This window comes from Polypterus senegalus, chromosome 10 (assembly GCF_016835505.1).
Source record: "Polypterus senegalus isolate Bchr_013 chromosome 10, ASM1683550v1, whole genome shotgun sequence".
Lineage (NCBI taxonomy): Eukaryota > Metazoa > Chordata > Cladistia > Polypteriformes > Polypteridae > Polypterus > Polypterus senegalus.
Genome location: NC_053163.1, coordinates 159,090,362 through 159,218,647, shown reverse-complemented (window position 1 = coordinate 159,218,647; position 128,286 = coordinate 159,090,362). Strand labels below are relative to the sequence as shown.

General features: G+C 41.9%; 1 protein-coding gene across 5 annotated transcripts; it reads right to left on the bottom strand.

Annotated features, from left to right (window-relative positions):
• Positions 1-15,699: 15,699 nt before the first annotated feature.
• Positions 15,700-123,938, bottom strand: si:dkey-127k13.1. Of its 5 annotated transcripts, none has more exons than XM_039767132.1 (18): positions 123,872-123,938; positions 116,151-116,210; positions 115,160-115,256; positions 106,304-106,380; positions 101,725-101,795; positions 101,373-101,471; positions 91,922-92,676; positions 84,935-85,298; positions 78,696-78,830; positions 78,504-78,574; positions 61,764-61,843; positions 50,413-50,473; positions 44,801-44,876; positions 35,766-35,816; positions 35,072-35,304; positions 31,945-32,154; positions 20,346-20,434; positions 15,700-16,061 (listed from the first exon to the last, which is right to left on the bottom strand). In XM_039767132.1, exons 3-18 carry the CDS (start codon positions 115,214-115,216, stop codon positions 15,977-15,979), a joined length of 2,514 nt encoding a protein of 837 aa, XP_039623066.1. In that variant the 5' UTR covers positions 115,217-115,256; positions 116,151-116,210; positions 123,872-123,938; the 3' UTR covers positions 15,700-15,976. The 5 variants fall into 5 exon arrangements, with proteins under 5 accessions (XP_039623066.1, XP_039623063.1, XP_039623065.1 ...); XM_039767129.1 differs by lacking the exon at positions 15,700-16,061 and adding an exon at positions 18,844-19,669; XM_039767131.1 differs by lacking the exon at positions 15,700-16,061 and adding an exon at positions 18,844-19,669 and having other exon boundaries at positions 78,702-78,830.
• Between the last annotated feature and the right edge of the window lie 4,348 nt (positions 123,939-128,286).

Genomic DNA, 128,286 nt, shown 5'->3' with positions numbered 1-128,286 from the left:
GCTCATTCTCGTATCCGAGATTTGTTTTTTATTTCCCCTTTCTAAGGCTGTCACCCAAATGATTTGAAGTCTAAAACAGACGAGTGATTCTCAGTCCTTCACTTTTTTTTTCCTCTTCACTTTCCTACCAAGTGTTTAATTAAACCAAACGGCGAATGATAAACACACACACACACACAGGCATCAATGGAAACAAGCAAAATGGGGACCTGCTGCTCTCTTTTGTCATCTGCGTCTTGTTGCTAATAAGGAGCCGTTAAAGTCCGAGCACACAGCAGTTTAAGACTAAAAGAAGCAGTGAGGGTTCAAACTCTGACCAAGCGAGACCACTGAAATGACGCACAAGTGTTACTTGAGCAATACTTCTGGCCCTTCTGCCATAGCGTTTCATTCTTGGGTTGGTGCTCAGAGCTGAGAGTCACGTGTGCTTTGCAAACGCTAGAGTCTGTTGAGAGTTGTTGGTTTGTTCTGTGGTGTGAGATTTACATTAAAAAAATACATTTTGCTCTTAAAAACTTGGGTTTTGGTTGCCGCTAAGGAACCGTGTGGGAATTTTTAAAGCTTTTTCCCTTTAGAAGGGTTTTTTGCTTTTTTCGCCCGCACAAGAGCAAAAGTAGCTGGGTGTTTGGAAGTGCGCTTGGAAAAGTTATTTGTACTTGTTCTTGTTCTTGTTATCTGTATTTGAATTAGCATCGAGGCGGCAGGGTAGAAAGCAGCAGTAACTGATATCGGCATTTGTAAATAAATAACCGCGTCGTCGTAACAGCGATTCCTTAGTTTAAAGGAAAAGAAAAAAAGGCCGCGGCTGACTTCAAAGCAGTAAAAGGTGGAAACTCAGTAGTGCGCAGGTAAGCGGCCTGCGTTAAGACACCGATCAGGCACAAGGAGCAGTAGGAGCAAATAAGGTAGTAAAGTTTTATTTATTTGTTTATTTTAGATTAAACTGTCCTTAGCCGTCCAGAGGCAGAACAGTTAAGTGGGCGACAGCGTATTGGTTCATTAATACGGGGGAATACAAACAGTGCGAGTGAAGAGCTTATAAGTAAGAAGAGCGCAAAGTTAGAAGAGACAGAGAAAAGTAAAGTTAACCTCATAGAAAGGCAAACAGCAGGCAGCTGAGAGGGAGAACAGGACAGGAGCTTAAGGTGTCAAATATCTGTAGCAGATCTTAGTGTTACCATTTAAGTTAAGGAGCAGCTGAAAGAAGAAGAAATTTAATTTTAAGAAAAAAAAAATATATATAGTTAAGGCAGCTTAGTAATCCCAAATCAAATTTTAATAATGAGGCCAGTGCAATGCAAGTCCTGTTGGATGTTGGACTTTTAGATGATGGTTTGGAAGAGCCAGTTGTCTATGAGGGCTACATCTGCAAGAGATGCCAGCTGATCCAGCACCTCGAGCTCAGGGTCGCTGAACTGGAGGAGGAGTTGGCTGACCTGCGTTGTAATAGAGAATTGGCGGACTTGGCGCAGGTGTCCTTTAGAGATAGTGTGCACCCCTAAGGTGGCGCGGGAGGAGATTCCAGACCAGACAGGTAGGAATAGGTGGGTCACGGTCACAAGGCGTAAGGTAAAGGGTGCACACTGTCCGGGGGCATCAACCCCAGAATTAGAAGTGTCTAACCGTTATCATGTCCTGGCGGAGCTGGACGGTGACTCTGATAATTCTGAGGTGGTAGGCAGGGTTGAGGAGCCCCAACGGGCCACCTCAAAACCAGTTCCCAAAAAGAGAGAGGTAGTGATAGTTGGGGACTCAATCATTAGGGGGATTGAAGCGCAGGTGTGCTCGAGAGAGAGAGTCTCACACGGTGTGTTGCCTTCCGGGAGCACAGGTGGGAGACCTCCCTGGAAGGGTGGATAGGCTCTTGGCCAGAGCGGGGTGGATCCAGTTGTCATTGTCCACGTTGGAACAAATGACATACATAAGGGTAGTCTGTCAGTTCTGCGATCCAAATTCAAAGAGTTAGGTACCAAGCTGAGGAGCAGAACTGACAAGGTAGTCTTCTCCGAAGTTCTGCCTGTGCCACGCGCCAGTCCAGGTAAGATTGAGGAGATTAGAAGGCTTAACGCGTGGCTCAAATCTTGGTGCAGGGTAGAAGGGTATAGGTTTATGGGGCATTGGGACTCCTTTTGGAACAGATGGGACCTGTTCCGCCGTGACGGGTTACATCTGAACCGGAGGGGCACCAATGTATTGGGGAGGCGTATGTGTAGGCTAGTCGAGGATTGGGGGGGGGCAGGGAGTTTAGGACAGGCCAGATTTAGATCTATACATGGAAGAACAAACAATGGTGTAGAAATAAAAATGCATAGTAATGTAAATTTTAAGCAAACACGTAAAGATAGAAGGATTAACACATTAAAAATAGCTTGCCTTAATGCTAGAAGTATCAAAAATAAGGTAAGTGAGTTGGAGTTGTATGTAGCAGAGCACAATTATGATATTATAGCAATAACGGAAACCTGGCTAAATAACAAAGATGGGGATGAGTGTAACATAGAGGGATACACATTTTTAGGAAGGATAGACAGAACAGAAAAGGAGGTGGGGTTGCTGTTTATGCCAAACAGGAATTAAATGTAAGTCATCTTCAGTTGGATGATGAGCCCCATCTTAGTGAGGACATGTGGCTTCACCTGGAAAATATTAGGGAAAAGGTCTCATTTTAGGAGTGTGTTATAGACCACCCAATTCAGACAGTAATTTCAACACACATCTTTTAGTAATATCAAAAGGCAAGTTTACAGGGGATATTATAGTCATGGGGACTTTAATTATCCAAATATTAACTGGGATAACCTTACAGATGGAGGAGCACAAGAGCAGGAGTTTTAGAAGTAATCAGCGACTGTTTTTAACACAGCATGTTAAAGCACCAACAAGGGGTGAAGCCTATCTGGATTTAGTATTCTGTAATAATCAGGATAGAATTGAGGGTGTAGAGGTGATTGAACCACTAGGGTCAAGTGACCATAATGTAATACAATTCTCAGTATTTTGTAAGAGTACAGATGCAAAGACTAAAATTGTTAAGTTGAACTTTAGTAGGGCTAATTTTGAGCAGATGCGACAAAGTCTAAGTAGGATAGACTGGGATAAGCTTTTAAATGTGGAGACAGTCGAGGAGCAGTGGAACAGGTTTAAAAATGTAATGCAGGACAGATACATACCTAAATTTGGAAGTAATAGGAAACTAAAAAACTCCACGATGGATTAATAAAGATTTAAAAAGAAGTTGCAAAGGAAAAAACTGCTGTATAAGGCATATAAGACTAATGACTGCAAAGAGAATTGCAGCGCATATGAGAACATGAGGGCAACCATTAAGAAGGATATCAGAGAGGCTAAAAGACAGTTGGAGAGGAATATAGCAGATAAGGAAAGAAGACCCCAAGAGATTCTTTCAGTATTTTAGTAGTAAAAGAACAGTTAAGGAGGAGGTCAAGTTCATCAGGAATAGTAAAGGGAATTAAAAGATACAGACAATGAAATAGCAGATGCCCTAAACTTACATTTTCTGAGGTGTTTACAAGTGAGCAAGTGGATAACCTGCCAGAGGTAAACAACTACTAAGGAGGTACTGAGGGATTTGGAAATTGTAGAGGGAGAAGTGCTGCTCAGATTAAATAAGATGAAATCAAACAAATCACCAGGCCCAGATAATATTTATCCTCGTGTTCTTAAGGAGGCTAGTGAGTACATATATAAACCCTTGACACATATTTTTAGGAAGTCACTGTGCACTGAGAGATTCCAAAGGACTGGAAAATGGCAAATATCATCCCATTATATAAAAAGGGTGACAGGGCAGATCCAAGCAACTATAGGCCAGTAAGCTTAACAAGCATCACAGGAAAATTAATGGAAGGAATTATTAAGGATAAGATTGAGCAACACATGACAAGGACAGGAGTTATTCTGAACAGTCAGCATGGGTTCAGAAGGGGGAGGTCGTGTTTTACTAACATGTTGGAATTCTATGAGGAGGCAACAAAAGGATACGATCAAAGTGGAGCTTATGATATTATTTATCTGGACTTTCAGAAAGCATTTGATAAGGTGCCACATGAGAGGTTGGGCATCAAGTTAAAAGAAGTGGGAATTCAGGGTGATGTTTTTAGATGGGTGCAGAATTGGCTCAGACACAGGAAGCAGAGGGTGATGGTGCGAGGAACCTCATCAGAACTGGCGATGTTAAGAGTGGTGTTCCACAGGGGTCAGTGCTAGGGCCGCTGCTACTTTTAATATTTATAAATGATTTAGATAGGAATATAAGTAACAAGCTGGTTACGTTTGCAGATGATACCAAGATTGGTGGATTAGCAGATAATTTGGAATCCGTTATATCATTACAGAAGGACTTGGATAGCATACAGGCTTGGGCAGATTTGTGGCAGATGAAATTTAATGTCAGTAAATGTAAAGTATTACACATAGGAAGTAAAAATATTAGGTTTGAATACACAATGGGCGGTCGGAAAATCGAGAGTACACCTTATGAGTGTTCAGAAGCCATTAAGAAGGCTAACAGAATGTCAGGTTATATAGCGCCTTGATGTGTGGAGTACAAGTCCAAGGAGGTTATGCTCAACCTTTATAATGCACTGGTGAGGCCTCATCTGGAGTCCTGTGTGCAGTTTTGGTCTCCAGGCTACAAAAAGGACATAACAGCACAAGAGAAGGTCCAGAGAAGAGCGACTAGGCTGATTCAGGTCTACAGGGGTTGAATTATGAGGAAAGATTAAAAGAGCTGAGCCTTTACAGTTTAAGCAAAAGAAGATTAAGAGGTGACATGATTGAAGTGTTTAAAATTATGAAGGGAATTAGTACAGTGGATCGAGACTTGTATTTTAAAATGAGTTCATCAAGAACACGGGGACACAGTTGGAAACTTGTGTAGGGTAAATTTCGCACAAACATTAGGAAGTTTTTCTTTACACAAAGAACAATAGACACTTGGAATATTTGACCAAGTAATGTGGTAGACAGTAAGACGTTAGGGACTTTCAAAACTCGACTTGATGTTTTCTTGGAGGAAACAAGTGGAGAGGACTGGCGAGCTTTGTTGGGCTGAATGGCCTGTTCTCGTCTAGAATGTTCTAATTCTAATAAGGGCCTCTTATTAAGCAACTGCAGCCACCGCGGCCCACCAGGACCGACTGTGCCCACCCTTGCCCTACAGGGAAGCGCGTATCCCAGAAACGCTATTGTGTGCGTACACAGAAAGATCGCGTGAGCACGTAAAGCTTTCTCATGTGCATGAAAAAAAGATCTTGTGATCGTGAGATGATTTATTATTTTTCATAAACACGTGAAATAGTGTTTGTTTTTTTTTTTACTCCTGTCTCTTTAGGGACCTCATCCTAATTTCATGTTACAAGGCGTCACACACAGCTGAAGGGCCTGAATGAGAGGAATTCCGTGCCAGGCCAGGGGCTGGCAGAGTGCGCTGACTCTTTATCTCACTTCTCTGCAGAGCAGTTGTGGGAAATAATCTGCCTGGCCCCGATGATGTCACTTCTGGTTCCGGGCCCACCAATGATGTCATTTCCGGACCCCAGGTACAATGACACCACTTCTAGTTCTGGCCCTACGGATGACACCACTTCCAGGTTTGGGCCCCATTGATGATGCCATTTCCAGTCCCCCCCGCCTAATGACATCACTTCCACTGCCGGCCCAGGGCCCAATGACATCACTTCCAGTTCTGGCCCTATGGATGACATCACTTCTGGTCCCGGGCCCAGTGATACCACTTTTGGTTCTGGACCCAGTGATGACGTCACTTCCTCGGCTCTCCCTTAAAGATGCCATCTTTGTGCCAGCAAATCAGTTCAATTGTGGACGCAAACCTGCACAAATCTGTACCTCACAATTATCCATTGCAGCCAGGAACAATATACGGGGTGGCTGCCCCAAACCTTTTTTTTGTGTGGCTCTTTGCCGTGATTATGAAAAAAGGATACGACTGACTCTTCATTTTTTTTTCTTTACAGCATGTTTTGTGAGTGATGCAGACACGGGTGTCCCAGGTGGAAAGCCACGACAAAGAAAATTAGAAGGACGGGCTCTCTGACCGGATGGAAACAGAAAGCCTTACCTGGTAGGGAGGCCAGGATGTTAGAAGGACCGGGGGAGACCACAGCATGCGGGTACTGTACTCCCTGATACGCTAAGGGGGCAGCATCCCTGGGATTTGGGTCCACTTTGGATACCCATGGAGAATGATGGGATTTGGAGTCCCGGAGTACAGCCCCGTTGGGTTCTGTGGGTGCCACCAAGGGGTGAGGCAGGCTTTCAGTACCTCTGATGGAGCAGTGCTAGCCCTGGAAGTTCTCCCTGGTCAAAGATAAAAGGAGCCGCTTCACCTTGACTGGACAGTCAGAGTCGGGATGCGGTGGACGATTCCTGCCGGGAGGAGAGTGGAGGAAGAGGGTGGTACTGCTGTCCCGGTTATGCTTTGATCATACGTACCGGTTATTAATAAATTCTAGGTGTGGCTGTGACTGGGGTTCAGTGGCGCCACCTACTGGTTACAGCTTTTACATTATTTTCCCCCACTAAACTCCAGCATAACCAGCTATGCAGAAGCCTTCTGCTCTTTTTTTTTTAACAAATAAACTGCAGAGCACAGGTTTTACCTGTTCATATTTTATTAACAAAATTAAATTCTGTACACTTATTGTTCAAGGACCATAAAAATACTAAATAAAATCTTCTTCAAATACAAACGTTAACTAATAAAACAACATTTTTTTTATCTATAATACAGAGTCCATGTAAGAAAATAAAATGCTTGTCCCAACTAAAAGCATCAGAAGATGTTTATCAAGGAGATACGAGGCGAATGTGTTTACGAGTAAAACGGCAAATTAACAATCCCACTGCACACCAACGCCGATGTCCCGTTAGGCCACTTCTAGTCATGGGGTACGTCAGATTTGCCGACCGAATCAATTTACATGACTGGATATCGCTGGGCATGTCAAACTAGGCGACTGCGTGATGACTTTCCAACACATGGTGGCGTTTGCCGCTTTTTTTCCCTGACGGCCAATAGTGTGCTGCCTGGTGGTGCCGTGTGATGTACGGCCAGCGGGTTCACTCCCCTTTTATTTATTTTTCCCCCCATTCTAATGTGGCATGTAAAACACGAGACATCAGACAGACGAGCCCCTCTTCTGTTTGCGGTGTCCCAAAAGGCTGCATTCCTTATTCGTCACAGTACCCCCCGCGACGAGCTACCAAACCGAATGATGATGAATAAGTGACCAAGTAATTTGGTAGACAGTAGCGACTTTCAAAACGGATCAGAACTACCGAGCTTTGGTGGGCTGAAGGGCCCGTCCTCGCCGTCCAGGTTGTTGTAATGTCAGCTGTCACGCAGACACACACAGTGCCGCCCCTATGGCTAAAGACAAAAATCAAACGTGTCTGAGGGGCAAGTCACGGACCACCTCGACCGAGTCCCTGGGTAAGCGACATTAAGGGGCCTACCCCCTCACAGGAACGCGCTGCCGACTCGGTACGCTAAATGAAGGCTACAACTAGAAACTGCAAGAAAAGTCGTCTTAATGTGGCGATGAGCAACGAGAGCAGATCCCGCTTCGCTTGTTCTTCTTGTAACTAAAAATGTGAGCGGCTGCTCAAAACAGAAGCTCCCTCAGCGCCCCCCCACTCAGACTAGGAGCCCCCATTTCAATTACAAGACAACGCCAAATGGGTGTGAACTCATTACTGCAGCTTCCATTTTAGTTTCTGCCAACAATGTGCCTCACTTGTCTTCCACTCCAAGTACATCACATCTGGACAAATGTGTCGGCCCCCTGAAAAGTGATGACTTGAAAAGCAACCGTCCCCCGTGTGCCACCAGGCCTTTGAGAGGTCAAGTAAAACAAAGCAAAGCAAGTGACAAGAGATCAAGTGTTACTAATTCAACAAAGATCTTCTACAGTGGCGTGAGAACATGTGTTGGGACCCCTAGAGAAGACCCTAAATAATTGGATTGAAGTGAGTTTTCAAACTTGCTACTTCCTTGAATTCGTGTCACACTCTCTGTGATTTGGTGTCACTGTGTGTCCCACACTGAATATGGAGCGGAGAAAGCCAAGGACAGGAAATCAGAAAGAAAACGACAGACCAGAATGTGAAAGGCAAAGGCTAGAAGACCACCATCTCCAAGCAGTTTGATGTTCCTGTGACAACATCTGCAAATTTTATGAAGAAGTTGAAGGTCCAAGAGACCAAAGGCAGAACCCAACCCCCTGGTGGGCAGAAGGATAGGGGGACTGGCAGACAAAAAGCCGAGGAGAACTTCCAAAGAGACACAAGTGAACTCCGAGGTCGAGGAAGCCCATCAGGGTCTGATCTGCTGGTTTTTGACTGTCAGTGGACTCAATGGAAGAAGATCAAGCAGGACTCCACTATTGAAAGCAATGCCTAAAAAAAGTCATCTTAAGTATTTGCTCCTTGCAAAAGTGCCACATAACCCCTGAAAAGTGACAACTTGAAAAGCGACTGTCACCTGTGTGCCTTTGAGAGGTCGAGTAAAGCAAAGCAAGTGTGACAAGAGATCAAGTGTTACTAATTCTACAAAGATCTTCTACAATGGTCGGAAAACCCATGTTGGGACCCCTAGAGAAGACCCTAAATAATTGGATTGGAGTGATTTTTCAAACTCGCTGTTTGCCTGAATTTGTATCACAAATGTCTCAGCCACTCAGCCGATTTAAATGGAAGAAAAGTCACCACTCTGCTGCTTGGTGTCATCGTGTGTCCCATACTGAACAAAGGACAGAGTTGTGGGAGGAGATCAGAAAGAAAATGAGAGACCAGCGTGTTAAATGCAAAGGCTAGAAGACCACCATCGGCAAACAGCTTGATATTCCTGTGACAACACCTGCAAAGGTTATGAAGAAGTTGAAGGCCCATGAGACCTTTAGCCAAGCTCCCTGAACCCGACCCCAGAATTGGCACAAGGATAGTGAGACTGGGTGACAAAAGCCGAGGACAACTTCTAAAGAGACACAAGCGAACTCCGAGGAAGCCCATCAGGGTCTCATCTGCCGCTTTCTAACTGACAGTGGACCCGATGGAAGAAGACCCAGGAGGACTCCACTACTGAAAGCAAAAAGCCGTCTGGATTATTTGCTCCCATAATGCTTCTTGGAGAATTTCCTTTGGATAGCTGGAGCTTTTTGGCAAGTCACACCAGCTCTGTGTTCACACCAAAGCTACCATAAAATATGGAGGTGATGTTTTGGAGCTGCATCTGTGCAGGAAACCATGAAACCTCAAGACTATCTAAAGACATTCTGGGGTGAAACGTCCTGCCCGGTGTCAGAAAGCTCAGTCTCAAGTTGCAGGTCCTGGACCCTCCAACAGGATACGGAGCCAAAACACACAGCAAAAAGCCCTCCAAGAACGATGAAGAACAAAACGTTCTTCAGGACTATTGTAAAGTGGCCTTCTAGGATCCCCAATTTGAATCCCATCAAACATCTCTGGAAAGCCCTGATTCATGCAGTCTGGAGAAGGCCCCCTTTAAAAATCTGACCCAGCTGGACTGGTTTGCTCAGGACGACTGCGTCAAACGACCCGTGGACAGGTGCAGACGTCTCACTGAGAGCCCCAGGAATCGCTTGTGTGCAGGGATTGCAAACTCTAAAGGTTCTGCAACAAACTATGAGGTGAAGGGTCCCATCATTTTTGTCCATTTGTGTTATTATTTAAATTATTCTATTGGGTGGAGTGGTGGCTCTGAAGCTAGGGGTCTGCACCGGTAATCGGAAGGTTGCCGGTTCGAATCCCATAAAACGGCAGAAGTGACTCTACTCCATTGGGCCCTTGAGCAAAACCCTTAACCTGCAATTGCTCTGTCCCGGGTATGACGTTCATCTGCATCCCACCCAGCAAGTAGGCCCTCCGATCTACAGGGAAAAACCTTGGCCACCATAAAAAAACCTCAAACTGGTTCCATTCCATCAGAACTAGTGTGGTGCTGAGGTGTCACCTGTTGCATGGCTGCACTCGGGTCCTATTCTGGGATCTTGAGGTGGTCTATCATGTGGCGAGTCCTCTGAACCTCTGAGTCTAACTTGTGTTAACTGGGAAATAAACAATGACGGATGGGGCCAATAACGTCTCTCAGTTTCACGTTACTTCAGAGACAATGAGGGGTACCAACTAATTTGTCCACATCGGTATGGCTGACGTTCCTCTGCATGCATAAGACTGTTATGATTAGGTTTCACGTGAATTCATTTGCCGTTTCTTACGATTTAAATGCACTTTTTTAGGTCCTCCTATCGCCGCTGTCTTGAGAGCTATCATTGGCGCCACTTGCTCACAATGCCACAGTTTAGATTTCTAGGGTCACGACTCACGGGTAATCAGTGTGATGGGATAAAAGGTCGGCTGGAGGTTCCCTTTCATTATTTACTCCTTGTTTACAAAGCTCTTAAATAATAATAATAATAATAAAAAGTATTTCTGTTATTGTGGATCTTGTGAGCGTCTTTTGCTTTGACCTTTTTCCCTGTTTCTTTGACTTCGAGTTTCATCTTGTTAGGATTTGGTTGCTCGATTTATTTTTATTTGTTTTATATGCTTCTTCAGTTTTTTCACCTGTCTCTCTCTTGCCAGGGCACCACTAACTCGTTCTCTTCATTTTATGACTCCACTTCATTTAACGTAAAAGCAAACATTTGTGTCTTCGCTGTTGTCTAAAGTCTGACTGATGTCTCCCAGTTTGCAGGACATTCCGACAGTAAAATGTCATATGCACTTCCTCGGGTACCGTAATCCTCGGCCTCAGAGAGCACAACAACTAAATGACTGAAAATCTCACGTAGTGCCTCGCTAGTCGGGTATACCGGTGAGCTAAATTGTTCCCGATGGTCACCTTCAGTAAAGACGCAGTTATTATGTAAAAAGCAGAAAGAAAAGACAGAAGATATAAAGAAAACAAGACGTAAAGTCACTTTGTTGTTTAAATTCATTTGATTGGTTGAACGAAAAGAAAATGTACTTGATGCTGTTCTCGACCAATCACAAAGCAGCATGTCATCAGTTAGCCAATGAGACAATTTCCGTCAAGCTGGAAAAGATGGCATGGAGGTGCAGGGAGAGATGGCGTGTAGAGAAGAAGTGAAGGTGAAGAAGAAGATGAGAACTAAAAACAAGGGAGATTAGGATTTATTTCCTTTTATTTTCTGTAGGAACACGGCCGCGAAAACCGAAAAATTTGTCGAGGATCACAACGATGGTGGACTGCTTTTTGCTGTCTAAAAGAGACGAGTGAAGGGGACACAAACAAACACATTTTCAGGCCTGCATGGCGAGGGTCCTACGTTTCACAGGGGATGCGTCAAAAGTGTCGGGGGGGATCCCGTGAGTACTTTGCGGAGTTACGTACCACATGTGAGCTCCAGGAATTTTTATCATCAGTTTTTATATTTGTATTTTTAACTTGTGAATACGGAGTGAGAACCACCCTGGACAAGTAACGGAACTGAGCTAAGTTCACTTAAGTGAAGCAGGAGACGAAAACCTGCAATCCAATTGGCTGTTCAGTGGACCTACTGAATTGCGGAGGTCTTCAGCTGGACCCCATCCTGAAACTCACATGCTGGTCAACTGGAGCATCACTAGCTGTGAATGAACAGACTACCATAACTGCAATCGAAAACCCGTTTAGGTCAATGGTGGGTCAAAACCGACCTGAAAAAGATACGGAAAGATGGAAAAAAAAATGAAATGGATGCACACAGTAAAGAGACGTTTACATTTGTTGTCTTTGTTAATTTGAGAAAATGTCGGAAAAGTCACAAAGATTCTTTCTGAGCAGACGAAGTACATGTGGCACTTACGGACTTGACAGGCAGTGTGGCGTAGCGGGTAAGACATTCAACTTCAAATCCTGACGCTGTGGGTACAAATCCCACTACTGCCAACCACTGGCAGGTCACCTCAACTGCTTGTGCTCCAATTAGAAAAGCAAAAGAAACGGGACAGACGTCGTACCTAAACTTGGATAAAGGCGTCCGCCAAATGAAAGTGACGAAAGTGTGAAGGGCTTCTAGCACCAAGCCGGGTCAAATCTGACCTCGGGACTTGGCAGCCTAACGGATTGTGGAAACTGGAATGCCAAGGTCCCTGGAGATGGCATTCTACGTATTTGGATGTACAGATTCTGTCGTCAGACTAGATGGCCAGCACAGACGTTGCTGGAGAACGAGCCGGTCAGGGTGGGTGGCCAGTGGTCTGTTTTTTGATCTCATGTTATCATGCATAACGGAGAAAACATTTCTGAAATAATCGGCTTCTGCAGAGACCTGAGGGGGCCACTGTGGAACAACACCAAACAATATCAAAACGGCCAAGGGAAGAAAATTCTGTTACTCGTGTTGCATAATCTACAGGTGTAGTTCACACCGTCCAAAACGCCGATACTTTTTTGCTAAAATATGGTTCATTAAGTACTTCCGGATAATGAGAGTTGTGGAATGAAAGTGAAGTGCGTTCAAACTAATTCACAAGAACATAAGAAGTCTGACCATTTGGTCCATCTGTCACCCGTTTCTTTCGCTACTAGCTAAGCCGTCCCCAATATGTCATCCAGATCCTTCGTGAAGGTTGTGCAGGTTTCTGCTTCACCTCCATGTCTTGGTAGTTTGTTCTCGATTCTCACAACTCTTTGCATAAAGAAGTGCCTCCAGGTTTCCGTCCCAAGTGAAATTTGAGTTTTTCCAATTAAAGATGGGTCTCTTGACCATCGAATGGTGGGGGGCGGATCTTCATGAATACATGATGGCTGAGAAACAATTTTGACTCTCATTACAAGAGACACAGGAGAAATAACAAGATAACAAAATGAGGACCTTCGGGTTGGCTATTCCTTTAGTTGCTGTCACGCATGTGGGTGTTGGAGGACCTCCTCGCAGGCTCAGTCAAGGTATGTAATAACCTGCTGAGACGAGAGGGGGCGCTGCTGCTAACCCTGTCACCTCCTTCTTTTCCTATAGTTCCGAGAAGGCACTTAACTCCGCCCCTTCTGGTCCAGCTGCCATAAAAACCCCAACCGTCCCAGAAGGAGGCTTCATTACTGGCCAGAGGAACCTGCCAGATGGAAGCATCAACCTTTTTTGTTCACCGTTTCCAGACATTCCTGCTGAAGGGACAAACAGCTATGAGTGTTTTTCTTTATTTGAAATTGCTGTCTCCGGACAATAAATGGGATGACAAAATTTCCTCACTATCTTTGGGGCTGTCATTACCACACCTGGTCACAACCACCTCTCTGGGAGAGAAATTCTCTGTAAATGCGGTGAAGCCCGAGTCAGACGCGGAGTCACATGTAATGATCCGCTTTTAAACTGTGAAGCCAGAATGATGCTCCAAACAGTAGTCTGCTGCCATCTAGTGGATAAAATATCATGCTCAAAAAAAAAAATCATGAAGATTTCTATGCAATTTGTCACTCTATGGTGACTCGTTAATATTCATGAGTGGGGAGGATCATTCAATGGTATGTATTGATAAAGTATCTATCTATCTATCTATCTATCTATCTAAACAAGAAGCTGTAAACCACCAACTGAAACTGAACCGTCCGCTGAATCTGGTGATAGCAAAAGACAACGTGAATTTGTCATCAGTCGGTGACATGAATATTGAAACTATTGCATACGGCTTTTCACGACTGAACTGCCGCGATACGCCTGGTGAATATGGCCACCTGAAGGTACAACGTGGCTCAAGTAGGTATCTGACAAAACAACTGTGATCAAGAAGAAAAGACAAGACAGACGTGAGCCCCGTAAGCACAGTTCACAATGCAGCAACTGTCAATGTTCGTTTCGGGGAAATGTGGAAGTCGCTAAGCCTACGATAACACAAGGGGCACACGTCCATCGTACGGGTCAGGAATGGACATTTGACCTGCTCAGGTGTAAGCGAGAGAAAGATACAAGTGTGCAAAGAAACAGGTGTGTACTGCGCCGACTGCAACGTAAGTGAGGCCGAGCACTGGTGACGCACGAAGGACGTCTACTAAATCAGCATCGGCCCAGCGGTGGACATTTCGTCTCTGCCGTGTTTGTGTGGATGTTTTGGGATTTACACGTTTCTGTCACACATATTGACATTTTTCTGTGTTGAAACAAATTCAACGTTTTTTTTCTTTAAACAAACATATCGCCACAGTAACAGTCACATGGAGTGGACGTCGTCAGAATTCATAGCGTTTTGTGTGCTGACAGCCCAAAATATTTCACATACCAGAAAAAGAGATGACAACAAATGTAGTGCGTTTGTTTGCTTCCTTTTTAACTCCTTGAGAATTTCTTTAAAACAGAATTTGCCTATCACGTATTTCCGATGCATTTATTTACCCGATACACACCCAGCGTGTCTCTTTGAAAATGTAAAAAGATCCCTTTGCGACCAAAGAGCTCGTGGGCACAATGGACTCCTGGTGCCACTTTGCCCTTCTTCCCGTTTATGGCTTTTTATAATTTGATTTATTTCAATGCAGGACGGTCTGTGCACCTTGGCTTTCAAACTCCTCGATTGTGAAGTGACTTATACCGGCACCCATAAATGTCCTAAACGATCACAAAGCAGATATTCTTTAGCTCACGGGACGATGCAAACTTTTGTTTAGTTAGGGTGAAATCTTTTAAGTTTCTCCGGTGTATTTGGGAAAAGAAGGTAAAAGACATGTAATGTGCTTCTTGACAACTTTAGGTAGCCGTCATCCCAGAATTCATAGCGTGCTCTGCACGGTCCACTGGTGAGTGGGGAGTGTATGGTGGCGGCCTCGGGCCTTAAATACGGGATGGCGAAGAGTTCAGCACTGCGTGTGCCCCCCATTACGTCAAGTCTACAGTGGTTCATGCACCCAGTAACGGGCTGGCTGTCCTGTCATAGACGGTGGCAGTCGCCTTACCCTTCAATGTCGATATACATGTCCAGAAAAACAAAGGAGGGCCTGACCACCATTTTTGGTTAATATACACACAAACACACACACACACCATGAGATACAACATCGTTTACTCCACAAGTCCATATAAATAGTGAAAGGCTCTTTATTTCACCCCCCCGACTGGCCTTTTTCCAGTTTTGAGACTGAAACAGCAAAGCACTTTTTATTTCTTGTAAGGCAAAACGGCTTTTTGGTGTCTGCCGCTATTTTCTCATTTTGATCTGTTTAAAAATAAAAAAAAATAAAAATTAATGAATGCGTGGTCCGCATAAATGATACGAGTGCCCCCGCTTTAGTGAGGGCAGATCAAAGTGTAAGAGAAGAGAATAAAGAGAGAGAAACCATGAGCAGCCGTTCTGAATTTGTCCTGTGGCGCCACCTGGTTGGGTGGGTGTTCGGGCGTGGGCGCGCGCGCGCGCACACACACACACACACACACACACACACACACACACACACACACACACACTTGTAGATTCCTACGAATCGTACTTCAGATCCACGTGGCCATTCGCATTCCTACACAAGATATCACCAACCACATCCGACCATCCACCTCCATGGAAATTTACATTCGGGAGAAACAAAAGGTGACGTCCAGCGACATCCTGGTCTGAATGTTTCTCATAAGAGGATTTCTAAATTTCCTGGACCCACAGACTATGGAGTGGCCGTTTGTCACAGTGCCCAGTCTACACCTGCTCATTATAATCGCGCATTTCATGATTAGTTTATTGTCATCTTTAACATTTATATAAAAGTGTGCCATAAACGACCCAGACATATCATATGATGATTTGGGTTAAAATGAATTCAATCAATCACCTTGTAAACATTCATTCCAAAAAAATAAAAAAATAAAAATAAAAAAGGATTAAGGTCACATGGCCAGCGCCATCTTCTCCTGCCGTGCCACTCCAGGTCCCTTCTGCTCTCCACATCAGTGCCTCAGAGGAGAGCGGATGGCGGACATCAGTCTTCTGCTCTTCAAGGCTGACTTTGATCATTAAGGCACATGGCGGCTTTCATCCTGATCTCTCTCTCAATCTGCTGGTCAAATTCTTCCCTTTCCCTGGAAGAACAAATTGAAAGCACAAACGTTTAGTGTAAAAAGACAAAGACACTGGGTGTGAGAAGTTGAAATGTCACAGTAGATACTATAATGGATGGCTAGGCTTCTCCTCTGGGATGAGGAGGGGTGCCTTAAGTGACTGGACTGAATAAGTGGCCCGGGATGGCGCTAGGTTCTTAATCCCAGTTGGGGTGCTGAAATAACGAATGGAATGAGGGAGTCCGGTCCTCGGAGACTGTTACAAAAGGCTAGCAGTGCTACTCTGGTTTGGTCCCTCTTTGGACTCCTGCAGGGTTCCATGGGGCACATAGTTTGGAAAGGCAACCCTGTTTTGGTACCTGGGTGGCGACACAGAGTGCTGCTGGGAAAAGGTGTCTCCCTGCTTTGGGGAAATTCTGCATGACTTGGAAGCGCATCCACCATGCTATGTTGTCACATCAGATGTACTCCAGCGTCCAACACAAAAGAAAACGTTGTGCCTCACTGAGGAGGAAGAGGACAACAATCAGTGTGAAGGTGGAAGGAGACAGAAAGGCACTGGAGTTGTACAATGTGGACTGACCTAAATGCCTGTCAATACATTCTTATGCAAATACAGGATGAAGTGCTGTCCACAGAGTTTGGAGGCATCTACTGGAACCTGAGCAGATCAGGGGCCTCATGTATAAACGGTGCGTACGCACAAAAATGTTGCATAAGAACATTTCAGTGTTCAGATTGCGATGTATAAGATCTAAACTTGGTGTAAAGCCACACACATTTCCATGGTACCTCATAAGCTGTCTTATGCAAGTTCTCTGCTCGGTTTTGCAGACTGGCGGGACCCAGTGTCAAAGCAGTGCTACTGTTCCTGTGTGGTTTATCTTTCTTTTTCAGATCCACATCCCTGACGTGGCTTTATAAATACACTGAAATTAACCGCATATTGTTTATTAGTTTAATGCATCTGATTGTAATTAACCAGTAACAATATAATGGTCCACAGAATGGCTAAACTATTCTAAATACCATAGCTGCTTTAGCGTTGTTACTCTCACTGCACCTCTTCTTCTTTCAGCTCCTCTCGTTAGGGGTTACCACAGCAGATCATCTTTTTCCATATTACTCTTACTGCACCACTCAGAGTATTTATGTCATTGTATCTGAGTGGGGAATCAAAGATCTACAGAAGCTGAGAAAGAGAATTATCGATATACAGCATCAAGCACACGCTGCCTCAGCCATGCTGTCTATTGAACGGGATTTATGTAGCAGAAGAACGTGGAAGTTTGCGTACGCACAGATTTATGCATCTGGATTTTTCTGTGCATACGCACATTCCCGCTTTTGTGCTTAAGCCATGTTATAGTGCGAGTTCTACGCACAGTGTTATACATGAGGCCACATATGTTTCTACACACTTCAGAATTCATTGTACCACTGCCGTCAGCAGTTCCATCATCCATGAAGAGAAGTGTGCCAGGACCTGTGGCAGCCATACGTGCCCAACCCATAACACCCCCAGCATCTCCATGTCTAACAGATGAGATCTCACGCAGATCCTTTTCATCTTCACACTTTGCTCTATCCATCACTCTGATGAGGTTCATCTTTGTCTCATCTGTTCGCAAGATCTTCTCCCAGAATTCTGCAGGCTCTTTGTAGTCTTTTTTCACAAACTGTAATCTGGCCGGCCGTCCTGTTTTTGTGGTCTCCATCTTGCAGTGTGGCCTCCTCTGTGTTTCTGTTCATGGGAGTCTTCTGCTGATAGTTGTCTGTGACATGTCCACATTGGTCCCCTGAAGACTGTGTCGTGTCTGTCAGACAGGCGTTTGAGGCTTTTTCATGACCACAGTGAGGATTCTTCCGTCCTTGGCCTAGCAGCCCCTTTGTGATTACTGAGCCCACCAGTGTGTTCTTTCTTCTTCATTATATTCCTGACAGTTGATTTTGGTCATCCTGAGGTTTTCCTGATGTCTCCAATGGTTTTATTCTTGTTTCTCTGCCTCATAATGACTTCTTTGACTTTCACTGGCACAGCTCTTGTCCTTATGTTGAACAATGGCAGCTGCAGAGTCCAAAGGGTAGAAACAAACAGAGATATCTTATGAAGCCATGAAACCCACCTGAGGAATCACAAATACCCGGGAAGGCAACTGTCTACAGAGTAGAAAAAGTATTGTGCGACTGAAATTCAACCAAATCCCCTTAAATGAAAGTCTGCAATGTGCACTTGAATCACAAGTCTGAATTGTTTGATTTGTAATTTGAAACTGAGAGCAGAGGGGGAAATCAAATAAATGTGGGTCTTTGTCCCCAACATTATAGAGACCACTGTAGATGGCATTTGCCACTTAAAATTCTGTTCTAAAGTTAATTGTATATACTTGCATATAAGTCGGGGCTTCTAACCCGAAAAATCGATCATAAAATGAGACCCCAACTTATACGGACGTTCAAAAATGCAACACTTTTTTTTTTTTTTTTTTTTTTACATCTTCTTGCCTCCTTCAATATCACATCAGTTTCTCAGACGCATCGAATTTTGTTGCAGCAGCGCAGTTACCAATTCCTTTCACCACTCAAGCAACTTTTAATTTAAAACCAGCTTTATATTTCCTTTTGATCGAACACTCCATCGTAGATAAGGGATGCTCTTACGATAAAGGTGTACAAGGCTGTGTGCTCCGTGGTTACTCTCTCAGGTGGACGTTAGCTTATCGTAATCTCGTGGACCAATAGCGTGAGTTTTCCGCAATCGACTCATACGACCGACATTATAAAATACCAGAAATTATACAGTAAAATCAAGTCCCGTCTTTTAATCATTTTTTATTAATTGTTAAAAGTACAGAACCCATCCTGGCATTTTATAGTGGAAGCCACCGGACATGGACCGGAAAATAAAAGCCTAAAAATTTTCTGATCAAAGCTTTGATATAAAAGATCACGTGTTCGCCGCATGTTTGTGACAATGAAATGGATCTGTAAATAATCCCGTTATCCTGGTTCTTTTTTCCTTGATGTAAGGACACATTTTCTCTTTGCTCGTGATGGTAGCGTGCAGGAGTTCTCACGTAAATATGGAACGTATTAACTCTTGAAGGAGAGTTTTCTGTAAAGTAGACAAAGCAATGGTTTCAGACAGAAAACGCCTGCTGCTGCATGCTGTGCCTGCCAATTAGGTAGGCTGGCTGCCAGGCTGTCTTTGCGTGGCAGGGACGGTACAGCAGCACACTGTAATCTGGTTTGTACCTCTTGTCATTTTAAGCGATGGCCCTCCCAGGCCAAAGTTGTCGCACGCATGTCAGCTACACCATCTGCTGACGCTGGTACCTCACCTTCATCTTCGATCATTTGTATCAAGATCAGTGACAAGCCAGTTCAGCGATAATATGCAAAACGTCGTCCACAGAGTATTTTCCTTTACACGTTCACTTCTCTCTTTCGCCAGAAGTCGATGCCATTTTTGCCGTATTTTTTTTTGCTACTTGCTCAGGGAATCTCGGTCAAACCAATGAACCTTCTAGAAAAGAGAGTCCAACTTAAACATAGTGGTGGGTTTTTGTCGCCATTTACAGTTGATTACCACGGTCAACTCCTCCTTATGACAAAAGTCGAAATCAGCCCTGAAACAGATAAAGAGGTAGCGGGGTCACATTGGGGGGTTTTGTTCCTATGTAAGCATGTCCTGTTGATGTGTTTGTTAAATGGGTGCAATGATTTCTGTTTGTAAAGTGGAGTTGGGGTCTTTAAACGGGTTTGCACTGATGCGGAGGGGCTTGTGGGATTTGTAGTTTGTATGCACTGTACCAATAAAACTGGAAGAGAAGGATGTGGCCGGACCATTTTCTAATCAACATCATCTGCAGCAGCTCCTAAACATTTGCAGTTACTGGACATTAGTAGTAGAGAGGGACAGTGCCCGGCCGTCAGATGTAAGGATGGCGGTGGGTTCTCTTCCTCCCAATCCAGTCCTTCGCTGCTCTTGGATAAGAGGTGCACCAGCAAAGATTATTCTTCTGGACTCCGGCTGTAGGACAGAATTTCACCATCCATGTTCCAGGAAGCAGTTTATTGAATAGGAGTGTTCTGCACTTGTTTCCATCATTTTAACCCCCGTTTCCATTTCCAGAATCACTTCCGTCATTTACAGTAAGGCTTAGGTGTTGGCCTGATTTTATCCATTATAGTGGCTTCCTTGCTAAGTAAATCTGGTAACACCCTCCGCACAAACTATGGGTGGGGGCTGCGCTACAAGGAGATTACAGAGATTTGGCTTTTAAACATTCCTACCCAGCTTACCTGGCACTAATGTCAGGGCCTTTATTATATTTCTCTTCAGCTTTTTCTATGGAGATGCGATCCACAGCAGAGATGGCAAAGATGACAGCCTGCGAGAGAGGAAATTCAACACAGTTAGAGTAGATTGATAAGAACCTACAAAAGGGGCAAAGCACGAGCACATCCTCTACTGGTGAACACAGAGAGCAGGAGCCGTTTGGTTTTTCAGACTTCCTTGTTCTGCTGTGCCCGTGTGGTGTTATGGGTCCACAGCTCGCTCAGCAAAGGCCGTTTTTTTAAATAATCACCGCACTCGCGGCGGCTTAGTGAGGGGGCGTGGTGGCCATAGCAAGCCACGGGGCGATCTGCGGTGTGGGCGTTTATCACCTAGTGCACAGGTGAGGGACTGCCCACATCCATGATTGTTCCCGTGGCTAATGTGCTGCAGCTGCTATGGCCCCTCGCAATATAAAAAAGCGCGAGTCGATTAGGAAAGGAGATCAGAAAGAACGGAAAGATGAGAGAGAAATGAGTAAAAAAGAAAGGGACGGAGGTTACAGGGAGACTTGGAGTTGTAGTCCTTGGTGTGGGCGTCCTGGAGACTAAGGAGTCCAAGTCTAAGGCCTGGGATGAGTGCCAGACTGAAGCCACGATCGAGAGGTCTCCAGACCTGTGTGTGTGTGTGTGTGTGAGTTGAAGAGGGCAGCTGCAGAGTGCGTCTTACCAGCTGCAAAGCCTCGTCGGGAGAAGCAGGCGAGACGCTAACAGAAAAGAAGCACCAGGCTTGTCATTGTTGTTGGATTTTTAAAGACTGCTTCCTCAGGAACGTTTTAACCTCCTTTTAAAAGGATTGTTTCTGTGTATTTTTTAAATCTCCACGTGTTTCTTATGGATTATTTATTGAACTTTGAATCACTGCACTTTATGGACACTGTTTTTGTTTGACTATTTTAAATAAAAGCACTTTTGCACATTTGTACCATCCCCTTGCTCAGTTGTTGCCTCCACTGTCTAGCTCATCTCGGAGACATTATCAACGGTGTTGGGTTCAAGGGCTCCTGAACAGTGATGAGAGCGTGGAGCAGAACCCGCCATACACAAGTTGCTTTTTCGGTTATCGTTTCTTCTGTCACTGACTGGCGTAGCACAAGTGTCTGGGAAATGTCAACTGATGATTTGATTGGGGGTGCAGTGGATGGGAAGGAATTCTCATTTTACTTCCTCATGCAGAGTCCATGATGTCTGCCCAACCGCTCAACACTTTTGAAGGGTCTCGGGTACACAATTCACTAATGTGGCACTCAAAACCCTTATGGATAGTCAGCCATCGCTTCTTTAATGCTTGTGTGAGAAAATATCTTCCACCTTTCTCTTCTGAGACACAAGTCCACATACACCAACTACATGGACTAAAGTCTGGGGGACCCCCCTCTTAATTATTGCATTCAGGTGTTTCAATCCGACCCAACGCCACAGACGTATAAAATCAGCACCTCGCCGTGAAGCCCCCTTTACAAATATCTGTGAAACAAAATGGGTCATTCTGAACAGCTCAGCGTGGTACTGGGATGGGATGCCACCTTTACAATAAGATGGTTTGTGAAATTTTACCCCTGCTGGATATTCCACAGTCCACTGCAAGTGGAATTATTGGAAAGTGGAAGCGTTTAGGAACAGCAGCAACTCAGCCACGAAGCACAAGACCACGTAAAGTCACAGAGCAGAGTCAGCGACTGCTAAGGTACATGGTGAATAAAAGTCGCCAACACCCTGCTGATTCAATAGCTGAAGAGCTCCAAACTTCCACTGGCATTAATGTAAACACAGAAACTGTGTGCGCCAGGAGCTTCATGGAATGGGTTTCCATGGCTGAGCAACTTCATGCAAGCTTCACATCACCAAGTCCATTGCCAAGCATCGGACAGAGTGGTGGAAACGAATTCTATGGAGTGGCGGATTACGCGTCTCTGTTTGGCAGTCAGATGGGCGGATGCTGGCAGAACGTTACCTGCCTGACAGCACTGTGCCAACTGTGAAGTTTGGTGGCGGAGATATAATAGTGTGGGGTTGTTTTTCAGGGTTTGGGCTCGGCCCCCTTACTTTCAGTGATCTTAATGCTTCAGCATACCAAGACATTTTGGACAACACTATGCTTCCAACTTTGCAGAAACAGTTTGATGAAGGCCCTTTTCTATTCGTACCTGACTGTGTGCCCAGTGCACAAAGCAAGGTCTATAAAGACAGGGTGGGATGAGTCTGGTGTGGAAGAACTTGAGTGGCCTGCACAGAGTCCTGACCTGAACCTCATCAAACAGTTATGGGAGGAACTGGAATGGAGATTGCGAGTCAGGCCTTCTCATTCCACATCAGTGCCCGACCTCATAAATGTTGTACAGCAGGGGAGCCCACTGGTTTTCGGCTTGTGAGCTACTTTTAATGTCTCTGTCTCTCTCTCTCTCTCTTATATATATATATATATATATATATATATATAAACTAGCAAAATACCAGCTTAGCGGTGAAGTACTGCATTCAAATTTTTATTAAGAAGAAAATTAAACCTTTTTAAACTGTGGGACAATATGCCAAAAATTATTTGTTAAGGATCTCTTTGTATACCATGTTGTCAGTTCGGCCCTCCGGTTGTAACATGACCAAGCTGTCGCTGAGCTTACTCTTGAGCATGTAGCATTACAGTTGGCCACGTGAACAGTAGTCTTGTCTCAAATCTCACAGCTTGGATTGCTGCTGTCATAATCGGTTTGAGTTTCATGGTTTGTTTCAATGGCGACAGTATTTGTAGGACTTGTGTTGAAGTGACATTCGCATCTGTCAAGCGTTGTAAGCACACAACCGGTTTCATTGATAAAATCACATCCAGCTTTTGAGAGTTTAAACATTCATAAACATCAAAGTGTCCACTACTGAAATCGTCACCTGTGAGTCTAAGATGTTTAAGAGGCATTGGCGGTTGTCGAAAGGTGTAAAATATTTGGCCATTTCGGTACACTTGAAAGCGACAACCGAACAATTCAGCGGCAGCCATCAACTCACATGCAGAACCACAGGTGAAGGGCTTAAGCATTTCACTCTTCTAGTGCTCCTGTGTAGTCTAATTATCTCCTGTACCGTCATCAGTCCACACCTTGAACCTGTCCTAGTCATTCAATACATAAGACACAATGGATATCAAGAGTGAGCCTGATATGGCCGTGCAATATGTAACAAAGAGAATGGAAAAGGTAGGTGCCATCTCCAGGCATGAAAACCACTCGGTAAGTGACAGTTCTTTGATCGATAGAATTTCTTGAAGATGGGCCCATAAGTAACAAAGACTGTTGAAAAGTTCAATATGGCGGCCGACAGTGGCATCATACTACCGAAATAAGTACGTACATTGGTTTCAGTTAGTGGAGGGAAGCCGCCTACCAAATTTCGAGAAGATGAGGCCATAAATAAGAAAGTTCAACATGGCTGACGTTGTCGATCGTTATCGACCGTTACGTGTAGAATTTCGAAATGAAACCTGCCAAATTTCAGCCTTCTACATACACGGGAATTGGAGAATTAGTGATAAGTGAGTCAGTGAGTGAGTGAGTGAGTGAGGGCTTTGCCTTTCATTAGTATATATATATATATATATATATATATATATATACATATACATATACATACATATACATATACATACATATATATATACATATACATATACATACATATACATATACATACATATACATATATATATACATACACATATATATATATATATATATATATATATATATATATACATATACATATATATATATACATATACATATATATATATACATATACATATACATATATACATATATATATATATATATATATATATATATATATATATATATATATATATATATATATATATATATATATAGAGTATACTTTATACATACAATATATGTTGTCATACCTTGCATAACTGAATAACCTTTATGCCACAATAACAATTGAATACATTTATGGTCACTACAGTATTTGGACTTAATGATCTTCATGTGGGTCCTCTGTGAGTTCCAAAACTGTCCAAGAGCCCCAGACTTCAGCTGAATGTCAGCCTGTAGTGTCAAAATCTGATCCTCCACTGTAGAGGAGTTTTAGGTGAAACAGTCGTGCAATTTCTGATGCAAGTGAATCACCCTCAACATCTTCCCTAAATGGATAGCACATAAATGTAGCGATTGGCGCAAGTAAAGCTGAGTCTTGAAACTGTCTGTGATGCTGTCAAGTTGCACACACACCTTCCATTGCGTCTCCAGCTCTGACATGAGGTTTTGGATGTTCCCCAAATCAAGGCGCTGCAGCTTTGAGGACAGATGTTGCATTTTATGTTTGAAAGCATTAACTGAGCTAATCATACTGACCACGGAGTTCTCTTAACACTTAACAGTGTCATTTCCAGACAGAGGAGTAGCTTCAGTGACAAACTGAGGAGATCGTTCCTCCCCCACACTATGCGACTCTTCAATTCCACCCGGGGGAGAAAATGCTAACATTAATTTTATTTTAATTTTTTTCATTTTTATTACTATTTAATTTAATATTGTTTCTTTGTATCAGTATACTGCTGCTGGATTATGTGAATTTCCCCTTGGGATTAATAAAGTATCTATCTACCTATCTATCTTTTCCTTGCAGCTGTAAATTAAGCTCATTCAACATGTTGGTCAGATCGGAAAAAAATGCCAAGTCTAGCGGCCATTGATTGTTATTAAGTTGCTCGTATTCTGCATGTTTAATGACAAGGAGAAACTCCTTTTTGTACCAGCCAGGTGTCTTGAAATCTCAGCAGGAATTTCTCCAAAGCCATCTGTCTCAACGAACGCCTCTTTAATCATCTCTCCATCTTGGAAGGACTTCTTATGCTTAATGATCGAGTGACTCACCCAGAACGATGCTTCGGTGCGTCTGCCTTTGCTTTTGAATTCAGCCGAGTGAAAAATGACGGCTGTCCAATTAACTGTAATTTAGTTCCCTCTCCTTTCTCTTTCTCAGATCGCTTTTCAGAAGGAAGTCAGTTTCGTAGTTTTTATGAACAGTTTGAAAGTGCCTTTCCACATTTTCCTTCTTTGGAATAGCAATGATAGATTGACAGATCAGACAAACGCACTTCGATTGTGACATTGTGAGAAAAAAATCCTCTTCCAATTCCGCATCCAGCCCATACCTTCCCCAAACATTTTTTTTTTAAATCCCTTCTTTAGTCGATATAAATTGGAAGGCTAACTAGATCATTTAGATAGCCGGAGTTTTGCAGTAGCTTGCACGTTTGATTGTGCGTGTGGGATGACCAGTGTGACAGAAGAAAAGAGATCTCAGACTGGCCACCCTGTATGTCAATCAAGTGGCAAATGCCATAGGGAGGATATATGATAGACTAAAGTTTAAAAAAATTTTTTTTTTTAATGCAACGCAATCTACCTGCACTCCCTTTGCGATCTACTGGTCGATCGCAATTGATGTATTGGGCACACCTGCTCTACAGAATGAACGGACACAAATTCCCCCAGAAAAACTTGAAAAAATTGTGGAAAGACTTCCAAGAAGAGTGGAAGCTGTTATAACTGCAAAGGGGGAACCAACTCCATAAATTAGTGATGCTTTGATCGATTGGACACCATCCTAAATTGGCCAATTTTTCCTTACAAAAGACTCAATTGGCCAATCCAGCCCGTGCTTATCTAAGATTTACGGTAATTTAGTTGCAGTGCTCCTTAACACAAAGTATTATGGCATCTTCTTTGCTGTGAGCGAGCTTCTTGCAGAGCAGCAAGTCAAAGGTTGTTTTACTAAACAGCGAGAGACGACTGGAGCATTCACCTTTACATTAAAGAAAGCAGAGTAATAAACGGAGATTGAGAAATCATAGAAGCCGTCCCATGCAATTAGACAAATGGCACAAAAAGCTTCTTTGATTAATTTCACTTTGTCCTTTGTTTAAAAAAAGGGATAGTGCTTTTTCTTAGATTGGCCTGCAAGTTTGTGTTAAGAACAACAGTTAAAATTGTGAATTGGAAAAAGACAAATTTGAAATTGCTGTTTAGTAAATGACAGGCTTGTTAGCTTAAAAGCAAAATGTGTCTTTTACTTCTGTAAGTCTATATAACATGTTATCATGAAGACAGGACAGGCTTGACAAGTGACACATTTGTGACTTGTTTAAAGGTTCTTACTGTGCTTATTAATTGTTGCTGTGTGTCATACTGTAGACATTTTGGCAAGAAGTAAGTAAGAAATGCCTAATTAGAATGGTAATCCATATTTATAATTACACCTCAACAATTACAATCTTCGACACTGAAGACACAAGCTGTAGTGCAATTAATGATTAAAAACGATTAACACTAACATGTACACAAATTGTTACATGTAAGAAATGTTTAATTGCCAAAATCAATCAATTTATTGCATGCTCTATACGCTTGGTGGCCATTTTATTAGGTACACCCTGCTACTACCAGGTTGGACCCTCTTTTGCCTTCAGAATTGCCGTAAGGTGCTGGAAACCTCTCAGGGATTTTGGTCTTTATTGACATGATAGTATCACGCAGTTGCTGCAGATTTTGTCGGCTGCACATCCATGATGTGAATCTCATGTTCCACCACATCCCAGAGGTGCTCTTTTGGATTGAGATCTGCTGACTGTGGAGGTCATTTGAGTCCAGTGAACTCCATTATCATGTTCAAGAAACCAGTATGAGATGATCTGAGCTTTGTGACAAGGCGTGTTATCCTACTGGAAGGAGCCATCAGAAGATGGACACTGCGGTCATAAAGGGATGAACATACTCAGGTAGGCTGTGGCATTTAAACGATGCTCAGATGGTACTAAGAGGCTGAGAGTGTGCCAAAATAATATCCCCCACACCATCAGCAGCCTGAACCATTGATACAAGGCAGGATGAATCCACGCTTTCATATTGTCAATGCCAAATTCTGACCCTACCATCTGAATGTCGCAGGAGAAATCGAGGCTCATCACACCAGGCGACGTTTTTCCAATCTTCTGTTGTCCAATTTTGGTGAACTGTAGCCTCAGTTGCCTGTTGTTAGCTGACAAGAGTGGCACCCGCTGTGGTCTCCTCTTGCTGTAGCCCACCTGCTTCAAGGTTCTACATGTTGTGTGTTCAGAGATGCTCTTCTGCACACCTTGGTTGTAACGAGTGCTTATCTGAGTTAGTATTGCCTTTTCTATCAGCTTAAACCAGTCTGGCCATTGACCTCTGGCATCAACAAGGCATTTTCGCCCAGAGAACTGCCACTCACTGGGTATTTTCCCTTTTTCAGACCATTCTCTGTAAATCCTAGAGATGTTTGTGCGTCAAATTTGTGAAAGACTCAGACCAGCCCCTCTGGCACTAACAACGATGACACGTTTAAAGTCACTTCAGTTGCCTTTCTTCTCCATTCTGATGCTTGGCTTGAACTTCAACAGCTCGTCTTGACAATGTCTACTGGCTGACATGCATTGAGTTGCTGCCATGTGATTGGCTGATAAGAGTTTTGCGCTAATAAGCAGTTAAGCAGGTGTACCTAATAAAGTGGCCAGTGAGTGCAGATATTTTTTTGTTTTTACAGAAATGGTAAAAATTCCTTTTTTTTTTTTAATTATGCTTTGTTCCAGATAGGTAACCGCAGTGGCTCTATGGCTAAGGATTTGCATCTGGAAAGGTTGCTGGTTGAAATCCCGTTACTGCCAGAAGAGATTCTACTACTGCTGGGCCCTTGAGCAAGGCCTTCACCTGAAAAGTGCTCCAGGGGGCCGGGCGCTGTACAACCCTGCACTCGGACCTCCCAGGTCATGTGAAAAGAAACTTTCCCCTCAGAGATCAATAAAGAAAATGAAAAAAATAAATAAAGAAAAAAAAACCAATATGAAAGCTTGCAATTATGAGAAGCATTTTCTTTTATGCCACATAATAATATTTTATTTATATAGCACCTTTCCCATGCTCTAGGTGCTTAAAAATGCATTCTGGATAAATATTTTTGTATATATATTAATAATTAAAGTATGAATTTTAAGCAATTTTAATTTATTTTCGTATTTTTATGGTCAATGAATAACAGTTTTACAGAATTTCATTTTGTTAATAAAAAATGAACAGACAACAACTGTGGTCTGCAATTTAATTATAAAAATACTAAAGTTAATATTTTAAAATAGAAGATAAGGCTGTGTTTCTGGATGTGCAGGGGCTTCATGTAAAAAGGTTTTGAAAGGGATAAAAAAAAAAAAAAATTGGCATCGGAATCGGCCAATGCAGGAACATGAAATCAGTGATGGGGAGCGAACTTAAAAAACCTGATTGGAGCATCGCTACTATAACTCTGCACATTACCTTAACGTGTGGTAAGAGTGCTCAAAGCTCGTTGCAGACTTCAAGAAATGGTCAGCTGTGACACACCCAAATCATTGCTACATTCACCCTGACGTGATCAGCACTTTCATTTCGGCTGATTGCGTTAGGCTTCTTTGTAAAGATGAAGTGATCATGTGACGTTCAAGATTTATTACCAGTATTATTCCATGTCTGTCAAATCACCCAGAGCTAGCTCTGAGATCCACTCCATGTGCCAGTGGCTGAGACTCATGTCTGTAAAGACTAAGGAGCAGCCATTACTTCGAGATGAGAACTTCAGCACCTACAATCTTGTGCCAGGAAGAGTAACGCATTTCCCTGTGAAGTTGGAGAGGACACAGCATAAGAGCGAGATGAGGGCAGCAGGATCGGATCACACCACACCACACCACACCACGGACCAGAGGCAGCCTTAGGGGTGTGCGGGGCCCACGTCTGACCAACCCCATGTGGGGCCGGTTACGTCAAATGCTGTTACTGGTATTTGTGAACTGTATAAACATGCGCGCAAACTGAATAAAATTAATATTAACATACACCTGATTTTCTCATTACAGTATTCAGCTAAATTTTGGCAAGATAACGTGGATTTTATCAAAATATAAGTGGAGAATATAACTTGAAAAATCCGCTTGAACGGGACATGCGGACCTCAAAAGCGGAGCCCCCTTAGATAGATAGATAGATGGATAGATAGATAGATAAACTTTATTAATCCCAAGGGGAAATTCCCATACTCCAGCAGCAGCATACTGGTAAAGAACAATATTAAATTAAAGAGTGATAACAATGCAGGTATAACAGACAATAACTTTGTATAATGTTAACGTTTACCCCCCCCCGGGTAGAACTGAAGAGTCGCATAGTGTGGGGTCTCCTCAGTCTGTCAGTGGAGAAGGACGGTGACAGCAGTCTGTCGCTGAAGCTGCTCTTCTTTCTGGAGATGATCCTGTTCAGTGGATTCTCCATGATTGACAGGAGTCTGCTCAGCACCCGTTGCTCTGCCACGGATGTCAAACTGTCCAGCTCCGTGCCTACAATAGAGCCTGCCTTCCTCACCAGTTTGTCCTTCTTCTTTATGCTGCCTCCCCAGCACACCACCGCGTAGAAGAGGGCGCTCGCCACAACCGTCTGATAGAACATCTGCAGCATCTTATTTCAGATGTTGAAGGACGCCAGCCTTCTAAGGAAGTATAGTCGGCTCTGTCTTTTCTTGCACAGAGCATCAGTATTGACAGTCCAGTTTATCATCCAGCTGCACTCCCAGGTATTTATAGGTCTGTACCCTCTGCACAGTCACCTCTGATGATCAATGGGGTCCATGAGGGGCCTGGTTCTCCTAAAATCCACCACCAACTCCTTGGTTTTGCTGGTGTTCAGTTGTAAGTGGTTTGAGACGCGCCATTTAACAAAGTCCTTGATTAGGTTCCTGTGCTCCTCCTCCTGCAGCCCACCATAGCAGTGTCGTCAAAGAACTTTTGCACGTGGCAGGACTCCGAGTTGTACTGGAAATCCGATGTATGTTGGCTGAAAAGGACTGCAGAAAGTCCAGTCCCCTGCGGCGCTCCTGTGCTGCTGATCACAATGTCAGACCTGCAGTTCCCGAGACGCACATACTGAGGTCTGTCTGTAAGATAGTCCACGATCCACCGATGCCACCAGGTATGAATCTACTCCCATCTCTGTCAGCTTGTCCCTAAAGAGCAGAGGTTGGATGGTGTTGAAGGCTAGAAGTCCAGAAACATAATTCTTACAGCACCACTGCCTCTGTCCAAGTGGGAGAGGAATCGGTGTAGCATGTAGATGATGGCATCCTCCGCTCCCGCCTTCTCCAGGTATACAAACTGCAGATGGTCGAGGGCGTGGAGGACCTGTGGCCTCAGGTGGTGAAGCAGCAGCCTCTCCATGGTCTTCATCACATGTGACGTCAGAGCGACAGGCCGGAAGTCATTCAGCTCACCAGGACGTGATACCTTTGGGACTGGGGTGATGCAAGATGTTTTCCAAAGCCTCGGGATTCTCCCATGTTCCAGGCTCAGGTTGAAGATGCGCTGTTGAGGACTCCCCAGCTCCACCGCACAGGCCTTCAACAGTCGTGGTGATACTCCATCTGGACCCGCTGCTTTGCTGGCATGAAGTCTCCTCAGCTCTCTGCTCACCTGGGCTGCTGTAATTGTGGGTGGGGATGTCTCTCCTATGCTGGTATCAGCAGAAGGATGGGCTGAGGGTGCAGTAGTCCGAGGTGAGAGTGGGTTAGGGTGGTCAAACCTGTTAAAGAAGTTGTTCATCTAGTTTGCTCTCTCGATGGTGGCACCCCGCTTCGAGCTGCAGCCTGTGATGATCATCATCCCATCCCACACTTCCTTCATGCTGTTATTCTGCAACTTCTGCTACAGCTTTCTCCTGTACTGCTCCTTCGCCGCCCTGAGCTGGACTCGGAGTTCCTTCTGCATGCACTTGAGCTCATGCTGATCACCACGCTCTTTTCTTCTGGTTCAAAAGGCCCTTGATGTCACTTGTAATCCATGGCTTGTTGTTAGCATAGCAGCGTACTGTTCTTACTGGAACTACAATGTCCATACAGAAGTTGATGTGGTCAGTAGTGCAGTCAACAGCCTCCTCAATGTTCTCACTATGTGAACCCTGCAGGATATCCCAGTCTGTAGTTCCACAGCATTCTAGGGTGGTCACCCCAGACAAAGGACCACATAGCGAAAACCAAAGCAAGAAGAGTCCTGCACTTGAACGGTGAAGCAACAAGTCCACAAAAGTGTCGGACATCATCCTTGAACACCTGGTATTGTCAAACTAATTTATCTGCCACAGATAAGCAGAAGTCTAAATAGCCAGCAAGCAGCCAGCTTCGTTTGTGTTGTATGTCTTATTCAGTGGGTCTAGAAAAGAATTCCGTGCCCTTTGAAAATATTCATATTTTGTTGCTTTACAAGCTTAAAATGAAAATGCAAGGGGGCTTCTCTTACCATAATATAGGTCTAACCGCCAAAGACCAACTCGTACAGAGAAAGGTAAAGAAAGTAAAGTGGGCGCCACACCAAATTATTTAATCAATTGCTGAATTCCAAATTATTATTAACACTTGTGATTAATTAACCGACTGATCTTACTCAAACAACTGCTTCTTTTTCTCTTAACAACACACAATTTCCCCACACACACAAGAAATGAAAAAAGTCCAGAAGACCCACCTCAGGCAAAAGAACGTTGAAAATCAACTCATTATTGTCAACAAGGAGCTGTGATCGGCCTTGAACTCCAGCCACAAAGGACTTCAGGTAATTCAAGACTTCCCAGAGCTGGCTTTCATCTTCCAGGTAAGTGTCGACCCACTTCAGGAAGCGGCTTGGTTTCAAATACTCCATTAACCATTTGGAGTGCTTCTTGCCCGCAATGATGGCCTGTAGATAGGAGAAGGCTTGTTAAAGCAAAACCATAGCACTGAAAAAAACACGGGCACAATGTGCAGCCTGCGGGTGATCGGTCATTTTTAGAGCAGCGCCAAGCCAGTAGAAGCATTTCCATTCATTTTAGTAGTACAGTGGAACCTCGGGTCACGACCGTAATTTGTTCCAAAACTCTGGTCACATCCCAATTTGGTCATGTCCCGAAGTCATTTCCCCCATAGGATTGTACGTAAATACAATTAATCCGTTCCAGACTGTACGAACTGTACATAAATATATTTATTTTAAAGATTTTTAAGCACAAAAATATAATTATATCATAGAATGCACAGAGTAATAGTAAACTAAATGTAAAAACATTGAATAACACTAAGAAAACCTTGAACAGAGAAAACTAACATTGCAAGAATTGACGCTACAGCCTTACGAACCGCTCGCTGTAAACACTTTTATTTAATGAGTTTTAAGCACATAGAAAAAAACTGAACATTTGAAAAATCCGAACTTTATACAAGAACTAACCATAAACAACCAAGAAAACTAACCTTACATGAGTCGAGTTCTGGCATGAAGGAAGTGAGGAGGAACTGGGTGGAGAGGAGATTACAGTTTTGAGGTAAAGTCCGCGCGATGCACACCTGACCGAGAACAATGTAATGTACAGGGAGAGACTGAACACGTGTGGAAATCATCGGTGCGTACGAACCGGAAGGGAAACTGGCTTGTTTGTCAGCCGAGTGTGTGGTCGTGAATGTGAAGATGCAAACGTTTGCCAAACTTTTTGGTCATAACCTGATCTGTACGTGTTCCGAGACGTTCGTTACCCGAGGTGCCACTGTACTAGGGTGTTGTACCGTGTTAGCCATCATGAATGTAGTGAGAAGTCAAGCAAAATGACCCCTTTTATTGACGAGCTAAAGAAAGATTATGGTTGTGACCGAAAGAACGAGGTGACGAATACAAGCGGCTGAAATGAGTTTCCTCCGCAGGGTGTCTGGGCTTTCCCTTAAAGACAGGATGAGAAGCTCAGTCATCCGGGAGGGGCTCAGAGTTCAGCCGCTGCTCCTCCGCATCGAGAGGAGTCAGATGAGGTGGCTCGGGCATCTGATCAGGATGCCAACTGGACGCCTCCCTGGCGAGGTGTTCCGGGCACGTCCAACCGGGAGGAGGCCCCGGGGAAGACCCAGGACACGCTGGAGGGACTATGTCTCCCGGCTGGCCTGGAAACGCCTTGGAAATGCCCCAGAAGAGCTAGAAGAAGTGGCTGGGGAGAGGGAAGTCTGGGCATCTCTGCTTAAGCTACTGCCCCCGCAACCCGTCCTTGGATAAGTGGTAGAGGATGGTTGGGTAAAAAAGATTACAATATGCAAGCTTTCGAGGCAACTCACACCTTGCCTGAAGAAGGGGCCCGAGTCGCCTCGAAAGCCTGCATATTTTAATCTTTTTAGCCCCCAAATCAGCCCAGTCGCTCTCTTCTGGTCTTCCTCAAGTGTTGTTATGTCTTTGTCTGCAATATGGAGACCGTAACTGGGGCCTGAGTTGCCTCGAAAGCTTTGCATATTGTAATCTTTTTAGTTAGCCAAGAAAAGGGGTCATTTTGCTTAACTTCTCACTACATTCATTTTAGTAGATCCAAAAGTTCTGATGTCTGGGTCACACAGTGAAAAGCAAAACTTGCAGTCTGAATGAGCCCATGTGCACTTAAAGTAGTGCAACTGGTGCCAACTTCTAAAGGCCGTGTCACATTTGACGACTCTTCTAGCGATTTCCAGTTGTAGTCTTCATTTATGTGATTTTAATTAAGCTGCTTAATGTGACAAGCTCAACAACCTGAGACCAACTAGTCTACAAGCGGCTACTGGTTTGATTTTCATTTGGTTGGAGGGGTGGACACTTTGTGTGTGAGAGCTGAGAATCAATGAACATTTAGCTGGAAGTAGAATGCATAAAATAGAGCAATGAAGAATGAAAACATGCGTGTTTTGAACCTCACAAACAGAAAAGAAGCTCGTCTGCCTGATGTCTCATATGGCATTTAATATACCAAAGCAGAACGGAAAAATGAAATAAAGGGCAGAGACGGCTGCTGAACTCGCTGCAGCTGTTGACCCTTCAGACAATGCTGGCACCGTCAGGCAGCATGCCATTGGCTGTCAGGAAAAGGGGCAGTGGTCTGGTCGGTAAAGGTGACATGGTCTGTAGTGTTTAGTCATGTAATTTAACATGGTGCAACGGCGAGACCAGCAACTGTGATACCCCGTGACAAAAATCACACAATGTACCATCAGGTTAAGATGTATGGTGGTTCTATTGTTAACAAAAACTTTTGTCCTAGTCAACTGGTCCCATACCCCCTTAGCACCCTCTTGTTTCTGTGTTTACTTGGCAATGGACTCCCTTACTCTCTGCAAGCTGAGAAAAAGCCACTGTTAAGCACACTGGCTGCTGCACCTGGGTGGTGGGCACACATTACCAGCTGCTCAGGATGAGTGGGCTTAATAACCTGTCAACAGGTGCAGAAGTCTCACGGAGAGCTCGGGAATCACTTGTTGCCACAGACTGCAAACTCTAAAGGTCGTGTAATCAAATATTACATTGGGGGTCCCATCATTTGTGTCCAAGCCATTTTCATTTGTGTTATTATTTGAAATATTCTGCTGAATCCAAACTCTAAAGCAACGACTGAATTTTGTTAAATACGGAATAAACAATGACGGGTGATAATGAGTTTTTAGTTTGAAGTTATTTCAGAGACAATTGTGGATTCTTCTTTTTTCGCAGAGGGGCAATGGACACATTCGTCCATGTCTGTTGTTGTGTGAATTTGTGTACATTTCCAGCAACTGCTCTCGCTTGTTTAAAGAGTCAGAACAAGACAGAGTCAACATGCAAACACAGCTTTCACATTTACCTGCAGGTGTTTCTCCACGCCGTGGGTTTTCACGATGAACTGCACCAGTTTTTGGTTGGCTTTGTTGCGAGCTGCCTTGGAGCGATCAGGAAGTAACTTCTTTTGAGTTAACTGCTCACAGCAGCTGTCCCCGGGTTGACTTTCAGTGGTGTCGTCACACTCTGCCTGGATAAGGCAACTGGGAAAGGTCAGCGTATCGTGGCCTTGATGAAATTCTTTCCGGACAGGATGGCCTTGAATCGACAAAGAGATAAAACGGTTTAATCCCACATTGGGCATAGAGGCCGGTTAGGCGGCCTCGCTCAGCTTTTCATTGGTTTATAATGATTATCAAAACGCCATGAACTGCTAGGGCTCTGAATGAGCAATGACATGATAGCATATTTTAATAAATCAATCAGAGGGATTGTGAGATATAACAGGTCAACAATCCCCTCCAGGAGGCGCTCTGTTGGAGTATCTTCAGCCACATGGTGTTAAGATGCACCGCTGGGCATTGTTTCTGCCCACTGCTATTAGGCAAATCAGTGCTTCCTCCAAATGTACTCATTAAACTTATTATTTATTAAGATATCGATTGAGTGAGTCTGCATTCTTGATTTTCATGTTTCTACTGCCATATGCATCTGAATTTATCCATGGCTTTAATAAAGTTTATCTAATCTAATCAAACTATCTAAGAAATGATACTCACTTATTTCACTTGTGCAGTAATCAGTGAAGGACCCAGAAAATGCCCTACCACCTGGTGAAGAAAACAAAGTTTAAGCACAAATTGAAATGACAGACAAACCTCAGCAGGTGTTTACAGCAGCAAGGAGGAGACCACACAGTCACACTGAATTAAATCAGGGATCCATCTTAATAAAAGGGTAAGTGTGTCTGTCCAGTTACAATGACCGTCATTCCAACATTCACAAACATTTGTAGTAATAAAATGCACTGCATCTGTCGTGCCAATAGATGGCACATCATAAACATCAACACTGCTTTAACAAATCCTATACCGAAGGACATAAACAGAGACATATGCATTGCATTTATCATTCCAATAGATGACAAACATTAATACTACTTTTGCAAATCCCATCTCAAATGCAATAATATCCAACTGCAACATATGTGACCGCATACCAGCAGTATCACAGCAGAAGTTAAGGTTACCTTGTAGAATAGACGTGCAGTGACATCACTCCTGCCATTAAATTCCTGGTATAGACTTGTGGTGATATATGAGGCTGTGGCTCTGCAATTGGATATTATTGTATTTGATATGGGAGCGTTAATGTTTGTGATAAGGCCTTTAGTTGGAACAACACATCCAATAGATGCGTCTGTGGTATACTGTAGTTCATTTAGTATGGGATTTCTTTCTCACCAAATGGCATGTAACAGGAACATACACATTGCATTAGTCGCTCCAACAGATGGCGCATCACAAACTTTTATAGTAATGCATTTTATCACTACAGAGGTTTGAGATGCGCCATCTGTTGGAGTAACCAATGTAATGAATTTTATTACTACAAGCATTACAAAATACATTCGGATTGGTGGTGCACAGTAAAATTAACGCTGAGGTCTACATTGATTACTGAGATTTAAACCCATCTTGGACATGCAGCACAGCAAGTAGGGATATAAATAAAAAAAGTTTTGCTATAATACAAATCAATGGTGACCATTGCTGTTTAATGACACATGATGTGAGAAAGGAAAAAAAAAGTCCCACAATCCCCATGTCAGTTATCTAGTTGTATGCTCAAACTGCAGGCATTTCTATACTAAAATGGCGCACTAAAGTGTAACACATGCGTTCACTGTTCAGGGGTCTCTGATGAAGTTCACGAGGGTTGGTTTCAGCCCAATAACGAAAGTTTTGCTTATTTACGCCACCATTCAAATGGAAATGCGCCTTGTCACTGCACATGATGATGGCATCTCGATGAATGATTTGCAGAATGTTGGCACACAACTCTCTGCGGCTCTCCCAGTGAGTTCCTGCACTGCCATCATTTCGTTTTTGATGGAAATTAAGATCCTCATGCAAAATCAAAGATGTGCTGGAAATGCCTAAGCTGACGTCTAGGAGACTGCAAAATGGACGCTCTTACAGCTTGGATATTTTCAGGCGTTCGCAAAGTCCGAGGACGGCCTGGAGATTTTCTGTTCAGTGTTGTACCCGTCTGTCTAAATTTACTACCACTGAAGAATTGTTTTCCCGATTTGGGACATCACCGTTAGGAGGAATGCTGAAATGCGTTCAGAAGGCGCGTTGCGCAATGATGGTGGATTCATCATTTGTTGAAGAATGCTTTGACTATAAAAGCACGGTCCGCACTGGACCAAGGCATGTGGCCAACTGCAAACTACAAGGGATCGCCCAACAAAGGAAAAAATGCATCGGCTGCCTCTACCTAACGCAACGAGCTTTAGAAATGTGGTACTTCATTTTGGCTCACCTTGTATAGGCACCATGGGACCATCCAGCTGTCATACCGCTCAGGAAGGAGACGCATCGGACCTTAGCATGAAAAGTGCAAATCAATCCCAGGACAAAAGCAGAGGACCTTGTTAAGATGCTGGAGGGCACAGGTAAATGAGTCTCGATATCCACAGTAAAACGAGTCTGATATCGCCTGAATGGCTGCTCAGCAAGGAAGAAGCCGCAGCTCCAAAGCCACCATCAAAAAGCCAGCATGCAGTTTGCAATGGCACATGTGGACAAAGATCTGACCATCTAGAGAAATGTCCTCTGGTCTGATGAATCCAAGATCAAACTGTTTGGCCAAAATGACCATCGTGATGTTTGCAGGAAAAAAGGGTGAGGCTTGCAAGCCAAAAAACACCACCTCAACCATCAGGCATAGTGGTGGGAGTGTCATGTTGTGGGAGCTGCAGGAGGGACTGGTGCACATCAAAAAACAGATGGCATCACGAGGAAGGACAATGATGGAGATACACTGCAGCAACATCTCAAGAGCACAGCAAGGAAGGTGAAGCTCAGTCACCAATAGGTCTTCCAAATGGACAAGAACTCCAAGCAGGACCTCCAAAGCTGGGCAAAACAGCTTAAAAACAACAAGGTCAAGGTATTGGAGTGGCCATCACAAACCCTGACCTTCAATTAAATTGAACTGAAAAAGCAAAAGGGTGTGAGAAAAGGAGTCCTACAAACCTGTCCCAGTTACACCAGTTCTGTCTGGAGCAATGGGACACAATTCCTGCAAATTATTGCAAGAAGCTTGTGGAAGGCGACGCAAAATGCTTGGCTCAAGTGAAACAATTTACAGGCAATGCAACTAAATATGACCAAAGTGATCGTCAACTTGTGACCCACTTTAACTGTGAAATACTCCGAGGTGTGTCAACAATATGGGAAGAAACAAAGACTTTTGCCCTGCACAACGTAGACATCTTAAAATGATATGCCAAAGGTACAGTTTGCAAGTATAAAATGTGTGGAGGGCTTATGAAGGGAGGAATTCACCTGAAGTGTATGGAAACTCCTGTCGTCAACTTTAAGGAAGCATTTGCCACGCAAAATTGCATTCTAAAGTTAAGTGTTTTCTAAAGAGACTTAAAAAATGCGCTGCCTGTCTTAAGTGTTTTATAATGGAAGTCGTGGGGCACGGAGACTATAAACTTACCAACTATGCCCATTATTTCAAGCCAGGAAGAAACAGAGCATTGATCTGTGTCTGGAGATTACCCACTCTATGGGCGTAGAAAAGTACTATATGAGGAATAAATGTTCAAAACTCACAATACTGAACAATGAATTAAACAAAATGTATACAACAGGAGCTTGGACAGCAAGCACTGAGTGAGCCAACACGGATTAAACGAGCCCACGATCTGGACCCTCTGAACTTCAACCTTTTGGGACTTTAATCATCTTAAACAAATCATAAAACTCAAAACTGCTAGGCATTGATTTAGACTTTTGACTTTAAAAATATGTGGAAATGCTTAAACAAGCCACAATTCTACCTGCTGAAATCTTTATGCGATATTCTGTACCTTTTAACTAGTATTGGTGCAGGCTCCCAAATACTGACCTAAACTTTGAACCTTTTATTGAGCTGACATTTTATCTTTTGCTTAATTTCTTTGGAACGTGCAAAACTCTGGTTATTTATTAGCCAGGTAATCAGGCCGGAATTAGACAAACACTTGTTGATTATTCTTGGAATCCTTGTTAATTTGACGTGAAGGGAGTTGCATGTTGCACAGAGAACAACACAAGAAAGAAGAATCCAAAGAAATTGGATAAGTCCACGGAGTGAACACCAATCTGAAGGAGCTCCATGCCCAGACTTGAAATCACCTCCTCTTCCTCACCGGTATTTTCTACAGTGCATAAGTACTTTTAAAAGAAGACTCTTTTTCAAATGCATTTCCTAACTTTTCAAGTCTGTTACTTTTGCTGCCATCAATTTTACTGTGTTTATATTAATGTTGCTTTATAATTATATTGATTTTATACGGTTTGGTTGGGTCAAAGAGCACAAGCTGTGGTTCACTGCCAGTAGCTGAGAGGAGACGTCCTCAACAAAAAGCAGCACCCATGCTGGGATGTGCGGTCAGGGGAGGCAGGTGAGGTGGAAAAAGTATCATGGAAAGTACAAACCGGATTCCAAAAAAGTTGGGACACTATACAAATCGTGAATAAAAACTGAATGCAATGATGTGGAGGTGCCAACTTCTAATATTTTATTCAGAATAGAACATAAATCACAGAACAAAAGTTTAAACTAAGAAAATGTATCATTTTAAGGGAAAAATATGTTGATTCAGAATTTCATGGTGTCAACAAATCCCAAAAAAGTTGGGACACGGCCATTTTCACCACTGTGTGGCATCTCCCCTTCTTCTTACAACACTCAACAGACGTCTGGGGACCGAGGAGACCAGTTTCTTAAGTTTAGAAATAGGAATGCTCTCCCATTGTCTAATACAGGCCTCTAACTGTTCAATCGTCTTGGCCTTCTTTGTCGCACCTTCCTCTTTATGATGTGCCAAATGTTCTCTATAGGTGAAAGATCTGGACTGCAGACTGGCCATTTCAGTACCCTGATCCTTCTCCTACGCAGCCATGATGTTGTGATTGATGCAGAATGTGGTCTGGCATTATCTTGTTGAAAAATGCAGGGCCTTCCCTGAAAGAGATGACGTCTGGATGGCAGCATATGTTGTTCTAGAACCTGAAGATATTTTTCTGCATTGATGGTGCCTTTCCAGACATGCAAGCTGCCCATGCCACACGCACTCATGCAACCCCATACCATCAGAGATGCAGGCTTCTGAACTGAGCGTTGATAACAATTTGGGTTGTCCTTGTCCTCTTTGGTCCGGATGACATGGCGTCCCAGATTTCCAAAAAGAACTTTGAATCGTGACTCGTCTGACCACAGAACAGTCTTCCATTTTGCCACACTCCATTTTAAATGATCCCTGGCCCAGTGACAACACCTGAGCTTGTGGATCTTGCTTAGAAATGGCTTCTTCTTTGCACTGTAGAGTTTCAGCTGGCAGCGGATGGCACGGTGGATTGTGTTCACTGACAATGGTTTCTGGAAGTATTTCTGAGCCCATTCTGTGATTTCCTTTACAGTACCATTCCTGTTTGTAGTGCAGTGTCGTTTAAGGGCCCGGAGATCACGGGCATCCAGTATGGTTTTACGGCCTTGACCCTTACGCACAGAGATTGTTCCAGATTCTCTGAATCTTCGGATGATGTTATGCACAGTTGATGATGATAGATGCAAAGTCTTTGCAATTTTTCGCTGGGTAACACTTTTCTGATATTGCTCCACTATCGTTCTGCGCAACATTGTGGGAATTGGTGATCCTCTACCCATCTTGGCTTCTGAGAGACACTGCCACTCTGAGAAGCTCTTTTTATACCCAATCATGTTGCCAATTGACCTAATTAGTGTTTATTGGTCTTCCAGCTCTTCGTTATGCTCAAATTTACTTTTTCCAGCCTCTTATTGCTACTTGCCCCAACTTTTTTGGGATTTGTTGACACCGTGAAATTTTGAATCAACATATTTTTCCTTTAAAATGATACATTTACTCGGATTAAACGTTTGATCTGTCATCTACGTTCTATTACAAATAAAATATTGACATTTGCCATCTCCACATCATTGCATTCAGTTTTTATTCACAATTTGTTTAGTGTCCCAACTTTTTTGGAATCCGGTTTGTAAAAAAACTAATAATGATAACATAACATAAATGTGTCCACTGGTCTGTGCTATAAATTTGTTTTCTGTATGATTGCAATAATTTAGATAATTTTTATAGTCTAAATCACTGAATGGCGCATTTCCTGTTCAAATACAGGGGAGAAATGCAAGGAGGTGCGGTAGTGACGAGCCTCACCTCCCTCAAACTGCGCTCTCCGTCGCTGTCTCTCTGTATGTCGCCAATATAATGTTTGCAGACACGTTTATTATACACCCTGACTTTTCACAGTCTGACTAATATCTTTAATGAATGTGTGTGACATATTTAGTCTTGCTGATCGAACATAAAACCGCAGTGAGAAGGCACAAGGTGAGGCAGGCTGCTGTTCTTCTATGCAGAGGCGCCAACAAGTTTTTTGTTCTTTATTTCGCCTTATACAATTTCTTGTATTAGGAATTTGTTAGTTTTCGCATACCCCATGGGGTCAGAGCGCAGGGTCAGACATTGTACAGCAGAGTAGGATCTCTTTTGGCAGTGACGGGCATTCGAACCGGCAACCTTCGGGATACCAGTGTAAATCCTTAGCCTAAGAGCCACCACTCCACATCAGAAAGTCAAGTGCACTGCAGCGCTCCGTTTATTTTTATTTTTTGTTCCGACTGACTGCCAAAATGGAAGATTAAGATTTTTAAAACTAAAGGAAAATAAGGAGGGACTTTTACAAGACAGTGGCAGAGATTTTCATGGAGTAGGACAGGCGCATGGACTTCATTTACAAATAATTTTAAGGCTGTAAACGGTTTTCAATTTTATAAAAAAAAAAAAAAAGGGATTCGACTGAGAAAAAAACAATCCAATATTTAAAAAGTAAATTTTGACCTTAAATAAAGTATTATTTTGTTTTTCTTGTTATTCTTTTGTTGAACAGTCTGTATTAAAATTGAAAAAAACATCTGAATTAAAAGCTTTTAAAAACAACTAAATATTTCAATTGAGGTCAAAATTGAAATCCGTTTTTTTTTGTACACCAAATTATACTTTTCATTCGTATTGAATGAGTTTGAATTTTGGAATTGCATTGGCAAATTGAGAACACATGGAGGGTGAGGAGCAAATGCACTCTCTCGCTGCTACAACTGTAACGTTCTTTATCAGCCTTAATGTGCCTTACCTGTGTGTGAAAAGAATGAGATATGAAACCTAACCAGTAGTCCATGTGCATACTGCCTGCCCACTGAATAGTCAATAAGTGACTCTTTGGAGTTCCTATGTCTGTAAATCTCACTCTGAAGGAGGCCGTGCCTCACCAGCCATGAACCTCAACCCACGTCACTGGCACAGTGAATGGGCGCCTGCTTTGGCGACTGGCCCAGGAATGAAGACAGCCATTTGCCTGCTTGTGCAGAGCTAGAACAATCTCCTTTGGGGGTTAAATTCTGTTTTGTTAAGTTCAAATCAACTGTATGGAATGATTGTTTCTTCAATGATTTAAAAAAATAAAATCTGGATAAGAACAGGCCACTCAGCCCAGAAAGCTCACCAGTCCTGTCCATTTCATTCGTCCACAACATCATCAAGTCAGATTTTGAAGGTCCCTAAAGCCCTACTGTCTACATACTACTTGCTCACTTATTCCAAGTGTCTGTGTGAAACACAGTTTTGTGGGGCAAATGCATGCAGTGGGTATAGAAAAGACGCCCCCCTCGCAGCCTAACATGAAAACACAACACACACAAATCTTTGTTCAGGTTTATTTACTCAATGCAGCTTTAACATCCAAGTCAAAAATACAATAGCAACAGTTCAGAAAATTAATATTAAATAAAAAACTGATAAAGTTTGAATTGGTAAAGGATCACCCCCCACTCCCCTTTTTGCTTCTTTAATTCCTGCCTTGAGTCTGTTGGGATTATTCTGTAAAAGTATGTTCTGTCAATATCTGCCCACTTAAGTCAGACTGGATGGTGACTGTTGGCGGACAGCAAACTTCAAGTCATTCCAGGGATCTTCAATGGCGTTCATGTCTGGGCTCTGACGAGGCCACACAAGAACATTCACTTTTTTTCTCGTTCAGCCACTGTGTGATCAGTCAGCTTTGCTGTGTGTTTCAGGCCACTGTCATGTTGAAAAGTGAACCCTTCTTCTCATCTTCAAATTTCTGACAGAAGGTAGCACGCTTTCTGCATGAATTTGACTGTATTTTGCCCCATCCATTTTTGCTTATACCCAAACAAGTGCCCCACAGTCCCTGCTGTAGAGAAATACCCCTACAAGATGATGCTAGCCCCTCCATCCTTTACTGTAGGTATGGTGCACCTTATGTAAGCTGCATTAGTTTTCCAACGGATATACTGTTTGGTGTTGAGGCCAGATAGTTTGATTTTGGTCTCATCTGACCAGAACACCTTTTTCCACTTAGACTCAGAATCTTCCGAGGTGTGTTTTGGCAAAGCTCAATCAAGACTTAATGTGGCCTTTCTCGAGGAGTCGCTTTCTTCTTGCAACCCTTCTGCACAAGCCATATTTGTGATATTGTTGTCATACGCACACAATGATCACTCTTTACCATAAAGTCATGTAACTCCTCCAAAGTCACCATTGTCCTCTTGGTGGCCTCTCTGAACAAGTTTTCCATCCAGGCTGATCCGGAGAGGGCCAAACACTTTCCACTTCTTAATGATGGCCTTTACTGTGTGCTTCTAGGGATTGATAAAGCCTTTGAGATCTTTATGTATCCAATTCCTGACTTGTGCCTGTCCACAACTTTATCCCTGAGATCTTTTGACCGTGCCTTGCCGCACAGAGTCGATTGTTTGATTTCCGTTGCACTTCCAAGCACTGGGAGGCTTTTAAATGTCAAAACTCTTCACAAAGATTACAACGGGTCAGAGGTGGAAGCCAATTACCTTGGCGTGAAATTCAGGTGATCACTTCCACCCAAATGCGTTTACATGTATTGTTTGGTACAGGTGGGTGCTCCTTTATCAACCCTCAGTGATTCTTGTTTTTCATTTATTATTATTATTTTTCCAAACTGTTACTACTATATCTTTTTGGCTGCTAAAGATAAATAGACCTTAAAAAAGTATTTTTGTGGGTGTTTTCATGTTAAGCCGTAAAGATCCAAAATGTGAATATTTTAGAAGGGGGGCAATTTGTATATGCCAAATTTGTGAAGAAATAATGTTGACTTGCCTTTAAAGAATGAGCTGTAACCCCCTGGCCATTCCAGTACTCTGTACTTCACTTATTCATACAACACCTCGGCATGGCAATCACTATAGAGAGGTGTTACATAAGATAAAGAATTGTTGTGTAAGTGTGAATATTTCTCTCAAAAAAATAACCAAATGTACAGAATGGAAAAGGCGAGTAGCTGTTTTTCATCATTTCAACACACTGTGAATACCAGGAATTGTAGGCCATATTTGATGGCCTTTAAAATAAATGCTTCTCAGAGAACAGATGACCAGCTTTAGTTTAAATATAAACGAAGAATATTTCAATTTAAACAGGAAAAAAGACAGGTACCTATTCGAATGATGTAGTCATCGATCAGTGCAACACAAAAGTCAATCGCTCTGTCATAGGTTTCCCGGGCGGTATTCTGTAAGAGAAAAAAAACACACAAAGGGTATTAAAACAAGAGAGAAATATCAGGAGTCATCAGGCAGACATGGAAATCTGAAAGTACCTGCTCAGGAAAGAAGAAGAAAACAAGGAGGCACAGCTTGAACTATGACCTGACTCCTCCAAGCCCTGACCAAGCGTTAGGTCAAAGGTGTCTGGGGCAAGTCCAAAGAAAAGTCTACTGGCCCATTAAAATAAAAAAATCAACAGACAGTGCGGCAAACAGATCACCAATTCACTAACTACAGCAGACAAAAAAAAAAATCTCACATGGCTAGCTGGCTCATTTCACACCATCTAGTTTTACTGTCATGTGTGTACAGTGCAATAAAATTTCCAGATGCACATCTCATTTAGCTGTACTGTATTATCCACCGGAGGATTTTGTGGGATTAGTAATAAGTAAGACAGCCACCCCGGAACAGCAAATGCATGTCGATAATGGGATGTGGGATCTCAGTTTCATGATGCGGCCACAACGCCAGAGATATGAAGAGATCTACACAACTGATGAACAAGGTTCATGAATCAGCACAAGTCTACATTAACAACATTTATTTCTTGAGCACATTTTCATACAAACAATGTAGCTCAATGTGCTTTACAAAATGAAAATACATGAAATGAAATAATTAACACTTTCTCTGTTGTGATTCGAAACATGGCCAGACTTCCTTGAATAAATAACCAAGACACGCTTGTTGAAATAAGCAAAATAATACAATCTGAAACACAAGGATAATGTAAGGCAGATATATTTGTATATAAATACAGCAGAAGGCAGATTAAAGCAGATATACAGTATATGTAGACAAAAGACACAACACAAAACATAAAATTACGAAAGCTTTGCTTAACCTTTTCTCAAAGCAAAATGACCCCTTTTATTGGTGAAATAAAGAGATTATAATATGCAAGCTTTCAAAGCGGCCTGAGTTGCCTCCTAAGCTTGCATATTGTAATCTTTTTAGTTAGCCAATAAAAGGGGTCATTCTGCTCAACTTCTCACTACATTCATAATTGCTAACACGGTACAACACCCTAGTCTCTCCTACAGAAAAAGGCACCTAACTTATCTAGAACTTTCATTTCTTACAGGAGAAGGCACACGACTTGTGAATCCTGAATTTTCAATTCATGATGTTACGATAGAGGAGTTCTCTGGCTGGTTATGACATTTCTGTTGCCAGCAAGTGACGCTCATTTGATCACAGCAGCTAGCATTTGACCTGGCTCAGAGACCATCCTGCCCCACCAAACCCCGTTCTTTGTGTGTGTGTGTAGGTGTATGCGCCTGGGAGATGCTGCTTTGCATCAAATAAAATAAATAAATAAAATAAAAATCAAATCGAGACAAATATATAGTCAAAGTAAAAAGTATGTGAACCCTTTGGAATTATCGGATTTACTGCATGAGTTGGTCATAAAAAGTGATCTGATCTTCATCTAAGTCACAGCTACTGATATACGCAATGAGCTTAAGCCAATGACACACAAAAAAATTCTACTCTTTCATATCTTTATTTTACAAATGCATTCAACGTTCACAATGGTAGTGGAAAAAGTAAGTGAACCTTGGGATTTAATAACTGGTTGACCCTCCTTTGGCAGATCAGACCTGCACATCGTGGGCGGGAATTTTCGCCCATTCTTCCCTGCAGAGCTGCCTTACCTCTTCCATATTCTTTGGTTGTCTTCTGTGTGTGGCTCTCTCTCTCTTCAAGTCACTCAATAGGATTGAGATCTGAGCTCTGACTGGGCCGCTCCACAAGGCCGAGTTTGTTCTTCTGAAACCATTGTGCTGTGGATTTGCTGCGATGTTTGGGCTCGTTGTCCTGTTGCATCACCCAGCCTCCTCTGAGCTTAAGTTGACGGACAGACACCCTCACGTTATCCGGGAGAATTTGTTGATAAACTTGTGAATTCATTTTCCCTTCAATGATGGCAGGCTGTCCAGGCCCTGATGCAGCAAAGCAGGTCCAAATCCTGATGTTCCCTCCACCATACTTAACTGTAGCGATGATGTTTTGATGTTGATATGCGGTGCCCTTTTTACGCCAAATGAAGTTCTGCTTGTTCCTCCCATATAGTTAAATTTTGGTTTCATCACTCCACAGAACATTTTCCCAGTACCGTTGTGGAGTGTCCAAGTGCTCTTTCACAAACTTCAGGTGTTCAGCAATGTTCTTTTTTGATAGCAGTGGCTTCCTTCTTGGTGTCCTGCCATGGATTCTTTTCTTGTTCGATGTTTTGCGTATAGTTGACCTCTTCAAGTCCTTTGCTGTCACTCTAGAGTTCTTCTTTACCTCATTGCTGACTTTGTGTTGTGCTCTTGGGGTCATCTTGTCAGGGCGCCCATTTCTAGGCAGAGTAGCCACAATACCAAACTGTCTCCATTTATAGACAACTTGCTTTACAGTAGACTGATGAATATCTCAAATGTCTGAGATGACATTGTAACCCTTTCCAGCCTTATGCAGATGAACAATTCTCCATCGTAGCTCTTCAGACAGCTCTTTTGTGCGAGGCCTGATTCCCATCTGGATATGCTTCTTGTCAAAAGCTCAAACTCAAACTTTATAGTGTTTTTGATCAATCAAAGTCAGTCTGGGCCGCATCTCTGAACTTGTTTCATTAAATGGACTCCAGGTGTGCTAAATTCGGACTGCAATGAGCTTTTTAAAAAGTCATTAGCTTAGGGTTCACTTACTTTAAACCAACCTTCAGTTTCACAGTTTGAATGATTTATTCAAAATGGTCACAAATTCTCTGAAAATCTGTGTATCTTTTTAGTTCAAGGAGATTATGCTTGTTCATTATTGGGACTGACATGAAGATAGGACCATGTTTTACATGGGAATTAGACATAAATAGAGAGAATTCCTAGGGGTTCACATACTTTTTACTTTAACTGTATGTGACATTTTGAAGAAATCATTAAAGACCTGAATGGTACCAATCAGAAAACATCATCGCACTAATGCAATATTATTTGAAAACTAACAGCAGCAGATTGGGTATGAATTTATGCTGCGCTGTTAGTTATTGTCAAACTGGGCAGGTAGCGTGAACGTGACTGAGAGAATAAAACTGAAAAAAAGCTAACTTTTACAAGTACCATAAATTTACACCCGATGTTTTCTGATTGGTACTATTCAGGTCATACAATGATTTCTTCAAAATGTCACATATATTTGTCTCTTTCTTTTTTTTCCCCCGGTGCTGCGTTGATGTCATTCACCAGAAGGCATGAGCTTATTCAGTGTGGCAGGAGCACGCAGGTGGCTGATTGCTTGTGCTATAATAAGTTTGACCTGGCAGCGATCAACGCACATATACTGTGCAAGGTATGCACAGGGGCCACTGAGAAAAGAAGAGCGTTCTTGGCTCACCTTGCAGAGGAACTTTGTTATCGCGTCTTACAAGGAAAGGCGATGGAAAAAGAAAAGGAAGATGCAACATCGACAACCTTCTGTTCCAAGACCGCCACTTCCTCCAGGAAAGCAAACTTGGTCAGTGTCAGGTGCCACTTCAATGTAATATGAGCCACAGCATAGAGAGAAGTGTGTACATTGCAACAGGTACACATGTCCTAAATGTAGGAAGGACGGTCCTTGGGTGTGCGGGAACTGTTAACATTTGTATTTGATGATTGCATATAGCGTGGAACTGACCTCTCTTTACTATTCCTATACAGTTCATAAAATGATTATTATTCCAAATATCTTATACCAGTAACAGTGCACTGCTATAACGATAGCGTGCAGTGAATACACTTGACTTCAGCATTCCCAATTCTCAGACTCTTTCTCTGTACGTTTATAATTTGTTTTCTCAGAGGTCGATGCGCTTGTTGCTTCCTGAGCAGATCATCTTCTCTCCACCCTAGCGGCCCGCGTCTTCTCTTCTTCTGTCGGCATCTTTCTGCATTAAAACTGATCAAGTCGGTGTTTGTGTTGCAATTACTTAGTACGTTTTCCTTAATTTTTCATGTAAGCTGGCACTTAAGTCTTCAATCTACCTCAAGAATGATTAAATATATGAAGAGGTAGGGGAAGCGACGGCAAAGGTGGTAGAGAATGAGAACAGTGCCCATATGCATGCGCCGCTGCTGCAAGTTGATTCTACAATAAAATAAAAATAAAAAAAGGAATAACCTTGGAAGTCAATCATCACCCCAATAGCGGTTAGTAGACGTCATGCAGTATATGTGTACCAAATTTCAGGTCAATAGGTGAAACAGTTTGCGAGCTACTGGTGATTTAAAATCCAGGACAGACAAATGGACAGCCATGGTAGCGTATTATATGAGAAGATACCCATGTCTCTGTTTTTTTGTTAGTGTGGCTTTGACATCACAGACCATAACGTGCATACTAATTCAGCATGAGCAGGAACACTGAATAAAACTAAATAAAAATAAATCAAGTGACAATGAGATACGAAGAAGGCAGATTCACCAGCGTCAGTCAGTCATTGTCCAACCCGATATATCCCAATACAGGTTCACGGGGGTCTGCTGGCGCCAATCCCTGCCAGCACAGGGCGCAAGGCAGGAACAAATCCCGGGTAGGGCGCCAGCCCACCACAGGAGACACACACACACACACCAGGGACAATTTAGGATCGCCAATGCACCTAAACCTGCATATCTTTGGACTATGAGAGGAAACCGGAGCACCCGGAGAAAATCCACACAGACACGGGGAGAACATACAAACTCCATGCAGGGAGGACCCGGGAAGTGAACCCAGGTCTCCTTACTGTGAGGCAGCAGTGCTACCACTGCGCCACCGTGCTGCCCTAACACAAATCAAATGTATGTTTTTATTGTATTATAATATTAACAATAAGAGCAGCTCACTACTCAAAACGGTAAATTTGCCGGGGAGCTGGTTTCAAACTCACAACCTCTGGATTATAACTCAGCAGTTCTTGCTGCTGCACCACAGAAGCTGTTGTATTCTGCTTGTACCTTTTATGAAAGTGTTTATTTGATCTTTGGCCATCAGCCTTCACACATTATACAGTTCATGTCTACATTTTGTCCTTTATTACTAAAACATGAAAATGTTTCTTTTAACAATGTGTTTACATAGATTGTTGTACACACATGAAATTATTTCCCCTATACAGCTCTAGGTAACTCAATCCCAGATAATCAGGGCTGGAACTGGAAGAACTTCTTGCCCATTCTGCGGTGGTGGGGGTGTGTGGTATAGTAGGCTGCTTGCTGCTTATCGGCTTACTTACAAGACAAAAGACGCTGATGGAGAGGTGCGAAGGGATTTAAGGTGGTCCGGGTTTACGAGTTTTTTCGTAGGCACTGGTAATAATTGTAGTGTTAATTTAAAATGTCACAAGGAGGAAGGTAAGAACACTTGCGGAGGACAGCACTGGGCCACTTTCATTCTTTATTTTTTGTATTTTAAAAAAGCAGACAATCACAGTTGAAGTCTTTCAAGCTCTAGGAAAACAAAGTAATGAAAGAAGAGGAGCGGGGAAACACTTACAATGAACGTCTCCTTTTCGTCGCAGTCAAATGGCTTCAGTGTTCTTAGTGAGACACACAACCTGGAGGAGGAACAAAGAGGGAAAAATAATTCACAAGATTTACCAACATTTCATAGGCTTGCAGCTCTACATTCAAAACTGAATAGCATTCACTCCTTGACGCAAGGCCTTTATTGGTGAATATTTGCCTCAATTGCAAGTACGCAAGACACAAGGGGTGGGGGCACCCATTACAAGAATTGGTCGATAGCACTGGAGTAGGGCGACATTATCAAGTATGTATCACAAGCTCCTGCTTCACACATCATGAAGACCTTTGAGAGGCTGGTCTTGAGTGCCACACTGGTGCGTGTGCTTCTTTCCTTACAAAAACTGCTGCTGGGATTGTAACAACGCAGGTATTTTTGCTTCATTAATATTGCATTATGTTACCTGTTACTTTAAAAAGTATTCAGGCTATATAATGCACATTTTTTTTTTATTTCTTTACCCTTCTAACTCTGAGATTGTGCTGCTGGGCTTTAAACAATCTAAACGAGAACAGGACTCTCAGTCCAACAAAGCTCTCCAGTCCTCTCCACTTTATTCTTCCAAAATAACATCAAGTCGAGTTTTGAAGGTCCCTGAAGTCGTCCTGTCAACCACACTTCTTGGTCACTTATCCCATGTGTCTGTGCTTCTCTGTGTAAAGAAAATGTTCCTAATGTTTGTGTGAAAATTACCCTTCACAAGTTCCCAACTGTGTCTCCGTGTTTCTGATAAACTCATTTTAAAGTCAATGTCTCGATCCACTGGACTAATTCCCTTCATAATTTTAAACACTTCAGTCAGGTCACCTTTTCATCTTTTGCTTAAACCGTAAAGGCTCAGCTCTTTTAATCTTTCTTCATAATTCACCCCATGTAGCTCTGGAATCAGCCTTGTCACTCTTCTCTGGACTTTGTCTAGTGCTGCTATGTCCTTTTTATAGTTTGGAGACCAAAACTACACACAGGACCCCAGATGAGTCCTCCCCAGTGCGTTATAAAGCTCGAGCAAAACCTCCTGTGACTCAGGGCAGGTCTGTCTGGAAAAAGTCCAGCTATTGTTAAAATAACAGGTTGCGTGGCATTGATGTAACTTGTCAGTCAAGTAGAGCGGAGTGGAATGCACATGCGTCAACAGTGATGACTTCCCTGGACCAGTAAGTTGGGGGCGCTAGATGCCGTTGAGTTAGCATGTGTACTGTGGGGTCGTCACACTGAAAATGACGGAGCGAAATGAGAAACGGACATGCAACAAATATTGCATTAAGCTTGAACATTCATCCACGGAACCTATTCGGATGATTCAAAAGGCCCACCCATGCATCACGTCTCGTGCAGAGTTTTTTGGTGAAACGTCTAATCATACAGGTAACTCCAAATCCCTGAGTCCATAATGACTCCTAAATCCTTCTCATAAGGTGGACTTTTGATCTTCAGACCTCTCATTGCATACTCAAACACACAATGCACTGTACGTTCAGAACAACAACATAAATGTACCCATACATGAAATACTGAGACTGATTATTTCATCCAGGTGAAGGAATAAGGCGATCGCCTGAGCATTTGCATCAGGAAATTCATCTTGTGGACGGTTCTATCATCTTCTACCTGAGGCTGCTGAAAGCATATAGCGGGGTAAAAAAGTATTCAACGTGTCATTTTTCTCAGTAAATCTATTTCTAATGAAGCTATTGACATGGAATTTTTATCAGATGTCGATAACAACCCAAGTAATCCACACATACAAAGACATCAAAACAGATAAATCCATCAATTATCTATATTAATAAAAGGCAAAGCCCTCACTGACTGACTGACTGACTCACTCACTCATCACTAATTCTCCAACTTCCCGTGTAGGTAGAAGGCTGAAATTTGGCAGGCTCATTCCTTACAGCTTACTTACAAAACTTAAGCAGGTTTCATTTCGAAATTCTACGCGTAACAGTCATAACGGTCGACAGCGTCCGCCATGTTGAACTTTCTTATTTATGGCCCCATCTTCACGAAATTTGGAAGGCGGCTTCCCTGCGCTAACTGAAACCGATGTACGTACTTATTTCGGTGGTATGACGCCACTGTCGGCTGCCATATTGAACTTTCCAATGGTTTTTGTTACTTATGGGCCCATCTTCAAGAAATTTGGTACACGGGTTCCCAACGCTAACTGAATCCTACTCACGTGCATATATACTTCCATAGCCTGCAGCTCGGTCACCGTGTAAGGCTGCATTGGGTCCCCCATCCCAACACCTCCCACGTTGTTGGCTGCCTGCCTATATAAGGCCGTCCGTCGCTCCGGTCTGTTCATTCCCTTCCTTACTTCGCCACGGGATTCACGTCTCCCTGCTGATAACTGCAGCCTTTTTATTTAATCCACGGCTTCTCCACTGTTTTATTGTTCATTTATTACGCTTATAGTTATTGTGTAGGTATTTAAGACTTCGTTTACATTGTTCAAGTACCCATTTCTTTTACCACTCCAACCGTACCCCCATTAACATATCTATTGAGTTGATCACCATCGATCAAAGAACTGTCACTTACCAAGTGGTTTTTTTTTAATGCCCGGAGATGGCACCTGCCTTTTCCATTCTCTGTGTTACATATTGCACGGCCATATCAGGCTCACTCTTGACATCCGGAGCAACATTGTCTTATGTGTTGAATGACTGACAGGTTCAAGGTGTGGACTGATAACGGTACAGGAGATAATTAGACTACACAGGATCACTAGAAGAGTGAAATGATTAAGCCCTTCACCTATGCTTCTGCATGTGAGTTGACGGCTGCCGCTTTCAAGTGTACCGAAATGGCCAAAACTTTTACACCTTTGGAGAACCGCCAATGCCTCTTAAACATCTTAGATTCACAGGTGACGATTTCAGTAGTGGACACTTTGATGTTTATGAATGTTTCAACTCTCAAAAGCTGGATGTGAAGTTATCGATGAAGCCAGTTGTATGCTTACAACACTTGACAGATGCCGAATGTCACTTCAACACAAGTCCTGCAAATACTAACGTAATTGAAACAAACCATGAAACTCAAACTGATTATGACAACAGCAATCCAAGCTGTGAGAAAACAGTAAAAAGGAGGCGTAACACACGGCGTGGTACATTTTCTGATGCAGCTAGACGGAAACAACTTTGTGACGCTGCCGCCAAATACTCGCAGAAAAATCCACAAGTTAGATATGCTGTCGCTAAATATTTGCAGGCAAATCCACAATTTAACAGAGACACTGCTGCTAAATACTCGCAGGCAATTCCACAAGTTAATACCGGGAATGCCTGTTAAACATCTTAGATTCACGAGTAGCGATTTGGGTAGTGAACACTTCGATGAATGAAACCTGTTATCTTTACAATGGTTGACAAACATGGAATATAACTTGAACACAACACATCCTCCAAATACGAACCTGATTAAAAGAAATAATGAGAATCAAATCCTTGATGACAGCAACACTCATAACAGTCACAAAACAATTACATTGACAATCATGTTATGTAATTTTTAAAATGTTTCCTTTTCTTTTTCATAACTTCTTTAAACACACTACTTCTCTGCTGCGAAGCGCTGGTATTTTGCTAGTGTGTAATAAAGTGGAATGACACAGGGAATAATATTGAACACGCTTATTGAAATGTACAGTGGTGTGAAAAACTATGTGCCCCCTTCCTGATTTCTTATTCTTTTGCATGTTTGTCACACAAAATGTTTCTGATCATCAAACACATTTAACCATTAGTCAAATATAACAGAAGTAAACACAAAATGCAGTTTTTAAATGATGGTTTTTATTATTTAGGGAGAAAAAAAATCCAAACCTACATGGCCCTGTGTGAAAAGTAATTGCCCCCTTGTTAAAAAAATCACCTAACTGTGGTGTATCACACCTGAGTTCAATTTCCTGATTACTGCCACACCTGTTTCAATCAAGAAATCCCTTAAATAGGAGCTGCCTGACACAGAGAAGTAGACCAAAAGCACCTCAAAAGCTAGACATCATGCCAAGATCCAAAGAAATTCAGGAACAAATGAGAACAGAAGTAATTGAGATCTATCAGTCTGGTAAAGGTTATAAAGCCATTTCTAAAGCTTTGGGACTCCAGCGAACCACAGGGAGAGCCATTATCCACAAATGGCAAAAACATGGAACAATGGTGAACCTTCCCAGGAGTGGCCAGCCGGCTGACCAAAATTACCCCAAGAGCGCAGAGACGACTCATCCGAGAGGTCACAAAAGACCCCAGGACAACGTCTAAAGAACTGCAGGCCTCACTTGCCTCAATTAAGGTCAGTGTTCACGACTCCACCATTAGAAAGAGACTGGGCAAAAACGGCCTGCATGGCACGATTTCCAAGACGCAAAACCACTGTTAAGTAAAAAGAACATTAGGGCTCGTCTCAATTTTGCTAAGAAACATCTCAATGATTGCCAAGACTTTTGGGAAAATACCTTGTGGACTGATGAGACAAAATTGAAATTTTGGAAGGCAAATGTCCCGTTACATCTGGCGTAAAAGGAACACAGCATTTCAGAAAAAGATCATACCAACAGTAAAATATGGTGGTGGTAGTGTGATGGTCTGGGGTTGTTTTGCTGCTTCAGGACCTGGAAGGCTTGCTGTGATAGATGGAACCATGAATTCTACGGTCTACCAAAAAATCCTGAAGGAGAATGTCCGGCCATCTGTTCGTCAACTCAAGCTGAAGCGATCTTGGGTGCTGCAACAGGACAATGACCCAAAAGACACCAGCAAATCCACCTCTGAATGGCTGAAGAAAAACAAAATGAAGACTTTGGAGTGGCCTAGTCAAAGTCCTGACCTGAATCCAATTGAGATGCTATGGCATGACCTTAAAAAGGCGTTTCATGCTAGAAAACCCTCAAATAAAGCTGAATTACAACAATTCTGCAAAGATGAGTGGGCCAAAATTCCTCCAGAGCGCTGTAAAAGACTGATTGCAGTTATTGCTGCTAAGGTGGCCCAACCAGTTATTAGGTTCAGGGGGCAATTACTTTTTCACATAGGGCCATGTAGGTTTGGATTTTTTTCTCCTAAATAATAAAAACCATCATTTAAAACTGCATTTTGTGTTTACTTGTGTTATATTTGACTAATGGTTAAATGTGTTTGATGATCAGAAACATTTTGTGTGACAAACATGCAAAAGAATAAGAAATCAGGAAGGGGGCAAATAGTTTTTCACACCACTGTATTTCATACTTAGTAGAAAAGCCTTTGTTGGTGATGACAGCTTCAAGAAGCCTCTTGTATGGAGAAATGAGTCCCATGCATTGCTCAGCTGTGATTTTGGTCCATTTTCCACACAAACGCTCTTCAAATCTTAAAGGTTCTGGGGGGTCTCTTCTGTGAACTCTGATCTTCAGTTCTTTCCATAGATTTTCAATTGAATTCAAGTCAGCTGATTGACTGGGCCATTCTAGCAGCTTCTTTATTTTCATTCTCTGACACCAATTGAGAGTTTTCTTGGCTGTGTGTTTGGGGTCCTTGTCTTGCTGAAATGTGCCCCCTCATTTCACCTTCAGCATTCAGGTAGATGGCAGCAGATTCTTCTCAAGAATGTCCTGCTACATTCCTCCATTCATTATCCATCAATTCCATGAAGTCTGCGAGCCCCACACCATGATGTGCCCACCTCCAAACTTCACTGTTGCTGTGGTGTTTTTGGGGTGATGTGCAGTGACATTTCTCCTCCAAACATAGTGTGTGCAGTGACATCCAAAGAGTTCAATTTTGGTCTCATCTAACCAGACTCTATTCTCCCAGTATTACATTTGCTTGTCCAAATGTTGTGCAGAAAACTTTAAATGAGTTTCAACGTGCTTTATCTTCAGCAGTGGAGTCTTGCGTGTTGAGCGTGCATAGATATCAGGTTGGTGGAGTGGATTCGCTTACTGGACCTGCTAATTCCAGGTCTTTCTGAAGCTCTCGGCGAGTGGTCCTTGGCTCTTCTGATTCTTCTTTTGACTCCTCTGTCAGAAATCTTGCGAGAAGCCCCTGGTCGTGGCCGGTTTATGGTGACATGATGTTCTTTCCACTTGTGGCTTACGGCCCCAACAGTGATCACTGGACCATTCAGAAGTGTAGAAATATGTCTGTCACCAATGCCATCAACAATAAGGTTGTGAAGGTCTTGAGAGAGCTCTTTGCTTTTACCCATCATGAGATGCTTCCTGTGTGACACCTTGGGAATGAGAAACCTTTTTCTAGGCCATCAATGAGGACTAAAGCAGCGGATATTCATTTGAAATGATAGGAGGCTATCAGGATTGACAGATGTCAGCTGCTTTCTTGGCTTTCCAATGAAATGAAGGGATTGTGTTCAAAAAACGCTTTAGTTGCCTCACATTTTTATGCAATCGTTTTGTTCACCCCACTGAATTAAAGCTCAAATTTTGGTAATGTACATAACTAAAATTTGAAAAAAATTGTCTCTCTCCAAATATTTATGGACCTAACTGTATGTGTGGATTACTTGGGTTGTTACTGACATCTGGTGAAAATTTCATGTCAATAGCCTCATTATAATTATATTTACTGAGAAAAAGGTTGACACGTTCAATACTTATTTTCCACGATATATGTGACGCTAACACATCAAGAGGCTCACTGAGTGCATTGGAGATGTGCAGACCACAAAATCCTTACGTGTCACCCACATAAGGGTTTACATGGCCAAATAACTGAGTTACTCTGTGGCGGTGCAGGTCCTGCTCCATACTCCCACCTTACTTCTGGAAGCCTCTCAACCTAGCACCGCTGGTAATGTACCCAGATGAGCTGGTCTGATGGGGACAAATCAAACTGAAAAAGGGGATGGTGGAAAAGCTGCAAATGATTTTATTCAATAAAAAAACAAAACAAAACAGTGTCCAACTAAAGTGCAGTGCTCAAAATGTTCATAAATAAATAATAATGTTTAAAACAAGGCTAAAACTAGACTAAAAACCTGCAGCAGTCATTGGGGCCACACCAGCCAAGCAAAGCTCCTTCCCTGTGTCTCCAAGGCTCACTTATCTGGAGAGACTTCAGCCGCCACAGTCCTCATGCTACCAACCTCCATCTTGGCTGCTTCTGCCGGCGTCTGCCAGACCGCTCGGCATCGGTTGTCCTCCCATCTTCCTTCTCACACATGTAGTCGTCTCTCGGATCCCCAGGGAGGACTCCATCTCGACTGAACCCACTCCTCAACCGCAGATCCTTCACTCTGACCCGGGACCCCTGACCTCTCTCTTTCAGCTAGCTGGCTTGTACACTCTTTTACTGCCCTAATGCCGCACTCTCACTCTCCAAAGCCTTTCTTCCTTTTTTCCGCTCTTTCCTCCTTTCCGTTTCTCCTGTGCCGGCCTTTACTTATACGGCTCAATGGGTGCAGCGGCTCAATCATACACCGCAGGAAGCTGATTAACTGAGGACGATCGTACCCTCACTCGCCCCAATTACCTCATCAACTCCCCGCCGCTGCACAGTTGCACCCACGAAGATTGACACGGCCAAAGGGATTTAAAAACTAGCCTTTCATTCAGAGCCGCGGACCCGCTATACCACACTGAGAAATCTTTGTTCGGCAAGTTTCTCAGACATCAATAACCCGGTTTCTCAAACCAGAATAAGGGTTTACATGACATTTTAGAAAGCAGGTCTCCGTGAATAAGTAGCTTATTGAGGCGGATGTAAACACACTGATTAGAATGCTTTCTGACTTTCACTGCTAATCAGAGAGTGAACTTCGCCTCTCGCACACAATTCACATCAACATCTACAGCATTACTCACAAAGCTGAGGCTTTCAATCTGTGGCACAAAGGCACGCCGTTCCAATCTGAACTGTGTGACCCAGTCGATTTGCCCAGGGCTGTGGAGTCGGTAGATAAATCCTTCGACTCTAGACTCCGACTCCTTAGATTCTGGTACCTCTGACTCCGACTCCTCTGTATTTAATCTGCTAATATATTTTCCATGTTGATTGAAGGAAGGCAACATACACGTCGTCATTTAACCACAGAACTACTGTCTAGTAAGCTGACTCTCTACCGTATTGGCCAGTTTAAACCCCTGAACACCCATCAGGCCACAGCACGCACCTCTACCTACATCATTACACTCGTCTACACTTACATGAACTTGTTAAACACATTAGATCTGAAATCAAATGGAAAGCCTTTTGTAATGTACCATAATCCAGATTACAATATGTGAATGTCAGGTTGTATAATCGCTCAGTAGAACTTCACACTAGTAGTAACACAACTATGCACTTGGCTTTATTCTTACATTAGAGCAGTACTTAATTAGGACTATTGTTTGTGAAATAGGACATTTGAACTTGCTGTATTTTTTTTTCATTACAATTTCAATTTATTACGTGTCAGTACATTTTTGCCGACCCCAACTCCAGGTACCCAAAATTGTCTCAGAATTTGCCCCCTCGGATCTCACATTCTTGCGTATGATCATTCTGTAGGCCAGAAATGAGATTTGCATACTTGCACCCAAACATATAATTAAAGCCACACCACAAATAAAGCTTCTAAGCAAGCTCCGGAAACAGGACAGGAAACTCTCTGCAGGGTTTTTTGGCCTAATCTGCTTATTGCATCACTGCTAACACGAAAAGATTTGAGATGCACAGCCCTGAAAATGTGTTCATGGCAACAAACCCATCAGTCTATCGGTGGTAAATGTAAAGATGTTATGGGAGTAAAACCTCCATTGTCAAAAAAAAAAGCAAGGGGTCATCAGGGCGTAATGCATAACCGTTTACAAACTGCAAGTGTTACTATTATTATTATATAAAGAGTAACACAAAACTGGTACAACTCGATAAAATATACAGACTCAGAGATAATCCAGTCACATGTTGTCACAGGTGGCCGACAAGATCCACAAATGGAGGATACATTAGGCTCTGCAAGGTACTCGGAATTTAATCCACTTAACAGATTTCCGTTCATGCAGTTAAATAATCTGAAAATAAGAGTTTTATTTTTTTTATTTCACGCTCATATTACCCCATCAAACCAAGCTGCACCTTCTTCTCAGAATGCTAAAAGCAACTCACTGCAACAACGTGGCTGTTATAAAAAAAAAAAAAAGACAAAAAGTACAAAAAAAAAAATGGAAAATACCCATATATTCATCGCTGAAATTTACTGGGATTTATCTGTTTGCATGTCTGGGAAAACCAGTAATATCCTGAGTTGTTAATATTTCCCATAGGAGACTCCCAGGCATGGCAGCACGGTGGCACAGTGCTAGTCCTGCCGACTCCTGGTAAGGAGACCAGGTTTTATGTCCCGGGTCCACCCTGCTTAGATTTTGCATGTTCTCCCCGTGTCTGTGTGGGTTTCCTCCCACAGACCAAAGACATGCAGTTCAAGTGAACTGGTGATCCTAGTGTATGGTTAGTGTGTGTGTGTGTGTGTGTGTGTGTGTGTGTTTCCCTGCGATGGACTGGAACCCTGGGTCCAGTGTTTGATCCTACTTTGCACCTATGCTAGCTGGGATAAGCTCCAGCAGACCCCTGCAACCCTGTTGAGGACTGAGTGGGTTAGAAAATGACTGATTGACCAACATCCAGGTAAACAGGCAGGAAAACGAGGAAGAAAGGAGCTCAGTGGTCAGGAACTGCATCTCTTCAATCATTGGTATTGTTCAGACAAATATAAGACGGTCTTTACATAATGAGCCCAAATTGCAAACAGACATCTGAGACATGGGAAACTGAAAGAGACACGAGAAGTGCTTAAATCTGCTCTAACAGTGGGGGGACCTCCTGGGGCAAATTTATTAAAGACTAACTGTCCCCTGCAGCTCCACTCGTGTAGTAGCGACACAGGACAAACTTTTAAAGAAGATTATGAGGTGACATGATGGAAGTGTTTAAAATTATGAAGGGAATTAGTCCAGTGGATCGAGACTGCTATTTTAAAATTACTTCATCAAGAACATGGGGGACACAGTTAAAAGGTTAAGGTTAAATTTCACACAAACATCAGGAAGTTTTTCTTTACACAAAGAACGACAGACACTTGGAATAAGCGACCAAGTAGTGTGGTAGACAGTAAGACGTTAGGGACTTTCAAAACTCGACTTGATGCTTTCTTGGAAGAAATAAGTGGAGAGGACTGGTGGGCTTTGTTGGGCTGAATGGCCTGTTCTCGTCTAGATTGCTCTAATAGCAAAACGCAACAGAGATTTCTCTAAAATCTCTGGATTTCCACAGTCAGTTATAAAGTCCTAGTTCTGAGGCAACTGCCTATCCACAGTTTCCCAGACTGCCTCATTCTTCTTCTTGTACAGTACTGTATCACACACAAGGAAAACAGTACGTTGCTTATAGAGTTTGGTCAAGACGCTGGTAGAAGAGAGAAAGGGGTTGACAGCAGCACAGAAAACTAAAGACGGCCTACTTCCACATCTAACCAAGAAAATACAAATCAACCTGGAGAGCCACAGAAACGTCAAACTGTGGCTCCTGCTTGCATCTTTTGGGCTCATCGTTATATAAACAAAGACCATCAGCCACACTTTACTTAGAGAGCAGGTCACGTAAGCGTCAGCACAAACCAAACTCTAAACCAAATAAAAACTTACACTAAACATTAAATCGGCCAGCCTGTGGTGCTCCAACTTCCTTTGATGACATGTGGTCTTCTGCTGTTAAAGATTCACATCTGATTTTTTTTTTGTCAGGTGCCTCCTGATGGTGGTTTCTCAGACTGCTTTAAGGATTAGCAGTTCCATGACTAATAATAATAATAATATTCATTTGTTACATTTATAGACTGCTTTTCAAGGTACTCAAAGCGCTTTACACAGTGAGTGGGGAGCCACTTGAATTACCACTAATGTGCAGCATCCACCTGGATGATGCGATGGCAGCCATATGTGTGTTAATACACTCAACACCAATTAGCTGTTAGCTGGTGAAAGCATGAGAGATAATTAGCCAATCAGAGGACAGGGGATGATTAGAGGGTCCACAACAACCAGGCCATGGCGAGCAATTTAGCCCGGACATCAAGAGACACCCTTTTCTTCACGAAGGATGCCCAGAGATCTTTAATGACCACAGAGAGTCAGGACCTTGGTCTTACATCTCATCCGAAAGATTGCGCCATCTTTGCAGCACTGTGTCCCCATCACTACACTGGGATATTGGGATTCATATTCAGACCACGGGGTTGTTAAATGGATTAACGACTAAACGTTCTTGTGCAAGACGGTGACGGTGCGCATGTCTGTGCAGCCTCGGCCTTAGTGAACAGGACTCCACACTTACCCTTTGCGATTTTTGTCAGTCAACAGCTGCTCCACAAAAACGATGCTGGCTTTCTTATTCTTATGATTTACGCTCTTGACCTGCAATGGGGTTGTCAGAAGGAAAAAAAAAACAAGATTAGCCATCACTCTAATTTACTGAATTGTGAACATTAACCCTGGTGTTTCTTTTTTATTTATTTTGTAATCTTTATTGAGACCGCTTAGCTATTAACTTAACAAACGGGCTCGATAAATTGAATGGTCTCCTCTTGTTTCTCCTTTTAATTCTGTCTTAGCCAATCCTGCAGCAAAAGCCCCTCATAGGACTGCAGAAAACACAATGGGTGCTTTGTGCAGTGACTACCTAATAGTGGGTGTGCAGTTCACAGTAATTGCATGGCTTTACTTCTAAATGACCACATTTTCAGTCATTTCATTTTTTCCACTTCTTCAAAGACACATTTACTTGGAGATGAAACATCATAACAAGCACAAATGCTTTTTTGTCCAAGTAAAATCTTTAAAGTGAGGTTAGGCTCTCGAGGCTGTCCAGTATTGAAGGGGCACAATTCAGATCTGTGATGGCAGACAGCAGCTTTGTAGAACGGAAGAAGGCCAGCATCTGTGTGGGAGAAGTGGACCCCTGTGGCGACTTGGGGTTACCAACTATCCCAGGGAATAAACTTTTTTTTTTATTAAACTGCAGACTGCTTAGCTTAAGTTTTCAGTTTTGCTCAAATTGAGGGGTCAGTGTTAGGACCGATGCTACTTTTAATATCTATAAATGATTCGGATAGGAATATAAATAACAAGCTGGCTAAGTTTGCAGATGACACCAAGACAGGTGGGTCGGCTGATAATTGCGAGTCGAATGAATCAAATCAGAGCGACTTGGACAACACACAGGCAATGGAAGATTTCTGGAAGATGAAGTTTAATGTCAGTAAATGTAAAGTATTACATGTAGGAAGTAAAAATGGAAGGTCTGAATACACAATGGGAGGTCTGAAAATCGATAGTTCACCTAATATGGCTAATAATACACTAACATGGCTTTCTCATAGCTTTAGTGTAACCCTGGTATTCTGTATATGCATTTAATTATCACTTTTACCATGGCGCCACAATCCATACTAACCCCTTTCTTTGCTGTTCTTTTATCAGTTTTCTGTGGTGGTGTTCAGCGCCACCACCACCTGATCAGGGCACCATGCAGTCGACTACATTGATGGATTGAAGGCCAGAGGTCCACATGACCATCATCATCATCTAATTCTTCCACGTGAAGCTTGAAAACCATGAGGACTGATTGAGAACATTTATTTTAGGTAGACTGCCCAGTGGGGGCTGAGTGGTCTCGGAAACCCTGCAGATTTTGTTTTTCTGTCCTCCTGCCCATTGGATCTTACTGTATTCTTTGTTACTTAGTATTGCCTAATCTTTTTTTTATTTTTCTTTCTTCGTCTTATAAAGCTCTTTCAGCTAAATCAATTTTATGAAAATGTGCTGTAGAAATAAATGCTGTGATTAGGTGGAGTTGTAGTGGACTCGACACTATCAACTGTCAGATGGTGTTCAGAAGCCATTAGGAAGGGTAACAGAATGTCCTAAATCCTTCTCACAAGGTGCTCTCTTGATTTTTTCAGACCTCCCATTGTGTATTCAAATCTTACATTTTTATTTCCTATTACTTTACATTTAGTGACACTAAACTTCATCTGCGACAAATCTGCTGTCCAGGTCACTCTGTAATGTATCTGCTAATCTTAGTATCTTCTGTAGACTTCACCAGCTTGTTACTTATATTCCTATCTAAATCATCTCTCTCTCTCTTTATATATGTATATGTATATATGTGTATATATATATGTATATGTATATATATATATTTTTTTTTTTTAATTCAATTTCTCGGATGGGTTTTTTCTGTTTTTGCAGCATAAGGATGGCTTCTTTCACTTGCATGGAGAGCTTCTTTGACCGCATGTTGTCTGTTCACAGCAAAATCTTCCACATACAAGCACCACACCTCAAATCAACTCTAGGCCTTTTATCTGCTTAATTGATAAGACATAACGACGGACTTGCCCACACCTGCCCATTAAATAGCCTTTGAGTCAATTGTCCAATTACTTTTGAGCCCCTGAAATGAAGGGATTGTGTTAAAAAAATGCTTTAGTTGCCTCACATTTTTATGCAATCGTTTTGTTTAACCCACTGAATTAAAGCTGAAAGTCTGCACTTCAACTGCATCTGAGTTGTTTCACTTAAAATTCACTGTGTTAATGTACAGAACCAAAATTAGAAAAAAAGTTGTCTGAACAAATATTTATGGACCTAACTGTATATTAAAAATATCAGCAACCTCAGTATTGACCCCTGTTGGTCTCCACTCTTATCAATCAATTCTGATGAAGTTTCTCAAACCTTCACCCGCTGCTCCCTGTGCCTGAGCCAATTCTGTCCCCATCTACACACCACACCCTGCATTCCCACTTCTTTTAGTTTGATGCCCTAACGCTCACGTAGCAGCTTATCAAATGCTTTCTGAAAGTCCAAATAAATAATATCATATGCTGCACTTTGATTGTATCCTTTTGTTGCTTCCTCATAGAATTCCAGCATGTTAGTAAAACACAACCTCCCTCATCTGTCCCAATGCTGATTAGAAAAACTCCTGTCCTTGCCATATGAGATGTTCAAGTTACTCCTTCTCACAAAACATTGAAAGAAAAAAACGGGTGTCAGTAATATAGATGTGGAGTCGCGTTTTATGTGATTTTGAGGTTTACAGATATGATATTTTTGATATTTGATGAGTTACTAGCATAATGTTAGAAATGACAAATTTCAAAATGAAGCATGCAGGGTATCGTTTTAGACTACTTCATTGTGAACAGAATGCTATTTTTGATCTTTTACTAGAGGCTCTATGGACCTTAATCAGAAGGGAATAAATGGCAAATATCTAATAAGATAGGAAATAGAGACTTTCAACATTTTAATTGAAGCACACATTTGAAAATTTCAAACATCTGATTCAATTACTCTTGATTACTTTTTTTTTTATATTAATTTTATTGCAATCCATACAAAGCAATCAAGTTTTTACAAAAATAAAAATTGAGTTAAGAACAGATCGATTCCCACCCCTGAGAGAAAGAGCAAGTCAAATGGCGTAAAATTTAAGGCTTGTAAATATACCTAAATTAATAAATTCTCTGTGCTTTATGAACTTATTTTAAAATATTACTGATTAGATCCTGCCATGTTTTGAAAAAGGTCTGTACAGATCCTCTAACTGAGTATTTGATTTTTTCCAATTTTAAATAATATAACACATCAGTTTCCCACTGACTTAAAAGAGGAGAGTTTGGGTTCTTCCAGTTTATCAGAATAAGTCTGCGTGCCAAAAGTGTAGTGAATGCAATCACAATTTGTTTGTCTTTCTCTCTTTAAGCCCCTCTGGAAGACCCCCAAACACAGCTGTTAATGGGTTAGGAGGGATTGTGAGTCCAAGGCTGTCTGAAAGGTAATTAAAAATGTTTGTCCAGAATCTATATATTTTGTCACGCTTGGGACACAGATTTGCACAGAGACACAGGAGGTCGTAGAAACAAGAAGGATTTTTATTCAAACACTGCAAACACATGAGCTTAAACGTGCTCCATGACAAGTCAGAGATGACAGTTCCGCTTGGAGCAGAGAGAGAGATAAAAGCAAACAATCAATTCCAAAAACTGACAGGCGCTGCGCAAGGCTTATAAGTCGGCGGAGTACCGCTCGAGGCTTGTATTACGCGTTATAGTGCAAGGATAAGGAGCAATGTGAGGGTGGTAGTCAGTGTTTCAGGGTTTGTGGTTTTCCCAGGGGCGTCTGTATCTATTTGGGGTGCGATCAGCCCTCCAGCTCACAATATAATTCACTAAGGCAAGACAACCATGGAAAGCACGCCGGAAGGGGGCATGGATTCACTAAGCCGCCGACAAGTGAGACAACTATGGCGCACGCAGGAAGGAGCCACGCCCACCAACTCCAAGACCAATTGGATACGATGACAACTCACAGAGCCACGCCCACCAACTCGGACGCGACGACACAGAACAACCGGCGTCATTTATATTCGTCTGTTGTAGAGGTCACATGCAGCTCCGACCCACATTGACTGTTAATAGAGGCATGTTTCTTGCGGAGGTGAATCGCCATATGCGGCGTGTAAAACTGTTTGTGAGGGGTATCCCATGGGATCCTTAAAACGTTCCTTTACAACTGAGGTTAAAACACAATGAAGTGAGCAGTCTTTAAAAACGAAGTTTTGATTACGACGCCGCGACGCGTGCACTATAGCAAACTGTTTTACACGCTACATACAGCAATTCGCATCCGCAACAAACATGTGTCTTCTTAGATACTCCTGCACTTTGTACACACCCCCCTCCCACCGTGGTCGGGTGTCTTGGTGGATTATATATAGAAAGGCAGCCAAAACCGCACAGAGCAATGAAAAGTCTACGTGAGTCACAGGTGCATCTGGACTGTACAAAGACGACAACGACTCGAGTGACGAGTTGAAGGTGGGCACATGAACAGGCAGTGCATACTGAACGAGAAATCAGCAGACTAGGATGACGGAGGGAGCGGAGTGGACGTCCTTCTCCTCTCCTCCCATTCCACCCTGAGCGCCGCACGGACGATTGTGTGTTGGTTCGTTCCGTGCATTGGTTAAAACCCAATGAAGGAAGCAGTCTTTAAAAACCAATAAGCCCTGTGCCTCTGTTTCATTACCGTCTCACCTGATTCACCAAACAGGCGATCCGGCGGCGTCATTCCCATGACCCGCGGGCAGCCAACCGGGTAACCAAAGTCTTTGGGTTCAGGGGGGAGTATGGTTACAAAGCTGAAACTTAAAGGAATTGACGGAAGGGCACCACCAGGTGTGGAGCCTTTTGCTTTATTTGACTCAACACAGGAAACCTCACCTGGCCCGGACAAAGACAGGATTGACAGATTGATAGCTCTTTCTTGATTCTGTGGGTGGTGGTGCATGGCAGTTCTTAGTTGGTGGAGCGATTTGGCTGGTTATTTCCGAAAACGAACGAGACTCCCACCTGCTAAATAGTTACACGACCCAACAGCGTCGGCGCCCAAATTCTTAGAGGGACAAGTGGCTTTCAGCCACGCGTGAGATTGAGCATTAACAGGTCTGTGATGCACTTTTATGTCCGGTACTGCACGCGCTACACTGAATGGATCAACGTGTGTCTACCCGGCGTGGGTAAGCTGTTGAACCCCATTCGTGATGGAGACCGCGGCTTCCAATTGTTCCCCACGAGCGAGAAATTCCCAGTAATGCGATGGGGTCATACGCCGCACTGATTACGCCCTTTGTAAAGCTCCCCATAGTCGGGTGACTTGGTGGATTATATATATATATATATATATATATATATATATATATATATATAAAGACCAGCAAAATACCCGTGCTTACAGCGGTGAAGTACTGCATTCAAATTTTTATTAAGAAGAAAATTAAACCTTTTTAAACTGTGGGACAATATGCCAATAATTATTTGTTAAGGATCTCTTTGTATACCATGTTGTCAGTTCGGCCCTCCGGTTGTAACATGACCAAGCTGTGCGCTGAGCTTACTTTTGAGCATGTAACTTACAGTTGGCCATGTGAACAGTAATCTTGTCTCAAATCTCACAGCTTGGATTGCTGCTGTCATAATCAGTGTGAGTTTCATGGTTTGTTTCAATTACGACAGTATTTGCAGGATTTGTTGTGTTGAAGTGACATTCAGCATCTGTCAAGCGTTGTAAGCACACAACCGGTTTCATCGATAAAATCACATCCAGCTTTTGAGAGTTGAAACATTCATAAACATCAAAGTGTCCACTACTGAAATCGTCACCTGTGAATCTAAGATGTTTAAGAGGCATTGGCGGTTGTCGAAAGGTGTAAAATATTTGGCCATTTCGGTACACTTGAAAGCGACAAACGAACAATTCAGCGGCAGCCATCAACTCACATGCAGAACCATAGGTGAAGGGCTTAAGCATTTCACTCTTCTAGTGCTCCTGTGTAGTATAATTATCTCCTGTGCCGTCATCAATCCACACCTTGAACCTGTCCCAGTCATTCAATACATAAGACACAATGTTCCTCCAAATATCAAGAGTGAGCCTGATATGGCCGTGCAATATGTAACAAAGAGAATGGAAAAGGTAGGTGGTATCTCCGGGCATGGAAACCACTCGGTAAGTGACAATTCTTTGATCGATAGAATTTCTTGAAGATGGGCCCATAAGTAACAAAGACTGTTGAAAAGTTCAATATGGCGCCGACAGTGGCATCATACTACCGAAATAAGTACGTACATTGGTTTCAGTTAGTGGAGGGAAGCCGCCTACCAAATTTCGAGAAGATGGGGCCATAAATAAGAAAGTTCAACATGGCGGACGTTGTTGACCGTTATGACCATTACGCGTAGAATTTCGAAATGAAACCTGCTTAACTTTTGTAAGTAAGCTGTAAGGAATGAGCCTTGCAAATTTCAGCCTTCTACCTATACGGGAAGTTGGAGAATTAGTGACGTTTGGAATATTCAATATGGCGGCCGACAATGGCATCATACCACCAAAATAAGTACGTACATCGGTTTTGGTTAGCGCAGGGAAGCCGCCTACCAAATTTTGTGAAGATGGGGCCATGAATAAGAAAGTTCAATATGGCGGACGTTGTTGACCGTTATGACCGTTACGCGTAGAATTTCGAAATGAAACCTGCTTAACTTTTGTAAGTAAGCTGTAGTGAATGAGCCTGCCAAATTTCAGCCTTCTACCTACACGGGAACTTGGAGAATTAGTGATAAGTGAGTCAGTGAGTGAGTCTGTCAGTGAGGGCTTTGCCTTTTATTAGTATATAAAAAAGCAGCCGGAACCGCAAAGAACAAAGAAAAATCAACGTGGAAACCGACTGAGGCGGTGTTTGGAAAATTAACAGTTAACGTGACTCACAGGTGTGTGTGGACTGTACACAGATGAAAGCGACTCAGGTAGGGAGTTGGGGGCGGGCACATAAGCGGGCAGTGCGTACTGAACGAGTGCCGTTCAACCCCGTCCTTCGCTTTGGAAGGAGAAAGCGCGACGGCACCACTCCGGTTTTCAGTCACGGACAATTGTTTGTTGGTTCGTAGCGTGCATTATTGCAATGTTACTTTTCTTGGGTGGTTTATTAAATTACGGATTTTTCAAATGTTTATTTTTTCCTCCGTGCTTAAAAATCATTTAAAAAGCAGCCTGATTATGCGGCATATGCTACGCCACGGGTTGGCTAGTAATGTTAATTTGGTGCAGGCCCAGAACATGTGACCCAGTGAGGCTGGGACTTGGTTGCAACTCACAGGTTGGATCATGCCCTGGAAACATTTTGGAGAGTTTTAGTCGAGACAGATGTGCTCGATATATAATTTTGAGTTGTATAATTGTATGCTTTGCATATGGAGCTCGAGTGAATTATCTGCATTGCTACTTTCCACTCCTTTTCTGATATATTAATTGAGAGATCTTTTTCCCAGTGTCCTCTTGGATCTTTGAAAGGGAGGGATTGTAAAATGATTTTATATATTGTAGAGATGGAGTCTAAGTCCTTGAGATTGAGCAATATTTTTCCAGCATGGATGAGGGTGCAAGATGAGGAAAATCTGGAAGGTTCTGTTTAACAAAGTTCCTGATTTGAAGATAGTGAAAGAAATGTGTAGCTGGAATGTTAAATTTGGAATGTAATTGTTCATAGGATGCAAAAACGTTGTCTATATAAAGATCTCTAAGCAAGTTAATTCCAAATTTTTCCAGATATTAAAAACTGCATATGTTTGTGAAGGTTGAAAGAGGTGGTTCTCTTGCAGAGGTGCCACAGATAGAAGCTTCTCCGTCTTAAAATGCTTTCTACATTGGTTCCAGATTCTAAGTGAGTGGAGCACAATTGGGTTATTTGTATATTGCCGATAGCGTGTGTTTATTGGAGCACAGAGCAAGGAATACAAAGAAGTACTGCAGGATTTTACTTCTATTGCGGTCCATGCCTGTGTATGTTCTTCTATTTGTGTCCAGGTTCTTATCGCCTGTATATTTGCTGCCCAGTAATAAAACTGGAAGTTAGGTAGAGCCATGCCGCCTTCTGCCTTTTGTCTTTGTAGGGTCGCTCTTTTGATGCGTGGATGTTTTGAATTCCAAATAAATGAGGTTATTGTTGAATCTAATTGCTTAAAGAATGATTTATTAATGTATATTGGATGTTTTGAAATAAAAAGGAGCTTAGGAAGAATATTCATCTTAACAGTGTTAATTCTTCCAGCTAGTGTGAGATGAAGGGTTGACCATCTATGCAAGTCTTGTTTAATTTTTTCCATGCAGACAGCAAAATTTTGTTGATATAGAGCTTTATGTTTACTTGTGATGTTTACCCCGAGGTATTTAAACTGTTCTGCAATGATAAAAGGTAGGGTATCTAATCTAATATTATATGCTTGAGAATTCACTGGAAAGAGTACACTTTTATTCAGATTAATTCTGAGACCAGAGATCTTTTGAAATTCTGTGAGTGCTGCTAAGACTGCAGGCACAGAATTTTCTGGGTCCAATATACAGTACCATGTCATCTGCATATAATGAGATTTTCTGTTCCAGTCCTTCTCTGCTAATCCCCTTTATCTGATCAGTATTTCGACAATGTATTGCCAGTGGTTCAATGGCAATGCAAACAGCAGCGGTGACAAGGGCATCCTTGTCTAGTGCCACGTTCTAGTTTAAAGTAGTCTGAGCAAATGTTATTGATGCAAACTGAAGCTTCTGGGTTAGTATACAGTAATTTAATCCATGCACAAATGTTGGGCCAAACCCAAACTTCTCCGATGTAGTAGAAAGGTATTTCCATTCAATCATGTGGAATGCTTTTTCTGCATCCAATGATATTATTATTTCTCGGGTGTTTGATTTAGTTGGTGAGTATATTACATTAAACAAGCGTCAAAGATTTGAAGATAAGTGCCGGCCCCTAATAAATCCAGTTTGGTCTTGTGATATTACCTAGGGGAGCACTTTCTCCATCCTTCTAGCTATGATTTTAGAGAGTATTTTAACGTTGTTATTCAGAAGTGAAATTGGTCTGTATGATGCACATTGTAATAAGTCCTTATTTTGTTTTGGAAAACAGTGATTAGTGCTTGGCTAAAGGTTTGTGGAAGAGATTGGTTATCTCTGGCTTCTGTAAATGTTGCTAATAGGAGGGGAGCTAGCTGAGCGGAGAATTTCTTGTAAAATTCTGCAGGGTAGCCATCAGGGCCTGCTGCTTTCCCACCTTGGAGTGACTTTATAGCATCTAGTAATTCTGATAACGCCAGAGGTTTATCAAGTTCCTCCACACTAAAAGCATTTATTTGTGGCATCTGTAATGTCTATTGTGTATTGTCTTCTTTAAACTCAGTAGTATATAGGGATTTATAGTAGTCTCTGAAAGTGTGCATTATATTTTTGTGTTGGACGATTTTATCTCCGTTCGTGTTGATGATTACCGAGATTGCGTTGCGCACTTCTTGCTTGAGAATGTGTTGAGCTAAAAGCTTATTAGCTTTCTCTCCATGTTCATAGTAATGATGTCTGGATTTGTAGATTAGTTGTTCAGTTTCTTTAGTTGTCAAGAGGTTTAATTCCGAATGTAGAGCCTGTCTTCTCCTATGTAGAGTCTCGCTTGGTAGTCTGGCATGTTCTTCATCTATTTTAGTAATTTCGCTTTTTATCTCTGCTACTTTCTTGGCTTCGGATTTATTTCTGTGGGAAAGATATGAGATAATCTGTCATCTTAAGAAGGCCTTAAGAATTTCCCCAGAGTATTCCTGCAGAGATCTCGGGGGATGTATTTGTCTCTAGAAAGAATTTGATTTGTTTGGATATAAATTCCATACAATTCTCGTCAGCTAATAGAAGCGGGTTGAGGCGCCATCTGCGGGGTGAGTGTATGGGGCTTAGTAATTTTAGCTCCAAGATCATAGGTGCATGGTCAAAAATAACAATAGCATCGTATTTGCAAGATTTAGTCTTAGGCAAGAAGTTATTGTCTATAAAGAAGTAATCAACGCTGAATCTAACTTTCTCTCTTTCTTTCCTACGTGACGAAGCGGAAGCGGAAGCGGAAGTAGAAGCAGACAATGGCCGACAGTGAGATGAATCGCGTTGCCATCGTTGTCGAGGAACTCCAGGCACTCGACAAACAGATTCAGAAACTCCTGTCTAGACGAAGGTACCTCAGAGACTTGAAGACTCGGCTGCTGGACAAACCACACCAAACAACGAAGCGGCGTAACATCAACCCCACCTCGTGCGCTCAAGTCCAAGGGCAAGTAAGCTTCACCCCAGCCTCGTAGGAACAACGCTGATGAAGACCTCGACGGGTTTCAGCTTTGCAGGCGGGGGTTCAAGGCTAGAACACCTCCAGCGGCACAGGCGAGCATTCAAATCCAGAATCGATTCGACCCTCTCCGCGTCCCCAGTCTGCCTTCAACCCCGGGTGATATAATCGTGGTAGGTGATTCCATTGTGCGAAACCTGAATATCACGTGCCCTAATCAAAAATCCTTTGTTTCTTGTTTTCCGGTGCTCGAGTTGAGATGTGATGAGGCGGCCCGACCTTCTACCAGAAGCACAAGAGGGCAATTGGATCCATCATTCTACATGCCGGCGTAAACGACATAAGGCACCGAGAGTCAGAGGTTCTCAAGGCTGACTTCGCAGCACTAGTTGAAGACACGAAGGAGAGGACCCCATCCGCAAAAATCTTCATCTCGGGTCCACTACCTCTCGTCAGGCGATCGCATGAATACTACAGTCGTCTGCTGGGTTTAAACAACTGGCTGAGAGGCTTCTGCGAGAATCAAGACATCGGGTTTATAGACAACTGGGATCTTTTTTGGGAAAGGCCGTGCTTCTTCAAGCGGGATGGACTGCATCCGAATAGATTTGGCGCCCGGGTCCTCTCCGAAAACATCGCTAAGGTAATTCGTCTATCTTGACTGTCTACTTCTACTGCTAACCCCTTACGTAATGCTACTGGTTTGATAGGACATAATGGCTTAACAGAGTCTTCCGTTAAAGTGCACATCATTAATAATCTAATAACAAATCTTAATGCACGTAAAAATCTAGGCAGTGCGGCAAAACACCAATAATTTAATTGAAATTACTACTTCAGATCAACACTGCATTAAGACTATAAAACGGATTGTAGATTACATAAAAAGTACACACAGAGCGCGTTAACAAAAATAACTTAATTTTTGTTCCGATTACCGATAACACGCATAAAATTCAGCTCTGCCCTTCAGAAACATTAAATATGGCACTATTAAATGTTAGAGCTTTAACTAACAAGACATTTTTTATAAACGATCTTATTAGTGATAGAAACATTGATTTTATTGCGCTAAATGAAACATGGCTTAATTCCAATGGGCGGCAGTTTTAATCGAATCTGCGCCCGGATTACAGTTTTACTCGTGCGACCGCCAGGGAAAAGGGGCGGTTTGGCAAACATTTACTCGAGCGATTAAAATGTAAAGATGTTAGTTTTGGTAAATTTAAGTCCTTTGAGTATCTCGCCGTTGTTATTCATGGAGATTCTCACGTTCTCGTATTATCCGTGTATAGACCTCCTAAATATAACGCGTCTTTCCTTGAGGAATTCTCTGACTTAATGTCAATTTTAGTTACAAACTATGATGCACTCTTAATAGTCGGCGACTTTAACTTTCATGTCGACAATCAGTGTGACCAAAAGTAAAGGAATTCATGAACCTCCTGGACTCTTTTGATTTGAGGCAGCTCGTAAATCAGCCTACACATAAAGCAGGTCATACGTTAGACTTAGTGATTACTAAAGGACTTAAAGTTGATATAAAGCAGGTCACTGATATCGGTCTATCAGACCATTTCCTTCTACTATTTAATATAGAAATAAAGATAGAAAACGCTCATGAGAAGCATTTTGTTAAAAACGCTTCTTTGACTCATCAGCAGCTTTAAAGCTTACAACTATTCTAAGCAATCAGTCCGTTTATAATGCCAGCTATAATAGCGAGGATAATGTAAATAGTAAAGTGGAAAACTTTAATTCTAAAGTAAGAACTGCTGTTGACATAGTTGCACCTGAAAAGACAGTTAAAAAATCCTCTAGTACTGTTATTCCATGGAAGACCCAAAGAGTGTCTGATTTAAAAAGAACATGTCGTAGAGCTGAGCGTAAATGGAGGAAAACTAAACTAACTATCCACTATGAAATATTAAAAGTTAAAATAACAGAATACAATAACACTGTCCGTCTTGAGAGGCTGCTATTTCTCTAATATTATAAATAACAATGCTAGTAATCCCAGAGTCTTATTTTCAACAATTGACCGTCTGTTAAACCCAGGTAACACAAAGGAATGCCCCAGAATACTTCCAGTGAAACCTGTGAGAACATTGCTGTATTTTTCACTCAAAAATTAATGATATTAGAGATAACATAGTATATCTCCCCAACACTGCAGAACCTCCAAAGCCCGGTACTCCGTTATAAACAAATTAAATGCTTTCACCAGGATAGATTTACCTGAATTACATAGTATAATCTCTCAACTGAAACCTCCACCTCGTCCTTGACCCAATACCAACCAGGTTTTTCAAAGAAATATCAGGCGTCTAATTGACAATATTCTGGACATAGTAAATTCGTCATTAGATACGGGGGTCTTTCCAGACTGTCTTAAGACTGCTGTAGTTAAACCCCTTCTTAAGAAACATAATCTTGACCCCTCTGCCTTTGAAAATTTTAGACCCATTTCTAACCTGCCCTTCTTAAGTAAAATTTAGAGAAGGCAGTCATTATGCAGTTAAATGACCACCTCAATAAACATGCTATTCTTGATACTTTCAGTCAGGCTTCAGAACAAATCACAGCACAGAAACTGCACTTGTTAAAGTAGTAAATGACTTGGGTAAATGCAGACAGAGGCCATTTATCTGTTCTCATCCTCTTAGATCTGAGTGCTGCATTTGACACCATTGATCATAATATTCTTAGAAATCGCCTTAGTCAATGGGTGGGCCTCTCTGGCAGTGTCTTAAATTGGTTTGAATCCTACCTGGCAGGGAGAAAATTCTTTGTGAGTTGTGGTAATCAAATCTCAAAGACACATGATATCCGATATGGTGTTCCACAAGGCTCTATCCTGGGTCCGCTGCTTTTCTCAATCTATATGCTTCCGTTAGGTCAGATTATCTCAGGTTACAATGTGAGCTACCACAGCTATGCTGATGACACACAGCTGTACTTATCTATAGCACCTGATGACTCCGACTCTTTCGATACACTAACACAATGTCTTACTGGTATTTCTGAATGGATGAATAGTAATTTTCTCAAACTAAATAAAGAGAAAACTGAAATTTTGGTAATTGGCAATAATGGATTCAGCGAGGTTATCAGAAATAAACTTAATGCACTAGGATTAAAAGTTAAGACGGAAGTAAAAATTTAGGGGTAACCGTTGACTGTAATCTGAATTTTAAATCGCATATTCATCAGACCACTAGGACAGCATTTTTCACTTAAGAAACATAGCTAAAGTTAGACCTCTTATATCATTGAAAGATGCTGAGAAATTAATTCACGCTTTTGTTTTCAGTAGACTAGATTACTGTAACGCACTCCTCTCAGGACTACCCAAAAAGACATAAATCATTTGCAACGAGTGCAGAATGCAGCTGCTAGAATCCTAACTGGGAAAAGAAAATCCGAACACATTTCTCCAGTTTTGATGTCACTACACTGGTTGCCTGTGTCATTCAGGATTGACTTTAAAATACTGCTTATGGTTTATAAAGCCTTAAATAATCTCGCTCCATCTTATATATCGGAATGCCTGACACGTTATATTCCAAATCGTAACCTTAGATCTTCAAATGAGTGTCTCCTTATAATTCCAAAAGCTAAACTTAAAAGAAGTGGTGAGGCGGCCTTCTGCTGCTATGCACCTAAAATCTGGAATAGCCTGCCGATAGGAATTCGCCAGGCAAATACAGTAGAGCACTTTAAAACACTGCTGAAAACACATTACTTTAACATGGCCTTTTTATAACTTCACTTTAACATAATCCTGATACTCTGTATGTTCAATTCTTCATAATAACTATTCATGGTGGCTCTAAAATCCGTACTGACCCCTACTCTCTCTTCTGTTTCTTTTCCGGTTTCTTTGTGGTGGCGGCCTGCGCCACCACCTACTCAAAGCATCATGATGCACCAACATTGATGGACTGAAAGCCAGAAGTCTACGTGACCATCATCATCAGGTCCTTCCATGAAAATATGATGATTTATGTTAGGTAGAATGCCCAGAGGGGACTGGGCGGTCTCTTGGTCTGGAACCCCTACAGATTTTATTTTTTCTCCAGCTTTGGAGTTTTTTGTTTTTCTGTCCACCCTGGCCATCGGACCTTACTCTTATTCTATGTTAATTAATGTTGACTTATGTTTATCTTTTATTGTGTCTTCTATTTCTATTCATTTTGTAAAGCACTTTGAGCTACATTTTTTTTTGTATGAATATGTGCTATATAAATAAATGTTGATTGATTGATTGATTGATCAATCCTTGAGTAACAAGGATGTACTGGTGAGTAGAAAGAATATGTTCTTGAATTTGGGTTTAAAAACCTCCAGGGATCTGATATGTTCTGATCAGTTATAAACTTTGTAATTATCTTTGCGGTGTTAGATGCCGTTCCCCCTGTGGAGGAAGTCCAATCTAAAAGTGGATTTAGAACACAATTAAAGTCCCCAGCCATTATAACTTTGAGTGTTCAGATTGGGAATGGATGCAAATAAATTTTGTATAAATTCCTTATCATCAACATTAGGTGCATAAACATTTATCAAAATCATTTTACAGTTAGATAAGTCTCCTATAACCATTACATATCTCCCTTCAGCATCCAATACTACATCTGATGCTACAAATGGTACTGTTCTATGTATGAGAATTCCCACCCCTCTAGTTTTCTTCGTAAAACTAGAATGGAACATTTTGCCAGTCCAGTCTTTTTGCAGCCGGAACTGATCCTTGATTAGTAAGTGGGTCTCCTGTAAAAATACTATTTTAGCGTTTAGACCTGTTAGGTGAGAGAGTACTTTCTTTCTATTTAATTCGTGATTCAGGCCTTTAACATTCCAGCTTACGAAGTTAACTGTCCCATCATGGAGGCACTGATTCTGAGTTTTTGATGTCATTTTATAGTCTTAAATGGAAGTGAAACAGCTTCGGTCTTAATTTCCTATTTCCCCTAGAGTTGTTGCCATGCAGCTTATTATTACGTTGGTAATTATAATTATAAAGATTAAGAGGATAGATTAGGTATAGATCAAGCCTGCTCTCTTTCTCTCCCCCCCTTAACCCCCCACCCTCTCTTTTTGCCTCCCCAAGTGAGGCTAAAACCCACTTCACACAGTCCCAGTCCTCTGACATACCTAGAGACAGAGCACGTCCAAAGCAAAACAAGCCCCAAGCAGCAGTGCCTTAGGGTTAAAAGATAGAGATATCTATTACCAATATAGTTTTAAAAAATTAAAAAAAGAATTTTGCACTTAAAATATATATATATAGTCTTTAGCAATTTTAGTGCATTAAGATGATACACCCAAATAATAAAACCTGGGGGATGGTGTTAAAAATGTGTCCAGAATAAGCATAAGTCTTAATGCAGTAATACCAATAACAATAAACCAAGGGTATGATATTGAACAGTCAGGGAAGATACGAATGTGGTTATTTTCATCTATAATATCTTCCTTGTTTCTGAGGAGTGCCATCACCTCTAGCTTAAATGATAAAAACGGGTGTCAGTAATATAGATGTGGAGTCACGTTTTATGCGATTTTGAGGTTTACAGATATGATATTTTTGATATTTGATGATTTACTGGTGATCTTAGCTCTCTAAAAGCCACTAGAATAATGTTAGAAATGACAAACGTCAAACTAAAGCAGGCAGGGTATCGTTTTAGACTACTTCAAGGTCAGTGATTGTGAACAGAATGCTATTTTTGATCTTTTACTAGAGGCTCTATGGACCTTAATCAGAAGGGGATAAATGGCAAATTTCTAATAAGATAGGAAATATTGAGACTTTCAACATTTTAATTGAAGCACGCATTTGGATGAATGGATAGATGGATAGACAGATGGACAGAGATAGAGATAGATACTTTATTAATCCCAAGGGGAAATTCACATAATCCAGCAGCAGTATACTGATACAAAAAAACAATATTAAATTAAATAGTAATAAACTCAGTCTGTCAGTGGAGTGAGACAGTGACAAAAGTCTGTCACTAAAGCTACTCCTCTGCCTGGAAACGACACTGTTCAGTGGATGCAGTGGATTCTTCATGATTGACAGGAGTTTATTTCAAACATCTGATTCAATTACTCTTGATTACTATGAACTTGTACCTCATGAACACATTTCTTATGAACACCCTGAACTAGGGCGGCTTACACTAATTCAGATTTCTTAATTGTTTGTGTTTGACACCAAAGTGTGTTCACTGATGTGAAGAAAGGACTACTGTCACCTGTCATCCCCAGCTGGTATTGATGGTTTAAGGAAATGTATCATTACTATTATCATTATTATTATTAAGAATAGTGGGGAATACTAACCAACGCTGGCCAGAATGGGTACTTCCGGAATTTGCACCAAACACACGCTCCTTCTGCTATAGGGCAGGATTCTGCAGATAAAAATGCAAAGTGTAATTAAGTAAACTCACTGACTCCTTAGAATACAGTTGAACTTCACTAATAGCTTCTTCAATACTTTTTATTGGTATTTAATTATTATAAAGTACTCACTCTTACTCTCTAAGAAGATACTGGGTAGCTCTTCCTCCTCCTCCTCCTTCTCTTCATCTTCCACCACAGAGGTGTCTATGAGTGACTCGGTCAAACTCAGTCCCAGTGAAAGATCCGAGGATTGATGGCTCATATCTGTCGATAAATATGTGTAGACAGTGAAAAAACAATCAATCAGACAGGTGGAGAAATTTGCTATGAGAGGACAACGTCCTGAGTGAAGATCACAGAACAACACAAAATGAGCAAAGTGTTGACAGTACGGATCTGAGCTGCTACACTGGAAGTGAAGCAGATGATCCAAGGCTCCAATTTTCTCACTAATAAATAATTTGGAATTACAGAATGTTTAATATTATGGCTTTGATCAAATTACAAGTTAACCCTTTCGGCCCTGAATCCTATTACCAGTACAGTAGAACCTCTGGTCACAAATGTTTCGGAACACATACAAATCGGGTTACGACCAAAAAAAGTTTGCATCTGTTCATGACCACACGCTCTAGTGGCAAGCAAAAACACTGGCAACCAGTTTCCCTATGCGCGTTTTAAGCGCCAATGATTTCCCATTCTGTTTTGTTTGCGTATACAGGGCCTAACAAAGCAGCTGATGCTGCAAAAGGAGTTACAGTGTTAACCAAGCAGAGGCCTCAAGTGCTGGAAGAGGTGGAAAAACTGTTGCTAGTGTGGTTGAATGAGAAGCACCTTGCATGGGATAACGTAAGCGAGGCGATCATATGCGAGAAAGCCAGGAAGATTCATGGCGATTTACTGTAAAAAAAAATACTTCTTCAAGTGGCAAAGGTGAGGCATTTAAAGCCAACAGAGGACGGTTTGAAAAGTTTTGCAAGAGAAGTGGCATTTCATATTTTTTCCTTGTGCTTAGAACTCATAAAAAAAAAAGTGTTTACAGCGAGCGATTCATAAGCGTTTAACACGAACTCTTACAATGTTAGTTTTCTCTGTTGTTCAAGTGTTTCTCAGTTTTATGCAATGTTTTTACATTTAGTTTACTATTAAACTGTGCATTCCATGGTATAATTAACTATTTTTGTACTTAAAAAAATATAGATTTACATACAGTTTGTATGGTCTGGAACGGATTAATTGTATTTTCATACAATCTTATGGGGAAATTACGCTCGGGTTGCCTCCAGAGTTTTGGAATGAATTACGGTCGTGACCAGCGGTACCACTGTACATATATATGCAGCCATTTTTGTAAAGCAGAGTTACATTTACAGCCGTTGGAGCCGGACGTGCTACTATTAGCGGTGACTGGAGAGACTGGCATACAGTCTGCGAAACATGGAAGTGAAAATGGACGCTTCCAGACTGTGCGCTCCTCTTTCAATTTTATCTCCTCAAGAAGATTGAAGTATTTGGCACGTATGGTATAATAATAGTGATCATTTTTTGTTTTTTCATTTTTGAGCTTCCTAGACACCCCAAAGGTAGAACGTCTCACCAAATAATTTTCCCCATAAAAACAGAAAATCCAGGCCTTTTTTTTTTTTTTTTGCATACACCTGGAATTTTGATATATGATTTTGAGGTTGCTGATCACAGATATGATCAAATTTTTGACATTTGATGATTTACCGGTGGTCCTCGCCCTCTAATCCATACAGATCAATATGACTGAATTTTTACTTGTAACTCTTTTTCCATGATGCTGCCCAAAAAAAAAAACACTTCCAAAAACTAAAATGACAACAATGTGCACATTTTCTTGTAGGTTCTCTCTACATGGTACAGCATTCACATTCCCATCAATTCTAACCAGACTGTCAGACCCTGCTGCTCACCAGTACATGTTACCGTGATGATGGTGTCACTTTGCTGATGTACCTTTTAGTGCTCAAGCCAAAAAAAAAAAAAATCAACTTTGGTCTCATTAGACACCTTCTGAAACATCTTTGCAGTATCTTCAGGCGAGGACATATTTTGCCCCCACTCTTTTTCCGGGCTTTTGTCCTGACCACTACTTTATAAAGGCCCTGATGGTAAAATGCCTCGGAAACTGATGAGCTGTGAACGTCCTCTCCAGTCGCAGTCACCAATTTCATTGACAACTGGTGTCACATTAGACTTTCTGAGAAGTGCCATTCATGACAGGTGGTCTGTTTCGAAGGCGTGCCTGTAGTGTACATTTTTTCCACTTCTGTATGATAGACCTCCCTGAGTTCCAAGGTCTGCGCAGTGCAAAGGGCGGACTCGGTTACAGGATGCATTCTGGACCCCCTGGAGGTCGTAGCGAAGGAGAGAATTCAAACAAAACTGAGTGCCATTATGAACAATCATCTCCCTGACACACTAACACTGAGGACTTTGAGCCAACTAATTATTCAGCTTAAGTGTGTCAAGGAACATAGAACTTTCTTTGTCCCCTGTTAGAAATTTGGCTTTTTTTACAGAAACTCTATCTTAGATTCTGCCCCCTTCCCCAGCTCTGTGCTTTACTAGAATTCTATACCTGAGCCGTTTTCATCTTAAATGTAAAATATTGATACAAGAATTATTACAAGAACTATAAAGTCTGATCACAGAACCCCTGTCCTTACGTCTTTACACTGGCTTCCAGTTAAGTTTAAAAATCCTCCCTCTCAACTATAAAACCCTGAAAGGCTAAGGCCCGGACTACTTATCTAAACTCATTACTACTTACAAACCAGAGTGCAATTAAGATCTCAAGATGCTGGCCTATCTAAAGATTCCAAGGATTAACGAAGTACAGATGACCTGCCGTATTAGCTCGAGATTGGTTCCGTCACTCCCCGCGAATACCAAAACCCACAGATGCTTAAGTCCTTTACATAAAATGACCTAGTATTTGCAAATAACATGTGCACAGCCTCCCATATACTTTAAATACTCAGTGGATTATATTCTAATAACATGTAAATGCTATGTAAACAGTTCTAACACTTGTCACACACGTGTGATTAGGGGACAATCAGCGGGCTCTTTCATGTGTGAAACTACAAGAAAATGTGATCTGGATCATGGTATTAATGCTTTTCTCTCCTTTTCATCTACAGAAAGATGCCGGAATAAAAAATCTGTACCTCAATGAGTATACCGATCTCCACCACATTTCCGCACCACAAAGAAAATGCTCCGTTCCGGCCCAGGGAATCACCTCACTTACGGTCCGGTCCCGTCCTGATGACTTCAGTTCCGTCCCTCTACTCCTGACGTCATCTGCAGCTCTATCCCTCTTCATCACTTCTGTTAATTTCATTTGTCCCTCTATATAAAGCCTACTGACCCCTAAGTTTTTGTCAATTGTGTCAAACTTTTTGTTGTACCCTTGACCTTGTTGCTAATTACTGGAACCAACAACCAGTATAAGGGGACAACACTTAATCTGTCTCATTTGCTTTATTTATCACACGCTGTTTAGAGAATAAGAACTTCGAAGAGCAACATGCCACTCTTCAAAAGATCTACGATTTGTATTTTCTCACCGTGAAATAACGTGTTACGCTCCCTCTTAGTTTTTGAGGGTTTGCTCTGACCAATCATTTGCTTTTTATGACCCATTTTTTCACAGAAACAAAGCGTGTGCACAGTGCAACACCAAGGGCCTCATAGCACCTTACAGTCGGGATTGCCAACTCAATGGCTTTTTACATCTCACAATTTACCATATCTACTTGTGTGTAAGTCGGATCTTGAAACCCGAAAAATCGATCATAAAATCAGACCCCCAACTTATACGCCTATTCAAAAATGCGACCCTTACATTTTTCTTTTTACGTCTTCTTGCTTCCTCCAATCTGGCACCAGTTTCTCAGACACATCGAATTTTGTTGCGGCAGTGCAATTTTTTTCACCTCTTCAACGACTTTAAATTTAAAACTAGCTTCATATTTTCTTCTGATCGAACGCTCAATAGTAGATAATGGATGCTCTTACGATAAAGGTGTATGAGGGTGTGTTATACAAAAAACACAAAACAGTGCAAACATCGCTTTGGAATAGTTCCGAGTATTACCGTGTGGTCACGTAGGCACAATACATAGGAAAAAAAAAAGGTTGTGTGCTCCGTTGTTGCTCTCTCAGGTGGGCGTTAGCATATCATAATCTCTTGGACCAATAGCATGAGTTTTCCGCATTCGACTTATAGGACTGACATTATAAGATACCAGAAATGATACGGTAAAATCAAACCCCAACTTATCTACGGGAGAGCTTAAACGGTAGATTTTTTTGAGTTCAGCAAACAGTTTTAAGCTTTGTGGGCAAAGTTGCTATTTTAACGTCCATGTCAATTGTCAGTTGAAATTGTAGTAATTTCATTTGCGATGTACTGATTACCTGTAGACAGACTGTGTGTGTCCAAGCTGTTTTAGCACACACATACATGTGTACACAGATCACTTTACCGAAGTTTAAAGCCAGCATACTAGCTAGGTGTCCATGGGCTGATGGCGGGACTAACTTTGATAGGCCTGTGGGAACCAACAGTTTAACAAAGTCGAATTTCACTTTAGCTTTTTGGTTAATGATTGCTAAGCCTGCAATATGCATGTCTGCAGGAAGAGTGAAGATGGAAAACGCTTCCCACCTTGGCAACTGGCAGATCTTATCATGTGTCCTGGCGAGGAGAGATGTCAAGGGTGCACCAGGCAAGGACCGGGATGACCCCTCTTCTCTCACCTCACTTTGGCCCTATCATCCTAACCTAAAGATACTCTTATCAGTGCTATGCTGATGCTATGCCATTCCTTCTACTGGACCACACGGTATGAGTTAGAATCTTTGCGTGACTCACTGATATTACAAACTGGATGAAGGAAAACCATCTCCAGCTCAACCCTGCAAAGATGGACCTTCCTGTTAACCCAGCTCATTCATCTATTTGACACCCCATCTCTGTTCAGCTTGGTTCTTCGTAGCTAAACTTAAAAGAAGTGGTAAGGCGGGCGGCCTTTTGCTGTTATCCACCTAAGATCTGGAATTGACCGATAGAAATTCGCCAGGCTGATACGGTGGAGCACTTTAAAACACTGATGAAAACACATTACTTTAACATGGCTTTCTCATAAATCCATCTTAGTTTAATTCTGATGCTCTGTGTAATCAATTAATTATCACTACTATTCATAGTGGCTCCACAATCCATACTAACCCCTACTTTCTCTTTTGTTCTTTGTCCAGTTTTCTGTGGTGACCTGCACCACCACCACCTGATCTCCCTCCATTGAAGGATGAAAGGCCAGATGTCCACATGACCGTCATCACCAAGTTCTTCCACGTGAAGCCTGAATACCATGAGGACTGATTGAGGTCATTTATGTTAGGTGGAATGCCTAGAGGAGGCCGAGTGGTCTTGTGGCCTCGGTCCCCTTGCAGATTTTATTTTTTTTTGTTTTTTCTGTCCTCCCTGGCCGTCGGACCGTACTTTTATTCTCTGTTAATTAGTGTTCCCTTATTTTAATTCTTATATATTTTGTCTTTTTTCTCTTTCTTCATTGTATAAATCACTTTTAGCTGCATTGTTTATATGAAAATGTGCTATAGAAATAAATGTTGTTGCTTTGAATAAAAGTGTCCGCTAAGCCAATAAATGTACATGTAAATGGGGGACAGAGTGAGGGCTTCAAGGAGTGCAGAGATGCCTTGGTGACGCAAAGGCCACACAGAAGGTGTTACTGCTGGTAATGGGCTGACAGCTCTTAGGGGAGAAAGGAAGGGGAAGCCTTTGCTGTGACTTGTTGTAAACAATCAAATTCATAAGATTTTTTTCTAGGATAACACACCACGGCCTTAGCTACCAAATCCAAAGAGAGTCGTGTCTCTATCCCACTCTCTTTAACGCAATTTGGCATCTGCATGTAAAGCAAAGAGACCTCTGCAGCAAAGCACTGTTTGGAAGAGCTCGGTTTGCTGGCTAATCTCCTCTCGTGGGAAGTGCTACACATGGCTGCTAACAGCCCGTCACTTGATAAAAGCAGCTTACAAGGCAATGCAGCTTGCAAATGGAAACAGGTTGTCATAAATCTGCTGATGGATACCCAAGGGAGTCTGGGGAAAATGAACCTCAAGTGCATAAACAAGCACACATGATTTCTTGCACTTGGCAATTTGGAACAATGCTGGCACACCCTGATGGCAGGGTATCCTCATCTTCTGCTTCACTAAATACCTGTAAAGCAGAGCTACCCCTGAGAAACTAGGCCCACTCAACATTTACTACTGTTAACCTCACTTATCTTTCAGAAGCAGCCCACCTTTGCACTTTTGACTGGTCGGCAAAAGAAGTGAAAGCATGCAGCACTGCTCCATACCAATTTCTTCCAAGGTAAAGTCTGGCAGTGTGTTGTGCCGTTGGCTGTTCACTGGCCGCTTCCTGTTCTCAGCGATTGGTGGCTTTTTCCGCCTGTGACTGGTGAAGGGTGTCTGCGTGTTATGGCCTCTCTCCCCCAATCTCGAGCAGCTTCTCGTGTTTATCTTCTGCACAGGCTGATCTGAATTTAAGTTCACACTCTCCACATTAGCATCTCCTCTGGAGTTCTTTCTTTGTGTCTGCCTAGACGTGTGTGTCCTTCCGCTGATCCCTCCATTTCTCAGAGTCTGGGCAGATGATGAGCAGCACTATAGAGAAAAAGGAAGGATTAATAACTACAACCATCTGACAGAACCATGCAGAGATAGAGAGAAAGTCACATTCAAATAACAATAATTATTCACATTTATATAGCGCTTTTCTCATTACGCACATCAACCACAACTAATGTGTAGCGTCCACCTGCATGATATGACGGCAGCCATTTTTTGCGCAAGTACGCTCACCACAGATGAGCTGTTAGGAGGTGAAGGGGTGGGAGAAAAGTTAGTCAATTAAAGGCAGGGGATGATTAGGGGGTCACAGAATGACCAGGCTATGGTGGGCAATTTAGCCAGGGCATTAAGAAGCACCCTACTGCAAGGTCCTGGGGACCCCCTGTGGCTGCAGGTTTTTGTTCCAAGCAGCTTCTGTTTTTAATTGGACTGCTGGGCTAATTAACTGAGCTGTTACTTCCCAGATTCTGTGTTTTGGGAGCAATACAGAAATTAGAAAACTAAGTTAGGGGGAAAAAAATAATATTAAAATGTACTAAGCAGTTATATGGGAATAATGTATTTTTTTTCCTTTTTAACAATATTTCTCTCAGTTTACCGCTCTGTCAAGATGCTCATGTAACCTGTATGTGTGTGCAGACCATCAATTGTGTTGTCTGTTAGGCTTTCTCTGAATTTACTGTCTTACTCTTCTTTATTTATTTATTTGGTTTGTACAATGCTATATACTGTATACCCTACCATTCCTTCTTATATTCTGTAAGTGCCTTGAGCATGGGAAAGGCGCTATATAAATAAATGTGTTATTAAAGTAATTGCAGCCTTTGATCATTTTAGTGTTGTCTGCTCTGCTGTCATCTATCAGGGTGTTGAAGATGAAATGAGGGGGGACATGTCAGCAAGACAAGGATGCCAAACACACAGACAAGGAAACTCTCAATTGGCTCCGGAGACAGAAAATAAAGCTGCTGAAATGGCCCAGTTAGTCGATCTGACTTGAATCCAGCTGAAAATCAATGGGCAGAACTGAAGATCAGAGTTCATAGAAGAGACCCCGGAACCTACAAGATTTAAAAACCTTTCATTGCACTGGCAATCAGAAGGTTGCCGCTTCGATTCCCGTAAACACCAAAAGTGACTCTACTTCATTGGGCCCTTGAGCAAGGCCCTTAACCTGCAATTGCTCTGTCCTGGGTATGATGTTAATCTGTACCCAGCTCTGCATGTAGGCCCTCCAAATCTGCAGGGAAAAGCCTGGAGGTTGGTGGCAGAATTGGCACTCCAGCCACCATAAAAAAAAAACAACCTCCCACTGTTCCACTCCATCTGAACTAGTGTGGTGCTGAGGTGTCACCCATCGCATGGTTGCACTCGGGTCCTCATTTGGGATCCTTAGTTAGCTTGTCATGTGGTGGGTGTGGCAATGCACTGTATCAGCGTGTGCCCCTAACCTCTTGTGTGGAAGAACGGGCAAAAATGACACCTGAGCAATGCATGGGACTCGTTTCTCCATGCAGGAGGTGTTTTGAAGCTGTCATTACCAACAAAGGCTTTTCTACTAAGTATGAAATAAATTTCAGTAAATGTATTCAATACTTTTCCCCCGTGTCATTCCACGTTTTTAATTGTCATTATTAAAATACAATGAAGGGAGCAAACAGCACAGAGAAAGGGCAAAATAACACGAAATCAACAAAAGAGAGTTAGATATTTAAATCTACAGCAAAAACAGTATTTCTAAAGGTCTTATAAATGTAAAAATTACGTTTCCGGGATGGATTTGGTCTCGTCCATTACAGGACATGTTCATTTGAGGCAGAACTCAATTACCAGGAACGTTATTTTTCTCTTCTTTGTTACCATCCCTAGGTATCCTGTATTTACTCAACACAAGGGGGTTCAATTACAGCATATGCAAGCATATACAAGCATGAGTGGCAGAAAATAGGCTCAGAAAGAAACAGAAAAGACAACCAAAGCTTCATACATGCCTAAACAGGCATCAAGTTCAGGCTCAAGGTACGGCCTGCCAGAGACTGACCAGTAACAGATAGGCGAAAGCACAGATTTCTCGGGAACTGACGCTGCTGCATCGTCTCCAGCCGAGAGTGAAAATGGAAGGGAATGTGCAAGCAAGTTGGGCCAAGAGAACACATCGATTCCAGAAGATTCAATGAAACTGAAAATAGCTTTAACCTTCCACGTTGTCAACATTGACTCTAGGTGAGCTTGGAACTTCAGTGTCTCTTTTCTGTTTCTTTATATATATATATATATATATATATATATATATATATATATATATATATATATATATATATATATATATATATATATATATATATATATATATATATATATATATATATATATATATATATATATATACACACACACACACACATATATATATACATATATACACATACACACACATATATATATACATACACACATACATATACATATATACATATACAGTATACATATACACACACACACAAAATTCAACGTTTGTCTGTCTGTCCGCTTTCACGAGAGACCTACTTAACGGACTTGGATCGTTTTTTTTTTTTCTATAATTTGTTTGAACATTCCGGTTGATTCTGCGACTTCTCTTATTGTGTTAAGTATCATAGTTCGCTTGAAGTACCAATTTATTTGTGGAAATCTGAGAGAGATGCAGCGGGCCGAGGGAAGGGGGAGGCGGGGCCCTCCTCACTCACGCACTAGCTTCGGGGCGTACCTTGCCTCCGCTTGGCTAGCAAACGAGTGAACTACTTTACGGATTTAGATTGGGGTTTTTTTTTTCTAGAATTTGTTTGAACATTCCGGGTGATTTGAAACTTCTCATGCTAAAAAACCCAATCTAAATCTGTTAAGTACTCCACACAAGACAAGTAGAAGGACATACAGATGGACGTTGGATAAATAGAGATATATAAAATTCAACATTTGTATGTCTGTCCACTTTTCACAAGAGAACTACTTAATGGGTTTAGATCGGTAGCGATTTATTTGCGCAAATTCGAGAGACACGCAGTGAGCAGAGGGACGTTCCTCATCTCCGCTTGGCTAGTGAACAAGAGAACTACCTAGCAGATTTAGATCAGGTTTTTTTCCTAGAATTTGCGTGACTATTCCGGTTGAATTTGCGACTTCTCTCATCACGCTAAGTATCATAGTTCGCTTGCAGGAGCGATATATTCACACTAATCCGAGACAGACGCTGCGGGCCGAGGGGAGGGGGAAGCAGGACATTAGGAGTGGGGAGCCAGGAAGGCCCTCCTGACTGGCCTGTTTCACTACTACACAGATAGAGTTGGGGGGTTGGGGGCGGGGGGGATGCAGGCTAGTAAATGATATAAGAGAAAAGGATATAATTGATATAAGGCTGCCATGCTTTTCTAAATGTAAAATAAGAGAAGAAAAGATCAGTGTTATCAGCGCTTGTCACTGATTAAGAATCTGGATGAAACAAAAAACCTGAAGCCACAGTGGGCCCCCAGGACTGACTTTGAGAACCTCTGCCCTACTGTCTTTAAAAGATATCCAAGGGGCTTTTATGACAACAGAGTGTCAGGATCTTAATTTTACATCTCATCCGAAGGGTGGCACTATTTTTACAGCACAGGGTCCCCTGTCACCCATATTCAGATCACAGGTTAAGCACCCCCTGCTGGTCTCATCAACACCTCTTCCAGAAGCAACCCAAGCTTTTCCTAGATGGTCTGCCATTCAAGCACCAGAAGGGCCCAAACGTGTTTAGCTTCAGGTGGATGCCCTGTTCTGAACTGCAGGTGGTATGGATGCTGGATATCATTTTTCAAAGGTGGGCAGACAGCAGAGTGCATCCCATTGCATGAAAGCCCTAGTTATATTGTTCAGTTTTTTATTTTTCAATAAAGACTTGCACTTTAATTTATGGAGAGTTTGACTTCCGATCCAGTTTGCCTAAAAGATAAAGCACTAGGGTCCTAAATCCATTGAAACGAGGCTCAAGTCACATCTGGGATGAACGGTTAATCAAGGCAGCATTAAGATGCTGGGCTGTAAACACACGGTGGTTGGCTTAATCTCTCCACTAATGCTTTACATCACTAAACCAGTCAGTGCTGTGACTGCCAACAGGGAATCAACTGGCAACGGGACTCTGGTTTCCTATACACATGTGTTAGGTCTTTTGTTTTTGATCAAATCTTTTATGAAAGACACAAAAAGGCCAAACGCTTAAAAAAAGAAAATCAATTTTGTGTGTGCAATAAAATAATAAGCCAGACTAATGAATAAAATAGAAGAGGAGCAGCACTGCATCAACTGCAACAAGGGATAATAAGAGGAGGATTAGAGCTACAGTGAGGATCAAGTGACACCCACACATGGACCAGCTGTATCATTTCCGACAATTTGTAAATGTAGGGACCAGACCCTTCCTTGACCCTCGCTGCTGAGATTTCTAAAAGGGTCAAATTTAAAAAGCAGGATTTCCAAATGGGTGGATAAAGGCCATCGGCAGATTTCCAGAGAAAGCAATTTTTTACGCAGTTGCTGCTAAGGCAAATAACTTTTGCTGGGTAACAGAAAGATAAAGCAAAAAAATAAAAATAGAAAATTATGGTTAAACTGTGGAATGTTAATAGAATGGGAAAAAGAAAATTAGATAAAAAAGGACATACAGCATATTCACCAAAAAGTATAAACAAACCGTATAAGAAAATCTTAAAACTGCAAGTATGTGGCATATGGCATACTAGCACCATCGAACTTCTAGAAATGGTGTTTCTGAAAATTTACCCTTCTCAGACACAAATTAATTTAATTTATTTCAGGACCCAAAACCTGGGGAAAAGCACAATCCATAAAACTCACCGTACTAAATAGGAACCTGATGGGAGCCCCCAGGGTCAATATTTTGGGCTCCAAAGTAGTTTAGTGTAATAAAATTGAAATGTACTTACAGCGGGGAAAATAAGTATTGAACATGTCAACGTTTTTCTCAGTAAAAATATTTCTAATGGGGTTGTTGACATGCAGTCTTCACCGGGTGTTGGTAACAACCCAAATAATCGACACATACAAATAAATTAAAACAAATAAGTCCATAAATTAGGTTATGTGTAATAATTTGGAATGACACAGGGAATGAAAATTGAACACACTTATCAAGTAGAAAAGCCTTTGTTGGTGATGACAGCTTCAAGACGCCTCCCTGTACCATTCAACCTCTGCTCCATAGGGACAAGCTGACTGAGATGGGAGTAGACTCACACCTGGTGGCATGGATTGTGGACTATCTTACAGACAGACCTCAATATGTGCGTCTCGGGAACTGCAGGTCTGACATTGTGGTCATCAGCACAGGAGCGCCGCAGGGGACTGGACTTTCTCCGGTCCTGTTCAGCCAACATACATCAGACTTCCAATACAACTCGGAGTCCTGCCACGTGCAAAAGTTTGCCGACGACACTGCTATGGTGGGCTGCATCAGGAGTGGGCAGGAGGAGGAGGAGTACAGGAACCTAATCAAAGACTTTGTTAAATGGTGCGACTCAAATCACCCACAACTAAACACCAGCAAAACCAAGGAGCTGGTGGTGGATTTTAGGAGACCCAGGCCCCTCATGGACCCCGTGATCATCAGAGGTGACTGTGCAGAGGGTGCAGACCTATAAATAACTGAGAGTGCAGCTGGATGATAAATTGGACTGGACTGCCAATACTGATGCTCTGTGTAAGAAAGGACAGACACGACTATACTTCATTAGAAGGCTGGCGTCCTTCAACATCTGCAATAAGATGCTGCAGATATTCTATCAGATGGTTGTGGCGAGTGCCCTCTTCAACTCGGTGGTGTACAAAGACTGGCCAGTTTCAATCTATCACCAAAAAATCTGTGCACCACTAAAGCGGATGCCACTGATGTCAATGAAAGGTCAAGGATTGGTTGCCATTACCGTTAACATGGAGCCCTGTAGATTTGACAAGTTTGGCAAGTGCGGCCCCTTCTCAATTACAAGCTAAACCCTTTAGCCATCCATGATGGCAATGGACAAGTCCAAGTAACAGTCACTGGTAACTCAATCAATGATGCAGCAAATAGTGTGACAGACAGTAGGACTTCAGGGACTTGATGTTATTTTAGAAGAATTAATTGGATAGGAAGGGCAGCACGGTGGCGCAGTGGTAGCGCTGCTGCCTCGCAGTAAGGAGACCTGGGTTCACTTCTGGGTCCCCCTTGCGTGGAGTTTGCATGTTATCCCCATGTCTGCGTGGGTTTCCTCCCACAGTCCAAAGACATGCACTGGAGATCCTAAATTGTCCCGTGTGTGTGTGTCCTGCAGTAGGCTGGCACCCCGCCCAGGATTTGTTCCTGCCTTGCGCCATGTGCTGGTTGGGACTGGCTCCCGCAGACCCCCATGACCCTGTGTTGGGATATTGCAGGTTGGATAATGACTGACTAATTGGATAAAACTTGTGACCTTTGCTGGGCAGAATCGCCTGTTTTCGTCCTCATCGCATTGCACAAATGTTACTACTATAAACAATACCTACTAGCACATACCTTAATATTTTGTTTTTTCCTTACACAACCAACCTCTTTTTTCCTTGAAAGATCAGACCTTACAATCATTAGTCAATGAGAACCAACAACTTACCTGTGTTTCATCAGCGCGCTCCACAAAAAGCTTTTGAAAATTTCTTGTGACATTTTTCTTAGGCGAGCTCTGCCTGGAAGCCCGACTCAGATAGTTGAAATTTTGGTTTTTGGTAGAAAACTTGCTTTTCCCTTTCACTTTGGAGGTTAATTTGTGTTTGGGTGTTAAATAACCATCTGACTCTTGAAGCTGGAAATCAGGCTCCTTCCACATCCGCCGTCTGAAACTGTTCTGGGGCGTGGAAGTTAGAAGAGCTGGTCTGCGGCGGGTGGAATTTTGAACAGAACCACCGCTCTTCTCGGTGGTTTTCCTCGACATCCTAGAAGTCCCCTTCCGGGTGTTTAGCCATGTAGCTGCTGTAGTTTTACCCCCAGAGTTGCAAGGGTCACAGTTTTCTATGGGTTTTGATACCATTTTGGTTCTCCTGTCTGCTACTTCTTCTCTGCCTGCATCTTTGTAGCAGCCACGGTCATCATCACTGCTTCTCACCATAGTAGTTTCACTTGGATCAGAAGACTTCAGGCTGGTATCTTCACCTGAGGATTCTGTTTGGTCCTCCAAAGAACGTTTGGCTTTGCAGTATTGTTTTCCCTTTGTGGTCCTTCGTCGTTTAGTTGGCGTCTCTCGGTTTCTTTTAATTGAAGCTGCCAGTGTGCATGTGGAAGGACTTAGAGGCAGAACCATCATCTGTTCAAGGGCTCTCCTGTAAGGTGAAATTAGCTCTGGCTGGAATGTCTCTGATGCCATGTCTTTACCTGCATCAATACAACAGGAAGACAGGTAAGAAGGGAAGTGTGTTAAAGACAGATTGAAGGCTGTGGAGGGAAGGTCTCCATAAATATCACACTAAAACTCAAATAATTTGACTTTGTTTCCTGCATACAGCCTCAAGTTCAGTCCTGTCAGACCCCTATGGCTGCTCGTATAGGGGATACTTTAACCCACGAGTGTCGAACTCCAGTCCTGGAGGGCCGCAGCGGCTGCAGGTTTTCATTCTAACCATCTTCTTCATTAGTGACCAGTTTGTGCTGCTAATTAACTTCTTTAGCCTTTGTTTTAATTAACCTGTCTCAGACCCCTTAGTTGTCTCTTTTTCCTTAATTAACTGCCACAACAATAATGAGACACAAAACAAGCCACCACATGACCAGTTCACTTGTGCCCATTACACAATATCTGAAAATAAAGAAAGGTGGAGGTCTCAGCAAGGTTGATCTCTCAGGTCACCCGAACATTTTGACAGAAAAATAAACAGTTTTGGAAATGTCTGCTGTGGCAGAATGAGAGCAGCAACAAGCTGTGGAATTAAATAATGGTTTTAATTAACAGCAAGAATCGGGTTCTCATTAAGAGATTGGTTGGAGTTTGAAATCCCAGTTTAGCTGGTCATCTGTTGGCTCGTTTCACATCATCATTTCTGTTTGGCTGTCAGTTAATGAAGAGGTGAATCAACTCAGATGACTGAATCCTTAAAAACAGGGCAATTAAAATGAAGGGAAAAGGAGTTAATTAGCAGTGAAAACTGGTCAATGATTAGATTAAGGGTCAGAATGAAAACTTGCAGCCACTGTGGCCCACCAGGACCAGAGTTCAGCACCCCTGATTAAACCTTTTCGGCTGACAGATCTTAGGCAATGAGTTAAACAAGAGTGCAGTGTATTATGGGAAAGCTGAAAGGCATAGAAGGATTTAGATTATTTTGCTTGAAGTCGTATTCAGACCCCTTCACTCTTCACACCTTTTGTTAAGTTGCAGCCATAGAGTGGTAGGCAAACGTTTTTGCTTAAAATGTCAGTTTCTGTGAAATTAAGTGAGCAGAAGATGAACTGATCACCAAAAGGCATCAAGAGGACACATTTCTTTTCAAATTTTATGCCAGATTAGTGTATTGCTTTTGTTCTGTACAATTGTACAGTGAAAAAAGGAGCAGCATGCAAACGTTTGGGCACCCCAAGATATATGAGGTCTCGGGAGAACTTTTTCCGAGGTGGTCTCAGAACTTCAGCACTATGGCTCGTTCACAGTCATCGCTAGGGAAACCCCCGGTGATGCAAATGTCAAAGATGTATAAATTCTCCTCACAACTCATCTCCATAATCAACCTCCATGGGCTCCTCTAGGCAGCTGCTTAACACTCTACAAAAGAAAAGAATTGAGGCCCACAAAGAAGATAGCAAAGCGTTTCCATGTCGCTGTCTCCTCAGTTTTTCATGTTATTATGAAACCAGTAAACTCCCGATTCTATAAAGAATTGCAAACACTTTCTGTTCCCTCCGATCTTTGGAGGGATGAAAAAATCATGGAGGGTGGGAGCATCATGGGAAAGTTTTCATTTAATTAAATAAATATATCTGTACTAAAATTAACCAATTTATTAAAACTAAAATTGAAATTTATTTGCTATATCATTTAAGCCCAAAATGTCTTTGAGTTGCTGCACTCATAAGTAAAATAAATATTGGAGTGCAAAGGTTTAAATGAAGTAAATTGGAAACAAAAAAATTCATAAAATGGTAAACTCAAAATAGTTAATCAAAAATTTCCTTATAAACAACATTTTTGGTAAAGATGGTTTCCTGTTCTTGAATCGGCTCTGCCTGGTATGGCTTTAACGTCACACGAACGCCGGACTCTTGAAAAGGCAACATAAAGTTGTCCAAATACAGGCTAAGATAGGTAAATCCCTACTTTGTCCATGGTTTGTCCTTGGAGTTTCCTCTGATATTCTTTGTGATGAACAATTGCGCAAGCCTTCCAGACGCTTCTCTCGTTGTTCTGTTGTCTAGTTTGCACGCCTATCCGAAACCTGAGCTCTTTCTTTTTGGAGCCGTGCCTCTTTTGCTTCTGGTGTTTCAGAAGCGCGTTGTAGGCGCCTTTGTTCATTGTTTTTATCCATGCAGTCTAGTTTTTGTTTTTCTGTGGCTGTGTCATTAGCTAGAAGTTGTTTGATGTTAGGAATCATAATTAAACTTACTTTTAACACTGAATTACCCTAATGTGATTCAAATAAGGCACACTGACTGCTGGCACAGTGGATTAGAGCACACTGACTGCTGGCACTGTGGAGTGGAGTACTGCTGGCACTGTGTAATAAGAGTAGCTGCTGGCACTGTGGTGTGGAGAACACTGACTGCTGGCACTGTCAGTAGTCACTACTACCTCAAGTTTAAATATGTCACCATGGAAACTTGTTGGCGTGCACGCTTTACTTCAAGTTTACTTTACAGGTTGTGTTGTTTTTGCGCCACCTACTGACTCTGGGAAGCCGCTGGGTTTGACTCTGGGGCGCTTTCGGCGCCACCTAGTTCCCTGATGATGACGGCGGCGGATTTGCATGCTGAAGTGACCATGGCAGCAGATCCTGGCTTGGAGATCTACATTACTAAACGAAGGTTGTATATGCGGTGGTGTGCGCATTCACGTTCATGCGGTGGCTGTATTGTGCGTGATTGCATTCAGGCGGCAGACGTATTGTGCACGAAAAGAAGGTTGTATATGAGGAGGTGTGCGCATTCGCGTTCAGGCGGCGGTTGTATTGTGTGTGTTCACGTTCAGGCGGTGGATGTATTGTGCACGGCTTCCTTCTGGCCTCTGGCATCCATACAACCTTCACTTAGTAATATAGATGGCAGTTAACAGCAATAGTGGAGGAGAAGCTGAAGTCTGAAAGACCAAGAAAACTTTCTGAAAGAACTGCTTGTTGGATTGCTAGAAAAGCTAATAAAAATACCCATCTGACTACAAAAGAGCTTCAGGAAGATTTAGCAGACACTGGAGTGGCGGTGCACAGTTCTACTGTGCGGCGACACTTGAACAAAGATGACCTTTGAGTCAGGTCAGGTCAGGTCAGGTCAGGGGGGGAAGCATGCACCAGTACAGCACATTGCTTCACCCACCACACAACAAAACAGCTTGGGATCTCGGTTGGCAACCGCCCCAGGTACGCACGCAATCCATTCCCACCCTCCGGAAACGGCCATCTATCTGCTGTAGCCAGGCGTTACGTGGTGTCCTCTTGGCCTGGTCCGGTTGCACGGGCCCTCAACAATGAAGATCCTGTGAGCTGGATCACCCTTGTCTCATGGCCGTAGTGCCATAACTAACGCTCCCTCACAATGCAAGTCATGTGCCTCATTCTGGACTCCATGAGCAAAACAAAGTCAAACCAGCGGCACCCGAGGATTCTCTGAAGAGACACAGAACTCCAGTCTTCATGTCAGGTCGCTGGATAGCATCCATGTCTCGCAACCATATAGCAAGACAGGAAAGCACCAGAACTCTAAAGACTTGGACCTCCATCCTTTTGTATAGATATCGGGAGCGTCACACACCCCTTTCCAGTGATCTCAGGACCCCAAAAAACCCGAAGAGGTTGGAAAACTTTCTGATGGCACTGTATACTTCTGACAATTTATTTATGTTGGCTTTGGAAATAAACTGTTGGAACTCTTGAGTTGTCAAAAGACACAGCATTATTCAAAGTCAAATCAACCAACTTTCCAGAAATCCTACGCACTTTGGTCACGAAGAATTCTGAAAAAAATAGCAGGTGTGCCCATGTTATCCAGGAGGCACCCTGGGAAATGATTTTGATGTAAGATCGATACTTTCCAAGATACGGCCAATTTTGTGTGGGGAGAGGGGGTGTCAAATTTGACAAAGAGTTATATTTTCATCAATTTCACAAGACCGTATCTCCAGAACCAAAACCACCTAGCAGGCTCAAGTTTTGCCTACTGGTACCTTTATAGGTATAGTACATAACAAAATCAAAATGTCTGGTCCAGATGACACCACTTAGTAAGAACAGACCTTCAAAAATAAAAAAAATAAAAAACAGTATTGTGTCTTTGGCTAGGCCATGTTTAGCCGACTTCTAGCTGATACGGCCTGCTGACATTTTGTCCATGTTTAGATATCTGCACAGGGCTTTTCAAAAGGTTAAAATCAAATAAGAAACTGCATCAGGGTTTGACCAGCAGACCTCTCAAACGTGCAAAAAATCATTTGGGGTCTCATTTTCAGAGCAGCTTAATGCACACAGTGGGAAATGTCCAGACATTTTTAAAATGATTTTCTTGTATCCTACATGGTACCTTCTTTCTCAAAAAAACAAGTCTTACATTTCTTACGTGAACCATTTTTATTTTCTTTTCTAAACATGGGTTAAATTCACCATTTGTAAGTAATGAAATTCATCAAGTTCTTAATTACTAATCTATGGACGCGTATTAGGGCCACGGTGAAGAAAAAAAAAAACTGTATGATGAGAATAAAGTCGACATGTTGACTTTATTCTCATAGTTTTTCATTAAAGTTGAACATCGTACACCAAACTTCATCTTAAAATGAATATTTAATTTACTAGATTTTGTCAAACCCCATCGTAAGTTGCACATTAAATGGTTTGTGTTAAGTGTTTCCTGCGTCATGTTAATCGCTACGCGCTTCTTAAACTGATTTCCTCTGCACTAAAAGGAGGTGCAGGCAGTGATCACCACACACAATACATTAATTTCATGATATTCCTGCTCCCTGAATATTTAGAATGCTAAGATAAATACTTGATATCATTTTCATGATGAAATGCATTAAAGCATGTATTAATCATGTGGGGGCATGGAGGTTGCACTGCTGCCTCACAGCAAGGGGGTCCCGGGTGTTTCCTGCCTTGAGGTTGCCTGTTTTTCTGGTGGATTTACTCCGCGTGCTTCATTTCCTTTCACAGTCATGCAGGATGTGGGGATTTGTTCTGCTATATTGACCCTGCTAGTGTATGTGTTGTTTGTATTCACTCTGCGATGTGCTGGCACCTCATTCAGGATTTGTTCCTGCCTCGCACACAATGCTTGCTGGGATGGGCGCAACCCTGAATGGATGTCATAATTAAACATGTATAACGAAGTTCTGAGCACTTTGTGGTCTGAGTTTATAGCTAGTTTTAATTTGTGGAGAAAGAAAAAGGAAGGATAGGAACTGGGGGTTTGGTATGTCAGACAGAGACAGCACGCATGCAATAAAGAAAGCCCACTGAGAAGAACATCCATTGAATTCTGTGTTTGTGTTTCCGACCACCAGATCACAAACCCAACATTTACACATTTACCCATTCATACATCCAGTTTTTTGGAGCCTCGTCACACCTGCCATAAAGTTCTCTACACTGAACGTAGACCTGGGGACCCCTTACTGCGAGGGAGCAGCACTTACCACCACACTACTGTGCATGTTTAATACCTGCTTTAATGCATTTCATCCTGAAAATGATATCAAGCATTTATCTTAGCATTCTAAATGTTCAGGGAGCAGGAATATCATGAAGTGAATATATTCTGTGCGCTGATCGCTGCCTGTGCCTCCTCTTCGTGTAGAGGAAGTCAATTTAAGAAGCGCGTAGCGATTAACATCTGGGTCGGGGAACACTTAATACAAAGGATTTAATGTGCTAAATTAGTTATGATGGGGTTTGAGAAAATCTAGTAAATGAAATATTAATTTTAAGATTAAGTTTAGTGTACAACGTTCTACTGACAAAATAAACGGCAAGAATAAAGTGGAAATGTCAACTTTAATCTCGACATAAATGGCGAGAATAAAGTGGAAATGTCGAGAATAATGTCAACATGTCGATATTATTCTCGTCATAAGCGTCGAGATTAAAGTGGAAATGTCGACTTTATTCTTGACATATAGTTTTTTTCTTCTTCACTGTGTCCGTATTTTCTTTCTTCACCGTGGCCCTAATATGCTTCCATACTAATTCGAGTATAGAATTAATGGAAAAAAATAAATCACCAAAGGCACTTTAGGCACTACATATGAACGACAGCTGCTTGATTTCTCATGAAATTCCGCACGAGTTCTAATGAAATGTTAACATCTCGGTATTGCAGCAGCAGCAGAAATGTGACCCCCTTTCATTTCTGTTTCAATCCAAGTGCAGAGTATCTTTGAGATCAAGATGGCACTGTAGTCTCCCGCTGACCGTTGAAGGTGCACTAAGCAGTGCAATGACGCACTGGAATGGCACCCAATCTAGTTGGCCAATTGAAAGACTGTGCAGGATAGTTTGGATGCATGAAACATGTTAGGATGTCTGATTCTGTTTTACTCTTGTCATGAATCATACCAAACAGACATATTTCATAATATATGCACCCATCATGGCCTCCAATATGATGTTGGTCTAATGTGAGGGATGCATCTCATCCATTAGGAGCTCGGCTGCTACTTCATTGGTGAATATTTGGACAATAAGTCAATTGACCGTCTTCACCAGACACCTGGCTTACATGCAATTTGCCATCTCCTGTAAGCTACTCTTTTAGCCATGGAGAATCACATTCTCTGTGCAACCACATGAGACAGGACATCATCATTTGATATGAAAAAAGGTTGACATTTTTAATAATTGAATGATTGAAAACTCAATGATTACCATTATTGACATATGGCACATTCAGCCTATGTTTAAGATGAAATATGAACATGAAAGATTTGCATAAGACAAGTAAGTGTGTGTGTTGAGAAAGAAGGGGCAATGTAGAATAAATGTATTCAAAAAAAATAATTATCTGCACATTCCCACATGCCGTTAGGGTGCTCTGAAAATGAAATCCAAAATGATTTTTTGGATTTGAGAGGTCTGCTGTTCAAAGCCTGATACATTGACTTCTTTTAATTGCTTTTTCAGAAAGCCTATGCAGTTACCTGAATAAGGAGAAAAAAAATAAATAAAAGTCTGTGTCGGTTACAAATATGTGTTTCTGAGGCCTAAATACAGCTAAGCCAAACACTCAAACAGGACAGACAGGAAGACAAATAAGGGAGTAGTGAGGGAAAGCACCTAATTTTGTATACTTTTTATCCCCCATACACTAGATGACAGCATCCCAGGATTGTGGTAAGCTTTGTGAAACCCTGTGGGGCATGATGGGAGATGTAGTGTCAAGAGTCAGACCTGCTGGGTCCCATGGGTGCTGCAGAAATTCATGATTCCTACTTTCTGGGACTTCTGCCTGCCCTGAGAGAGAGAACGAGAGAGAGAACTTTCTACTCGTATTTGTGTAAACAGGGAGAAACCTTTGGTGAAACCCCCTATCTTTTACAGTATTTACATACTTATCTTACTTATTTATGTCTTTATTTGACTGTAAAAAGCCAAATTTCACCCTGGGGACGAATGGTTCAATCCATTATACAGTTGTGCTTGAAAGTTTGTGAACCCTTTACAATTTTCTATATTTCTGCATATATATGACCTAAAACATCATCAGATTTTCACTCAAGTCCTAAAAGTAGATAAAGAGAAACCAGTTAAACAAATGAGACAAAAATATTATACTTGGTCATTTATTTATTAAGGAAAATGACTGAATATTACATATTTGTGAGTGGCAAAAGTATGTGAACCTCTAGGATTACCAGTTAGTTTGAAGGTGAAATTCGAGTCAAACAATGGGATGACAAACAGGTGTGAGTGGGCACCCTGTGTTATTTAAAGAACAAGGATCTATCAAAGTCTGCTCTTCACAACACGTTTGTGGAATTGTGTCATGGCACGAACATAGGAGATTTCTGAGGACCTCACAAAAAGTGTTGTTGATGTTCATCAGGCTGGAAAAGGTTACAAAACCTTCTCTAAAGAGTTTGGACTCCACCAATCCACAGTCAGACAGATTGTGTACAAATGGAGGAAATTCAAGACCATTGTTACCCTCCCCAGGAGTGGTCAACCAACAAAGATCACTTCAAGAGTAAGGCACACGTGTAATAATCGGCAAGGTCACAAAGGACCCCAGGGTAACTTCTAAGCAACTGAAGGCCTCTCTCACATTGGCTAATGTTCATGAGTCCACCATCAGGAGAACACTGAACAACAATGGTGTGTATGGCAGGGTTGCAAGGAGAAAGCCACTGCTCTCCAAAAAAAACATCGCTGCTCGTCTGCAGTTTGCTAAAGATCACGTGGACAAACCAGAAGGCTATTGGAAGAATGTTTTGTGGACGGATGAGACCAAAATAGAACTTTTTGGTTTAAATGAAAATAAAATGTTTGGAGAAAGGAAAACACTGCATTCCAGCATAAGAACCTTATCCAATCTGTGAAACATGGTGGTGGTGGTAGTATCAGAGTTTGGGCCTGTTTTGCTGCATCTGGGCCAGGACAGCTTGCCTTCATTGATGGAACAATGAATTCTGAATTATATCAGAGAATTCTAAAGGAAAATGTCAGGACATCTGTCCATGAACTGAATCTCAAGAGAAGGTGGGTCATGCAGCAAGACAACGACCCTAAGCACACAAGTCATTCTACCAAAGAATGGTTCAAGAAGAATAAAGTTCATGTTTTGGAATGGCCAAGCCAAAGTCCTGACCTTAGTCTCAGAGATTCATTTACAGAACAAGTATTTCAATTTGTCTTGCCAGCAATCAAATATTTCCCACCTACCTGTACTGATGCCATCAATGGGAAAGCCCTTGAACGATTTGTTGTCATCTTCAGTCTCAAGAAACAGATCCAATATTCGATGCCTGTCTGGATTTTTTTCTGAAAAGGCAAAATTGAAAAAGGCTTTCCAAAATCAGGACGTGCATTAAAACCCACTCTTCATGGTTTATAAAAGCCACCATTCAAAAACAAAATTGCACTCAAATCCTAAAAGAATTAGGATTTGGGCCCAGTTTCTCTCCCGCTTAACTAGTAAAGCCATTGGCGACATAAGGAAAAAAAAAAAATCAAAGAACATAAATGGACAAGTAAACCTAAACTGCACCTTCTAGAATATTCTAAAGGACCTTACCCAGGTCTTGGGAGACATCCTCATAAGTCTGCCTGTTGTGGGGAATGATGTTGCTCCGTTTTATTTGCACTCTGCCAGAAAAAAAGAACAAGCAGCTTTAAAAACAAGAGACTGTGCCCTGTAGAACAAAGTGTGCAATGCCCATTCTGCTAGGCTTTCATGGCACACCAGGCCTGTTAAGAAAGCTGATTTAACAGGTGTACAGGTATACAGCTGCACAGAAAACCCCCAAAAAACCCTAAACTCCAGCTTGTACCAGGATCTGGCTAGACTTCATCTGATAACAAATCAGAGGTAACCTGACATCTCTCCACAGGCCCCTCTGCAGACATTTCGAGCCAGAAGACATGCAAAATAGCTTTAAACACCAATAATTCAAAGGGTGACGACTAAGATGTACAGAAGAACCCACCTATAAGTCACTGGAAGTGACTTTAATCCAATCGGGAGAAGGTCCAACCTTCCTTTAGAACCACATGCACCAGAAGCTCCCTTTCTCTCTCTCTAGGATATTCACTGGACACTCACTGCACTCCCTGAGGATTCTCTCAGGGAAGGTGAACTCTCCAAGATGACTGAAAACATCTCAATCCTGATTTCTGAACTTGAAAAGCTATGAAATGCTCTTGCTTGGAAAGTCAAAGCTAACAAACTCTTCTCTTTGTGAGCCTGAGTGCGGAGATCCAGTCTGCCAAGCCCTGTCTGCTTAGGAGCAGCCATTACAGACCCATTAGGGAACTTCAGCACCTAAACTTTTGGGCCAGAATGATTAACACCTTTTCCATAAGAAGTGAGAAAAGACAGCAGAAGCAAAGCTGAGGAAGCAGCAACACAGTACTGACAAAGATCACACAGCAAAGGGAAAGGTGCACTCCAACGCATGAAGTATAATTCTGGATGGGAGGTAAGAAAGGCTCCTCAAAAATAATGACCAAGTCTGAGAGACAGGTTTTACGGAAACACACTGTCACATACATGCAAATAAGAGACAGCTAAAGGGCTTGAGTAGTGACAATACCATATCAGACCAGGGGCGGCAGGGGTGTGCTGACAGTCTTTCTCAGTTCCTTGCAGACCATTCCAAGGAAATCCCACCAGGTTCCGATGCCTTGGATGATGTCACTTCCTCTCTGGTCCTTTAAAACCGCCATCTTACCTCCAGTCTGGCAGTTCTGTTTTGGACTCAGTCTTGTGAATATCTCTGTTCAATTATTTTCAAACTTTTGCAGCCAGGATATAATATACGGATGGCTGCCCCAAACCTTTATAATGTCTGGGGAGTATTTCTTGTAACAGTGCTCAAGAGAGGGAGCTATAGTGGAGAGACATTCACACGCACACACACAGATACAGAGGAAAGGCGCTGAAGGCTATCACACATGTGAATCAGAGAGTCATCCCCCAAGTTCTTCCTAGGTATGTGATACCACCTCGGGCCAAGAGGGGGCACTACTGCTGTCTTGTCTTTTTCTTCCTCCACAGTACAGAGAAACCTCCCAGTGAGAGCAACCAGTCCCTGGGCTATAAAAACACGACTGCCTGGAAGGAGGCGTCACGTCTTTCCAGAGCAACTAGAGAAAAGGAGCTCCACAACCTGAACTGTACCAGCCCCGTTATTCTGATGGCCACAAGTTTTGTTTCCTTTATATGCTATTAGTGTTCTTTTTGCTCAGACTGTTAAATAAAATTTATTTTTGTTTAAGCCTATTATTCCCTTGGACAATCACAAGGAACATTTTTAAATTATTCTATTTCCAGTCTTCAACAGGTACCATGGCTAGTATGTATAAAATACGTGAATTTTTAATATACATGTGTCTCTCAAAAGTATTCAGTTCCCTTGAAAGTCATTACCATTCTGTGGATTTCAAAGTATACATTCACATATCACCTCTAAGAAGTATGCTTTATTACCAAAAACCTAAGGCCGAGGTCGCATTACACGACTTCTGCTCTGAGGGGACTCTACCCTTGACAACTGCAGTCACTGATCTGGTTGCCACTGCATGTCAATTGCAGGCACGAGGGAGGAAGGACAGGCATCCGGGCCAAGATAAAGGATGGATTCATACTCGGCCAGGAGGCCATAATGGATGGAATTGGGCAAACATGCTTACCGTGAGCAGTTCATTCCCCCTACATGACAGGTAGCAGTCTTCCTTAAGGCTGGACCAGATTGAGATACTCACAGAAGTCCTTGGGAGTCCAGAAATGCTGCCCTGTCAGGGTCTTTGGATACCGCCGGGTTTGTTGCCAGGGGAGGAGTGCCCTGGACCCAGACAGGAGACTAGAAACAGTTCCCGGGTCTAGTTTAAAAGGAAGCCCGCTGCCTCTCTTAAATCGAGTCAGAGTCGGGAAGCAGTGGGCAATGCTCCTTTGGCTGAAGGAGCAGCATTGTGAATGGTTTATTTTTTTGGTAATTACATGTGGAAAGCATTTTGTCAAATAAAACACATTCATTTGAACATGGAATTGTGTTGGGTATTGCTGTGCCCATGGCTTGGGGCTCACTAGCACCCCTTGTGGTTATACAATTTACGCGACTAGTTATTGCGAGACAGGTCAAATTATGTGACAGCGTGATGACTTTCCAGCACAGAATTGTGCATTTACCCCTTTTACTGACAGCTAATAATATTATGTCTGATGGAGCTGATGCTGTACAAACGGTTTACAAATACAGCGAGCGCTGCAATTTTTTTCACACATTTATTCTATTCAGTCACAGTATGTAAAGCATGAGACATCAGACAGACAGGCCTCTCTTCTACTTGCAAGGTCCAAATTACCCATATTCCTTACTTTCTCCCTTACTACAACCTCAAAGCTTAGGGTCCAAAGGTCCAGAGTGCTTCCCATTACTGAGCCTGCCAGTTTAATTAGTTTGTTGATTCGGTGGGCCTCTGTTGAGGTGATGTTACCAGCCCAGGACACCTGACTGATTAGAATTACCAAGGTTAAAATGGAGGCAGGTTAGTACACTTGCACACTGCATGCATTAGTCAGTAGATTCTTGCATAGATTTTTCAGAGTACAATGATAGCTCATCAGTACTCACATCTGAGCTGCCAGGATGGGCTGTGCTACTGCAAAGGATAAAACGACCACACGGGTCAAGTACTTCTATTATCGTTGACTCTGCAAAGCATCCATCAATCCAAAGCTTCTCCTGGTGTCTTATCCATTGCTCGTACCAACTAACAAAATTACTTTTCTACATTATTTTCAAATCTAACACGTCACAACCAAAACAGCCTATTTTTTGTGTTGGAGAAAATATGACCAATTTTTTCAGAAAGTGGGTGGGCATGCCATATGCCTAATAAATGCAAAAAAAAAAACCAAGCAGCAGAGAAAATGGCAGGGTTGCCTATTTAAAATAAGCACAGAATGGCAGAAATCAAAAACAGCACTGGTGACGTCTTAAGTGGACAGGCACTTTGTACTTGGGTATCAGTGGAACATATAAATATCAGTCCATCAATTTTCTAAACCCGCCTATCCAAAGTAGGTTTTCCAGGAGGCTGGAGATTGCGCATATAAATATTTTAGACTTCTTTACCATGACAGTGCTCAGCTTTGTTTAGGCCGTCTTCTAGAACACAAGAAATTTCACAAATGAGAGGAGACCATTCAGTCCATCAAGCTTGTTTGTTTACCCCATAGCGAAGATGTCCCAATATCTCATCTGAGTTTTTGTTAAAGGTTGTAAAGGTTTCTGCTTCAACTCCATGTTTGGTAGTTTGTTCCAGAGTCCCTCAACTCTCGGCATAAGGAAGAGCTTCCTGGCTTCAGTTTCAAATGCACTTTCCCTTCATTTCTACTGATGTCCTCGACTACCTGATTCACCCTTAAGCTGAAAGAATACTGCTGGATTGACTTTATCAATGTCTTTGAGGATGTTAAAGTCCTGGATTAGGTCACCACTCAGTCCAAACAGGTTTAATTCTCTGAGTCTATCACAGCAGGACATGTCCTTAAGTCCCACGATGCACTGAGTTGCTCTCCTCTGCACAGCTTTAAGTGCTGCTATGTCTTTCTTGTACCGTGGGCATCAGAACTATACACAACACCCCAGATGTGCTCTTACTAGTGCATTATAGTTTAAGCGTGATGTTCCTTGACTGAAATTCGAAAGATTTTTTATGATATAACCTAACATTTGATTTGCTTCTGTTCATTGCTTAGTTGATGAAAATGTTGCATCAACATAAACCCCTAAATCCTTTTCAAAGATTGCTTCCTGTATCACAGTGTATCCCATCTTGCATTTATAATAGACGTTCTTTTAACCCACGTGTAGCACTTCTTAAATTTCTCGTTTTTATGAAAGGACACCTTTGCACTTATTTGTTAGGTATTTTTATATTAATGAAACCACCGTACTTCTGAATAACACTCCAATAATACTTACCAGCATATACAGTTAACCAAAAATGCAAAATATTTGGAAAAATCTACTCTCTCAACAAACAAAAAAAACCCACCGAGTGTTCCTTATATGTAATGTTTAAAAATAAAATGCCCCATGGCTAAAAGCAGAGATACGTAAGTGCCAAACAGCATGAGCAAACCTTACCGTTTTCCTACATAAAGGACCTCCACCTCAATTTCATCTTGGCTTGATTCGGTGTCCTTAACGTGTTGTTTTATACACTAGAAAGAGGAAGGAGAATTTATTATAAATATAATTTCTCACAGCCATTATGAACTGCATTCAAGGTCCGAAAGTTTGACGTCTATTGCTGCCTGCTACATTTCACAATGTCAAAGTAATCTATAGATTTACAAAAATAACAGTAATTAGGAAAAGAGAAGAACACCACACACACACACACACACACACAGAAGAGACAGTAGATTGATGATTTCCACCCACAGATTGTAAGGTTAATGAAAACCAAGTCAACATAATAAAAACTGCAGGTGTTGCTGAATGTGAAAATTCTATATAATTGCATGTACTGTATATACAGTCACGTGAAAATGAAAGTACCCCAATTAGAGCTCAACAGTGTTACGTATAAGGACATAATAAAGAAACATCTGGGGCCTGATGTGTAAACGGTGTGTATGCACAAAAATGTTGCGTACTCAAACTTCCACGCTCAAATCTCGATGTATAAAACCTAAACTTGGCGTAAAGCCACGCACATTTTTAGAGCCTTTCCTGTACAAACCTCGCAGTTCAGAAACAGTTTTATCCCAAGAACTATAAATGCACTCAATCAGTCCATCAAGTACTCCTTGTAGAACTGTTTGTACTTATAAGTACAATTACCTCACTGTAAACTTGCGATACAGATATAATATTGCACAACCTGAGCCACTTTATAAAGTGTGTATTTACATATGAAGATGATACCATTTTTAAGATGAAACGCAGTAAAATTTGTTTATTACATTATACAGATAAAATATTAACATAATTTAAATAATCTATATTGTTAATAATTAAACATATGACGACACAGTGTTGCAGCGCTAGTGACGAGCTGGCGCCTCGTTCAGGAATTGTTCCTGCCTCACGTTGTATTCTTGCGGAGGCTGGCGCAACACTGGAAGGGTAGATGGACAGAATAATTAAACACGTACTATGAAGATATTTCAATGTTCCTTAAAAGTTTTGAAGAATCAGAGTTCTAAGCTTACAGATGGCTTAATGTCTATTACAGAGCTGATCGTGTGGCGATTGGTTACTTGGAGAAAGAAAAGGAAGGACAGGAATTGGGTATTAGTATGTTTGACAGAGACAGTACTGCTGCAATAAATAATTTCATCGAAGGTTGCGCATGGCGCAGCAAGCATCTTGTGGCAGACAGGAACAATCTCTGGACGGGACGCCACCTCGTCACTATCACTGCGCCACCATGTTCCCATGTTTAATAACATGCTTTAATTCTTATCATCATAAAAATGATATCAAGTATACATCTTAGTATTTAAATTATTCAGTGAGCTGTAATATCGCAAATGTAATGGACTCTGTGTCCTGTCGGAGGAAGAGAAAGCCCATTTAAGAAGCACGTAGTGATTCACACACAGAGCACAAAGAAAACATACAAAACAAAGCATTTAATGTGCTACTTTAGTAACGATGGGATTTGAGAAACTAGTAAATTAAACGATTTAAAGATGAAGTTTATGATGTTCTACTTTAATGATAAAATAAACTACGTGATTAAAGTGTACATTTCAAACTTTTTTTCCCCACTGTGTGCCTATTTGTTTTTCTTTTTTCTGTACCCTAATAAGCTTTCGTATGACACTCAGATGGTGGGCTACGACTCACCTTTTCATGCCAACTTTGATACCTGACAACTTCTTTTTTATTTCGGGCACTGTGCAACTTTCTGAACTTGAGCTTTTGAGTTTCTCCCGACACTCTGTCACTCGATCAGCTTCCTTTTGTTGTTTATACCACTGCTTAAACCAACAAATAGTACGTTTTTCTTTGCCTCCACTTGGCATTCACTGAAATTCTTCTATTTTCACCTGTGCTTTTGCCATTGCCTTTGCACAGAACGCTGAGCTTAAGGGCTATTTATATTGATTTGCATATTCAAAGAAGCATAATTCTGGGAGGAGTTTGGGGAGTGTTGGCAGGCGCGTGCACGTGCGTTACTTTTCATGCTGACCAGGATTTATGGCGCGGAAGAACGTGGAACTTGGCGAACGCACAGATTTATCCATCTGCATTTTTTTGTGCATACGCACATTTCCGCTTTTGTCCGTATGCCATGTTTTAGTGTGAATTCTACGCACGCCGTTATGCATGAGGCCCCTGCAAGTGTAAAACAACACACAACAGATTCTACCACGTCATTATTTAACAAAAGTGAAACCAAAATGGGGAAGCCACCACGTATGAAAAACTAAGTAGACCCCATGACTGGAACGTCTGGATGGTTTGTAGAAGCAACTTTAGTAGCCATAACTTGAAGTCATTGTTGTCTGTCTGTCTTTATCCGTCTCTTACATCATTGTGGAGGAATGCTGGCCCGCTCTTCTTTACAACGTTGCTTCAGTTCGTTGAGGTTTGTGGCCATTCGTTCCTGCACGACTCTCTTATGGTCCCACCACAGCATTTCAATTGGGTTGAGGTCTGACCATTGCAACATCTTGATTCTTTTTATTTTCAGCCATTCTGTTGTAGATTTGCTGGTGTGCCTCAGATTATCGTCCAATTGCATGACACAATTTTGGCCAAACTTTAGCCGTTGGACAGATGGCCAAATCACCAGCCCTCCACCACCATGCTCGCCAGTTAGTCTGAGGCGTTTGTGGCACTGTGTATTATGGCCAAACATCTCCACTATGATCTTAATTGTCCAAAGGACATTGTTCCAGAAGTCTTGTGGTTTGTTCACATGCAGCTTTGAAAGCCAAAGCCGTGCTGCCATGTTCTTTTTAGAGAGAAGAGCCTTACAAACAAGCCATACTTGTTCAGTCTTTTTTCTAATTGCACTGTCATGAACGTTAACATTTAACAAGCTAAATGAGGCTTGTAGAGTCAGAGATGGAGCTCTTGGATTTTTTGCAGTTAATCTGTCTTGAATGTTTTCCACCTGCGAATAAGCTTTCACACTTTAGAATGATGGACTTCAAATTGTTTGGAAACGGCCTGACTGGTGGGCAGAAACAATTGCTTCTCTGAGATCATTGTTGATGTCTTTCCTCCTTGGCATTGTGTTCGCACACACCTGAATGCTCCAGAACGTCTGGTTTTATTGAAGTGGTCACACTTGCTGATGATCAATTTATCGAGCGCATTTGTTAAGAGAGAGTTCCTTTCATCGGATTGGCTGGCCCAGCACTGTTTCAGCTGTGGAATGGCCAAATGGGAGAGGCAGCTTGACAGATAAGGTTTTCAGGATTATAAACAAATCCAAATTGTATTATGTGATGTCATCCATTGTTAAATTCTGCTACGTACTTCTAAAATTATTTTTATACTGTATTGAGGTTTTGTTCTGTTATGTGTATTGTATTGCCTTGACCCCCCTCTTTTTGACACCCACTGCACACCCAACCTACCTGGAAAGGGATCTCTCTTTGAACTGCCTTTCCCGAGGTTTCTTCCATTTTTTCCCTACTAGGGTTTTTTGGGAGTTTTTCCTTGTCTTCTTTGAGAGTCAGGGCTGGGGGGCTGTCAAGAGGCAGGGCCTGTTAAAGCCCATTGCGGCATTCCTTGTGTGATTTTGGGCTATACAAAAATAAATTGTATTGTATTGTACTGTACAGTTAAGCTGCACCTGGCTGCTATGTATCCTCTTAATTCTTATGGAAGCAGGAAGGGTGAACTTTTTTTTTTTTTTTTTATAAACACACTTCTTCTGCATTTTGGCTTAGTTAGAACATTAGAACAATCGAGACAAGAACAGGCCATTCAGCCAAACAAAGCTCGCCAGTCCTGTCCACTTATTTCTTCCAAAAAAACATCAAGTTGAGTTTTGAAAGTCCCTAAAGTCCTACTGTCTACCACACTACTTAATCGCTTATTCCAAGTGTCTATTGTTCTTTGCGTAAAGTCAAACTTCCTAATGTTTGTGTGAAATTTACCTTTCACAAGTTTCCAACTCTGTCCCCGTGTTCTTGATGAACTCATTTTAAAATCACTGTCTCAATCCACTGGACTAATTCCCTTCATAATTTTAAACACTTCAGTCAGGTCTCCTCTATGTAAAGGCTCAGCTCTTTTAATCTTTCCTTATAACTCATCCCCCATAATCAGCCTCGTCGCTCTTCTCTGGACCTTCTCTTGTGCTGTTATGTCCTTCTTGTAGTCTGGAGACCAAAACTGCACACAGGACTCCAGATGAGGCCTCACCAGTGTGTTATAAATCCTGAGCAGAACCTCCTGTGACTTGTACTCCACACTTCAAGGCGCTATATAACCTGACATTCTGTTAGCCTTCTTAATGGCTTCTGTATACTGTCGGGAAGTCAATAGCTTAGAGTTCACTATGACTCCTAAGTCCTCCTCATAAGGTGGACTCTCGATTTTCAGACCTCCCATTGTGTATTCAAACCATACATTTACTGACATTAAATTTCATTTCAAATTTCACATTTTTTTGTTAAATATATAACAATATGGTGTAACATGTTATGTGTTGCTGTTCATCTGTGGTTGTATTTATCTAATTGTAAGACCTGCTAAGTAGCAGATGATTTTTTTTTTGTTTACATCATGAACTTAGAATTGAAAGAGGGATTAAGTCATTTAGAGATCTGTATATAAATAATGTCTGCATCCTATGAACAATTACACTCCCATTATAAAAAAGTGTATTCTTAAAATTGGTAATCTCTGCGTATTAGAACAGTATTATAAGCACATGAGAAAAGTAGACATTATATTTTAGTAAGCATTAAGAGTTAGGGTTAAAAAGACTTATGCCTACATATTTTTATTATTCTGAATAAGCTAGAAACCACCAGTAGTTTATTAAGCTAAAGGCGTGTGTGTGTTTCTTAACACACTTCTGCTGAATGATTCAACGCCTGAAAGTCCTCAGTGTTGGTGTGTCACAGAGAGGATGTGCAGTGTTGTTCATAACTGCACTCGGTTTTGTTTTCATCCTCTCCTTTGCTACAACCTTAAGTGGGTCCTGAGTGTGTCCCATAACTAAGCCTGCCATTTTAATTAGCTTGCTAATTTGGTGGGCCCCTCTTGAAGTGATGTTACCAGCCCAGTACTCCACACAGGCCATCACATAGTAGTAGAAGGTTCACCGAGAGACATGTAAAACTAAAGGTTCTTAAAGAAAAGTGAGTGAACACACGATCAGGAAATTACCATGCCTCATACTTGTGCCATTTGGAGATGCTACAACAAGCAGAAATTCAAATTCATCCGTGTAGTTTCATGGTCTGCTGCTAAATAAACTCCAGGTACTCCAATTGTGGCTCGTTGCTATAGATGTAAATATAACAATGAAAGGCGAACTGACAATTTAAATGCTTGTTTGCACCTGAGCGTATTCTGTTTGAGTTCACAAGAGTGTTTTCTGTTAGCAGTAATTTAGAAATTATCCAAGTGTTCAGAAAATAATATGAATTGATGACATCACATATGGATTATGTGACATGAGCAAACATGAACTCCCCCACCAGACATTTTGATATTGTCTGCTGTTGTACAGTACAGACGCTTATTACAGAAGAAACTTTTATCAGCTCCATTCTGCAAGCTCATGGAATCCCGAATGAGGCACATTACCTGCATTGTGAGGGAGCGTTAGTTACATCACTACGGCCATGTGGCGTGTTTCCTCGAGGGTGACCTCGCTCATGGGATCCTTATTGTTGGGGACCCAATTGGCTGTACCAGGCCAAGGGGTCACCCACGTAACACCTGCCTGTGGCAGACGGAGGGTCATTTTCGGAGGGTAGGACTAGACTGCGTGTCTGTCTGGGGGTTTGCCAACTGGGATCCCGAGTTGTTTTGCCATGTAGTGGGTGCGGCAACGCATTGTGCCAGTACATGCTACCCAACTCGACTTGACTTGATTCTGCATGAAAACATGAGATTAAAAATTTTCTCGGCCATCTCTACAAGCAACACGGGGGTAAGTAACTGTAATGCTGTTGGAAAACTGTGATTTTACAGAATGGAAAATACAGCTCAAAATATTTCTGTGTTTTATTTTAGTGTTTAAATTTATTATCATTTATTTAACAGCCTGGAGATCAGGGTAATTACATTCATAGCATTCGTAGTCTGATCGGATTGTATGTGTGTGTGTGTATATATATGTGTGTGTACACATACATACATACATACATACATACATACATATTTATATATACTGCTCAAAAGAATTAAAGGAACACTTTTTAATCAGAGTATAGCATAAAGTCAATGAAACTTATGGGATGTTAATCTGGTCAGTTAAGTAGCAGAGGGGGTTGTTAATCAGTTTCAGCTGCTGTGGTGTTAATGAAATTAACAGCAGATGCACTAGAGGGGCAACAATGAGATGACCCCCAAAACAGGAATGGTTTAACAGGTGGAGGCCACTGACATTTTTCCCTCCTCATCTTTTCTGACTGTTTCTTCACTAGTTTCACATTTGGCTACAGTCAGTGTCACTACTGGTCGCATGAGGCGATACCTGGACCCTACAGAGGTTGCACAGGTAGTCCAACTTCTCCAGGATGGCACATCAATACGTGTCATTGCCAGAAGGTTTGCTGTGTCTCCCTGCACAGTCTCAAGGGCATGGAGGAGATTCTAGGAGACAAGCAGTTACTCTAGGAGAGCTGGAGAGGGCCATAGAAGGTCCATAACCCATCAGCAGGACCGGTATCTGCTCCTTTGGGCAAGGAGGAACAGGATGAGCACTGCCAGAGCCCTACAAAATGACCTCCAGCAGGCCACTGGTGTGAATGTCTCTGACATACATACACATATATATATATATATATATATATATATATATATATATATATATATATATATATATATATATATATATATATATATATATATATACACACACACATACATATATACACATACACACAACTATATAATAGATAGCATAGTTGGCAGGATTAGACAGACAGACACATACACACATAGAAACATACAGTAAATCTTGAAAGTATTCGCAGCACATGGAAAAGGCTGTGAATACTTATGTACATGCGATTTTCAGTTTTTTACACGTTGTCATTATGGGGTATTGTGTGTAGAATTCTGTGGAAAAAAATGAATTTAATCCATTTTGGAATAAGGCTGTAAGATAACAAAATGTGGAAAGAGTGATGCGCTGTAAATACTTTCCGGATGCACTGTACATACAACCCCAAATCAGAAAATGTTGGGACGGTATGGTAAATACAAATAATAAAAACAGAGTGATTCTGAAATGTTCTTTGACTTTTATTTCATTGCAGACAGTATCAGTCCAAAATATTTCATGCTTTGTCTGGTCAACTTCATTTCATTTTGTTAATTTACATCTGTTCCTGCACTTCAGGCCTACAACACATTCCAAAAAAAAAAAAAAAAAAAGTTGGGACAGTAAAGTATTCTGTACTTTTGTAATGTCGCCATTCCTTCTCACAACACTTAAGACATTTAGGCACTGAGGACACCAAGCAATGAAGCATTTCACTTGATATTTTGTCCCATTCTTCCTGCTCACTTGTCTTAAGGTGTGCAATAGTATGGGGCTGTCATTGTCATATTTTTCAATTCAAAATTCTCCACACATTCCCTACTGTGGTCAGGTCAGTCCAGTACCCACCCCCTCTTTATCCATAGCCATGCTTTTGTTACGTGTGCAGATTGTGGTTTTGCATTGTCTTGTTGAAAAATGCATGGACGTCCCTGGAGAAGATTATATCTTGATTGCAGCATATGTTGCTCCAAAATCTTCATGTACGTTTCTGCATCAGTGCTGCAATGGCTGAAGAATAAATGACATGATACAACCCCATACCATGACAGACCTTGCAGGCTTTTGGACTTGTTGCTGATAACAGTCTGGATGGTCCTGGAGTACATGGCGTCCACTTCCTCCAAAAGAGATCTGGAGTACAGATTCATCGAAGCACAATACAGGATTGTTTCCACTGTGTGATGGTCCACCCCAGATGCCTCCGAGCCCAGAGTAACCGACGCTGCTTCTGGACAGGGTTAACATAAGGCTTCTTTTTATTGCCCAGTAAAGTTTGAAGTGGCATTTGTGATTGTAATTCGGTACTCTAGTGCTTGACAAAGGTTTACCAAAGTAATCCCTTGAGGTTATGTCAGCTATTGATGAGTGACGCTTCTTGATGCAGTGCCTGCCATCTTAGGGATCGGAGATTATGGGTGTTCATTTTCAGATTGCACCCTTGCCCATTACAAACTGAAATTCCTCGAGATTCCATAAATTGTTCCATTAAATTATGCACTGCAAAGCGACAAACATGCCAATCCCTTCCAATCCTTTGTTTTTAAACATGTCAATAATTTTCTGGCATATTTTTTGGCAAATTGGGAATCCTCTGCCCATCTTTGCTCCTCAAAGACTCAGCCTTTTCTGGATGCCAAATCATGATTACAATCACCCGTTTGAAATTACGTCATCATTTCATTATCTGACCTCATTACTGGATCGATTTTTACCACCTCGTCCCAGCTTTTTTGGAAATGTTTTGTAGGTCTAAAGTGCAGCAATGGATAGAGCTGACCAGATCAAAAATGAAATATCTTGGGTTCACACTGTCTGCAATGAAATCAAAGTCAAAGTACATTTAAGAATCACTGTATTTTGTTTTTAAATGTTTTCCAAACTATTCCCAACTTTGTCAGATTTTGGGGTTGGTCAATTTTTGGGTGGAGTGTTCATTTAAAGCTAAAATGTAAACCTGACTTCATAGCAGAATCGCCCTGTGATGTTATAAATGTGCAAAGAGCTGACAAACCTCCACATACCTTTGCTGGCCAAAAGCGTCCCTCCCATAAGCAGAACACATATTGCTTATCTTTCATTTTTAGTCCTCATGTGGAACAGCTGAAGGACCACCACCACCTTACAAATAAAACAAGAGGATGAGAAAAAGAAAAAAAAACATTGTAAAATGGATTTCCAACGCAGAACATACAATTTTTCATTAAACCACACAACTTCCTTTGGATGCCTCAAACTGGAATGCCTGGGTGGTCCATCTTCTACGGCAGGGGTGTCCTGGTGGGCCACAGTGGCTACTGGTTTTCATTTTAACCCTTTTCCTAATCCGTTTTCACTGCTAATGAACTCCTTTTTTCCTTCATTTTAATGACCCTGTTTTGAACGATTCAGCCATCTGAATTGATTTGTTTCTTCATTAAATGGCAGCCAAACAGAAATGAGACGTGAAACGAGTCGACAGATGAGCAGCTAAGCTGAAACATCAAACTCCAGCCAATTTCACTACAGCCAGTTTCTTAGTGAGAAGCCAATTCTTGCTGTTCATTAAAGCGGTTATTGAATATCAGGACTTGTTGCTGCTCTCGTTTTGCCACAGCAGGCGGTTGATGTTCTGTTATTTCTAAGACCACCGTCAAGACGTTTTGGTGACTTGAGAAGACCAACATGACTGAGACCTTCACCTTTCTTTATTTTCAGGTTAGCTGGTCATGCGTTGTGTCTCATTATTGCTTGGCTGCTTATTAAGGAAAACGACACAACTAAGGGGTCTGAGTCATATCAATTAAAACAAAGGCAAACAAGTGAATTAGCAGCAAAAACGCCTCACTAATTAAGAAGATCGTTAGAATGAAAACCTGCTGCCACTGCGGCCCACCAGGACCGGAGTTGGACACCCCTGTGTATGGGAAAGTTTACAACAGCAAAGAGTAAAAACAGAGGACTGTTCCTGAGAGACAAGCATTTGAAGACATGACACTATAATCAGTTCAAACAATGTGCACATCCTTCACTTACTTGATAGCTTTAGCCTCAGGATTACATTGGAGGGATTCTCTTAGTGAGCCTCTCGGTTTCCTGTTGGCACAACACAGAAGACTGAATTACTCAGAGGTACATTACATGAGGTTTAAACAGAGATATATCATATAAATTCAAATTAAGGGAGCAGGCAGCCATAACAAAGTCAGCGTGAAAAATAAACCTATCAAGATAAAAAGACGCAGAACACAATGGACAGACAAGACAGAGATTTGCATCAATTTTCCTAAGGACTGGAAAATAGCAAATATTATCCTGTTAATATAAAAAAGGTGATCGGGTTGATCCATGGAACTAAGAGTTGGCATTATGAGGCTAGGAGAAGACACATCTACACCGTTGCTCAGGTAATGTATGGGCCTGACACTAACATAAATGCCCATACTGCTACCCACATAACACTCAGGACCAATGCCGTTAGCACTTTCACAACCTCAGGTCTAACACTTACGCGAGACACGTCTATACAGTTGCTCAAGTGACATGCAGGACTAACTGAATACTAAATACGTAACTAGATAGAGAAAGGAATATACAGTCATATGAAAAAGTTTGAGAACCCCTCTCAGCCTGCATAATAACGTACTCTCCTTTCAAAAATAAAGATAACAGTGGTATGTCTTTCATTTCCTAGGAGTACTGCGGTGTTTTCTGAACAAAAATTTTTAGTGATGCAGTATTTAGTTGTATGAAATTAAATCAAATGTGGAAAACTGGCTGTGCAGAAATGTGGCTCCCCTTGTCATTGTGTTGATTTGAATGCCTGTCACTGCTCAATGCTGATTAATTGGCTGGATGAGCTCATTAAGCCTTGAACTTCACAGACAGGAGTGTCCAATCACGAGTGGTCAAAGGTATTTAAGGTGGTCAATCGCAAGTTGTGCTTCCTTCCCTTTGACTCTCCTCTGAAGAGTGACAGACAGCATGGGATCCTCAAAGCAACTCTCCAAAGATCTGAAAACAAAGATTGTTGAGTCTCCTGGTTTAGGGGAAGGCTACAAAAAGCCATCTCAGAGGTGTAAAAAGGTCAGAGACGACTATACTTTCTGAGAAGGTTGGCATCCTTCAACATCTGCAATAAGATGCTGCAGATGTTCTACCAGACGGTTGTAGCGAGTGCCCTCTTCTACGTGGTGGTGTGCTGGGGAGGCAGCATAAAGACGAAAGACGCCTCACGCCTGGACAAACTTGTTAAGAAGGCAGGCTCTATTGTAGGAGTAAAGTTGGACAGTTTGACATCAGTGGCAGAGCGATGGGCATTATGCAAACTCCTGTCAATCATGAAGAATCCACTGCATCCACTGAACAGGAACATCTCCAGACAGAGGAGTAGCTTTAGTGACAGACTTTTGTCACCGTCCTGCTCCACTGACAGACTGAGGAGATCGTTCCTCCCACACACTATGCGACTCTTCAATTCCACCCGGGGGAGTAAATGATAACATTACTCAAAGTTATTGTCTGCTTTTTTATTTTTTTTTCATTTTTCATTACTATTTCATTTAATTTTTTTTTGTATCAGTACACTGCTGCTGGATTATGTGAATTTCCCCTTGGGATTAATAAAGTATCTATCTATCTAAACTGTCAGTTTCAACTGTAAGGAATGGAATCAGGAAATGGAAGGCCACAGGCACAGTTACTGTTAAACCAACTCAGGTCTGGCAGGCTAAGAAAAATACAGGAGAGGCATATGGAGAGGCAGGATTGTGAGAATGGTGACAGACAACCACAGATCACCTACAAGAACATCTCGCTGCAGATGGTGTATCTGTACATCATTCTATAATTCAGCACATCTGCATGGCAGGGTGATGAGAAAGAAGCCCTTTCTGCACTCACACCACAAACAGAGTCGCTTGTTGTATCAAATGCTCATTTAGACAAGCCAGATTCATTTTGGAACAAAGTGCTTTGGACTGATGAGACAAAAATGGAGTTATTTGGTCAGAACAAAAAGCACTTTGCATGGTAGAAGAAGAACACTGCATTCCAAGAAAAACACCTGCTACCAACTGTCAAATTTGGTGGAGGTTCCATCATGCTGTGGGGCTGTGTGGCCAGTTCAGAGACTGGGGCCCTTGTTAAAGTCGAGGGTCGGATGAATTCAACCCAATATCAACAAATTCTTCAGGATAATGTTCAAGCATCAGTCACAAAGTTGAAGTTACTTAAGCAGGGGTTGGATATTCCAACAAGACAACGACCCAAAACACAGTTGGAAATCTACAAAGGCATTCATGCAGAGGGAGAAGTAATAATTCCTTTAATAATAATTCTTTGCATTTATATAGCATTTTTCTCACTAGTCAAAGCGCTTAGCAATTGCAGGTTGAGGGCCTTGCTCAAGGGCCCAACAGAGCAGAGTCCCTATTGGCATTTACGGGATTCCAACTGGCAACCTTTCGATTGCCAGTGCAGATCTCTAGCCTCAGTCCCACCACTCCGCCTAGAAGTCCAATGTTCTGGAATGGCCGTCACAGTCCGCTGACTTGAATATACTCGAAAATCTATGGGATGATTTGAAGCAGGCTGTCCACCAAATTGAACTGAACTGGAGAGGTTTTGTATGAAGAATGGAGTCAGAAATACCTCCATCCAGAATCCAGACACTCATCACAGGCTACAGGAGGACAGCGTCGAGAGGCTCAAAGGAGCAAAAGGAGGCTCAACTAAGTATTGATGTCATATCTCTGTTGGGTGCCCACATTTATACACCTGTCTAATTTTGTTATGATGCATATTTCATATTTTCTGTTAATCCAATACACTTAATGTCACTGCTGAAATCCTACTGTGTCCTTAAAGCATGTTGGATATTCAAAGGAAGTTGCTACTTTGTAAGCTCAGCCAATGAGAAACAAAAATCCAAAGATTTAAGAGGGGTTCCCAAACTTTTTCATATGATTTTAAGTCAGGACTTGATTTTATTGTATAAATTTCCGGTATTTTAACACGGTGGTCATATAAGTCGAATGCAGAAAACTCACGCTATTGGTCCAAGAGATTACGATATGCTAACGCTCACCTGAGAGAGCAACCACGGAGCACACTGGCATTTTTTCCGAAGTATTGTGCCTACGTGACCACACGGTGATACCCAAACTGTTCCAAGGTGATGTTTGCGCTGTTTTGTGTTTTTTGTATCTCACACACCTTTATCGTAAGAGCATCCCTTTATCTACGATGGAGAGATCGATCAGAAGAAAATATGAAGCTGGTTTTAAATTAAAAGTCATTTAAGTAGTGAAAGAAATTGGTGACTGAGCTTCTGCAACAAAATTCGATGTGTCTGAGAAACTGAAGCGAGATTAGAGGAGGCAAGAAGATGTAAATCACTTGGAAAATGTTGATTGATGAAAAGCGTCCACGCTTTTATTTTACGAGTGATGTATAAGAGACTTTTTTTACTTTTTAGTACAATTTTTAACTTAATAAGAGCATGGTTTTTAAAAAGTATTTTTTAATATATATTATTTTCAACTTCTTAAATTTTTCAAATATTCTCGAATGAAATGTATACCAACGCCATCTAATGGAAAATATTTCTATCCGTTACTAGCACCATCTATTGGCAAGATCTTGAACTATTCTTCATATGAAAATGTAATTTCTTAATGAACATGGATTAATTGATCAAATACTAAGACTGGTTATTGATTCATGCATTGTCATCTGGACAATAGGAAGTAGGTTAAATATCGATTACAAGATTTGAACCAGACAACAAACAGCTGAAGTTAATATAAGTGTGGCAATAATAATAAAATTAAAACAATTTAAGTGTCATATTTTTGAACGGTGTAGAAGTCGGGGTCTGATTTTATGATCGATTTTTCGGGTTTCAAGACCCGACTTATACGCGAGTAGATACGGTAAATTAAGGAAGCGGACTCTCTCTCCCCTCTTTTTCTATTCTACCTTTATTTGTTTATTTATTTACATATTTTTACTCTTATTAACGTGCTACTCTGCTGACCTAGCTCTCTTTCTCATTTGATTTGTTTCAAACCAGTTTTGTTAAACTTGACTTGCATGTATGGAATGTTTTATGATTCAAATAAAATATTAAAAAAAAAAAAAAAGTTTGCTCTGTGAAATTTTACATCGTTGGTTAATTTGTTGTTTAAGTTTACTTGCTGTATTAATTGTGTCAGAAAGTCCTTTGTCAGGTTGAATTGCGACCTCTAATGGCAGAATATTAGAAACACTTGCAGAACTTTTCCTACGTATTTCCGGGTGAAAGTTCAGACTTCGCACGCCTTTCGTTCCTTTGTTTACTTGCTGCACGTTGTGAGAATAGTTTGTTCTTTTCTCCTATCACTTGAGCCATTAACGCTGTGCGTCCTTGCGGAAAAACCACAGCAACAGGAATTAAAGTACTTTCAGAGTTCAGATTGTGTCTGAAATGAATCCTTACCTCGATATCGGAAAGGGGAGTTGACAAACAAAGTCGTACCACCGTGGAGTTAATAGCGACACATCCCGTGGCCAGACATCTGATCGTGTCTACAGTCGTTTGGACTTTATCTCACCCGCATTTCTTATACCAGCCTGTCGTACCGAGACCAGCTCTCATTTTTAAACTGTAAATTATTAGTTATTACATCGCTCCACTTATGGCAGTCAGCTTTACAGTAGTTACAGTAGTTTTCTTGGAGGAAACAAGTGGATAGGACTGGCGAGCTTTGTTGGGCTGAATGGCCTGTTCTCGTCTAGATTGTTCTAATTCTAATTCTTGGAGTTGCCTGTCCTATTACACTTGCTGAACAAACAGGCCCGAGCCTAATGTTACTCAATCATGCTAACCTCCTTTGTAAGTCGCTTTGGATAACAGCATCTGCCAAGCCAATAAATGTAAAAGGGAACTAAAATGCAGTCTGTGCCTTACAGTGAACACTTCTGAGGTGTAATATGTTTGCCACGTCAACACACATTCAAATAACAGCTCACCGATAAGATTTATTATAGGAGCAAGTCGTCATTTAGCAGGCTTGGCTGCATTTCTCTACTTTATTAAGGGTGTTGTTGTGATAAGAGGTCCGTGGTGAAGCCAAATTTGAATAAATAATCAAGAGTCCCAGAGCATGCAGGTACAGGGTACACGCCGTTCTGAAGTTGATTGCTTGTGCTTGGCTGATTCACACGCAAATGCGAGGGTGTCAATCGAGTGCCTCATTCACACCTTGGAGTAGGTGGAGGGCAGCATGCACCCCCAATTGTTTCCATAAAGGGAGTCTACACGGCAGAATCGGGAGGTGGAAAGAAGGGATGGAAGTTAATGAAAGAGACGGAATGGAAGCTGGTGGTCAGGAAGATGACCCTGACAGAAGGGCACGGCCGGCACTTGAGGGACAAGGGTCACTCCTGCCGAGTGATCGGAGAGTGGGCTCCCGCCTTAAGGCTTTATCCTGGCGGTGGATGGGAGACGGAGCAAGGCTCAGCATGGCACCCCACTGGATGCCAAGGGACTGGCACCAGGGTTGGCTGACTGCGCCTCTGGCTGCAGAGACCCCCTCTCGGGTAAGCGGAGGGGACATCAGTTTTTAGAACGGTGGCACTGTTGCTGGGGACTGGTTCCCTACAGATTTTATTTATTTTTTCTCCAGCCGTCTGGAGTTTTTTTTGTTTTTTCTGTCCCCCCTGGCCATTGAACCTTACTATTATTCGATGTTAATTAATGTTGATTTATTTTGTTTTATAATTGTGTCTTTCGTTTTTCTATTCTTTAATATGTAAAGCACTTTGAGCTACTGTTTGTATGAAAATGTGCTATATAAATAAATGTTGTTGCTGTTGGTTTAATTAAAGAACAGATTCTGTCTGGGATTTTAAAATCATTTTTATCGCATTAATTTATTGGACATTTTTAATCTCTATAACCACAGGATTTTATGGATTATTTATTTACGGACTTACTGGAGCGCTGCACTTTTGAACATTTTTCGTAAATAAAAGCACTTTGCACCAACCCCTTTACAGACTCTGTGTGCCCTCATTTGCCTGGGGCTCCTCCTCAGCTACCTCATCCATGATTCTGGGTTGAAGAGGCTCCCGTAAGCAGCGACCCTGGGATGATAGAGCCGACCCAGACTGTCACGGTGGTCATTTCCCAGTTTCTCCGAGATGTTGTGTACAGAAGGGTCAGAGTTGGCATCAATATACGCATGTTCCTCAAATCTTCTTTCATAAATGGCGACGACTGCGAGACACGAGGCGTACGCACCTTTCAGGCCTCTTTTTGTGAATTTGCAGGCTTTACAAACGAGGCCCTTAGTGAGACACTTGTCAGATCATCCAGTAGGCGTTTTGCAGTAACAAGAGGGGTGTAATACGTAGTTGTCCTAATTAAGCTGAGGAAATGCTGGTCCTCTGCCCACTGCCAGGCAGGTCTGCAAGTGCGCCACATGTTTTAGACCCCCTTATAAGGCTCCTAACGGTGTCCCTTGGAATGTTACATTTTCTGGGGACCTTCTTATACCAATTGCCCTTTTGGTGTATTGAAGTAATTTCTTCTCTCAGCTTTTGTGAAAGCTCCTTAGTCTTAACAAGGACTATAAACTCACCTTAAACACATTCCTGGGGGGCTTTATTTACGCATAACGACTGAAGGAAACTATGGATCATTCTGGAGTTCCCAACGGCTTAGTTTTATAACACTTTAGGCCACTAGCAGCACTAACATTATATAAATGTCATAATGATTGTGACATTGCTATATTAAGAAAATGCCCCGTTACTCGAGAATAACCACATCATATCACATCAGTTGATTTTATGTTTCACTCAACAGATAAAGAAATCGTCAAAGGCAATATTTAGCTATATTAGAACACTTTCATTGGCAAATCCTTACACTTATTATTTCTGATTTAACGGCTCTCAGCCCTCTACCACAGAAGAAACAAACAGCGGCCATAGGAGGCAAAATAAGGCGAAACAATCAACTTACCAGATGTCGACAAGTACAGCGCACAAGAGAAGGAAACGGAGCGACAGAAACTAATAAGAAAGAGGCAAGACGGGTCATTAATCGGTAATGGACAAGTAAATGAAACACAAAGGAGGAAATGAAACGTTAATTGCTAAAAGAGAAATGACGCAAGCAAATTATGAAGATTATCCAGACCACTGAGTCGGGTTTATTAAGACTGCAATCATAACGGCATTGTGCTAATAGGGAGGGAAGTAGGACTTTATAAGGGTGGACATCGGTAAAAATAAATAAATAAATACATACATAAGTAAATAAATAAAACTGGACCCTGTTCTCTGCTCGTTTCAACAATTACAAGATAATGCAAACTTCACCACTGACCAGCCCTTTTGACGTGCACTCCCCTAAAAAAAAGAAGAATAAACTGCGCCGCCTGCTCACGTCTGCCAGTTTTCCTTCTAGTCTCACCGGCGAAGCTGCAGCCTTTCCATATTCCCGCTGGGCACAACACATGAAATCCCCACGCCGAGGCGCAGGATGAATCCCACTCGCCGTGCTCCTTCTCTCCACGGCGCCTCCAACGTCTGCACGGGCGCTCCCACTCCCGAACTGCACGCAACACCCCGTTTAACGGATAAGAGGCAGCGTCTCCACAAGCAGCACCTTCAAAGCTAACGCCCAGGTGTGCTCGGCATCATGTCACGGCACCGCTTCAAACTTCCCCAACTTCGGCGATCTCTAAACACGACGGCACACTCACCTCTGATGTTTACAACTTTCTTGCTGCAAATCCACTTCCGGTCTCGTCTGTTAAAGGCTTGTTGTCACAGTTTACGCGCAATACGAACTACCGCCACCTCCCGTTCGGAGGTTGAAGTGTGCGTCGTGTGCCAAGAGCGTGTCTGAGGTCCGCACGGAGGATTTTTTATTCTTTAACGGTAATGCGCAGTTTGTTGGCTCTTATGGAAGACAAAATGAGACTTAAAAAGTGAGTGAATAGATAAATAAATAAATAAATAAATAAATAAATACTTGCTATGAATTAAAGAATAAACAAATAAATATGCAGAATAAATAATAACAATAATTTACATGTATTTATTCACATCAAATATGTATCGATTTATGTTCTTCCAGATTTATGTATTATTTGATTTACGTATTGATTGATTTATCTATTTCCAGATTTATGATTTCCGGATATATTTATTTATAGACTTATTTATTTCCATATATTTAATTTTTTTCCCGAAAATTAGCATTAGAAAATCAGGTGCGCGTCATACACTCGCGCTCTCTCTCTCTCTCGCTCCCTCTCTCTCTCTCTCTCTCGCTCGCTCCCGCTCTCTCTCTCGCTTGCTCACGCTGTCTCTCTCTCTTTCGCTCGCTCCCGCTCTCTCTCTCTCTTTCGCTCGCTCCCGCTATCTCTCTCTCTCTCTATGTCTCGCGCTCTCTCTCGCGCTCTTGTTTTTGAATCAGTTTAGCGTGGCACAATGCATGGATAGTAGCAAGTGTTTAATATGGCGTTATTTCAGTGCCACTATTCTGAGCGCACGTAAAAAAATATTGCAAGTGCAAGTGTTGCATTTTGAGGAGAAATTTATTTTGAGCGTACAAAAGCTGAATTTGAGTGAACAAAATTCATTGCTGCGTGCAAAAAATGTATTTCAGTGTTTGCACTTATCCATATACACACACACAATAGCACCCCTCTCGCTCAGTTTTTCATTTGCGCTTGCTCGCAATGTGTTGCTTGCGCTCACAACATTCTCTGCTGCAAGCGCTCAACTCTCTGTACACCGTTATAAGTGTGCCACAAAACCAACCAATCACAGACTTGGTTTCAAAAATTCTGATTGGCTCTTACGGTCTCCAATCAGCTCGCTAGCTGCTGCATTCGGAAACAGTCCGAAATGTAGCTAAATCCAGCTAAACTCAATTAAACCCCAATTTGCGGATAATATCTTTAATTATTTTCTCTTCTTTGGCTGCAAAGTAAATCAAAACTCCCTCTATCTGCAAGAAGCGAGGCTGAGTGGACAGTGTTTCCGGTGTCCGGAATGCAGCAGCTAGCGAGCTGATTGGAGACCGTAAGAGCCAATCAGAATTTTTGAAACCAAGTCTGTGATTGGTTGGTTTTGTGGCACACTTATAACGGTGTACAGAGAGTTGAGCGCTCGCAGCAGAGAATGTTGTGAGCGCAAGCAACACATTGCGAGCAAGCGCAAATGAAAAACTGAGCGAGAGGGGTGCTATTGTGTGTGTGTATATGGATAAGCGCAAACACTGAAATACATTTTTTGCACGCAGCAATGAATTTTGTTCACTCAAATTCAGCTTTTGTACGCTCAAAATAAATTTCTCTTCAAAATGCAACACTTGCACTTGCAATCTTTTTACGTCGCTCAATATTTTTTACGTGTGCTCAGAATAGTGGCACTGAAATAACGCCATAGTTTAAGCTCCTTCACGGCGAGAGAGAAACTAAAAGTAATTTTGGAAGCGAAGAAGATAGGAAATTGGGCAGCAGGTCGCAAGTACGGTGTTCCAGAGTCATGTGTGCGAGACTGGCGACGGAAGAAAGAACAACATTCGTCATGCAACCAAAACAGAAGGGCATTTCGCGGAAAACGTGCCCTAAACGCTTCCTATACAGGGTGGTCTAGATCTAATTATGCAGATCCAGATCGTCTGGATGACTTTGATTTATGTGGGGATGATTCCAGTTCGGCGAGAAGACGATTCTTCATGTCGTCAGTTCGCACACTTCTCGATGGTCCGGGATTTTTCGGGTGATTTTCTATGTAATAAACTTAATAACTTACAGTGTAATGAAAATGGCAAAATTAGATCTGGACCACCATATACAATAATCACAACGTGGTCATACACAGGGCAAAATGATTTTTGCAGTTTTCTTTGTAAAAATTAGGGTGCGCGTCTTACACGAGGGTGCCTGGTACACGAGTAAAGTGTATTTAAGTATTTCTTCATCTCAGTGTTAAAGAGGTTGCCAGGCTTAACCTTTTTCTGTAGCCCAGCTTGTCAGATGGATTGTACTGATCTGCACTCCATTACCTTGGCCTTGCTTGGATGGGAAGAAATGCCAGCGGAGCACAGGGGCCCACAATGTTTCTCAAGCCTATGTATGTTCCTGTTTTGCTATGAAAACAGGGGTCCCAGTGCACTACTTTTCCTAGGGGCCTGTGATGATGTTAAGATGACCCTGACAGCGAGCTGGCTTTCTTATTGTCTAATGACAGCTAGCAAAAAACAACAAAAAAAACAGAAACCATTTTTATCCAGTGGCCAATGCTTTACAGGTTCTTATTACTGCCCTAAGCTCATCAGCTAATGAAGTTGAAACAGGAGAACCAAATGATTTTTGTTTCTCTTGAAGGGATTTCTGGTTATTTTTGCAGAGCTAAATGCAGAGGTCGACACAGATGAAGACCCACACTTGTTGGACAGACGTCAAGAGGATGCCCACCACCTTCACTACAGTTTCCATGTGGTAACCAATGTGTGGACCAGGGCTGTCTTAACAGAATTATAGGCTCCCGGGGAAAGCATTGCAATGAGGCCCCTACCTACACAACCACTCAGCAAATCACAGCAGATTAGCATGGGGCCAGGGCTGCTGAGAGAAAATCCGGGCCTCGGTGCAAAGAAGGTGTTTGGGCCCTTATACAAAATTCTACACACATGTATGTGTATATATGTACATTTATATATGTATATATATAATGTTTTTCATTTCTAACAATCGTAGATTACATTGATACATTTAGATAAGTATGTATAGGTTGTGAGAAGTCAGCCCAGACACAAACAGACGGACACCAGCAGTTACAAAAACACACACATTTATTAAAACAAGGTCCCAAAATCCAAGTCCCGCACACACACAGTGCTCCAGCACCAAACACCCTTCAGTTCAGGGCCTCTCAATAGTCCTCCTTGAGCCGCCTTTCCTCCTCACTCCCGAGCGTTGCCTTTTCCCACCCGACTCCGGCTCTCTCACTGTAGGAAGGTGCCCCCTTTTATATTCACACGGATGTGCTCCAAGTTCTCCCTGACGTCCTTCCGGCGGCACTTCCTGGTGTGGCGGAAGTGCCGCATGAGCACCCGGAAGCACTCCGGGCGTCCCTGGAAGGTCCTCCACCAGCACTCCCAGGTGTGGCAGAAGTGCATACATCCCGGGCTCTATGAAGCGGGGAAGACTGGGGTGCGAGCGGCCCCGTTGGACATGCCAAGAGAGGTTTTGGTTGCCAGGGTGCTGGTCGACATTTGGAGTAAAGGAAGGTGTCGGGCAATGGCATCAGGGCAACGTCTCCACCCCTGTTTCTACCAGACTTAGCTGACAGAGGGGCAATGTGGCGAACGTCTGGGGGTCATGCCCAGCCGGGACGCTTAGAAGGACCATGAGGCGCCCTGGTTAGTGTTTTTGTGAATTTCCACTTGGGATTAATAAAGTATCTATCTATCTATCTATCTATCTATCTATCTATCTATCTATCTATCTATCTATCTATCTATCCTGCCTACTACACTAAAGTTAATGTCTATCTATCTATCTATCTATCTATCTATCTATCTATCTATCTATCTATCTATCTATCAGTTATATAGTGCCTTTCATATCTATCTATCTATCTATCTATCTATCTATCTATCTATCTATCAGTTATATAGTGCCTTTCATATCTATCTATCTATCTATCTATCTATCTATCTATCTATCTATCTATCTATCTATCTATCAAGACTGGGGGTTGGCGCTCTCATGTAATCCTTTCTCCTCTTGTTCCTCTTGCAGTTCACCCAAAGACCCGGCCTCTTGATGACATCACCACCGGTCCACCCACTGTTAATGTTGCCTCTGGCCAACACTGATGACGTCATTTCCCATACCCAGACTCCATCATGCCGTCACATCAGTTCCTGTTATGGCCAACCTGACTCCACCTCTTCCTTCTCCCCACCATATTTAAGATCAGTTGTTAATCTGTTAGCCAGTTCCATTTTGAACTCCGCCTGTAAATGACGTGTTTTCTTTATTTTTGACCTGTTACGTCAAAGTTGTCCGCGCACAATCTTCAATGGCCAATATCACACAATATTCTTCTCGACACGAAAATCAACCTTTATCTAATTTTTTTTTAAACCTTTATT

What these genes read in the sequence shown, in the direction of transcription:
- si:dkey-127k13.1 (XM_039767129.1), bottom strand. Translation starts at nt 115,216, where the DNA reads ATGAAAGATAAGCAATATGTGTTCTGCTTATGGGAGGGACGCTTTTGG. An exon ending in ACGAAAAGGAGACGTTCATT is followed by an intron (nt 44,877 to 50,412) that starts GTAAGTGTTTCC and finishes TTTCTCTTACAG; the next exon opens with AATACCGCCCGGGAAACCTA. An exon ending in GCGTGGAGAAACACCTGCAG is followed by an intron (nt 32,155 to 35,071) that starts GTAAATGTGAAA and finishes TCCTATCTACAG; the next exon opens with GCCATCATTGCGGGCAAGAA.